Source organism: Tamandua tetradactyla, unplaced genomic scaffold (genome assembly GCF_023851605.1).
Source record: "Tamandua tetradactyla isolate mTamTet1 unplaced genomic scaffold, mTamTet1.pri scaffold_138_ctg1, whole genome shotgun sequence".
NCBI classification, from domain to species: domain Eukaryota; kingdom Metazoa; phylum Chordata; class Mammalia; order Pilosa; family Myrmecophagidae; genus Tamandua; species Tamandua tetradactyla.
The window spans coordinates 103,399-247,577 of record NW_027518271.1 but is presented as its reverse complement, the minus strand read 5'-3'; the positions used below and the strand labels follow the sequence as shown (position 1 = coordinate 247,577).

Sequence of the window (144,179 nt, the reverse complement as noted above, 5' to 3'; positions counted from 1 at the left end):
AGACCTTTCCTTTCCCCTCTGGAAAGTGGCCTGTTGGGGAGGGGCACTGGCTGCTGCAGATTTGGGAACTCACGGTTTGGGGGGCTGCTTGCAGCTGGTCCAGATGGTCCAGACTGGGGTACACTGTGTGTCTGGTCACTGATGTGGCCCCAGGAGCTGTTCTGTACTGTTTTTGGTTATTTAGTAGTTGTTCTGGAGGACAAACTAAAACGCACATGTTGTTAAGCTGCCATCTTTATCTGGAAGTCTGGACAAATACTTTTTTGAAGAGAAAATACAAAGGGCTCAAAAACTATGAAAAATTATCAACTTCCCTTGCTATTACAAAGATGCAAATATAAACCACAATGAGATATCATCTCATACCTACTAGAATGGCCATTATAAAAACAAAAAAATCACAAGTTCTGTAATGGATGTGGAGAAAGATGCACACTTAATCACTGTTGGTGAGAATGTAGAATGTTGCAATGGCTCTGGAAGGCATTTTGGAAATTCCTCATGAAGCTAAGTATAGAATCGCCATATGTACAACAATCTCATTAATAAGTACATATTCTGAGGAACTAAAGGCAAGGAATGGAATGGACATTTTCACACTGATGTTTATGGTGGCATTATTCATAATTATCAAGAGATGGAAACAGTCCAAATGCCCATGACCAGATGAGTTGATCAACATACTTCAATACATATATATGATGGTATATTACACAGCTGCAAGACAGAAAAAAAGTCGTGAAGCATGCAATAACATGGATGAAACTTGAGGATAATATATTGAGTGAAATTATCCAGAAGCAATAGAATATATGCTCTGTGGTCTCACTAAAGTGAGCTAAAATTAATGAGTAAACTTTGTGAATTAAAGTTGAGACCATACGTTTTCAGGATATAGGAAAAGTGTAGAAGCCAGGCATTTGATGCAGAAGGACTACAGAATGATCTGAAGGATCGATTATATAGATTCAGAAATGGACAGCAAAGTAGTATAACTGGTAGCACAATATTTTAAGTTCATTGAACAAAATTAAGTGTGAGTATGTTAGAAAGTGGAAAGCCAGGACATTTATGACACAAGAAGAAAAGATATAAGGATTGAGATTGTATAACATAGTGAAAACTAGAGTAGAAACTAATAATGATTAAATGTACAAATATAGTAATGCTTTCACATGAAGCAGAAAAATTCATGTCAACATTGCAGGGTGTTGAAAATGGAATGGTATATCAAGAAAAGTTATCAGTTAAAACTAGAGTCTATAGTTAACAGTAACAGTGCAATGTGTTACCAGTGAATAAAACAAAGACAGTATATATAATCTAAAAGTCAATAGCAGGAGGATATAAAGTGGTTATGTGATTCTTGATGTTATTCCTCCTTTTAATTTTTGTTATTTTTAATATATGTTATTATTTTTTCTGTTTCTTCCTGTTCCTGTTTCTTTGTGGAAGAAATGGCACAGTCCTCATAGAGACTAAGCTTGTGAAAGCATAAATCTATGATTATACCAGGAACTATTTATTGTTCAGTTAGAATGAATGCTGTGATGTATGAATAAAACTGCTAACAAAATAAACAGAAAGATACAACAGCTGGAGAAAATGTGGAGAGAGGAATGCACTCTTCCCCATTCTCTGCTGATAGGGAGGTAGAATGGTGCAGCCCTTCTTGAGGGTAATGTGGTAGTTCCAGAGTCGTCTAAGTATTGCAATATGACCCTGAAACCATGTTATCAGGTATGTACTTGGAAGAACTGAAAACAAGGACAAGCATGGACATTTATACACTTGTGTTTATGGTGGCAGTATTCACAATATGCAATTGTAGGAGATGGATGGAATGCAAGGTTGAACTCTGTTATATACATACAATGGAATATTGACCATATGTGAGTATGATTCTGAGATGCTGAGCTCTTTTTGTATGACATGGTCAATCCCAGGAAATTTTGGGTACATTTATGACAAATGAAACTCAGAGCTAGAGAGCTGCAGCTTTAAAGTCAGCATTATCCCATGCAGCAACTATTAAAGAAGATGAAATGGAGATCAGATCTCAAATAGAGACATGAATGAAGATCTTATTAAGACTAAGTTAAATCAAACTAAAGGGTAAAGGATAAAATTGACTGTGTTTTAAAATTTCAAATACTGTGTGAGATTAAAGGAAGAGATTTTTTTTGCTGCAAAATTTGTATTTTATGTAGCACAGTATCTAATTTATCTTGTGTGGTCAGTTTATTTAACACTATAATTCATGGAAACTTGAATAGAATGATATTTTGTTGGTTTGTTCAGATTAATGTGATACCCAGATACAACTTAGAGTAATTTTTGCACAGATTAAAAATAATATTTTATGAAATTGGGTAGAAAGGAGGAAATAGTAAGCTTCCCTATTTTATATGACAGTATGACAAGCAATCACAACCAATTAATAGACCAAGTCCTAGATCTTGGGTCTTTCCCTTATTAAACTTAATCGAGCAAAGAGGAAGCATCTGGTTTAAAAGGATGTATGCACCCTAGAAAAGCCATATTTTAATCAAAATCCCATTTTGTAAAGGCAGATTAATCCCTATTCAATACTGTATGTTTGAAACTGTAATTAGATCATCTCCCTGGAGATGTGATTTAATCAAGAGTGGTTGTTAAGACCACACATTTGGGTGGGTCTTGATAAGTTTCTGAAATCCTATAAAAGAGGAAATATTTTGGAGAATGGAGGAGATTCAGAGAGAGCAGAGAAGGGCATAGCCACGAGAAAGAGAGTCCACCAGTCAGCTACTTTTACAGATGAAGAAGGAAAATGCTTCCTGGGGAGCTTCATGAAACTGGAAGTCAGGAGAGAAAGGTAGCAGATGACCCCATGATTGCCTTGTGCCCTTCCAGCTGAGAAGCCCTGACTGTGTTCACCATGTGCCTTCTCCCTTGAGAGAGAAACCCTCAACTTCATCAGCCTTCTTGAACCAAGGTAGCTTTCCCTGCCTTTGATTGGACATTTTTACAGACTTGTTTTAATTGGGACATTTTCTCAGCTTTAGAACTGTAAACTAGCGACTTATAAAGTTTACCTTTTTAAAAGCCATTCTGTTTCTGGTATATTGTATTCTGTCAACTAGCAAATTAGAACAGGAAATTAAGTCTACTTATAATTATGCCTACAAATGATGTCCAAAGAAACTCTTTTGTTGCACAGATGTGGTTTTTCTCTTGAAGCCAACTTGACAGGTGAACACCTGCCCTCCACATGATGTGGGATGTGATTCACAGGGAGTATAAATCTCCCTGGCAATACGGGTCATGACTCCCAGGGGGGATGCTGGACACAGGATCATGAGAATAGGAAAATCTTCTTGATAAAAACGGGGAAAATAAATGAAATAAAATAAACTTTTAGTGGCTGAGAGATTTCTAAGTGTGTTGAGAGTTCATTTATGAAGTTATTCTTATGCATTATATACTTATTCCTTTTTAGTTTTTATTGGATTAGAATAGCTGGATTAAAACACTGGAAAATTTTGAACTGTATTCCAGTAGCATTAATTCTTGTAGATGACTGTATAACTATGTAGCTTTACAGTGTGACCATGTGATTGTGAAAACCTTGTGGCTGACACTTCTTTTATCCAGTGTATGGATAGATAAGCCAAAAAATAATGACAGAAATAAATAAATAATATGGGGTATAAGGAGCATGGAACAGTTTGGAAGGTGTTTCTCTTTTTTATTTTTATATTTATATTCTTATAATAAAAGAAATTGAGAAGTGAAAATATTCAAAAATTGATTATGATGTTGAATGCAACAAGTACATGATGAAACAGTGAATCATCTATTGTACACTTTGGATGACTATATGTAATTTGAAGATATCTAAATAAAATTGCATTAAAAGCACTTATTTAGGGAATAAAATGACACAAATATAGCAAATAATTAGAGCATGGTGATAAAACCTTAATGAATGGGGAAAAGTCAATTCAACCATAAATTAACACATGAATGTATGATTTCACAGGAAAATTAAGATTAACATAAAAGTCAGTGTCATGTAAATTTGGATTTTGAGGGAAAAAATTCAAAATACTTCAGAAACTAAAAGTAAAATGTTACATTATTTGAAACCAAACAAGTCAAATTCAATATGGAACAAAATCTTAAACACTATTCTAAAGCATGACAAAAAAGCAGAAGGTATGATAGAAAGAATATTTTTGTTTCACTGCAGAAAAATGGTAACTAATAGACACCAATTCTAATAAAATAGAGTTTGTAAAAATGCATACTCGAAAATGAGACAAACAAAAAGAAACATTTACTATGCTATTTGAAACTGTACCCACAAAAAGCCATATTCTTTCACCTCAACTCAATATGGTGGGGTGGGATTTATTATTAAGGTGTTTTGATGGAATTTTTTTAGTGGTGACATGTTTACAATCTTTCATGTGTAGTCACTTACTGGAGTCCTTTAAGAGGAAACCACTCTGGAAAAACTTCACAGCCCGCACAGAAAGAGACTTTTGGTGAAAAAGAAATAAAATACACATGGGAAGCTGTTTGAAGAATCTTGGAGAAAAGGCTAGTAGACATCATCATGTATGTTCCAGCTGAGAGAGAAACCCCCAACATCATTGACCCTTTCTTAAGTGAAGCTATCTTTTCCTGGATGCCTTATTTTGGACATTTTTTATGGACATAGAACTATAAACCTTCAACTTAATGAATTCCTTTTAAAAAAGCCATTCCATTTCTGGTAAATTGCCTTTTATAATGTGCAACCACCACCACTATCTGTTTCCAGATAATTTTTCTTCATCTTTTGATTGGTGTTATGCTGTATACTCATAGTGTTGTATTTTACAAGAACATATGAAATAAAAGAGAAATACATTGCAAGTTAAGAAAGATAAAGGATATAAGTTTAAAATATAAACATAAATATGGCAGGGGGTGCAAGGGTAGTTCAGTGGTAGGATTCTCACCTGCCATGTGGGACACCTGGGTTTGATTCCTGGTCCATGCACTTCCCAAAACAAGGAAACAAAGTAAGAAAAAACAACAAAAAAATTCAACAAATGGTGCTACAATAATGGGATACTCACTTGGAAAGAGAATGAAGTGTGACCTCACCATATAGCATACAAAAGAAAATAGATGAGGCAAAGATATTTTATTTTGAACAGAATAACAATTAAATTAATACTGTTCAATGAATATATTGAATTCTAATTATGCTAGCAACCCATGTTACTTTCTGATTCATAACACTTACGTTTCTCATCTAGGAAGCAGGCTACAAGTCATATTAATGTCTGTGTGTATAAATCAGAGTCAAGAACCTGATGGTGAAGCTTCAGGGCCAAGTTTATTACCCACATCCATGAATATGGATGAATGTTCTCCACATTGAAGAATGTGAACTTGTATAGCAATTACTGCGTGAGCAGATAGAGAATGTATAGCTCAAGGACAGGTCTAGTTAAGTATTCAACAGAAACTCCATATATGAGGATTTCAAGTCAGTGAATACTGTAGAAAAAAGTGACCAGATACACCAACTCCAGGCGCACCAGCAAAATTTGGAAGGTGGGAAGCAAATTAATAATTAATATGGAAGATAGATTGAAGTCTATTTCAGTGATGTTGAATTTTGGATAAGGGTGGAAAATTGTGAGAATAACTGAGTGAAGGAACCCATAATAGATGTTAAGCTAACATAATATACACAGCCTCTCACACACACACATACAGATATTTTCAAACTACAAATGTTCTACCAAATGCATTGTGTATTAAGATCAGATTAGTTGCTATAATAAAAAAAATTAGTGACTAAACACAGGTAGAAAAAATTTAACTCCTATACAAATGACAACCAAATGAGAGTAGTTTCCTTGTCAGAGAGCCAGGCAACTACACTCCTTTCACAATTAGGCCCTACCATGTTCAGAACTTGTCCTTCAATCTTGCTAGTGGTAGGAGGGAAAACACATCAACTTAGAATGCTGTCTATGGTATTAAATAATGTGGCCAAGCCCAACTGCATGGGAGACAGGATTGTAAAGCAACTTTGTTTACAGGGCAAATAAAACAAGTCAGTTTCTGTTAAAGTGCAATCAACAATCAAGAATGGGTTTAGAACATTCAAAGAAGGAAGGGTCGCTATTGAGGGACCCAGATGGTGGCTGAGCAATGTGCACATTTTAGTTCATCCTCCAGAACAACTATTAAATAACCGGAAACTGTACAGAAAAGCTCCTGGAGCCATGTCAGTGAGCAGACACACAGTGTACCCCAGTCTGGACCAGCTGGATCAGCTGTGAGCCTCCCCAGAACTGTGAGTTCCCCAAGGCACAGCAGCTGGTGCCCATCCCCCACAGGCTGCTTCCCAGAGAGGAAAGGAAAGAGACTTTAACAGCAGCAGGGTCTGAACCCAACCATACACTAATTGTGCCATTAATTAACAAATTTTGACTACTAAAAATAGGCCCCCAGCTCAAGTGAACCTGATCAAAGTGGAGGTCACTCATAGGGCTAACAGAAAAAGAAAAAAGAAAAGAAACAGAGGTTTTTGTGGCTGTGTTTCTGCAAAGGATTGACTGTCTCTGGATTCAGCAGCAAGGCTTCTCAGGCTGCAATTGCCCTAGGCATAGGCAGAAACAAGCTCATTTCAGGGCTTCTCTGGAGACTGTACCTTTGCCAGGATAGGGGAGAAGCCCAACTTAGGTAGAATCTCGCCCTCAAGAGCTCTGACACCAGAGCTTGGTTATTTGAAGCCATTAAAACCAGCCTACAAACTCTCCTCTGTCTCCACCATGCTCCAGCAGGGAAAGTCTGCCAAAGTTAAAGATACTGCATCATCTTATGCTGGTGGGAACTACAGGCAGACAAGTGTGACATACTGGGTAGGATAAGAAAAACACAGTCCACAGACTTCATAGGAAAGCCTTTCAACCTGATGGGTCTCATCCTCAGGTAAAACCAATGCAGTGACTTCGTCCCCCTTATAGGAGGCCACTTTGGTCTGGGAAAACCCAGCTGGGGTCTGTAACACTTATGTAAACCCTCCTAAGGGGGGGGAAGGCACCATACAAGCAAGGGAAGAAACAAGAAAACAAGAATGGAAAAATTCTCTGCTGTTAAACAAAACCTCAGCTAGAGGTCCAGAAAAAGATGAACTGAATGTCAGACAACAAATTCATCCAGGAAGAAAACCCTAAGTAAAAAAAGTGAAAGCAATCTCCAGAAAAACTAATTAAGGTAATTAAGTGTATAGACGCTAGTGAAAAAAAACAAATCACACCAGGGAATTGAAGATATGCCCAGTAAATGGAACAAACCAACAATTCAAATGAGATACAGGAGCTGAAACAATAAATTCAGAACATACAAACAGACATGGAAAACATCATCAAAAACCAAATCAAAGAATTGAGGGAGGATATGAAGAAGGCAAAGAATGAACAAAAAGACGAAATGGAAAGTCTGAAAAAGCAAATCACAGAACTTATGGGAATGAAAGGCACAGTAGAAGAGATGAAAAAAGCAATGGAAACCTACAATGGTAGATTTTGAGAGGCAGAGGATAGGATTAGGGAACTGGAGGACAGAACATCTGAAATCCAACAAGAAACAGACACCATATGGAAAAAATGGAAAAATATAAGCAGAGACTCAGGGAGTGGAATGACAATATGAAGCACAAGAATATACATGTTGTGGCTGTCCCAGAAGGAGAAGTGAGGGGGAAAAGAAGGAAAAAAACTAATGGAGGATATTATCACAAAAAATTTCCCAACTCTTATGAAAGACCTAAAATTGCAGATTCAAGAAGTGCAGCTTATCCCAAAGAGAATAGATCCAAATTGACATACTCCAAGACACTTACTAATCAGAATGTCAGAGGTTAAAGAGAAAGAGAGGATCTTGAAAGCAGGAAGAGAAAAGCAATCCATCACATACAAGGGAAACCAAATAAGATTATGTGTAGATTTCTCAGCAGAAATCATGGAGATGAGAAGACAGTGGGATTAAATTACTAAATTACTAAAAGAGAAAAGCTGCCAACCAAGAATTCTATACCCAGCAAAATTGTCCTTCAAAAATAAGGGAGAAATTAAAACATTTTCAGACAAAAAATCACTGAGAGAAATTGTGACCAAGAGACAAGCTCTGTAAGAAATACTAAATGGAGCACTAGAGACAGGTATGAAAAGAGAAAAGAGAGAGGTGTGGAGAAGAGTGTAGAAAGGAAGAATAAGAGTAAAGGTAAAGAGAAGGAAAATTAGATATGACATATAAAATCCAAAAGGTAAAATGGTAGAAGAAAGTACTACCCATACAGTAATAACACTAAATGTTAATGGATTGAATTCCCCAATCAAAAGACATAGACTGGCAGAATGGATTAAAAAACAGGATCCTTCTATATGCTATCTGCAGGAAACACATCTTAGACCCAAAGATAAACATAGGTTGAAAGTGAAAGGGTGGGAAAAAATATTTCATGCAAATAACAACCAGAAAACAGTGGGAGTAGCTCTACTAATATCCAACAAATTAGCCTTCAAATGCAAATCAGTTAAAAGAGACAAAGAAGAATACTATGTACAAATAAAAGGAACAGTTCAGCATGAAGACATAACAATCATAAATATTTATGTGCTGAACCAGAATGCTCCAAAATACATGTGGCAAAGACTGAAAAGAGAAATAGACACATCTACAACAATAGTTGGAGACTTCAATTACTCACTCACATCAGTGGACAGAACATCTAGACAGAGTATCAATAAAGAAACAGGGAATTTGAATATTGCAATAAATGAGCTAGACTTAACAGGCATGTATAGGACATTACACCCTACGACAGCAGGGCACACCTTTTTCTCAAGTGCTCATGGATCATTCTCAAAGATAGACCATATGCCAGGTCACAAAGCAAGTCGCAATAAATTTAAAAAGATAGAAATCAAACAGAACACTTTCTCAGATAATAAAGGAATGAAGTTGGAAATCAATAATAGGTAGAGCACAAGAAAATTCACAAATATGTGGAGGCTCAAAAACACACTCTTAAGCAGCCAGTGGGTCAAGGAAGAAATTACAAGATAAATCAGGAAATATCTCGAGGCAAATGAAAATGAAAACACAACATATCAAAACTGATGGGACAGGGTGGGTCACAGCAGCTCAGCAGGCAGGAATGCTTGCCTGTGATGCCAGAGGACCCAGGTTCGATTCCTTGTGGCTTCCCATGTAAAAAAAAAAAAAAACCTGATGGGACATAGCAAAGGCAGTGCTAAGAGGGAAATTTATTGCCCTAAATGCTTATATTAGAAAAGAAGAAATGGCAAAATTGAGGAATTAACTGTCCACTCGCAAGAAGTAGAGAAAGAACAGCAAACTAATGCCAAAGCAAGCAAAAGGAAAGAAATAACAAAGACTAGAGTAGAAATAAATGAAATTGAGAACATGAAAACAGTTGAGAAAATCAATAAAATCAGAAGCTCATTCTATGAGAAAATCAATAAGATTGATGGACCCTTAGCGAGATTGACAAAAAGAAGAAGAGGATGCAAATAAATAAGATCAGAAATGGAAGAGGAAACATAACCACTGACCCCACAGAAACAAAGGAAGTAATAACAGGATTCCATGAACAACTTTATGCTAATAATACAACAATGTAGATGAAATGGACAACTTCCTAGAAAGGCATGAACAACCAACTTTGACTCGAGAAGAAATAGATGACCTCAACAAACCAATCAAAAGTAAAGAAATTGAACAAGTCATTAGAAAGTTCCCCAAAAAGAAAAGTCCAGGACCAGATGGCTTCACATGTGGATTCTACCAAATATTCCAGAAAATATTAGTACCAATCCTGCTCAAACTCTTCAAAAAAATTGAAGAGGAGGGAAAGTTATCTACCTCATTCTACAAAGTCAACATCACCCTCATACCAAAACCAGAAAAATATATTACAAAAAAAGAAAACTACAGACCAATCTCTCTAATGAATATAGATGCAAAACTCCTTAACAAAATTCTAGCAAATCAAATCCAGGAACACATTAAAAGAATTATACATCATGACTGAGTAGGATTCATCACAGGTATGCAAGGATGTGTCAACATAAAAAATCAATTAATGTATTACACCATATCAACAAATCAAAGCAGAAAAATCACATGATCATCTCGATTGATGCAGATAAGGCATTTGAGAAAATTCAACATCCTTTCCTTTTGAAAACACTTCAAAGGATAGGAATAGAAGGGAGCGTTTTTAAAATGATAAAGGGAATATATGAAAAACCCACAGCTAATATCATCCTCAATGGAGAAAAAATGAAAACTTTCCCCCTAAGATCAGGAACAAGACATGGATGTCCACTATCACCACTATTATTCAACATTGTGTTGGAAGTTCTAGCCAGAGCAATTAGACAAGAATAATAAATACAAGGCATCAAAATTGGAAAGGAAGAAATAAAACTCTCACTGTTTGCAGATGATATGATACTATATGTCAAAAACCCTGAAAAATACACAGCAAAACTACTGGAGCTCATAAACGATTACAGCAAGGTGGCAGATTACAAGATCAACAATCAAAAATCTGTAGTGTTTCTATATACTATTAATGAACAAGCTGTAGGGGAAATCAGGAAATGAATTCCATTTACAATTGCAACCAAAAGAATAAAATATTTAGGAGTAAATTTACCTAAAGAGACAAAAGACCTGTACAAAAAAAATACAAGAATTTGTAAAAAGAAAGCACAGAAGACCTAAATAAATGGAAGGGTGTACTGTGTTCATGAATTGGAAGACTAAATAAAGTTAAGATGCCAATTCTACATAAATTCATTTACAGATCAAAGCAAAACTAGTCAAATTCCCAACAACTTACTTTTCAGAAGTAGAAAAACCAATAACCAAGTTTATCTGGAAAGGCAAGGTGCCCAGAATTGCTAAAAGTATCCTGAGGAAAAAAATGAAGATGGAAGTCTCATGCTGCCAGACTTTAAAGAATATTATGAAGCTACAGTGGTCAAAACAGCATGGTAGAATGGTATGATTTCTAAATGTTGGGTTAATTTCTTTTTTTCTGTTAATTAATAAAAAAAGATTAAAAAAAAAAAGTAAAAAAAAAAAAAACAAAAAACCCAGCATGGTACTGGCATAAAGATAAATATATTGACAAATGGAATTGAATAGAGTGTTCAGATAAGACCTTCTCATCTATGGACAATTGATCTTTGATAAGGTAGTCAAGCCATCTCACCTGGGACAGAACGGTCTCTTCAATAAATGGTGCCAAGCTAATGGAATATCCATATGTAAAGAAATGAAATAGGGCCTATATCTCACATGCTATACAAAAGTTAACTCAAAATGGATCAAAGACCTAAACATTAGGACTAAGACCATAAAAGAGTTAGAGGAAAATATCTTATAAATCTTATAATTAGAGGCAGTTTTATAGAACTTACACCCAATGGAAGAGCACTGAAGAAAAAATAAATGAGAACTCATCACAATTAAACACTTTTCCCCATCAAAGCACTTCATCAAGAAAGTAAAAAGACAGCTTACACAATGGGAGACAGTATTTGGAAATGACATATCAGATAAAGCTCTAGTATCCAGAATTTATAAAGAGATTGTTCAACTCAACAAGAAAAAAGGTAGCCAATTCGATTGTGAAATGGGAAATAGACTTGAACAGACACTTCTCAGAAGAGGAAATACAAATGGCCAAAAGGCACATGAAGAGATACTCAACTTCCCTGGCCATTAGAGAAATGCAAATCAAAACCACAATGAGATATCATCTCACACCCACCAGAATGGCCATTGTCAACAAAACACAAAATGACAAGTGCTAGAGAGGATGCAGAGAAAGAGGCACACTTATTCACTGTTGGTGGGAATGTCAAATGTTGCAATTGCTGTGGAAGGCAATTGGATGGTTCCTCAAAAATCTGAGTATTGAACTGCCATATGACCCAGCAATAACATTGCTAGGTATCTACTCAAAGGGCATAAAGGCAAGGATGCAAATGGACATTTGCAAACCAATGTTTATAGCAGCACTGTTTACAATTGCAAAGAGATGGACACAGCCAAAATGTCCATCAACAGACGAGTGGTATATACATACAATGAAATATTATGCAGCTCTAAGACAGAATAAAGTTATGAAGTATGTAACAACATGGATGGACCTTGAGAACATTATGCTGAGTGAGACTAGCCAAATACAAAAGGACAAATACTGTATGGTCTCACTGATATGAATTGACATTAGTGAAATAAAATTTTTTGGTAACAGAGACTATCAGGAGATAAAAATAGGGTAAGATATTGGATAATTGGAGCTTAAGGGATACAGATTGTGCAGCAAGGTTGAATATAAAAACTCAGAAATGGACAACACAATATTACCTAACTGTAATACAATTCTGTTAAAGCAGTGAATGAAGCTGCATGTGAGAATGATAGAGAGAGGAGGGCTGGGGGCAGAAATGAAATCAGAAAGAAAGAGAGATGATAAAAATTCAGATGGTATAAGCTAGGAATGCCTAGAGTGTGTAATAATAGTGACTAAATGTACAAATTTTAAAAATGTTTGTGCATGAATAAGAACAAAGGAATGTGATTACTTCAGGGTGCTGAAAATAGATGTTAATTAATATTTTAAAATTTCACCTTATGTGTGAGACTAAATCAAACAGTATTTATTTGGTGCAAGATGTTTATTTTGACTAATGCATTTCCTAATATAACTTATGTAGATAGCTTGATTGAACACCACAAGTACTTGGAATCTTGCGTAGGACATGAGATTTTCTTGGTTTGTCCAGAGTGATGTCCCAATGAAACCCGGAGTTATTTGATCAATGAGTAGAAAAGTATTTGCAAAGTCCCCTTTGGGGAATGGTGAGAATGGGGAGAAATTCAACTCACCCAAGTTGAATTCTTGATATTCTCACAAGGAGTGTGGCCAACCAAAGCTATAGGCTGAGCCCCCAGTATTGGAGTTTGTTCACATGAAACTTAACCCCACAAAGGATAGGTCAAGTCTACTTAAAATTGAGGCCTAAGAGTCACTCCCAAGAGAACCTCTTTTGTTGCTCAGATGTGGCCCCTCTCTCCAGGCAACACAACGAGCAGTCTCACCACCCTCCCCCTCTCTGTGTGGAGCTTCCTGGAAACGTGGGACCGAAATCCTGTAGTGAGCTGAGACTCAGCTTCAAGGGATTGAAAAATCTTTTGCAACCAAAAGGGAGAAGAGTGAAATGAGACAAAGTGTCAATGGTTGAGAGATTCCAAACAGAATTGAAAGGTTATGCTGGAGATTATTCTTAAGCATTAAGTAGATATCACCTTGTTATTCAAGATGTAGCGGAGAGGCTGGAGAGAACAGCCTGAAAATGTAGAGCTGTGTTCCTGTAGCCATGTTTTTTGATGATGATTGAATAATGACATGGCTTTCACAATGTGAACATGTGATTGTGAAAACCTTGTGTCTGATGCTCCTTTTATCTACCATGTCAACAGATGTGTAAGACATATAGAATAAAAATAAATAATAAGGGGAACAAATGTTAAAATAAATTTAGTTTGAAATGCTAGTGATAAATGAAAGCGAGGGGTAAGGCGTATGGTATGTATAATCTTTTATTCTCTGTTATCATTTTATTTCTTTTTCTGTTGTCTTTTTCTTTTTCTGAATTGATGCAAATGTTCTAAGAAATGAATATACAACTATGTGATGATATTGAGAATTACTGATTATATATGTAGAATGGAATGATACATTAACGTTTTTGCTTGTTCTTAATTTTTTAAATAAATAAATTTTAAAAAGAATGGGTTTAAAACATTCATTTTGAGTGCATGAAGTGTGCTGATGTATATATAATAACATAAGACTAATAAATAGTTTACAGTAAATGACTTACATCTTGTATGCCCTTTGTGATCTCACCCTGAGGTTAAGATATGAATGTTATTGATGCATCACTAAATTTGAGAATTCTTAATGAAAAACTGATAGCATGTTTTGATGGGGAGGTTTTGAAACTTCTATGAATAAAGTATGATAATGAATGAGGTTATAGCTCATTATTGGTTAATACTTCCCTATTACCTTTCAGTTGAAGCAGTTGAATTTAGTTGGAGATGGGAATGAATGAGACAAGAGGAATGGATTTTATTCTCCTTGGGCTGTTCCCTGGCATGAGGCATGCTGACCCCCTCATTAGTATGATCATCGTCATCTATGTTGCTGCTCTCCCAGGGAATTCCACACTGAGTCTCCTCATCCTGGTGCATTCCATGCTCCACACACCCATGTACTTCCTTCTCATCCAGCTTTCCTTAATTGACTTGCTCCTCATTTCCTCCACTGTCCCTAAGATGGCCAATGACTTCTGCTCAAGGAAGAGAAATATTTCAAATGCAGCCAACGGGATGCAGATGATTCTTTTTCTGATGCTTGTGGAGCTGAATGCATTCTCCTAACTCTCCATGCCTGGGATTGCTATGTGGCCATCTGCCATCCACTGAGATACCCAGTCATTATGAGCCAGAGCGCCTGCCAGATGTTTTCATGTGGTCCTGGGCTGGGGGTGCCCTGGATGCTCTAGTCCAGACTGCATACACCATGCACTTACCTAAGTGTGGCCACAAGGAGATAGAACATTTCTTCTGTTAAGTCTCCTATGAGGATACTTCCGCATATAAGTTGACAATACTTGTGATGGGCATTGCCCTACTCCTTATACCCCTTATTGCCATCTTTTCCTCCTATAACATAATCTTATTTACTATTCTCCACATGAATTCCCCCAAGGGAAGGAACAAAGTTGTGGTCACTTGCTCCTCCCACCTGATGCTTGCGGGGTTTTTTATGGACCAGCCATCTTCACTTATATGAGTTCTGGTTCTTCACATAGTCCCAACCAGAAAAAAAGCTGTATAAGTGCTCTTTTTAATCATTACCTCTCATTGAACCCCTTTATTTATAGCCTGAGAAATAAAGACGTTTGGAGGGCATTGAAGAAAGTATTGGGAAAGTCTCTTATAGGAGCAAGGGTTAAAACAAGACCTGCAGAATTTGTTGGGAGCAGCTGGCGTCAGGGTGGGGGTAGCAATAAACTGTGGAGATTGTTATATAGAACAGTCTGGGAGGAAAAGAATGTCTACCCCAAATGGTTATGTTAAGTATGAAGGAAGAGAGCACTGAAAAATAAGCACTCTGTTCCCTCTGGAAATGCATGCATGCCTTTTGTCACCCTGTAGTATATAGGCTGTAATGTGGTTAAGAATAAAGTTGTCTGTTGTCTGTTATTGCTGATCTTCAGACCGTCTGATCCCATCTCTTTCTCGTCATTACTTAATATCTTTCGAGCTCCATTCCATAGGAAGCAACATCTAGTAGCCAACGTGGGACACGAAGAAGAAGACTCCAAAACAATATTGGGGGACAAAATAAAAGTCTCCATTAGAGGGATATTTGTCCAGCTGATAGAAGAGGACTTGAGTCATATTGCTAAAGTAAGCCATATTGGTAAAAGTAAGCATTTTCCTTGTAGCATCAGGGTGCTGGGTAATCGTAATAAGTGGATGGAGGAGTATGTTTTTGTGTTAAAAACATTGTTAGAAACTACAGGGTCTCAATGAAGACTTCAGGGTCACTGAGTTGTTTTCTTTAATACAGAAGCATTGTTACTTGTTTCAGCCTCAAGGCTGTAATGTTTTAAATCTTAAGTAATAGAAATTGGTTATGAAGGCTTTGCAGTGAGCATAATAAAATGGGGGAGATATTCCTGCTTCTATTTCCTCATTGTCTTCAGTCAGGCAATGAACCACCCAGCCCTCACTTTCTCTTAAACTCTGCATTGTGTTTTTTCTCAATCTCCCACTGCCCCCTCTGACCCTGTTTGGACAGTTGCTTGAGCTGGACTTGGCAATTGGTGCCCAGATGAGGATCTGATAGGGGAACTCTTAAAGCAAAAAGTGAAGAGACACTCCAGGGACATCCACTGCAAATACTGCAAAGAGCTAACAAAAGCTACAAAAGGGTAAGGAATGAATTGGAGATATTTTCAGTTAGGTGGAAAACATTGGGTATTCAGGTTCAGCAGAAAGTAACCTCTATAAATCTATGCTGTCCACTAGAGGCACAAAATTTTCTCAATCTCAGTTAGAAACTTTTCTTTGTCATGTACAGGATTATTAACCTTAAACATGCTCCAGTATGTACTTTTTCTCAGCTATCCGAATATATAATTGAGCCCACTGCTGACATAATACTCCAATCCACACCTTTAACTTGGAAAACAAATGAGCCTTTGTGGCCCTTATCTATAGAAAAGTTGGAGGCTCTAACTCAGTTAGTTCAAGAATCATTTAAAGTGGGACATATAGAAGAATCTCATAGTCCCTGGAATTCTCCAGTATTTATTATAAAAAAGAAATCTGGAAAATGGAAAATGTTAACTGATTTGATAAAAGTTAATCCTGTAATTCAACCTATGGAATCATAACAACCTGACTTGCCCATACCAGTTATAATTCCTAAAAACTGCTCTATTATAAAAATAGATTTAAAAAATTCCTTCTTTACCATACCTTTAACAGAGCCGGATAAAGAAAAATTAATTTCTGAGCTTGTTCTTAAAGAGTTGCCTTTATATAAAAATTCATATACAATTGAGTCAGAAAATGTTCAATAGGAACAATCCCATGCCAAACAAAAGCCAGCACTAATTAATGATTCTTATGGAACAGTAAGAGATGTGACCCCTGTGGGGCCTCCCATCTCTAACTTGGAGATAACTGAGACTATATGGACAGGCAAGCTAAATCAGAGCTTAATACATAGAGGATGATTTGTGCCAAATCCATGGGATGATAAATACAACATTAGAGAAAATTATAGAAAATTTTCCTAAGAGTGAAACCAATTTTTATATCAAATTCTAGTAACTTTAACTTCTCTTTAAATAGCAGCCATAAATCCTATATGCAAATATGTATGAGAGATTCATATGCATTTGTTAAAGTTCATATGCATATAAGAAATCAAAATTTTAATTGTGAAAATTGCTCACTTGTTTCCAAGCATTTAATTGCAGGATAATGAGACAATTATGGCAGCAAGGAGAAGAGGTATTTGTCTGCTGATGCAGTTGTCAAGATCTTTGCAATCCTCTCCAGAAACACAAATCCTGATCCATTTGGCAAAAGAATATTTGAAAAAGACTGAGAGACTAATTGGACTCATTATTGCAGCTATCATTGGAATCATTGGAATTATCACAGTGGCTGCAGCTGCTGGAAACTGCATTGCATCAAACTATACAGATGCAGCATTATGTTAGAGAATGGCACAAAAATGCCAGTGAACTGTGGCATAGTCTATCTTATACTGATGAGCAAATTAATAATAGACTAAATTATATAGAGACAGCATTGATTCATATTGGAGATCAAGTGTATAATTTAATTTTTTTAAGGAAGTTTAAAATGTGACTGAAATAAGAGCAATTTTCATATTACCCCTTTAAGATATAATCAATCTGAAATAGATTGGGAAAAGGTAAAGAGGCATTTTTGGGGGCACTTGGATAGTTTAAGTCTTGATATCTTAAAATTCCAAAAAGGGTATTAGAAATATCTCAAGATAATTTCCATGTAGCCTATGAAGATGATGGTACACAATAATTTACCCAAGAGCTAAAAAATCTTAATCCTATTTACTGGTGGAAATCACATAATTTTTTTGACTGTAGGCTTAGGTTTGGGGTTGCTTATACTCTTTCTCTTCCTCCTTAGCTGTGTCAAACAACAAACGTTCAAAGTAGCAAGTCACACCACTAAGCAAAGCTGTACTAACAGTGTGATTCTGGCAAAAGACCCCCATGGCTCCCTCCTGAATCAAAGTCAGAGAGTTTGGCTGGTAGCCAATGATGGGTAAGACTCTTCCTTCAGAGCTTAAGGGCAACCTAAGACAGGCACAGTCACCTCAGCTAATAAAATAAAGAGGGGGAAATGTAGGAACAAGTGTTAAAACAAGACCTGCAGAATTTGTTGTGAGCAGCTGGTGTCAGGGTGGTGGTGGCAGTAAACTGTGAAGATTGTTACGTAGAACAGTCTGGGAGGCAGAAGATGTCTACCCCGAATGATTATGTTAAGTACGAAAGGAGAGAGAACTGAAAAATAAGCACTCTGTTCCTTCTGGAAACGCATGCATGTCTTTCATCACCCTATAGTATATAGGCTGGATCTGGTTAAGAATAAAGTTGTCTGTTGCTGTTATTGCTCATCTTCAGATCCCCTCATCCCATCTCTTTCTCATTCCTTAATATCCTTCAAGCTCTGTTCCATAGGAAGCAGCAGTCTCTCTTCTAAAAGTAAAGCTCCCAGTGTTTGTATTTCACAATGTCTAATGAATATTGTGTAATGTTTGACAACTCAATAAATACCTGTGGTTTTTCTGATTTTTTCTCTACGTATTTGTCTTCTAATATGATTTGAGTTCATATGGTTTGTGGTGTATATAAATATAAGTTTTATTAAGTAAAATAAATATTCATATTCTACAATTGGAACTGATTTTTAAGGTATTTGTCACCTTTTAATTTTTTTAACCTTTCTTTAAATGTGCTTAGTCTGAGTTTAAAAATCTGGGAGCTGGGCAGTGCAATGGTGGTTCAGTGGCAAGAATTCTCACCTGCCAAGTTGGAGCCCTAGGTTCAACTCCCAGAGCCTACCCATGCCAAAAGAAAAATCTGGGAATGGATGGAATGTATTTTACATTCTTTCTTTCTCCCCAGTAGATTTATTTTGAAAAGAAAATGTAAAAATTACTTTGCAGAAGATTAATAAAATACACTGGTGGGAATTAGCATGTTAAAATATATTATCTCAGCTAAAAATCATTCACCCATGAATTTTAGTACTGGAAAATAAAAGGTTTAGGAGGCAAAAGGGTGGGAAAGAAAAAAGGTAGACCAGGAAATATAAAGTGGGTGAGTTTATTTCTGCACTCCTGGGCTGAGCTCACTGAACCCAAGATGGAGAGAGGTGAGTCCATGCATGGGCTTTGGTGCAGGCAGCTTTTAAGGATGAAGGTAAGGTGACATCTGGAAGGGGCAGTTCATTAGTTCCGGAAGTCAGGTTAGAAGGGGTGACACAGCCTCTGCAGCTCCAGTTGCAGTGCCCTTCCCCATTCTCCCGACCTAACATTCCAGCCTTTTTGTGATAATAGGGTGCTGAGATCTTTGTGGTTACTTCCTGCTGTAATGGGGTGGCTGGGGTTATAGGCTGGAACCCTCGTGGCCAGGGGAGTGGGGAACCTGGCTGTAGGAATTTGGTGAGGAAGGCAGGTGATGATAATGATGCAGGAGCATTTGGTTGACTGCTATCTGGGATAGTTCCTTCATGCATCCTTGAAAGAAGTTGAAGAAGCAGGGAGCTAGGAGAAAAAAGAGACAGATTAGGATAACTGGTCCTAGTAGCAGGAGGAACCATGTCACCAGAGGAGAAGAAAACCAGCTTAAGGCAGAGTTGGTTCCTTGTTTTCTGTGATAGAGATTGTCTCTTAGTTTGTTTAAGGTTTGAATATTTTGTTCCACCAGACCCGACTCATTGACATAATAGTAGCATTCCTCTTGGAGGAATATACACGTTCCTCCTTTTTTGGCTGTCAGCAGGTCTAACGCCTGTCAATTTTGAACAGTTACCTGGACTAGTGAGGTGAGTTGGCATTGTAAAGAGGAGAGGGATTCTGATGTTGATTCCAGGGCTCCCTGTAGTTGAGTTTCAAAGTTTTGAGAGGTTAAAATACTGTGTCCCAGCACCCCTCCTGCTGTGGCTGAGACTGCGACCAAAGCAGTTAGGCTGCTGCCTACTAGGATAGGAAGAAAGGCAGCCTTTTTTGAGCAAGGAGAGGGCAGTAGGCAAGTTATTTTGGACTCCCCATAGAGGGTCAATTGAGGAACAATAGTTACTAGGAAGCATGGTCCTGGGGAAGTGGAGTTAAGGCACTTGGTAAGAGTTCCATTACACCAGAAATATTGTCCTTTGGGGACATGAATGTGTTGTGGATAATGACGTTAGTCTGGCACGTGCTATGAAGTTCTGTTTGAGGGTTTTTTATCCAGTGTAGTGGGGCTCTTAATTTGGCAAGAAGATCTCACCGCATTAGCGGGTTGGGGCAAGAAGGCATTACTAAGAAAGGATGTGTAATGGGGTACCCTTCTATTAAATATGTACATGGTCCAGTAGTTAAGGGGCATGAAGGATGGCCGTCTATGCCCATAACCATGACCTGGGAAGGAAAGGGTTGACCTGAGTAAGAGGCGAGGATGGAAAAGGTAGCCCCTGTGTCCACTAAAAAGAAGGTGGGCTTACCCACTACCTTGATTGTTACCCTGGGCTTGACAAGGGTGATTGGGGTCGCTGAGGCCAGGCATCATCAGTTGTTGGTGACCAGGCCCAGGACCACTAGTGGTGGGTTAGGGGTTGGAAGGATTTCCCCTCCATGACCAGATGCTGAGGGGCAGTCACTTTGTACCACGGAGAGGGCATGGTCCCTTTGGTGGTCAAGGATTGGGGCACTGGCCAGACCAGTGTCCTTTGAGGCCCATTTGAAGCACTTTCCTGGTGGTAGATTAGTCGTAGCCAGCTTCTTCTCCATTGAAGCGAGCCACAGAGCTGTGATCAGGAATTGGGTTTGTAAATTCACCTTTCAGCAGTCCCAGAATTCCTTTTCTGCTCTCTCTAGTTCATCACGAGTGTTAAAAATTTTAAAGGTCATGTTTACCAGGTCACAGATAGGGGCCTGAAGACAATCCTCGAATTTTCTAAGTTTGCACCTAATGTCTGGGGCTGACTGGGATATAAAATGTGTGGCTAAAACAGTTTTACCAGCCTCTGAGTCAGGGTCTAGTGGGTATATTGGGAGAGGGCTTCTGTGAGCCAGTGTAGAAAAGCAGCTGGGTTTTCATCAGGACCCTGGGTAATTTCCCTTAGCTTATGGAAGTTTACTACTTTATGTGATGCTTTCTGCATGCCCACTATGAGGCATGTAAGCATTTTGTCCCATCTAGCCTGCCCATTTCTTCCCACTGGAGTGTCAACCTGATATTCCCACTCTGGCTCTTGGTTTGACACTGCCTCAGCCCCTACCAGCATGGTGTGGTTGGTTATATGCACCTGGTTAGCATGAGCCCTGGCTGCATTGAAAATGCAGTCCACTTCATCTGTAGTGAGGGAAGAAGAGCAGATTACATCAATGTTATGCCATGTGAGGTCGTAAGCGTTAGCTAGATATTGGAATTCTTTATTATAGATAGTTGGATCGTTGGAGAAGGAGCCCAACCAGTTTTCAATGTGTGAAAGATCAGCCAGAGAGAACGGAGTGTGTACCCAAATTAACCCTTCAGGTCCCACAACCTCTTGAAGGGGACAGAGTAAAGTACTTTTTGAGCAGGTATGGGAGCTTAGGGGTGAGCATAGCAAGGAAATAGCCAGTGGTAGAAGAGCCAAAGCGGGAGGTGAAGGGCATGCCAGTAATGGGAGAGCCTTTGGAGTAGAAGGAGGAAGGGAAGGATAAGATGGCAGCTGAAATGCTGCCAGAGTGGTGGGATGAAGAGGGGGGTAAGATGGTGGCTGGAGCACCCCTGGAGGGAGGGGAGGGTGGAGCAAGGGAGAGGAGGATAGTTTCCCAAGATGCGGTGGTGGCCTTGGTCCTTTAAAGGAAGATGAATTGAGGGTGTCAGAAAAGGAGGAAGTTTCATTGGAGAGAAGTGGGGTTTTGGAAGTTTCCTTGGCTAGGAGAACTTGAACCATAGGGCAGGAGTTACAAAGGGAGGGGCGGGGGCACAGAAGGAAAAAAGCCTGGACATAAGGAATTTCGGCCCATTTGTCATTCCTCTGGCAAAGTTTGTGGAGGTTTGTAAGGATATTAAAATTGAAAGTCCCATCTTCAGGCCAATGAGAATCATTATCCAATTGATATTGGGGCGAAGTCTTTTTACAAAAGTAAGTGAGACATTTTGGCTGGATGTCTGGAAGTAAATCCAGTGTGGATAGTTTTGTCAGAAGACAACCCAGAGGAGTATAAGTTTTGGTTTTTGAGGATTTGTTGCACATACTGATGGGTCTCAAAGGACAAAGGACTGGCCCAGGGAATGTCAGTGTCCCAACAGCCTGAGAGAGCCCTCAGAGCTCTTACAAGTGGGAGCAAGTCTCTCCAGGGGACGTCTCACCCTGGTTTGAGGCCCTTTCAGGTCCTGAATCTGAATTTGGGGGGAAAATGAGAAGTGGGGTGTCCCCACAACTTTTCAAGTCCCCGGAAAGGGAATGAGGCTTGTGGGCATCCCCATTCACCTCAGCCCTTGGAAGAGAACCTGACATGAATTCACGATTTTGGAGAGTAATTTAGAGACAGGCTCTCTCGGAATGGTGAGACCCAGCAGCAGGGCTTGGAGGGAAGGAACTTGCCCAATCCATGGTGTATGCAGCAGCAGGCCAAAGGATCCCTTGTCACTGGCTATGTGGAGGAAGGAAGAGAGAGGAAGCCAGGGGGCCCCTGGCCAGGCGGGCAGCACCTGAACTCTCTTCCAGGTTTTGGCACCAAGATGAAAGGTTTAGGAGATGAAAGAGTGTCCCGACCCGCAGGACAGTCAACGGGGTCCGCCACCTGCTGAGGGAAGAATGGCTATGGGACAGAGAGACGCAAGAAGGACAGCAAGACAGGATTCTGATCAAGCTGCAAATTTTATTAAGCAAGCCGGGTGTATATATACCGAATTGGGGAGGGAAGTAGGGTATGTGGAGCATTATGATAGGAGGGAGTTCGCGCTGGCGGGAAGGGTTGGTTAGATGATTGGTGGCACTTGTTGCCAGGGGAAAACAGGGCAAAACAGACTCTTGGCGGGAACGTATTTCCGTGAAGAACCTTGTTGTAATATGTAGGTGCTATTGCATCAGTCAGGGTGGCCATGTTGGCTTAATCGCCATCTTAGGTTAGCCTCTGGTCCCCAACATCTCCTCCCTTTGTTTGATTTGACAGGGAAGGAGTAGGACATTTATTGTCCTTTGTCTTTAACCGGCTGGGGGGAATAGAGGACTCATTCCCCAAGTTGTTGGTGGTTCTGTTTTCTGGGGAAAGGAATTATTGCAGAGCAAACCTTTGTGCAAATGAGGCATATTCCTCAAGGAGCTCGAAACGGCCTATTTGATCATTTGACCCTCCTTTGCAGTGCTTTGCCTCGCACCCAGCGGTACCAATCACAGCATAAGCTGGAAGCATATCTTCGAGTTATATACTGCTCCCGTAGGAGGGGTTTGCAGAGGGTAGATGTTTTCTTGGACTTCCAGGGTCACGCCTTGGTCCTGGAGATGGAGCCTTTGGTAATGCACCTGAATGGGCCTCCCTAGGGCTGAGTTAACTTGATCCTTTACAAGCTGGAGTATTTTCCTTATAATGGCAGGTGCAATAGATATTATAAGGAGTAGGGTTATTAAAGGGCCTAATATAGGGAGGAGGTAGGGAAGGATTTCATTAAGTCCCCAGGAGGAACCTCCTTGGGCTTCCCGCTCATGTTTGCGGTTTGCAATTCTTTCCCTAAGTTTGGTCATTGAATCTTTAATTAAGCCAGAATGTTCAGCATAAAAGCAACATTCCTCGCCTAATGCTGCACAAAGCCCTCCTTGTTTAAGGAAGAGCAGGTCTAGCCCTCTTCTATTTTGGAGAACTATTTTTTATAGGGACATAAGGGACTTTTCAAGGTGGGTGATGGACGTTTTAATACGGGTTAAGTCCTCGTCTATGGCAGCCCTTAGGTAGGAGAGGCTCTGTTGCTGGAGGGTGATTAAGGCGATACCGGTCCCTAGACCAGCAACACTAGTAGATGGATTCTTAGACTTCAGTCATCTGTCAGCTTAGCCATCGTTGAATAGGTTATAGCAGGGCTTGCTGGTTTATTAGTAGCTTCAGCTGTGCTGGAGAAAGAAAGAGAGAAAAATGCCTTTTCTCAGGGCAACTTTTTTGCCCTGGACAGATTGTTATTGTCTATTTGTTTTGTTGATCGCTCTGGCAACCATCTGACTGAATCGAATTCTTTAGAATATATACACACTGATGATCTTCTGGCCCATATTAGGATCTGATCCGGTCCTCGCCAAATGTTGACAGAATTTTTTAAACATTTGACCTGTGTATTCAGGACCATTATCAGTTTTTATATGCTGAGGAATTCCTAAAGTGGCAGGTAGCAAAAATGAATGCAGAGTGTCAATAGTGACGTGTACCCATAGCAAATGACCAGATTTTTAAAATTGAACTCATTGGATTGATAAAAGGAATGCAGGAATGTGGATTCTTTATAATTGGTTGTGCATTTTTGCTAATTTTAAATTTATTGCATGCAGTTTTTACGGTATTTTCTCACAATAGTGGCCAAATTTTGGTTTGCTTACATCACCGGGCCCAGTTGGGTCCTCTGGGAACTGGCTAGGGACCAAGAGGAGCTTCCTGGGACCTAGATATCTTTATTAAAGTACACCTCTTTCTGGGGGGATAGCCAGTCCTCCCAGCTAGAGTGTACATTTTAACTATTTTTTACCAAGGTCATGTGATAGCAATATCAGTTACATGTAATGGCAACATCAGGTGAACAAAAAAGACTCCACAAGTATATTTTTTCCTTTCATTCAACCCTCAAATCTGATCTGCTTCCAATATAAGCCATGGTTATTTTAGGATAAATTTAGCTTATACATATGTAGTTTATATAAAGATTGGACAAAGCCTTAAGATATTTTGGCTTAAAGGAATATAGGTATTTATATGATTTGAATATGATTTAGCCAGTAATAGATTCATTTATAGTAATAGTACTTAGATTAATAGATTAAGCCACCTGGTTTTGGGCAAGAAAAGAAGCACTTTTTGCCAGTATAATGATACCCAGGAGAAAATCAGTATTTTTTATACAGATAACAACATGATAAAAGTTAACATAAGTTATTTTGATAAAACACAGACTCTTTGCTTTCTAATTAATTATTTAGAATTTTTTATATCTTTTCATTAGAACAGGCTAAAAGTTCAAGAAAACATTTAGAAGAAGTCATTTTAGACTCATTAAATCTTTCTTGATTTTAACCATAATTTCTATTTTTACAAACCCTCAGCACTTATTATATTAGTTTAGGATTTATTCCATATTCCATTATTCAAAAATAATGCGTAGGGGGCAATTTTTTGAATAGTGACCCGATTTGTTACAATTAAAACAGATGGGGCCGTTGTTTTGAGGGCGATTTTGTAAGACAGCTAATATTGCTAGAGTATTAGGATTTATTCTGCTACAAAGTTTAATATAATTGGAGAGGTCAGTGTTACGAAAAGGGCGGATTGCCACCTGAGGCGGTGTTAGCATTTTCGTAAGCGAGATGCTGGATAAAATCGCTTTCGCTTTCCTGATCACCGAGAATGCATTGGGCTGCGGTCTGTAGCCGACTGAGGAAGTCAGTATACGGCTCATTGGGGCCCTGAACTATTTTTGATAAAGAGGAAGTGAGAGCCCCTTTTTGGGGGAGTAGCCTCCATGCTTTAATGGCGGCAGACTGCACCTGGAGACCAAGTCCTCGGGGGTATTGTGCTTGGATAGAATTAAGATGATAAGGACTTGACCCTAGAAGCTTTTTTAATGACCAAGATTTTGTGCTGTCTTTTAAGATGTTGCTTTCAGCATACTTTTTATACTGCTCCTCATACTCTGCTTTCCATAACAGGAAATCGCCACCTGATAGGGTGGCTCTGGCGAGCTGTGACCAATCATTTGGAGTAAGCTCCTTTTCGCTAATATTGTCCGGCAAAGCCAGAGTAAAAGGGCAGTTGCTCCACAATCATGTACGGCTTTCTTTAGTTCTTTTAAATATTTTAGATTAATCCTTTCGTATTTATTGGTTCGGGGTGTTTCCTCCCGCTCGCGGCTACGGTCATGGCTACATTCTGATTTTATTTCATCCTCATCATTGGCCTTTTCGCTCCCTTCCCCCTCACTGCTTTCCTGTTCAGACTGAGGCTCGGAAGCTTCTGACCTTGCCTTTTGCTGGCTACGGAGGACTGGAACAGTGTAGTGGGCACAGCGGGGGTTAGAGGGCTTATTTTGGTTAGTCATTAGAGAGAGAGAAGAGAGTGCCTGACTGGCAGTTTGGTTTGCAGGGAGTTAAGGAGGTGATTATTTTGCAGTTGTTGTCGGCTAGCTCTGGCCTGTTCTTGGGCAAAGAGTTCATTAAAGGCATTGGCACTGTTTCTGAGCATAGTGGCTGCTTCCTCCAAGGCTGTATATTGTGTCAGGAAGGGTGGAACTCGGGGCATTATAGGATAGCAATGGTGAGGAGGTTGTGGCGCACATGGCACATGGGGGGGGGGTCAGAAGGCCCGGAGGTTATTAAAAGCTGAGAGGGGTTTTTCGGCACAGGGAGTTTTATCTTCTTGGAGGTCAGTGTCATTTGGTATATCTATAGTGACAGAATTACATTCTGAGTGGGGTCTGGAGAGGGGACGTGCATTTTTTAAGGCATTTTCTCCCTCTCTATAAAGCTTTAGTATTTCAGGGTCTGAATTTTTTAAGGCGTTTTCTCCCTGTCTACAAAGCTCTAGTATTTCAGGGTCTGAAGGGGAAGTTTTTATGGCCTCATTGATTAGGTTCCAATAATTGAAGGCTGTAACTGATACCTTTTCGGGCCCGAAAATTTTATAATAGTCCTTTAAACAATCTCCTACTCTCAACCAGCATTTTTGGTCTATGGTCCCGTCAGCAGGGAACCATGGACAGGTTTGATAGACAAACTGAAAGAAATTTCTAAGGTCCTTTTTCTTAACTCTCACTCCTCGCGTCTTGAGGGTTTCTTTTAATTGTCTCACGTAAAGCTCATGTGTACTAGATTCCTGTCCCATAGTGAATTTTTTAAATGAAAATGAAAGTGACTCACTGCGTGATCCTTCGCTCTTTTCTTTGTTCGTCCGTCAGCACGAGGCAATGTTGCCGGGGCTGCGTTCACAGGCGAGTTACTTCTGTGGCAGTCCGGGGTTATGGGAGGGCCCTCCTCATTTTTTGGTGCTCGACGCTTCTATCTCTCAGCTAGCGGTCGAGCCCCACGTTGGGCGCCAATTGTCCCGACCCGCAGGACAGTCAACGGGGTCCGCCACCTGCTGAGGGAAGAATGGCTATGGGACAGAGAGACGCAAGAAGGACAGCAAGACAGGATTCTGATCAAGCTGCAAATTTTATTAAGCAAGCCGGGTGTATATATACCGAATTGGGGAGGGAAGTAGGGTATGTGGAGCATTATGATAGGAGGGAGTTCGCGCTGGCGGGAAGGGTTGGTTAGATGATTGGTGGCACTTGTTGCCAGGGGAAAATGGGGCAGAACAGACTCTTGGCGGGAACCTATTTCTGTGAAGAACCTTGTTGTAATATGTAGGTGCTATTGCATCAGTCAGGGTGGCCATGTTGGCTTAATCACCATCTTAGGTTAGCCTCTAGTCCCCAACAAAAAAGTGAGAAAGAAAAAAGGTAGACAAGGAAATTTAAAGTGGATGAGTTTATTTCTGCGCTACCGGGCTGAGGTCACCAAACCCAAGATGGAGAGAGGTGAGTCCATGCATGGGCTTTGGTGCAGGCAGCTTTTAAGGATGGAGGTCAGGTGACATCCAGAAGAGGCATTTCATTAGTTCCAGAAGTCAGGTTGGGAAGGGTGACACAGTCTCCACAGCTGCAGTTGCAGTGCCCTTCTCCGTTCCCCCGACCTAACAGAAAACAATACTCCTGGAGAATTGCTAACTTGCAAAGAAAAGAGATCACCCATCATTCATAAGAATTACCCAGCGTGTGCCAGTAATAAAAGGCAGGAGAATATCCTTCTGATGAATTTGAGGTGTTTTCTCAATGACACCTGAATATACGACTGTATCAGCAAAAAGTTTTAAGTAGAGTATAGGACTGAATAAGTACTTTCTCAGGTTATGAGATTTAACACTTAACTAAGGACAAATGTCAAACCAACATCTAGGTGGTTCTTAGAAGCTTGGAAAACATAATAGCCAAAGTCAGTGTGGTGGAATTTACTGAGTTTTTCTGGAGGATGATAGTGTGATTTGGGCCATTGATGTATTATGTAAGGCCAGAGTCTCATCAAATGATTATATTCTAGAGTAGTATACATAATTCACCAAGGCCATTTGGGACGTATTGATTAAAATGTCACCAGGAAAGTGCAGAGGGGTCTTCCTCTGTAGGCTAGGACTGATCTTAAGAAAGATGCAAACACAGCTGTTCTCTGTAATCCATGGAATGCAGGGACCCTGAAGAAGCCAAATAGCACTATTTGACACCTAGAATCTAGTAGACTTCAACCACTTCAACAGCCATCAAGGTCAAATAAATAGCCAATGGGATTTGATTCATAAGCAAATGTGGGTATGATAAATACTGCTTAAAATCCTAGTGGCAAAATATGCAAGAAGCCAACAAGTCTACTGCCTAACATTTAAAAACCACAGAAGGGTAAATGGAAGAGGGAGAGATTGAAGTTGCAGACACTGTAGAAATTCATGATCCCTTACTATTTTCTCAAATGCAAAGCAATGTTTAGGTTCAGAACATCTTGCCTGAAGAAGTAGTTGGATCCTTAAAACTAAGGATTCTGCAACACTGTGGCTAGTATACACGGTGGTTGTCACTTAGAACTTCCCTTAAAGGACCTAATCCATTTACTCATATAACTGTGCTCTTGTGAAAAAGCAATAGCCAGACATTGCAAGGACTATTAGACACAGGGCCTGAGAAGACACTGATATGCAGAAACATAAAGCATCATTTCAGCTGGAGTGAGAGCATGGTGATGATCTTTGATCTGTGGCATAACAACTCTCCTATTGGAGAAGGTCAAGTAGAAAATAGTTAAATGTAAATGTCTTTTTATTCTATTACTAATGCTTTGGTAAACTTCAGATCAGCTCACAATTCTATAGGCCAATGATCAAAAAGATATGTGGATAAGAGCATACTACTTCTGTATTGATTATAATTCAGAATTTAAATGTTAATTATTTTAAAGATAATGTGCAATGAAGCAATAATTTTCATTAAGTTGTCATAGAGTTTTGTATAGGTTTATCCTTCAAAGTAGGTCCTGATTCAAGCACAAATGTACAGGTTGTTTATTTAGGGTATAATCTCAGGGAGGAGAAGGGGGAGATTGGGCAGAGTAAAATAGGGAAAGAATAGCCAATACGGGTACATGTATTTAGGTGACTTCTGTGGGTTTATCTCACAGGGAAATTTCTGTGGAACTGAATACCCTTAAAGAATTCCCCATTTATCCATAGGGTAGGTATTTATAGGTCTCATTTCTTGCTAACTGAACTTTATTACAAGGAATTTAGCAGTCTGCCTCCATCTTCAATATGTTCTTTTGCACAAACTAGTTAAAATCCCATGGCCAGTGGGAGTAAATAGAAGCCCAGTGGCACTTAGTAAAAAATGAGCCCTCAACACTCAATGTAAAAAAAACAATAATGAGATTAAAATGCGCTACTGCATTTACTACATATTTTGACAGGAAGAAGAAAGGACCAATGAGCCAAGAGATAGGAAAATTGAAATCATAAAGTCATAATAACAGATAGAGAATGGAATAGATAACAGTGAGGAATGTCTTAGAGATTTGAGTAGTAACATCAATCATTCACTCATATTTAACATTGGTGTCACCAAATGACACAAGGAGGGAAAGGGAGCAGAAAGAACATTTGAAAGCATAATAGCTGAAAATTTCTAAACTCTTATGAATGACATAAATATGAGACTCCAATAAATGCAATGTACTCCAAGCAAAATAAACACTAATAGACCTGCTCAGAGATGCCTATATATCAGGATGTCAAATCCAAAAGATTAAGAGAGAATTCTGTAAGCAACAAGAGAAAAGAATTCATCACATACAAAGGATCTTCAAAAAGAATAAGCACTGAAATTTCTTCACAAACCATGGAAATGAGAAGGCAGTTGTATGACTTACTTAGGGTACTTAAAGAAATTAAAACTGCCACCTTAAAATTCTATACTTGGCAAAACTATCTTTCAAAAATGAGGGAAAGTTTAAAATATTCACAAATAAGCAGAATCTGTGGGTTTTCATCAACAAGAAACCTGCCCTAAAAGAATTAATAAAGGGAGCTCTGCAGGTTGAAAGGAAAAGACAGAGAGAGTGACTTTGAGATATTTAAAGAAATAATCTTCAGTAAAGGTTTATAAAGAAGTAAATGTAATACAGTAGTACTGCATCCTCAATATACAATTCTGCTCTTTAACTCCTATGACACAGTATTAAATTGAACAAAAAAATGCAATAATTCCTCATAATGGAAAAATAAAATATGAAAAGGTAAAATAGGACCAGAACAACTTAAAGAAGGGAAACAGATGGGATAATGGAAGCAGAAAACAAGTATGCTATTGAAGCTAAGTTGGTATCTTTTCAAATTCATAAATTAGATATTTAGATTCTTGTGTCAGTTTGAAAGTGTTACATACCCCAGAAAAGCCATATTTTAATCCTGATCTACCCTGAGGGAGCAGCCATTTCTTTTAATCCTGATTCAGTAGTTTTGCAGAAACTTTTGATTAGATTAACTCCAGTGATGTGGGGCATGCCCAGTTGTGGGTGTGACTTTTTGTTTAGGTGGAGATGTGACTCTACCTATTCCAGGTGGTTCTTGATATGTTTACTGGAATTCCTTAAAAGAGGAAACATTTTGGTGAGAGCAGAAACAACAGAAATGGCAGAGCTAATAGAAACTTCAGAGTAGAGATGACAGATATTGACACTTAGAGAACAGAGACATAGATGTTTGGAGAACTTTGACCCCAGAAGATGTCACCATGAGATGTTAAAGAAGCCAGAAGCTGGAGAGAGCAAAAGGAAGCCAAGGGATACAGCCAACCTTGGAGAAGCAAAGTGAGGAACCTCCATAGGAGCAGAAGCTGAAATCAATGAGGCCCAGGAGCAAGGGAGCAGGAGATGCCAGCCAAGTGAACACTCAGCTGGCAGAGGTGTTCATGGACATTCAGCCTTCTTTGAATTAAGGTATTTTTCCCCAAACTCCTGAGTTTGGACAATTTTATAGGCTCAGAAATGTAAATTTATAACTTATTACATTCCCCTTTTGAAAAGCCATTCCAGTTTTGGTTTATCGCATTCTGGCAGCTTGCAAACTAATACAGTTGTGTAATATGAATTCTGGGGTAAACACAAGGAAATTATTTTTTAAATATACATATAAAAAGTGAGAAAAAGGTCACTCAGATACAATACAGAAAACCAACTACATAGAAAAGAAAACCACACAAAAGGTGGTTGCAATAATGGAAAAGTGATACAAAAACTAGATATGACAGAAAAGACATGACATATAAAAACCAAAAGACTAAATAGTTGAAGTAAATTTTGCCATCATTGTAAAAATACTGAATATCAATGGGTTAAATTCCTCAATCAAAAAATGCAGATTGACAAAATGGATAAAAAAGCATGTTTCAAGTATATGTTGTTTTGTTGTTTACAAGTGGCTGACCTTGGACCCAAAGGGGCAAATACATTGAAAACGGTGAAAGGATGGAAAAAGATAAACACTAATATAAGAAACAGTAGAACTTCAGTAAAAAGCTGTTATAGGAGAAAAAGAAACTGACTAAATATTAATAAAAGTGTCAGTCAACAAAGAAGAAATAACAATTATAAATATATATGCACTTCATTGTATTTCAAAATATGTGAGACAGACACGGCAAAAAAAGAGTTTAGAAAAATGTATCTTTACAAAAATATTTGGAGCCATCAATACTCAGCTTTCATTAATAGATAGAACATCTACACAGAAAATCAATAAGAGAGATGATGGAATGCTAACCTATGACAAACTCCGGGATTTGTTTTGCAATTATTCTTTGAAGAATGCTTTGGAAATTATCATATTCTTCTTTCTTTGCTTTGAATATATGTTATATTATACAATAAAAAAGTTAAAAATTAAAAAAATCAAATAGGAAACATAATTTTAATAATATAATAAATGAACTTGACCTAGCATACATATACAGAACATTGCACCTCACAGCATGAGGTTATACATTCTTCTCAAGAGCACATGAATCATTCCCCAGTATAGGGCACATATTTCATCACAAAACAAGACTCAATGAATTTTAAAAGAATAAAATTATAGAAAGCATCTTCTTTGACAAAAATGTAATTAACTGGAAATCAGTAACAGGTAGAGAATTGAAACAAAATACATAGTGGTTAAACAACATCCTCTTAAAAAATAAGTGGGACAAAAAACAATTATGAGGTAAATCAGTAAATTTATTGAGGCAAATGGAAATTAAAACACAACTGATTAAAATGTGTGCAGTGCAGTGAAGGCAGTGCTGAATAAATTTATAGTCTTAAATGTCAATATCATAAAAGGAGAAACAGCTAAAATCAAGACCTAATTCACAAATGGAGAAGCAGAAAAATAACAGAAAACTCATACCAAAGTGAGCAGAAGTGAAGAAATAATAAAATATTAGAGCATAAATACAGAATTAAAAAGCAATACAGAGTATTAACAAAACAAAAATTGATTTTTTAAAAAGATCAATAAAATAGACAAACCCCAACTAGATTGACAAAGAAAAAAAGACAGGCAGTGCAAACAATTGAATTCAGAGATGAGATGGTTCATATTACCAGCAACACTACAGAAACGAAAAAATTATAACAGGAGATTGTGAACTACTCTATGCCTATCAATTGACAAATTATATGAAATGGATAAAGTCCTAGAAAAACAAGAAAAACCTATGTTTATTCTAGAATAAATGGAAGATCTCAGCAGAACAATTAAAAGTAAAGATAATGAATCAGTCAGCAAAACCTCACAAAAAAGAAAAGCCCAGGATCAGATAACTTCACAAGTGAATTCTACCAAATATTCAAAGAAGAATTTATATCGTACTGTTGAAACTCCTCAGAACACTGAATAAGAAGGATCACTGCCTAACTCTGTGATGCCATCCTTACCCTAATTCCAAAACCAGGTAAAGATACTACAACAAAAGAAAATCATAGTCTAATAACTCTTATGAATTGAGGTGCAAACATTTTCACAAAAACTCACTTGCAATTTGAATCCAAGAACACATTAAAAAAATTACACACAAAGTGGATTTTATCTTAGGTATGCAAGCGTGTTTCAACATAAAAAAATCAATTAAGGGCCACAGTGGATAAATGGCAGAGTTTTTGCCTGCCATACTGGAGACCCAGGTTCATTTCCCAGTGCCTACCCATGTAAAATAAATAAATAAATAAAATCAATTAATAAACCAAATTAACAAAATGAATGGAAGTAAAACAAATGATCCTCTCAATTGTTGCATAAAATACATTTGACAAAATCATACATCCTTTCTTATAAAAACTTATTGAAAAATAGGAGCAGAATAAAACTTCCACAATATGATGAGTTTTTGATATAAGAAAAATTCACAGCTAACATCATATTCAATAATGAAAGACAGAATGCTTTATTTCAAAGATTTGGAACAAGAAAAGGATGCCTACTGTCACTACAATTATTCAACATTGTGCTAGATGGTCGAGTCAGAGAAATTAGGCAAGAAAGAGAAATAAAAGGCACCCATTAGATAGAAAGATATAAAAATTAAGATGGCAGCTTAGCAATGTGCACAATTTAGTTTGTCATCCAGAACAGCTAGTAAATAACCAGAAACAGTACAGAACAGCTCCTGGGGCCAATTCAGTGACCAGACACACAGTGTACCCCAGTCTGGACCAGCTGGACCAGCTGTGAGCCCCACCAGAACTGTGAGTTCCCCAGCTCATGGTGGCTAGCATGCCTCCCCCACAAGCTGCTTCCCAGAGGGGAAAGGAGAGACTTTACCAGCAGCAGGGCTGAGCCCAACCAAACCCCAATTGTGTAATTAATTAACAAATTCTGACTACTAAAAATAGGCCCCCAGCTCAGGTGAACCTATTCAAAGCAGAGGTCACTCATTTTTGCCCCACTGCCAAGGGGGCAGAGCTGACAGAAAAAAGAGAGAGAAAAAAATAAACGGGTTTTTTGTGGCTGTGTTTCTACAAGGGCTTCTCAGTCTGCAACTGCCCCAGGCATAGGCAGAAACAAGCTCGTTTGAGGGCTTGTCTGGAGCCTGTGCCTTTACCAGGGGAGGGGTGAAGCTCAACTCAGGTGGACTCCCTCCCTTAAGAAACTCAGACACCAGGGTTTGGTAATTTAAAGCCATTAAAACCAGCCTACAACCTCTCCTCTGTCTCCACTACTCCTCCAGCAGGGAGAGTCTGCCATAGTTAAAGGAACCACATCATCTTATGCTGGTGGGACCTTCAAGCAGACAAGCACCACATACTGGGCAGGATAAGAAAAATAGAGTCCAGAGACTTCACAGGAAAGCCTTTCAACCTGCTGGGTCTCAACCTCAGGGAAAACCAATGCAGGTGAATCTTCCCTCCTGATAGGAAGCCAGTTTGGTCTGGAAAAATCTGACTTAGGCCTATAATACCTAAGTAGACCCTCTGAAGGGTGGGGTGGGTGGGAAGGCACCATACTGGCAAGGCAAGAAACAAAGAAACAAGAACTGAAAATTTGTCTTCTGTTAAACAAAACCTAAGCTAGTGGTCCAGAAAAAGCTGAACTGAATGTCAAAGAACAGATAGACAACAAATTCATCCAGTAAGAAAACAATAGGTAAAAAAAGTGAAAGCAATCTCCAGAATAAACTAATTCAGGTAATTAAATGCCTAGATGCCAGCAAAAAATAACAAATCACAAAAGGAAAATTGAAGATATGGCCAAGTCAAAGGAACAAACCAACAATTCAAAGGAGATACAGAAGTTGAAACAATTAATTCAGAATGTACTAACAGACATTTAAAACCTCATCAAAAATCAAATCAATTAACTGAGGGAGGTTATAAAGAAGATAAGGAATGAACAAAAGGAGAAATTGAAAGCCTGAAAAAACAAATCACAGAACTTATGCATTAAGTAGATATCACCTTGTTATTCAAGATATAATGGAGAGGCTGGTGGGAACTGCCTGAAAATGTAGAGCTGTGCTCCAATAGCCATGTTTCTTGATGATGATTGAATAATGATATAGCTTTCACAATGTGACTGCGTGATTGTGAAAACCTTGTGTCTGACGCTCCTTTTATCTACCTGGTCAATAGATGAGTAGAACATATGAATAAAAATAAATAATGGGTAGAACAAATAATATAAATTTAGTTTTGAAATACTAGTGATCAATGAAAGGGAGGGGTGATAGGTATGGTATGCATAATTGTTTTATCTGTTTTCATTTTATTTATTTTTTCTGAATGGATGCAAATGTCCCAAGAAATGATTATGTGATGAATATGCAACTATGTGATGATATTGTGAATTACTGATTATATATGCAGAACAGAATGATCAAAGTAGGAATGTTTGCATTTCTTTTGTGTTTTTGGTATTTAAAAAAATAAAATTTAAAAATTTAAAAAAAAGAAATAAGAATTTCACTATTTGAATATTTCATGGTGCTGTATATAGAAAGTCCTGAAAAAAACTACAACAAATTTACTACAGCTAGCAAATTAATTAAGGAATTGTTGGAGTATGAGATCAGCAAACATCAATAGTGCTTCTATGAAATAGTAATGAAAAATCAAAAAAGGTAAAAAGGAAATAATTCCATTCACAATGGTAATTAAAAGAAGCACAAAGTAGGACTAAAATTAACTTAATGTGTATAAGACTTACACAGGGAGCAAAAGCTTGGCTACCAGAAATCAAAAACCTGTTAATAAGTGGATGAACATCACATGCTCATAGGTTGAAAGACTAAAGATTGTTAAGATATCTAATTGTGTCCAAAATGACTTATATATTCAAAACTATTAGTTTCCAAAATGCCAGAGTGCAATATACCAGAAAGAACAGCTTTTAAAAAGAGAATGTATTAAGTTGCAAGTTTACAATTCTAAGGCTGTGAAAATATCCAAATTAGGGGAGGCCTATAAAAATGCCCAAGTTAAGGCATTCAGGAAAAGATACCTTGGCTCAAGAAGACCGATGATGTTCAGGGTTTCTCTCTCAGCTGCAAAGGCACATGACAATGTTTGCTAGCTTTCTTTCTAGGCTTCTTCAAAGCCTTCCCCAGGGGCATTTTCTTTATGGATCTCCACAGGTCTTTGTGCAGGCTCTGTTGGTCTAAGCTTTCTCTAAAATGGTTCCCTCTTGAAGAGTTCCAGTAAGCAACCCCAACTTGAATGGATGGAGACACATCTCCATGGAACCCATCTAATCAATAGTTACCACTAACATTTGGGTGGGTCACTTCTCCATGGAAACAATAAAAAAGATTCCAACCAGCAATATTGAGTAAGGATTAAATCACATGTCTTCTCTGGGGTACAATTATCAATTTTTTGTGGAAATATAATAGGCCCAAAATAGCCAAAACCATTTTGAAGAAGGAGAATGAATTTGGAGGACTCACACTTCCTGAATTTAAAGATTATAACAAAGTTTCAAGCATCAAAACAGCATTGTACTGGCACAAGTTTTGTGATATAGACCAGTGGAATAAAACTTAAGAATTCAGAAATACACCATCTGATCTATGGTCAATCAATTTTTGACAAAATACCAAGTCTACTCAATTGGTAAATATTTTTCTCCTCAATGAATGGTGCAGGGAACACTAAATATCCATATGTAATAAAATGAAGGAAAAACCCTATCTCAGAGCATACACCAAAATTAATTCAAAATGGATCAAAGAACTTAATTGTAAGAATCAGAATAATAAAACTCTTTGATTAAAATGGATGTAAGAATTTTCAGGATCTTATGTTAGACATTTGTTTCCTAGACATTACTATAAAAGCACAAACAACAAAATAAAAAAGTAGTTAGATGAGATTTCATCAAAATTAAAAGCTTTTGTGATCAAAGGACTCTATCACAAAATAAAGAAAGCCTATTCATTCAGATTCAATATTTTGAAAACACATCTGCAATAAATATTCAATATCCAGAATAATAAAGAACTTTTACAACTCAACATTGGAAAGACAAATGACACAATAAAAATGGGGAAAATACTTGAATAAACATTTCTCCAAAGAAGATATGTAAATGGCTAAAAAAAATACATGATAAGATACTCAATGTCACTAGCTTTTAGGGAAATGGAAGTGAAAATGACAATGAGATATCATTACACACCCACCGGAATAGCTACTCTTTGAAGACATAAAATTACAAGTGACAGACGATCTAGCAAAATAATCACACTCATTCTTCACTGTTGAGAACATAAAATGCCATGGCCACTATGGAAGAGTTTGGTGGTTCCTCAGAAAGCTAAGTATAGAATAACCATATGTTATGGTAATTCTTCTTCCAGACACATAACTAAAAGAAATGAAAGTGGGAACTCAAATAGAGATGTGTACACCAATTTCATTGCAGCATTATTCACAATTGCCAAAAAATGGAAGCAACCCAAGCATCCATCATCCAGTGAATGGATAAATAATATGACATATATTTGTAGACTGGGGTTTAAGAAAATAGAAAAACTTATGCAGAGCTGCCTGGTGTCTGGGTGATTTGTTAAATATTTACATAGATGATTTAATTCATGCCTTCCCCAATCCTTTGTGGTCTTTGTGAAACATGGGATATTAAGCACATCCATAAGGTGTAATCCAGAGCCTGAGGGACAATAGAGGTACCTTCAAGGGCAGTGTTTGGAACTGGTCTCTGAGACAAAAACACCAGAAGAAAGTGATTTTTTTGTGTTGACAAAAGTATAAAAGGAAATGTGTATTCTTTCATACAGAGCCTGCTTCTCCATGTGGAAAAGGGAGGGTACTTTTCCACAGCCTGTGATTTTCCCCAAGGCCAGCATTCTGATTTATTATCACTGCTTATCAAGAAGGTATGACTTGCAAAGGCCAATAGAGCCAGAAGGGTGTTTTTCTTCCATTTGTAGCTCTTACATGAAGAATTAAATTGAATCTTTTTTCCTATTTTCCATCCCTTTATGTTTCAAATAAACATCAATACTTTATAAAATGGAATCTATGCATGTGCCACAGAATACAAAGTGTAATGAAGCATACTGAGGAGTTGGTCAGTCTTTTCTAATCTTCCCCTAATCCTACTACCTGGGGAAAATCACTTATAACAAATTCACATTTATTCTCTCATCTGTCAAAATGAGTTTGAATTCTGGCACCAACTTCTACCAGTTTTGTGACCTAAGACAAGTACTGAAATTTATGCATCAAATTCTCAAATATTAAAATGGGATAATTATAAGGTCTACCTCATAAGACCATAATAGGGATTAACTTGTGTACTTCATATCATAGGCAGAGAAGAGCTGATATACCCCAGTCTAAGTTTTACACTTAGCCAAATGATCGCACATATAAGAAAATTTGCCCAAACATTTCCTGGAATTCCCTCTAAATTTCCTTATTTTTTCCCCCTAGACAGGGAAACTATCGCAGTCTGTCAACAAGGTTCTTCTTCTCTTCCTTATCTATCCAGCCTTATGTTTGTCTCCTTGCTTCCTTGCATTCAGCACTGTCTTCCAGCCCCATAGCAATTCCTCTAGCCATATGCAGATATCTGATGCCTCATATAAGCTGTGATTGCAATGTTCCCTATATTTTGCTGTAAATAAGAGTTTCCCATGCATCCTTCAAGATTCCCTAACCAGGAAAGCACTCTGAACACAGTGTACATTGCATTTAATGTATTGTAATTTTCATTATATTCTTAAATCATAACCAGGCCCTGTGAGGGCTTTTACATCACCTTTGCAAAGAAAAATGCTTAATCTACAATATAGTTTTGTATAATAGATAATTAAAGGAATGTTTGCATGAAATTTAATCAACAAGTAAAATGTCATTTCTCATGTGTTTAAATTTTGGAAGCCACACTCTTAAAAAAATAGGAGATAATTTGTGGTTTGAAATGTGAAACAGAAAAGCAGATATCAGAGGACAGAAGTTTCTTAATGACAAATTTAGAAAAGAAATTATAACCATATTTCTACTCATACTTGCATAGTAAAAAAGGGAGTGAGGAACATTGAAAATATAGTGATTAGTTTGGACTGAGAAAGACAAAAGTCAATAAAATATAGAAAGAAAACCCTTAGAAAATAAATGTTGGAATGAAATAGAAAAAAGAATTCATATTTTTAAAAAATTATTACATAGTTAATTTATTAATTTGCAAGTATCTTATTTATGATGTTAATCCTTGAATGAGGGTGCTTTTAAAGCCTCATCTAACCAACATTATTAAATAAAAGAATACTGACACCATGCGATTATTATTATTACATTGTTAATGGCCATTGTACATTTCAGAAAAATACTTGTGGGAAGCTGCCACTTGTCTCTGGGACCTGGACTATGAGATCGTTCTGGTTTATAATCTAAAACCATCATAGTCACACACATTATTTAAAGGTTACTCCTCTGCTCTCATTCATCTACATATTATTAGGATTACAGATGTGTACGTAAAAAATAAATGAATAGAAAAACTAAATGGCAATTTCTACTTGGGGGCAGCAAGGCAGGAAGAAGAGAATTTGATGAAAGTAGAGGTTCTACTGCATTTACATTTAATTTATGGTGAAACAATTATATGCCACAAATAGAATAGATTAACATTTATGAAATCTGGATGGTGGGTACCTGGGTGTGTTACATTATTTATTTTGCAATAATTTTAATGCAATTTCATTGATATATTACATATTCACATACCATGCAGTCATCAAAATTGTACAGTCAGTGGGTTCTTTTAATTCATACTTAAATTTTTGGGTCCAGAAACAACATTCTTTGGTGAGCATTAACAAGAAGATAATGACAGACTACAGAGTTTTCACCCTGATTGGATCCAGCCTGCACATACCATGGCCCCAGGAAAAAAATGCTTCCTAAGGAATTTCATATTTTTGTCAGTCTTAGTTTGTCAGGGTTGCTATGACAAATAGCATAGTACGGGTTGTCTTAAACAATATAAATTTAGTGTCTCTTATCCTTTTTAGGATAGGTATCCAAAATCAAGATATCAGAAAGCATGTTTTCCCTGAAGTCTGTTAATGTTCTAGCAGTGAATTAATGGCTCTATGTCCCTGCCTCTAATAGAGGCCTCTAATAGGGGTCAGCCTCTCTCTGTCTACCTTAAGGCTTCCACTTGTAGGTGCAATGATTTTGCTTTTGAAGGACTCCACTAATATTGAATAAGTCCTACCATGATTCAATTTGACCTCATTTTAATAGGATCTTTAAGGATTCTCTTTACAAATGAATTCACACCCACAGGTTTGGGTATTATGACTGGAACATGATTTGTGGGGAATAGTACCCAATCCCCAATAGCTCACTAATTCAGTTACTTTCTTCCAAGCAAGGCTGGATATGCACAGCCCTTGGATTTGCTGCCACTCACTTTTCGATGTGGCCAAGGAATACTTTGGAAAAATTATTTCTGCAGGAGTACTAATATAAACACTGCAGCTGGCCTTATGTATGTATTCCTGTGAGACCTGGATATCTTTTCATTTAGTTTTATTATCTATCAACTGAATGAGTCTTTCCATGTCCAGTGTCTTCAGGGTGACATCTCTGTGAAAATAATTTACATGTTGCATTCACAAAAGAAGTGAGGTCAGTAATTAAAGGTGAACAAAACCAAACTAAGAATAGGTACCTATCATTGTATTAAATGCCATGCTCCTCACCTGCCATTCTCTGCAACATTGATAGTAAATACACAATAAAACTGTACAATATAACTGTGCTGGTTTGAAGTTATTATTTACACCAGACAACCCATGTCCTTTAATTGTCATTCAATATTGCCGGGTACGATCATTTTATTGCTTCCAAGGAGGAGTGACCCACTCAATTGTAGGTGGTAATTTTGATTGCATGGTTTCTGAGGAGAGGTGTCTCCACCCATTCAGGGTGGGGTTACTTTACCGGAGCCCTTTAAGAGGAAACCATTTTGGAAAAAAGCTTAGAACCAACAGAGCCCACACAGCCAGAGACCTTTGGTAATGCATAAAGAAAACACCCCAGGGAAGCTGTTGATGAAGCACGTAGAGAAATCTATCAGACATCACCACGTGCCTTTTCAGCTGAGAGAGAAACCCTGAACATCATCAGCCTTCTTGAACCAAGTTATCTTCATCAGGTGCCTTAGTTTGGTCATTTTTATAGCCTTGCCTTAATTTCGACATTTTCACGGCCTTAAGACTGGAAACTTGCAACTTAATAAATCCCCCTTTTAAAAGCCATTCTGCTTCTGGTATTTTGCATTCTGGCAGCTTTTGCAAACTAAAAGTTTCTGTCAAACTGGTCAATACTCTCAATTAAGTGAAATCAAGTAAAAAATGGATATCAAGAAGATGAATATATTTATGTGGAAACTTTTCTTTTTTAAGTTTGAAATAAAGTGTATGGATACTAGAATAATGCATAGTAACATATGAAGATGATATTCGACATCAGTTGCAGAAATTTACAAATTGGACTAATTATTTGGAAAATTTCTAAATATCACTGCCCATTCCAAACATCCTTTCAAAATATTCAATTCAATCAGTCATGTTTGTGTTGTTTTCATTTTATATTATTTTACTATTATTCACTAAATGTATTAGCCTGTGCTGATGGCTGGGAAGAACTGATTAAATAGGTTTTTTAAACATACACCCATGTTCATACACATATACATATATGGAACTTGTTATATGCAGTAAAAAATAATTCGACTTACTCTTAAAATAATTGTTTTATTCTCCTAAAACATTGTTTTATGTCCATGTATTCATTTTTTGCCATTTACATCAAACTAAACCTAAAAGTATATGCAGTTACTTATCAGAAAGATTTAAAGGATATACATACATGCTCATTCATTTAATATGCACTTATTGAGCTGCTACCATGTATCAGTGACTCTGTATTTTCTAAAGATATAGCAGGTATAATACAGGTTTGATTTTTCTTCTTTGAGGAAGGAGAATGTGTTTTATTCATTTTTTCTCCAGACAGTATCATTGTGTCCAATATACAGACATCTCAAAATCAAGGTCTTGACACTAAATCAGATTGTTTTGATTTACACTCATAATGTCCTTGATCAATATTAACACCTTTCTCAGATTCCACCTTATCCTCCAAAAAATTAGTATCAGTTTTTGTGAAAATGTGTGGGTCAAATATAGTTTATGTTGAGCATTGTAAAAAACAAATTGTGATTTGATCATAACAATATAGCATATATCTGAATATACACTGACTATATGGTACATTCCATTAGAAGACTTCTGAAAACATTATAAGTGAAGAGGCACATATAGCTATTTTTCTCTATGATAATTGCTTTGAAGGTAGAAATAGATTAGCCATTAAGCTATTTCTATGGGACTCAAAGTTTTCAAATCAAAATCAGTGTCTTTAACACATAATATCATATTGATGAATATTGGATTGACTAAAACCAAATCCTATCAGTTTGATACTTGTCCAAAGATACTTTCTTGCAGTTCACATATTTTTACATATATGTCCCCTAAATTGCATGGCGATGAGCTGTGCATCTGAGATACAATCCATGTAATAATAATACAACTTCATGATCCCATGTGTGAAGTTTTTCAAAAACAATACTGATCTATAGTGCAAAAAATTAGAAAAGTGGTTGTTTTGGAAGTGAAAATGAAAAGTGACAGAATTGAATTATATGGAGTGACTAAGCTATCATCTATTTTTATTGGGATGTGGGCTTCATGGATATATGCATGGGACAGAAGGCATCTGATTACACACTTAAGATTTGTATGTTTCTCTATGGAATAGTCAATCTCCAAAGATCCTTGTTTCCTGATCACCCCCTCATTGAATAATGGCTAGTTTGTGGAATCAACAGAATACAGTGGAGATTATGGAATATAACTTTCAAGGCTAGTTCCTAAAAGGCTTTGTGGTTTCCACCTTGTTCCCTTGGATCACTTGCTCTTGGGGAAGTCAACTGACATGTCATCAAGACATTCAGTTAGCTTTGGGGAGAGAAATTGAGGCCTCCTATGAATAGTCATGCAGATAAGCCTCCTTGGAGGCTCGTTTAACCTTCAAATGACTACAGGCAGGAAAACATCTATCTGTGACCTCATAAGAGACATGGAGCAAACAGTCCAATTAAGCCCTGGAATTTCTGAACCATAGAAACCATGAGAGGTAGTAAATCATTATTGCTTGTTTAAGCTGTTAATTATTGGCCTAATTTGTTAACCAGCAGTAAGTCAATAATATACAATGTACATAAATTTTAAATCATAAGGAATTGTATATAATAATAAACTTTTTGTATGTCAGCTTTTCACGTGATTATGGCTAAACAATTTCAAAATATTGTTTTGTGAATTTTTGGTTTGAATAAAAATATAAATGCTAATGAGATCTGGATTTCTCATAATTGGAAAAGGCAGTAGCAAATATGATATAGAATAAGTATAGAATGTACCCTGTGGTTTATTGGATTGGATTTGTATATATGAGTACGAACGTTTTTATTTTTAACATATATATTACACTTACAGAAAATAAGTAATAGATATAGATATTTGTGTGTATGTTCATAAATAAATAGTATAGAGGTAGTGATAGAGATACAGATGATAAAGACAGAGATATATCTATATCTATACCCTGAAAAGTCCTAGTACCATTGACTCAGTAGTAGAAATGAACAAAATGGTGCCCAGATCTTGATTTCAAAATTTCATTCTCCACTAAAATGAACCAGACATCTTTCAAGAATAGGCTGATTCCAGGGTCAAGAGAGTGTGGTGGTTTGGAGTTCTTATGTCTCCCAGAAAAGGCCAGCCTCTTAAAATTCATTCCTGTGAGTGCAGACATATTGTGGGTGGAATCTGTTGGTTGGGTTATTTCAACTGAGATGTGAAATGGACCATCCAAGATGGGTCTTAATCATTTTACAGGCACCCTTTATGAGAGGGAAAAGTACAGAAAAAGCCAAGAGAGCATATAGGGGAAAAGCCCATGGAGAAGCCAAGAAAGTCACTGAAGCCAGAAAATGAAAGCAAGAAATCCCACAAAATAAGGACAAACAAATGCCAGCCATGTGCCTTCCCATTTGACAGAGGTTTCCTAAATGCCAGCAGCCTTCCTTCAGAGAATGTATTATCCTGTCAGTGACTTAATTTGGACAGTTTCATGGCCTTGCCATTACAAATTGTAGCTAATAAAACCCCATTGTTAAAAGCCAGTCCATTTCTCGTATATTGCATTTCATCAGCTTCAGCCAACTAAAACAGGGAGATAAAGTATAAGATATGTCTGCAGCATCCTACCGTTCCAGAAATTAAGTTTTCAAAGGGTGATGGGGTCATAACTTAAAAGGCTTAAGATACAGATGTAAAGGGCTCCTGTTTGTCAAGTGTAAGACAAATTAGTAGTAGTAGGAATAATAATAATAATAGCATTGAATATATTGCTCACTGACAATGATAAAGTATTATATTAATACAATGCAGAAAGGATGAAACTCTTCACCAAATAGAATTTCAAGTAGTAAATATAGATGTAATATAGAAGTATGACATAGAACAAGGTATTTATATCATATCAAAATAGTTCCCTATAAATTAATCATGAATTACACAGGGGAAACAGTAAATTTACAGTGGATAGCCCTGATGGATATCATGTAAACTAGGTGATCACAGTTAGTTACACTGAAATAGGGACAAATCAACATTATGTGCCTCCTAATATGATGTAGTAAGAAATATATTAACTCTGTAACATTACTACCAAAATGCCCAACTTGAATATAATCATTAGGAAAAGTTCAGATAAATATATATTACAGAACATTCTGTGAAATGAAATAACTATCTTGTATGATCCAAAGGGCAAGCCCTGTGTCTGGTGCTCCTTTTAGCTACCTTATCAGCAGACAGGTTGGACGTATGGAATAGAAATGAGGAAAAGAGGGAACAGATGTTAAAATCAATGTAGTTGGGAATGCTCGCGATCAAGGAAAGGAGGGAGGCATAAGGGCTACCGTTTGTGAGCAGTTTTCCCTGTTTCCTTTCGATTTTTCCTTCTGGGAGGATGGAAATGTCCCAAGATATGATCACGATGATGAACGTGCAAGGATGTGATGAAATTCTGAACTCCTCATTGAATAACGGCAGAAGGGAATGATCAAAATAGGAAAGTTTCCTTTTCTTTGGTGTCTTCTGGTACTTGAGAAAAGGAAGGAAAACATGAAAACAAAACAAAATGTTACAGGGACCACAGTCCCTTCGTCACACATGTCTGTCGCAGTCAGAGAGGTGAGGAGACCGGGTAGGAGGGGCTGAGCAGGAGACCCCGCCCACGGCCCAGCCGCCCGGTCGGCAGATAGGGCAGTGGCAGCAACTGCGGGTCAGGGAATCCAGATTGTGCTCCGGTGCCGGAGCAGACCATTGGGCCGGGCATCTGACAGGCAGAGGCCAATCCCTGTGTATGAGGCTCCCTTTATCCACACTGTCAATAGACAGGTAGAACGTATGGCATAAAAATGAGTAAGAGAGGGAACAAAGGTTAACATCAAAGGAATTGGGAAGGTAGTGATCAAAGAAAGAAGGGAGGCGTAAGGGCTATGGTATATGCGCAGTTTTTCCCTGTTTCCTTTCTATTTCTCCTTCTGAGAGGATGGAGGAGTTCCAAGAAGTGATCATGAGGATGAACGTGCAAGTATGTGACGAAATTCTGAACTCCTCATTGAATAACGGCAGGACGGAATGATCAAAATAGGAAAGGTTCCTTGTCTTTGGTGTCTTCTGGCACTTGAGAAAAGGAATGAAAACACGAAGACAAACCAAAACTTCACAGGGACCACAGTCCCTTCGTCACAAATGTCTGTCGCAGTGAGAGTGGGGAGGAGCCCGGGGAGGTGTGGATGAGCAGGAGGCCCTGCCGACTGCCCTGCCTCCAGGTCGACAGGGCGGTGGCGGTAACTGCGGGTCACGGACAGCCAGGGTGGCTCCGCCAGAGCGCACCATCGGGCCTGGGCTTCTGACAGGCAGAGGCCAATCTCTGTGTCTGATGCTCCTTCTATGTACCTTGTCAACAGACAGGCAGAACGTATGGAATAAAAATGAGAAATAGAGGGAACACATGTCAAAATCAATGTAGTTGGAAATGCTAGCGATCAAAGAAAGGAGGGAGGTGAAAGGGCTATGGTGTGTATGCAGTTTTTCTCCGTTTCCTTTCTATCTCTCCTCTTGAGAGGAGGAGAGTGTCCCAAGAAACGATCATGATGACGAATGTGCAGGTATGTGATGAAATCCTGAATTACTCATTGTATAACGGCAGAAGGGAAGGAGCAAAGTAGAAATGTTTCCTTTCCTTTGGTGTCTTATGGTACTTGAGAGAATGAAATCAAAGATAGGAATCACAGGAACACCAGCCCCTGCGTCAGAAAGATCTGTTTCAGTCAGTGGGGAGAGGATCTCGGGGAGGTGGTGCTGAGCAGCATGCCCTGCCTACTGCCAAGTCGCCTGGCCGACAGGGTGGTGGCAGCTACTGTGGGTCATGGAGCCCCAGGGGGTTCCCTGACCCCGGAACGCACCATCGGGCCCTGGCTCCTGACAGACAGAGACCAATCCCTGTGTCTGATGCTCCTTTTGGCTACCTTGTCAGCAGACTGGTAGAACACATGGAATAGAAATGACGATGAGAGGGAACAGATATTAAAATCAATGTAGTTGGGAATGCTCACAATCAAAGAAAGGAGGGAGGCATAAGGGCAAAGGGATGTGCGCAGTTTTTCCCTGTTTCCTTTCTATTTCTACTTCTGGGCGGGTGGAAATGTCCCAAGAAATGATCACGATGATGAATGTGCAAGGATATGATGGAATTCTGAATTCCTCACTGTATAATGGCAGAACGGAATGATCAGGATAGGAAAGTTTCCTTTTCTTTGGTGTCTTCTGTTGCTTGAGAACAGTAAGTAAAACGCGAAAATGAGAGAAAAAACCACAGGCACCACAGACCCTGCGTCACAAACCTGTGTCTCAGTCAGTGGGGGGAGAAGCTTAGGGAGGTGCAGTTGAGCAGTAGGCCTCACCCTCTGCCGAGCCGCCTGGGCGACAGGGCTGTGGCGGCACCTGCAGTTCAGGGATTCCCACGGGGTTCCCTGGCGCTGGAGAACACCATCGGGCCCATGCACCTGACAGGCAGAGGCCAGTACATGTGTCTGATGCTCCTTTTAGCTACCTTGTCAGAAGACAGGTAGGACGCATGGAATTGAAATGAGGAAGAGATGGAACAGATGCTAAAATCAATGAGGTTGGCAATGCTCGCGATCAAAGAAAGGAGGGAGGCATAAGGGCTACGGTGTGTATGCGGTTTTTCCCTGTGTCCTTTCTATTTCTCCTTCTGGGAGGATTGAAATGTCACAAGAAATGATCATGATGATGAATGTTCAAGGATGTGATGGAATTCTGAATTCCTCATTGTATAACGGCAGAACGGAATGATCAGGATAGGAAAGTTTCTATTGTTTGGCATCTTCTGGTGCTTGACAACAGTAAATAAAACACGGAAATGAAGGGGAAAACTACAGGGACGACATCCCCTGCGCCACAAATGTGTGTCTCAGTCAGTTGGGCGAGGAGCCCGGGGAGGTGGTGCTGAGCAGGAGGCCCCGCCCACTGCCCAGTCGCCCTGACTAAAGGGCGGTGGCGGCACCTGCGGGTCAGGAAAACCCAGGGAGGCTCCGGTGCCGGAAGTGCACCACCGGGCCCGGGCTTCTGACCAGCAGAGGCCAATCCCTGTGTCTGATGCTTCTTTAAGCTACCTTGTCAGAAGACAGGTAGGACGTATGGAAGAGAAATGAGGAAGAGAGGGAACAAATGTTAAAATCAATGTCGTTGGGAATTCTCGTGATCGAAGAAAGGAAGGAGGCATAAGGGCTACGGTATGTGTGCAGTTTTTCCCTGTTTCCTTTCTATTTCTCCGTCTGGGAAGATGGAAATGTCCCAAGGAATGATCACAATGATGAATGTGCAAGGATGTGATGGAATTCTGAATTCCTCATTGTATAACGGTACAACGGAATGATCAGGATCGGAACGTTTTCTTTTCTTTGGTGTTTCTCGTGCTTGAGAACAGTAAGTAAAACAGGAAACTGAAAGAAAAAAACACAGGGATCACAGACCCTGCGTCAAAAATGTGTGTCGAAGTCACTGGGGGGATAGCCCGGGGAGGTGGAGCTGAGCAGGATGCCCCGCCCAGTGCCAAGTCGCCTGCCCGACAGGGCGGTGGCAGCTTCTGCGGGTCATGGAACCCCAGGCGGTTCCCTGGCCCTGGAACGCACCATTGGGCCCTGGCTCCTGACAGGCAGAGGCCAACCCCTGTGTCTGATGCTCCTTTTAGCTACCTTGTCGGCAGACTGGTAGGACACATGGAATAGAAATGACGATGAGAGGGACAGATATTAAAATCAATGTAGTTGGGAATGCTCACAATCAAAGAAAGGAGGGACGCATAAGGGTAAAGATGTGTGCGCAGTTTTTCCTTGTTTCCTTTCTATTTCTCCTTCTGGGAGGATGGAAATGTCCCAAGAAATGATCACGATGATGAATGTGCAAGGATATGATGGAATTCTGAATTCTTCACTGTATAATGGTAGAACGGAATGATCAGGATAGGAACGTTTCCTGTTCTTTGGTGTCTTCTGGTGCATGAGAACAGGAAGTAAAACAGGAAAATGAAAGAAAAAACCACAGGGACCACAGACCCTGCGTCACAAATGTGTGTCGCCATCAGTGGGAGGAGGAGCCCGGGGAGGTGGAGCTGAGGAGGAGGCCCAGCCCACAGCACAGCGGGCCCGGCCGACAGGGCGGTGGCGACACCTGCGGGTCAGAGAAACCCAGAGGGTTCCCTGGAGCCAGAGTCCGCCATAGGGCTCGGGCTCCTGACTGGCAGTGGCCAGTCCCTGTGTCTGATGCTCCTTTTAGTCACCTTGTGAGCAGACAGGTAGGACGTATTTAATAGAAATGATGAAGAGAGGGAACAGATGTTAAAATCAATGTAGTTGGGAATGCTCGGGATCAAAAAAAGGAGGGAGGCGTAAGGGCTATGGTGTGTGAGGAGTTTTTCCCTGTTTCCTTTCGATTTCTCCTTCTGGGAGGATGGAAATGTCCCAAGAAATGATCACAATGATGAACGCGTGATGTGATGAAATTCTGAACTCCTCATTGAATAACCGCAGAAGGGAATGATCAAAATAGGAAAGATTCTTTTTCTTTGGTGTCTTCTGGTACTTGAGAAAAGGAAGGAAAACACGAAAACAAAACACGTCACAGGGACCACAACCCCTTCGTCACACATGTCTGTCGCATTCAGAGGGGCTTGGAGCCTGGGGAGGTGGGGATATGCAGGAGGCCCCGCCCACGGTCCAGGCGCCAGGCTGACAGCGCGGTTGTGGCAACTGCGGGTCACGGACACTCAGGTGGGCTCCGGTGCCGGAGCGCACCATCGGGCCCGGGCTTCTGACAGACAGAGACCAATCCCTGTGTCTTATGGCATAAAAATGACTAATGGAGGGAAAAATAGTTAACATCAATGTAGTTGGGAATGCTAGCATTCAAAGAAAGGAAGGAGGTGAAATTGCTATGATGTGCATGCAGTTTTTCTCCGTTTCCTTTCTATCTCTCCTCCTGAGAGGAGGAAAGTGTCCCAAGCAACGATCATGATGATGAAAGTGCAGGGATGTGATGAAATCCTGAATTACTCATTGTATAATGGCAGAATGGAATGAGCAAATTAGGAATGTTTCCCTTCCTTTGGTGTGTTCTGGGACTTGAGAGAAGGAAATCAAAGAAAAAACTCACAGGGACACCAACCCCTGCTCAGAAAGGTCTGTCACAGTCAGTGGGGGGAGGAGCCCGGGGAGGTGGTGCTGAGCAGGATGCCCCGCCCACTGCCAAGTCGCCTGGCCGACAGGGCGGTGGCAGCTTCTGCGGGTCATGGAACCCCAGGGGTTCCCTGGCCCCGGAACGCACCATCGGGCCCTGGCTCCCTTTAGCTACCTTGTCGGCAGACTGGTAGGACACATGGAATAGAAATGACGATGAGAGGGAACAGATATTAAAATCAATGTAGTTGGGAATGCTCACAATCAAAGAAAGTAGGGAGGCGTAAGGGTAAAGATGTGTGCGCAGTTTTTCCCTGTTTCCTTTCTATTTCTTCTTCTGGGAGGATGGAAATGTCCCAAGAAATGATCACGATGATGAATGTGCAAGGATATGATGGAATTCTGAATTCTTCACTGTATAATGGCAGAACGGAATGATCAGATAGGAACGTTTCCTTTTCTTTGGTGTCTTCTTGTGCATTAGAACAGGAAGTAAAAAAGGAAAATGAAAGAAAAAACCACAGGGACCACAGCCCCTGCGTCTCAAATGTGTGTCGCCGTCAGTGGGGGGAGGACCCCGGGGAGGTGGAGCTGATGAGGAGGCCCAGCCCACAGCACAGCGGCCTGGCCGACAGGGCGTTGGCGACACCTGCGGGTCAGAGAAACTCAGAGGGTTCCCTGGCGCCGAAGCCCTCCATAGGGCTCGGGCTCCTGACAGGCAGTGGCCAGTCCCTGTGTCTGATGCTCCTTTAACTACCTTGTCAGCAGACCGGGAGGACGTATGGAATAGAAATGAGGAAGAGAGGGAACAGATGTTAAAATCAATGTAGTTGGGAATGCTCGCGATCAAAGAAAGGAGGGAGGTGTAAGGGCTACGGTTTGTGAGCCGTTTTTCCCTGTTTCCTTTCTCTTTCTCCTTCTGCGAGGATGGAAATGTCCCAAGAAATGATCACGATGATGAACGTGCAAGGATGTGATGAAATTCTGAACTCCTCATTGAATAACGGCAGAAGAGAATGATCAAAATAGGAAAGTTTCCTTGTCTTTGGTGTTTTCTGGTTCTTGAGAAAAGGAAGGAAAACACGAAAACAAAACAGAATGTCACAGGGACCACAGCCCCTTCGTCACACATGTCTGTCGCAGTCAGAGAGGTGAGGAGACCGGGTAGGAGGGGCTGAGCAGGAGACCCCGCCCACGGCCCAGCCGCCCGGTCGGCAGATAGGGCGGTGACAGCAACTGTGGGTCAGGGAATCCAGATTGTGTTCCGGTGCCGGAGCAGACCTTCGTGCCGCGCATCTGACAGGCAGAGGCCAATCCCTGTGTCTGATGCTCCCTTTAACTACCCTGTCAACAGACAGGTAGATCGTATGGCATAAGAATGAGTAATAGAGGGAACAAAGGTTAACATCAAAGGAATTGGGAAGGTAGCGATCAAAGAAAGAAGGGAGGCGTAAGGGCTATGGTATGTGCGTAGTTTTTTCCTGTTTCCTTTCTATTTCTCCTTCTGAGGGGATGGAAGTGTTCCCAGAAATGATCATGAGGATGAACGTGCAAGGATGTGATGAAATTCTGAACTCCTCATTGAATAACGACAGAATGGAATGATCAAAATAGGAAAGGTTCCTTGTCTTTGGTGTCTTCTGGTACTTGAAAAAAGGAAGGAAAACACAAAACCAGAGCAAAAAGTCACAGGGACCTCAGCCCCTGCGTCAGAAATGTCTGTCGCATTCAAAGGGTGTTGGAGCCTGTGGAGGTGGGGATGAGCAGGAGGCCCCGCCCAAGACCAAAGCGCCAGGCCGACAGGACGGTGGTGGCAAGTGCGGGTCACGGACACTCAAGTGGGCTCCGGTGCCGGAGCGCACCATCGGGCCCGGCCTTCTGACAGGCATAGGCCAATCCCTGTGTCTGATGCTCCTTTTATGTACCTTGTCAACAGACAGGTAGAGCGTAGCGCATAAAAATGACTAGTGGAGGGAACAAAAGTTAACATCAATGTAGTTGGGAATGCTAGCAGTGAAAGAAAGGAGGGAGGCATAAGATCTACGGTATGTGTGCAGTTTTCCCCTGTTTCCTTTCTATTTCTCCTTCTGAGGGGATGGAAGTGTTCCAAGAAATGATCATGAGGATGAAGGTGCAAGTATGTGATGAAATTCTTAACTCTTCATTGAATAACTGCAGAACGGAATGATCAAAATAGGAAAGGTTCCTTGTCTTTGGTGTCTTCTGGTACTTGAGAAAAGGAAGGAAAACATGAAAACAAATCAAACGTCACAGGGACCACAGCCCCTGCATCACACATGTCTGTCGCAGTCAGAGGGGGGAGGAACCCGGGGAAGTGGTGCAGAGCAGGAGCTCCGCCCACTGCCCAGTCGCCCAGCCGACAGGGTGATGACCGCATCTGCATGTCAGGGAATCGCAGGGGGTGCCCCGGTGCTGGAGCGCATCATCAGGCCCGGGCTTCTGACAGGCAGAGGACAATCCCTGTGTCTGATGCTCCTTTTATCTACCTTGTCAACAGACAGGTAGAACATATGGCATAAAAATGAGTAATAGAGGGAAAAAAATGCTAACATCAATGTAGTTGGGAAACCCTTAATGGTTTATTGGCATCTTAGGAATTAGACTTCTTGACCAATAGGGGAAAGACAAATGAAACAAATTAAGTTTCAGCGGCTGAAAGATTTTATATAAGATTGAGAAATATTTCTACAAGTTACTCTTATGCAGTATACAGATATCCCCTTTCAGTTTTTGGTTCATTGGAGTAGCTATAGGGAAATGCCTGAAAATGTTGAATGGCCATTCCTCATTCTTGAAGATGATGGAATAAATATAGGGCATTTAATTTGTGAACATGTGAGTGTGAAAACCTTGACTGAAACTCCCTTTATCCAGTGTATGGACAGATGAGTAAGGAAAAAAGGACAAAAATGAATAATAAGGTGTGTGTGGCTTATGGGGTATTTTTGGTGTCCTTCTTTACTTTTAATTTTTTCATTTTTTGGCATGAGCAGGCTCCAGGAATCAAATCCAGGTCTCCAGCATGGCAGGCATGAATTTTGCCACTAAGCCACCATTGTCATTCCTCTTCTTTATTTTTATTTATATTTTTATTCTTATTTTTCTTATTCATGAAGCAATAAAAATGTTCAAAACTAGATTGTAATGATGATTACACAGCTTTATGATGTTACTGTGAATAAGTAATTGTACACTTTAGATTATTATAACTCAATTAAAAATCACTGATGAAAACATTAATGTTTCATTAATATTTTCACTCATGATTTCATTTCACTCATGATTTTGTGGGTCAGGAGTTCAGGTAGGTTTTATATGGGCAATGTTTCTGCTTCATGTAGCATTGAAGCACATCATACAGTGTTGTTTAGCTAGCAGCTTTGGCTTATCTATAGGACTAAGATGGTGTTACTTATTTGGTTGGTGCTTTAGCAAGGGGAGTTGAGGGCTGGCCTCAGTGGGACTGGGGACTGAAACATGTACATTTGGTCTCTCCAGCATGCCAGTCTCAGGGCCATCAGAATTCTTACAGCTTAGTGGTATGACATTGAATATTCAAGGACCCCAAGATTCCTTTATATCTATTCCTTTGATGTGAGGCAGTTTCACCTCTAAAGATTTATATTGGTCAAAGCAGACAACAGTCATATCATATAGAAAAAGACAAAATATAATTACCTGTACTATTTGAGAAAATTCACAGTCTTCTTGAGTCTGTCAAAGGTAATACATGTAAGCTTAGGACTGATTTAACACTGGCAAATAAATTATAAATGTTAGCTTCATTATTACAAGTATTTTAATCTAATAAATGCAGAGGTAACTGTGTACAGAAGTCATGTGCAGAGTGACACACTCAAACAGAACTAAATTAAGATACATCAAGCAATAATTTATACAATTTGGTAATGTAACTCTGACATTCTTGGAAGAGAGTACTTGGAGAGATAAGATTTTAATAGAAAGGTGAACATCCAATCTGGAAGGCATGGTCAAACTGTTTTCCATAAAGTTTACACTGGTTAACATTCCCACCAACAGTGAATATTATTCCTATTTCTCCATGTGTTGGTTTGAAATATTTATGGATCACAGAAAAGCCATGTTTTAATCCTGATAAAATCTCTTATGGGCAGACCTATTGTTTAGAGTGGGAAATGTTAATTCGATTGTTTCCATGAAAATGTGATACACCCAGCTGTGGGTATGAGTTTTTTTTGTTAAATTGCTTCCATAGAGATGAAACAGTCAATTCTGAGTGTGGCCTTTTTATTAGATGGAGATGTGAGTCCTCCCATTTAAGGTGAATCTTGATTAGTTGCTAGAGTCCTTTAAAAGGGAAAACATTTGGGGAAAACCTCAAATGCAGACACATGGAGAAAATTTGCCTCAAAGCTGACAGTGACACAGATGTTTGGAGTGCTGAGAGAGAGAGCAGATACCTAGACACAGGAAGAGCTCAGCAGACATCAACATGTGCCTTCCTATGAGAAGGCAAATAAGACCCAGAGGAACTAAGAGAAGGCCCGCAGATGCTTAGAGAAGAAACAACTGGTTTCAGAAGCTAGAAGAAATGAAACCAGGAACAATGAAGCAGACACCACGTATGTGCCTTTCCATAGGCCAGACATCAGCCTTTTGAGTTAAGGTATCTTTCTATGAATGCCTTAGTTTGGACATCTCTGTGGTCTGAGAGCTGTAAATTTGCAACTTAAGAAATTTTCTTTTTAAAAGCCATTCCGTTTCTCATGTATCACATTCCAGCTGCTTTAGCAAACCAAAATACTCCACATTCTCATTAATGCTTCTGTTTTTTTGTTTTGATTTTGCAATTGTAGCACTTACTGTGAGTGTGATATGGTATCTCATTGTGGCTTTGATTTGCATTTCCCTTATGGTTATTGACATTGAGCAACTTTTCCAAAATGGTTTTTCCATTTAATACTTGAGTAACAAAAACTGTGAGAGCTCTGATTTTTCCATTTTTGACAACACCTAGTATTTATTGTCAGTCTTTTGAGAATTTGCCATTCTAGTCAGTATGAAGTGATATCTCATCGTGATTTAAATTTGCTTTTCCCTGATGAACATTACCAAGTGTTCATTGTCTATTTGTAAGCAGTCTTTCATGAAGTTATCTTAAATTAGTTTGTCTCTTTTTCTTTTTTATAAGCATTTCATTTTGAAATAATTTGAAATTTACTGGAATTTGCAAAAATAATATAAAACCTAGAGAATACTCACATACACACTACCCAAATTCCAAATTTACTGATTTTAACATTTTACCTCAATGAATATATTATTTCATTCTCTCTCTCCCTCTCACTCTTTCCTTCTCCCTGTTCATTTATCTATAGTTCTCTTCCATCAGTTATCTCAATCTATCATTTAATCTCTCATTTATATAGCTGTATCTATCATGTCTATATTATCATTATCAACATCTAGTAAAATCACTTTGTCTCTTCCTATTTTCGTGTATGCATCTGCTTTCTAAGCATTGTAGTGTATGTTCTAAATATTCCTTTCATTTACTTTTCCTTTAGAACAAGTACATTCACTTATGTAACCACTTTAAGTATAGTTATCAATATCAGGAAATTTAACATGGGTATGAAGATTGTAGTATGGCTTGCAATTTCACATGTATCCTGATATATAGCAGTTTCTCTTCCATTATTAAATTCATTCCAGGATCATATATAGCTGCTTACTTGTTTTCTTCTCCTCCTCCTCTTCTTCTTCTTCCTCTCTCTCTCTCTCTTTCTCTCCCCCTCCCTCCCTCTTTAATTGTGAAAACAAACAATTTATGAACACTCCTATTTCAACCATTCCCAAGCACAAAATTAAGTACATTAATCGCATTCTCAGTGTTGTGCTGCCCACATCACCATCAATGATCAGCATTTTCCCATCACTCTAAACAAAAACCTTGCACCCTCTATGCATTAACTCCATATTCTCTTTCAACCCACAGATTTGAACCTATTTTCTACCTCCATGAATTCTTGTGCTCTTTCAATTTCATATATGCCTTATCACCAACATTTCTCCTTTGTGTCAACACGATGTCTCCAACACTATTTTGTTCAGCATGATGTCCTCATGATTCATCCATATTCAGCATGCGTCTGAACTTCATTCCTTTTTAGGAATGAATAATATTCTATTGTTTATATATACCAGATTTTGTTTTACCCATTTATCTGTTGGTGGATATTTTCATTGCTTCCACCTGTGGGTTATTGTGAATAATGAAGCTATACATATTGGTGTACATATATCTGCCTGAGTCCCTGCTTTCTATATGTTTGTTACCTAGAAGTAAAATTACTGGGTCAGGTGGTAATTCTTTATTTAGTTATTTAAAAAATCCTCAAACTGATTTATACAGCACATCCTTAAAATGTACTAAGCTTTTTATTTCTCTGCCTCTCACAAATCCTTTTTATTTTGCATTTTAAAACATTAGCCATTCTAACAATTGTATGGTCATATTTCACTACAGTTTTATTGTGCATTTCCCTTGATGGGTAATGATATTGTGTTCTTATCATGCACTTACTGGCTACTTACATGTCTTCTTTGGAGAAATGTTTATTCAAGTCTTTTTCAATTTTTATCATTAGATTGATTGCATTTTGTTATTGAGTTGTAGGAAGACTTTGTGTACTCTAGATAAAATTTTCCCAAATATATTTTCCAAATATTTTCTCCCATACTGTTGTATCACTTTATTACTAATATCCTTTTATGAGCAAAATATTTTAATGTTCATACAGTCCACTTTATCTAGTTTTTATTTTGTTTCTTGTAATCTTTGTGTAAAGCCAGAATTCATTGCCTAGCATAAGACAGTGAAGATGTTTCTGCATGTATTCGCCTATGAGTTTTATACTTCGGGTGCTTTTATATGCCTCTGATTCATTTTGAGTGAATTTGTGTGTGTGATGGAGGTAAGGATTCACATTCATTCTTTTTCATGTGGATATCCTTTTTTCCCAGCATAATTTTGTGAAGCCTTCTTTCCCCACTGAATGGACTTGCTTGTCAAAAACAATATGAATCCTTCATCTTTCTTCTTCTTTTTCAAGATGTTTTGGTTATTAGAGTCTTTTGCAATTTCATATGAATTTTTAAGATTTACATTTTTGCAAAGAATGCCATTGGAATTTCCATTGAGATGGCACTATTCATAGTCATCCATATAGTCATTTAGATTTAATTTTTGTTCAAGGACTGCTGAAAATGAAAACAGCTAAAATTCAAAGGTCACATTGTTGGGAAAAGACCTTTTTCTTCTTACGCTTACTAGCACTGTGCATGTAATATACACTAAATATTTTACTTCCCTTTATGATAATAGGTTTATGTTGTATGAGATTTGATATTTAATTTGCACAAATCACCACTTTAACATTTAATTCTAATTTAGTTTCAGAGTTAAGTTCCTGTGGCTGTATGCTTTGCCTCTTTCAGTCTGAAAGTCCATAAATGCTAAGGTTTTTGAACAAGCTATTAAAAGATTACACTGGAGGATAAAGCTGTATAACCTCAGACTGAGTGTTTACATGGTTTATAAGATGAAAAGGGGCATAAACTGGAACTAGGGATCTTATGAAACTGTAATTACTTAGTAATATTTGTTCAGCAAATGAATGGATGATTAAATATATCAATAGATTAAAAATAAGCTGTTCTCATGAATTTGATGATCAAATTTCATATTTTTAGTTCAAAAAATTGTGTTTGGAGAATAAAATAATGAACTTTGTATGATTGTTCCAAGAATTGGCAAGTTTTGTATATTTATATTTAATTCAATAATTTATTTTTATGAAATTGAAGATTATAGAATGTTATCAGACATTCATCTCACTACTAATATCTTTTATTCTTCCTTCTAAATGAGAGCTAGCATCAATTTTTCATGTACCATTTTAATCTATATTTTCATTGTTTTTACTATCTCTTTACATATCCAAAATGGACATATTTTGTTTCTGAATTTTCACAAATGATGTCATATTTCATGTTTCTTCTGAAAATTGCTTTATTTAGTCAATATTCATTTTTGTATGTCTATCCACAATCTAGTTCACTCATTGTTTCTTTAATATTTCATCACATCACAAATAATTATTCCCTCTTCTCCAAACTGCAACTTATTTTGCTTATAGGATTTGACCATTTAAGCTTTAACAAAGACTACCAGGAACAGAAATGCAGTTGGACTAAATCAGATTGATTAAATTTATGCAACAATGTGGGTCACTCCAGAAGAATAATGGAATGCCACTGGGAGTGATTGAGGAGGGAAAGATCTTTGGTAGGAATTGTGTTCATTCCGAAGGATTCTGAAGAGACCTAAGGGAAACACAAATTGGTTGGTGCTTGGTTGCTTTTTTGAGATGGGACGGTAGAAGTGGTAAATAACTAGGTGTGGGGGGCTGTTTTGAATGAAGGGAGGTTCAGCAGTTGTAGATGCCCAGTGTTCTAGGTTGCTGGCTGCTAGAATGCAACACACCAGAGATGAATTGGCTTTCAATAAAAGGGGATTGATTTATTTAACATATAGTTCTTCAGAGGAAAAGCAGCTAACTTTCAACTGAAATTCTTTCTTATGTGGAAGACACAGGGTGCTCTCTGCTGGCCTTCTCTTCAATGTGGTTGCTGTAAACCTGTGACTATTTGTTATAACAAATATGATTTTGACAGTTTATACTTTTTATTCATTGTTTCTGAGGACAGAAGATCCATGGGAGATTCTTTTTTTATTTTTTTATTAATTAAAAAAATTAACAAACAAAACATTAAAATATCATTCCATTCTACATATAAAATCAGTAATTCTTAATATCATCACATAGCTGCATATTCATCATTTCTAGAACATTTGTAGCGATTTAGAAAAAAATAAAAAAGATGACAGAGAAAGAAATAATACGATAACAGAAAAAAAAGATTATACATGCCATACCCCTTACCCCTCGCTTTCATTTACCACTAGCCCTTCAAACTAAATTTATTTTTAACATTTGTTCCCCCTTTTATTTATTTATTTATTTATTTATTTATTTAAAAAATAAAAATAAAAATAAACACAACATTAAGAAATCATTCCATTCTACATATGCAATCAGTAATTCTTAATATCATCACATAGATGCATGATCATCATTTCTTAGTACATTTGCATCGATTTAGGAAAAGAACTAGCAAAACAACAGAAAAAGATATAGAATGATAATATAGAGAAAAAAATAAATGTAATACAAGAAGAAAAAATAAAAGAATATATATATATAAAAAAACAAAAAACACAAACAAACAAATAAACAAAAAACTATAGCTCAGATGCAGCTTCATTCAGTGTTTTAACATGATTACTTTACAATTAGGTAGTATTTTGCTGTCCATTTTTGAGTTTTTGTATCTAGTCCTGTTGCAAAAAGGGATAGTCTGTATCCCTTCAGCTCCAATTACCCATTATCTTACCCTGTTTCTAACTCCTGATGGTCTCTGTAACCAATGACATATTCCAAGTTTATTCTCGAATGTCGGTTCACAGCAGTGGGACCATACAGTATTTGTCCTTATGTTTTTCGCTAGACTCACTCAGCATAATGTTCTCTAGGTTCATCCATGTTATTACATGCTTCATAAGTTTATTCTGTCTTAAAGCTGCATAAAATTCTATCGTATGTATATACCACGGTTTGTTTAGCCACTCGTCTGTTGATGGACATTTTGGCTGTTTCCATCTCTTTGCAATTGTAAATAATGCTGCTATAAACATTGGTGTGCAAATGTCTGTTTGTGTCTTTGCCCTAAAGTCCTTTGAGTAGATACCTAGCAATGGTATTGCTGGGTCGTATGGCAATTCTCTATTCAGTTTTTTGAGGAACCGCCAAACTGCCTTCCACAGTGGTTGCACCATTTGACATTCCCACCAACAGTGGATAAGTGCGCCTCTTTCTCCGCATCCTCTCCAGCACTTGTCATTTTCCGTTTTGTTGATAATGGCCATTCTGGTGGGTGTGAGATGATATCTCATTGTGGTTTTGATTTACATTTCTCTAATGTCCAGGGACATTGAGTATCTCTTCATGTCCCTTTTGGCCATTTGTATTTCCTCTTCTGAGAGGCGTCTGTTCAAGTCTTTTTCCCATTTTGTAATTGGATCGTCTGTCTTTTTGTTGTTGAGATGAACAATCTCTTTATAAATTCTGGATACTAGACCTTTATCTGATATGTCGTTTCCAAATATTGTCTCCCATTGTGTAGGCTGTCTTTTTACTTTCTTGATGAAGTTCTTTGATTCACAAAAGTGTTTAATTTTGAGGAGCTCCCATTTCTTTCTTTCTTTCTTCAGTGCTCTTCCTTTAGGTTTAAGGTCCATAAAACTCCCTCCAATTGTAAGTTTCATAAGATATCTCCCTACATTTTCCTCTAACTGTTTTATGGTCTTAGACCTAATGTTTAGATCTTTGATCCATTTTGAGTTAACTTTTGTATAGGGTGTGAGATACGGGTCCTCTTTCATTCTTTTGCATATGGATATCCAGTTCTCTAGGCATCATTTATTGAAGAGACTGTTCTGTCCCAGGTGAGTTGGCTTGACTGCCTTATCAAAGATCAAATGTCTGTAGATGAGAAGGTCTATATCTGAGCACTCTATTCGATTCCATTGGTCGATATATTGATATTTATGCCAATACCATGCTGTTTTGACCACTGTGGCTTCATAATATGCCTTAAAGTCCGGCAGCGTGAGACCTCCAGGTTCATTTTTTTCCCTCAAGATGCTTTTAGCAATTCGGGTCACCCTGCCCTTCCAGATAAATTTGCTTATTGGTTTTTCTATTTCTGAAAATTAAGTTGTTGGGATTTTGATTGGCATTGCATTGAATCTGTAAATCAGTTCAGGTAGGATTGACATCTTAACTATATTTAGCCTTCCAATCCATGAACACGGTATGCCCTTCCATCTATTTAGGTCTTCTGTGACTTCTTTTAACAGTTTTTTGTAGTTTTCTTTATATAGGTTTTTTTTTTATCTCTTTAGTTAAATTTATTCCTAGGTATTTTATTCTTTTAGTTGCAATTGTAAATGGAATTCGTTTCTTGATTTCCCCCTCAACTTGTTCATTGCTGGTGTATAGAAACGCTACAGATTTTGAATGTTGATCTTGTAACCTGCTACTTTGCTGCACTCATTTGTTAGCCCTAGGAGTTTTGTTGTGGATTTTTCTGGGTTTTCAACATATAGTATCAGATCGTCTGCAAACAGTGATAGTTTTACTTCTTCCTTTCCAATTTTGATGCCTTGTATTTCTTTTTCTTGTCTAATTGCTCTGGCTAGAACCTCCAACACAATGTTGAATAATAGTGGTGATAGTGGACATCCTTGTCTTGTTCCTGATCTTAGGGGGAAAGTTTTCCATTTTTCCCCATTGAGGATGATATTAGCTGTGGGTTTTTCATACATTCTCTCTATCATTTTAAGGAAGTTCCCCTGTATTCCTATCCTTTGAAGTGTTTTCAACAGGAAAGGATGTTGAATCTTGTCAAATGCCTTCTGTGCATCAATTGAGATGATCATGTGATTTTTCTGCTTTGATTTGTTGATATGGTGTATTACATTAATTGATTTTCTTATGTTGAACCATCCTTGCATACTTGGGATGAATCCTACTTGGTCATGATGTATAATTCTTTTAATGTGTTGTTGGATTCGATTTGCAAGAATTTTGTTGAGGATTTTTGCATTTATATTCATTAGAGAGATTGGTCTGTAGTTTTCTTTTTTTGTAATATCTTTGCTTGGTTTTGGTATGAGGGTGATGTTGGCTTCATAGAATGAATTAGGTAGCTTTCCCTCCACTTTGATTTTTTTGAAGAGTTTGAGGAGAGTTGGTAATAATTCTTTCTGGAATGTTTGGTAGAATTCACATGTGAAGCCGTCTGGTCTTGGACTTTTCTTTTTAGGAAGCTTTTGAATGACTGATTCAATTTCTTTACTTGTTATTGGTTTGTTGAGGTCATCTATTTCTTCTTGAGTCAAAGTTGGTTGTTCATGCCTTTCCTGGAACCCGTCCATTTCATCTAAATTGTTGTATTTATTAGTGTAAAGTTGTTCATAGTATCCTGTTATTACCTCCTTTATTTCTGTGAGGTCAGTGGTTATGTCTCCTCTTCCATTTCTGATCTTATTTATTTGCGTCCTCTCTCTTCTTCTTTTTGTCAATCTTGCTAAGGGCCCATCAACCTTATTGATTTTCTCATAGAACCAACTTCTGGTCTTATTGATATTCTCTATTGTTTTCATGTTTTCAATTTCATTTATTTCTGCCCTATTCTTTGCTATTTCTTTCCTTTACTTGCTTTGGGGTTAGTTTGCTGTTCTTTCTCCAGTTCGTCCAAGTGGACATTTAATTCCTGCATTTTTGACTTTTCTTCTTTTCTGATATAGGCATTTAGGGCAATAAATTTCCCTCTTAGCACTGACATTGATGCGTCCCATAGGTTTTGATATGTTGTGTTTTCATTTTCATTCATCTCGAGATATTTACTAATTTCTCTTGCAATTTCTTCCTTGACGCACTCGTTGTTTAAGAGTGTGTTGTTGCAACTCCACGTATTTGCGAGTTTTATGGCACTCTGCCTATTATTGATTTCCAACTTCATTCCTTTATGATCCGAGAAAGTGTTGTGTATGATTTCAATCTTTTAAAATTTGTTAAGACTTGCTTTGTGACCCAGCATATGGTCTATCTTTGAGAATGATCCATGAGCACTTGAGAAAAAGATGTTTCCTGTTGTTGTAGGATGTAATGTCCTATAAATGTCTGTTAAATCTAGCTCATTTTTTGTAATATTCAAATTCTCTATTTCTTTATTGATCCTCTGTCTAGATATTCTGTCCATTGATGAGAGTTGTGAATTGAAGTCTCCAACTATTATTGTATATGTGTCTATTTCCCTTTTCTGTGTTTGCAGTGTATTCCTCATATTTTGGGGCATTCTGGTTTGGTGCATAAATATTTATGATTTTTATGTCTTCTTGTTTAATTGTTCCTTTTATTAGTAGATAGTGTCCTTCTTTGTCTTTTTTAACTGCTTTACATTTGAAGTCTAATTTGTTGAATATTAATATAGCTACTCCTGCTCTTTTCTAGTTGTTATTTGCATGAAATAACTTTTCCCAACCTTTCACTTTCAACCTATGTTTATCTTTGGGTCTAAGATGTGTTTCCTGTAGATAGCATATAGAAGGATCCTGTTTTTTAATCCATTCTGCCAGTCTATGTCTTTTGATTGGGGAATTCAGTCCATTAATATTTAGTGTTATTACTGTTTGGATAATATTTTCCTCTACCATTTTGCCTTTTGTATTATATATATCATATCTGATTTTCCTTCTTTCTACACTCTTCTCCATACCTCTCTCTTCTGTCTTTTCGTATCTTACTCTAGTGCTCCCTTTAGTATTTCTTGTAGAGTTGGTCTTTGGTCACAAATTCTCTCAGTGACTTTTTGTCTGAAAATGTTTTAATTTCTCCCTCATTTTTGAAGGACAATTTTGCTGGATATAGAAGTCTTGGTTGGCAGTTTTTCTCTTTTAGTAATTTAAATATATCATCCCACTGTCTTCTAGCTTCCATGGTTTCTGCTGAGAAATCTACACATAGTCTTATTGGGTTTCCCTTGTATGTGATGGATTGTTTTTCTCTTGCTGCTTCCAAGATCCTCTCTTTCTCTTTGACCTCTGACATTCTAACTAGTAAGTGTCTTGGAGAACACCTATTTGGATCTATTCTCTTTGGGGTGTGCTGCACCTCTTGGATCTGTAATTTTAGATCTTTCATAAGAGTTAGGAAATTTTCAGTGATAATTTCTTCCATTAGTTTTTCTCCTCCTTTTCCCTTCTCTTCTCCTTCTGGAACACCCACAACACATATATTTGTGCGATTCATATTATCATTCAGTTCCCTGATCCCCTGCTCAAATTTTTCCATTCTTTTCCGTATAGTTTCTGTTTCCTTTTGGAATTCAGATGTTCCATCCTCCAGTTCACTAATTCTAGCTTCTGTCTCTTTAAATCTACCATTGTAGGTATCCATTGTTTTTTCCATCTTTTCTACTTTGTCCTTCAATCTCATAAGTTCTGTGGTTTGTTTTTTCAGAATTTCTATTTCTTCTTTTGTTCAGCCCCTTTCTTCTTCATGTCCTCCCTCAATTTATCAATTTCGTTTTTGAAGAGGTTTTCCATTTCTGTTCGTATATTCAGCATTAGTTTTCTCAGCTTCTGTATCTCATTTGAATATTGGTTTGTTCCTTTGACTGGGCCATATCTTCCATTTTCCTAGTGTGATCCATTATTTTCTGCTGGCGTCTGGGCATTTAATCCGATTTCCCTGGGTGTGGGACCCAGCAGCTTGAAAGATTTTCCTGTGAAATCTCTGGGCTCTGTTTTTCTTATCCTGCCCAGTATGTGGTGCTCGTGGCGCTCATCTGTCTGTGGGTCCCACCAGTAAAAGATGCTGTGGCTCCTTTAACTTTGAAAACTCTCACTGTGGGGGAGGGTCACCAGCCAAAGCAACTTGGGGGAGCACCGATTCAAATCTCTCAGCCGGCCCGGGAATCCACCTGTGGAGGGCACTGACCTCCATGGCTTGGGGTAGTGCCGGTCCAAATCTCCCAGCTGGCCTGGGAAGCCAAGCATGGCAGGGGGTGCCAGCCGCCACGGCTTGTGGAAATGCCGATCCAATGTTCCCAGCTGGACCGGGAAGCCACGTGTGTTGAAGTGATCCTGGTCGCCGGCCTCTGCAGCTTGGGGGACCTCCGATCAATTCTCCCAGCCAGTCCAGGAGGCTGCATGTGTGGGGGGGTGCCGGCCACCATGGCTTGAGGGGACCACCTGTCCAATTATCCCAGCCAGCCCAGGAAGGAGGGAGGGAGGGACTCCAGCCACCAACTGCCCCAGCCCGGGGAAGTGCACGCCCCTCGGGTATCTCACCACAGCGGATTCTCCCAGCTGGTTCAGCCATTCCAGAATGGGGTACGCTGTCTTTATGGTCTCTGTCATGGTTCTGGGAGCTGTTCTGAACTGTTTCTATTTCTTTAGTAGCTATTCTGGAGGAGGAACTAAGACCCGTGCGTCTTACTAAGCCGCCATCTTCTCCAGAAGTCTCTAGACTTGCTTTCATTGGGACAATTTCCTGGCCTTAGAATTGGACATGCCCCAAGTACTCCCCAAGATATGGGTGCCTCTCTGTGGGTCTGGTGGGAAGCCCATGGGAGATTCTTAATCTGATGTTTTTGTTGATATTGTGAGCTGTACAATTTCAAGTGAGAATATCACCCATATTAAATCATTGTTTCTAAGATAATGGATTTTAAGGCCTCTGCACATTGACATTATGTCTTCCTTTTATTATGATATCTAGAATCCATTGCCAGAGATTCTGATTTAATTGCCCTTGGTTTTGAAATTGACATTTAGAATTTAAAAGATCCCAAGACTATCTGAATAAGCATTAAAGTTTGAAAACCACTTCCATAAAGAAATTGAGATGAAAAGAGGACCTTACAGCTTACAGTGTGAGGTACATATGCCTTTTGTATCACACATCTTAAGAGCTTGCTGAAAAGGCAATTTCAAAGGGTACTCCACAACCTACCAAGTTAGGAACTGAATTTTTACAAGATTGCAGAAATTCATGTGATTGTTGAAGCATGAGCAGCATTGGTTCTCAACTGTCTTCAGCTTCCCACACCTAAGCAGAAAAGTGAGGATACTGCCACTGTCTCCTTCTATTCATGTCCAAAAGAATCTCTGCTTAGAAGAGAAAATACAGATGGCTGCCAAGAAAAGTTAACAGTTGGAAGTGAACTTTTGCTGTCCCAAACTGTTTCCCTTCTTTTGGATGTTGGACCAAAATGAAAATGAAATAGTCTTAGGATGAGATACTGAATAATACAAACACCAATAATGTAATAAACAAGAATTCCCCCATACCTTATTTCTTCACATCCTCAACCTTATTTCTGAGAAGTATGTATTTTCAGTTATTTTAAGGTTTCTTTGTATTTTTCAGTTTTTAGTAATCTTTTGTTTTTAATTTTATCTTTCCAAATTTATATTCATCTTTAGATACCTCCATGTATCAAATGATGAGTATTTTCATTTGCACACTATACCTGCCCAATTCCTAGCCTGAACCTTATACCAAAATAATTATATCATGAGTCTTGTTAAATGTAATTAGTGTTTATATTATTTTTGAATAGGTATAAAACCCTTATTGCTGTTTTGTAGGGGTTTTTTTCATTAAAAAATTATTCTGGGATCAGCCATTGTTTTAATATATCCTTTTGTTCACTTTCATTGCATCTAATCAATTATCATCCCTAATATGCAAAATAATTGTAAAATTACTCCCAATCCTTTAATTTCAAGTTATAATCTATTATATCTAATTTTTTTCACCTGACAATCCTCCTTTTGGCAGCCCTCTCTATTGTTACTTCACTGCTGAGTTTTGTGGGCCTGCTGGGACCTACATTCTAGGGCACAATTTCTCATGCTTTTGCATATTCTTTAGTTCTTCTTTGAATTGGTTGCCCTAATTGAGCAGTCCATAGTCTCACCATTTTTGCATTTCTTCCTATGTCATAACGTTTTTGCAATAATTTTCTTATTAGTTAGTTGTATATAGGTGGAGAATTGGTTTTGACCCTGGATACCTGCCTTTTCTTATTTGATCCTCACTCATTTGGGTAATTTGACTATGTTAGAAAGACAGAAAACTAAAAGACTCATTTTCCTCTTCGAGTTTTATAAGCTTTCTCTCATGAAGAGTGGATGCTGATATCTGTGTTTACATGTATTATCTGTTTATATTTGTCATCTGTGTTTCTTTTCATGTAAACCTTGAATCTTCTGAACATGCCAATATTTCTGAAATAGGGCGAAACTGAAACTGTACCCATTTTCATAATCTTCTCCTCCATCTTCATTATGATACTAGTCAAGATTTTGTAACCTTTTATCATGGGTCTGACTAGTATATTTACTTCACAGTAGGGTTCAGTCCAGGATGCAGTGCCTCTTCAGAAGGGTGGAGTGTTTTGGGTCTCTAGTGGTTCTTGAAGAATTGCATGAGAATCTTTATAAATATATGATGTAGTTGCTTAAATTAAAGTCATGAGTCTATGTCTTTTGTAGTCTCACCCCTGCAGGGATCCACAGAATTGAGACTATTTATCAGGGAGACAGATGGGTAGTGATGTGGCAGGAAAGTAGCAGGAGGATTGAAATTGTCATGAAACATTTTCAGTCTCAAAACCACCCATAAGCTCACATAGTTACTGAATTTAGGCCATAAGTGCTTTACTACTATGTCACTTTACCCATAGAGAGATTTTGATTCCTTGCTTTGCTTGAAATGGTTGCCTTAGGGGTCATGTGATGATATTGGATCTGTGTTTATTCCCAAGCAGTTTGTGTGTACCTGACCTCAGCAGCACATGAACAACTTCACTTGTCCTGTGGGGTGGCCATAGGCTCTATTGCATTAGTGACTTGTTCATACAGTCACCTATTCCTGGGATTCCTTATGACAACAATACCCTGCATGGCCTTCTTTTAGATACTCACCTAGGTTTTAATAGTTTGAATATTGAAGCCCAACCTTGTCATCTCTCAAGATCCTGATAAAACCACTGTGTTTACACCAAAGTATGCACCACTAGTAATACATTTTTCTTAACTCTCTTGACCCAAATGTACTCCAGAAGGGAAGGTATCAATTCTGCTTATGTCAGGATTGTATATCACATGTGGCATGTGAAAAGTCTCAGAAACTCTGTTGAAAGAATGACAGATATTTTGATTTAGGCGTTTGTTCTTTATTAATGCCCATGTTTTGGGAATCATGTTGAGAGAAACTACTTGTAACTAGTTGAGGAACTCTGAAGAAGTCAATTCCCAGTCAAGAAATACGAAGAATTAGTTGGGCAGTGGCTAGGAGCTTCCTGAAGTAGTTTCATTGGTGATTAAACAAAAGCCATCAATGTTCACTGTCACAAACTGAACTGCTGAACACCTGAACTGGTATAGTAAGGATGGGACAAAAAAAAGAGAATTGTTTTATCCCAATTGTTTGAATTTGTCAGGACTGAAGAGTATTTTCAGGTTAAAAATCTTTTAGGACAAAATTTAAGCCATAGCAATGACAGTGAATTTTCATAAATAAACAATTATACCAAGCGTATTTTTGTCTCAGGCTCTTTGGGGACCCCTTAAATGAGTTCAAAGATTTTCCATTTTATTAAAATTATTTCCAGGCTTCATATCTGTAATAATTAAGAATATTGTTTGATGTTTAAACTATGACTTCTATTGTGATTATCGCTTTTTAGCTGTTTTAATAAACTTCAGATTTTTCAATATTGTAGAATTTATCAGGATAATAGTGACATTTTCTGAATTCATTGTATGAGGTTTTTAATCTTGTTAGAATTATTCTTTCAAGGAATATATCATTGACTTGAAGACCTGTTTGATGCTATTTCAAAGTTTTGAAAAATTATGAGCTTTCTTTTTCCTCTTTAAGGATTGTTCTGTTGCCTATGATTGGTATATTTTAATAAGGATTCACACATTTCCACATAATTCTGTTCAAACTGAATACAATGTTTTCTAATTTGATGCAATATGTTAGATTCAAACTTCATACTTCTCATAAAGAGGGCTTGACTGATCACTCCCTGAACTAAGAAAAAATTATTTATTTAAAACTTAAATAATAATTCATTGCTGTTATTATAAACATGTTAATTGAATATCTTTATTGAGCTTACTTCAAAGCACTCTACATCACCTATTTGTTTTACCACTGAAAAAAGAAGTTGGTTAAAATACCACCTACATTTTTCAGATGGAGAAATTAGTTTTCCTTGGCACAAATAGGTCATATTTAGTGATGCTTGAATTTATCCTGTACTCTACAAGCACGAGTTGCATTTGGTCACAGGGATCATTATATTCAGTCCTGGGCTTCAGATACACTCAGTCTTAACATTCCTTTGAGGTTTAGTAGCATGCATATTTCTGGTGTGTCTTAGTATTAGGTGTCTACCAACCCCTGTAATAACTGCCAATTGTTGAGACCCCCTAAGTGGCATATTGAAGGTTTCCAAGCTGTAATGGCCCTCAGAAACAATTTTTACTGCAGAGATAGGCCCTTCTAGATTGAAATTTCTGGTTCCCAGGAGGAAACTCTTTTACTAAGTTACATTGTAATTGTTTCCCTGTATATGATGCTGTGACGCCAGGTTATCTGGGGGCATTTCTCAAACATTTCAGGCAATCTCATTAGGTCTTTCATGTCAATTCCATTCCCCAGGTTTAATAAATACTCTTTTACATCCTTGCCATGTCTGTGAATCTCCACATTCTTGCTTTTCCACTCAAATTCAGCAGCTCATTTGAAATCTATTTGAGAAATAAAACAGGTGCTTTGGAGGTAGGTATTTTGAGGCATTAAATTTGAAAATATTCTTCTGCTGGCATCTCTTCACAGAAGCTGAGGCATCATCCTTTATCCCAGTTGACTTCTTTACTTCTAACTTTGTGTTTGATTCCCATCCCTTGCTAAAGTATCATGAATTTTATATCTTTATTTATAAATAATATATTTTATCTTAGAATCTCCTCTATCTAAATTTTGATTCAGGCTCTTTGAATTGCAGTGTGCTCTAAAATCTTCCATACTGAAACTAGATGAGCAGTTAAAACACTTTTGAACTTTTATTTACAGCTGTTGGCCTTTCATGTACTTATCAGTGTAAGTTGAGAGCAGAGTCCATACATCAGATTCTCTCCTCATCCCACCCTTCTCGCCCTCTCCAATCTGAGTCTTTATTCCCATTAATTCATGGACATCAGTTTTGATGACATTAATATTTTCATCAATATAGCAGTCTCATGAGTTTTTCAGCCCTCATCTTATTTCATCCTCAGCAGAATTTGAATAATTCCTGCTTATGAAATCTTCTTTTCTCTCCAGACAATTTTGACTGTTCTCACAGGTTAGATTCCCAGAACCTAATGTTTTTATTTGGAAGTGCTCTTGGGATAAATGTGGTGGAAAGGAGAATAGAGAAAGAAATCTTGGGCAGAGGGAAAAGTGAATCTGCAAAGCAACCTTTTTACTGACATGGCCCAGTATATATGAACTAAACTGAACTAGAATGGCCATAACTACATACCCTGGTCTCCATTAATCACCCTGGGGATGTGTGACCTTATGGCATGTGGTTTTTGCAGGTGAGGCAATCCTCAAATACGCAGACAAATAAAGGACATTGTCAGAGTGTGGATAACATTCAGAAGCTGAGCTGGAAATTTTTCACATAAGAAGGATCTTGGTGGACCATTTACATGTCCATCCATTTCTTCTCTTGTCTCACTTGGATCTATCTTTATTCAGGGAGGTGTTCCCCCAGGCTCCTCTTCCTGAAGGAATCTGCAAGAGGAAGTATATTTACACATAATGCTACCATGGCTTCAGGTGTTCTTGGGGTCAATCAGTATCCTTCTACCTTGTATATTGTAGATTTCCCTCACCACCACATGGCAACTCTTTCAGTCTTAGGTCTTACCCTTGATGGGTCAGATCTCTTTGTCACAATGCCTTGCTCAGGCAGTGTTTGCTAAATTCCCCATTTATTAACAATGTTTGACAAGAGAATATAGAGAGGTACCTAAGTAAATCATATAGGTGCCAAACATATTCTTCCTTCCTTGTGTAATATAACAGCATACCCTCTTCCCCCTGATCAAATTTATCACTCTTACCAAGATAGGGATCCATATTCTTGCCTGTCAGGCCCTGATCATAAACAGCAAGAAGTACCCAGCAGGGACTAAAGCAAAAACTTCAATGGCAGCATTCTTGACCTTATGTCTTTCAAATAAATAATAGAATCAGTTTATCAATGTTGTCAGTGTATTTGGTGTGAATTTTGGGCAGAATTTAATCATATTAATTTGGTACACAACATATTAATATATTGAACGATATTCTTTAAGTTTGTAAGACTATATAAATTTTATTGCTCCTTTTTCAAATTGGCAAACAACAATGTATTGCCTCTTTGCCAGTTTCAAACTGTTGTTTGCCTCAGGAGAGAAAACTAGCAGACATCACCAAATGCCTTCCCAGCTGACAGAGAAACACTGAACATCATCAGCCCTTTCTTGAGTCAAAAGATCTTTCTCTAGATGCCTTATTTTGGTCATTTTATGGTCTTGAACAGTAGTCTTGTAAATTAATAAATTATTTTTATAAAATCCAAACCATTTCTGGTATATTGCATTTCTAGCACAATTAACAAACTAAAACAGTTATTGGTACAAGAGATGTAGATAACAGTGGTTTGCAAATGCAGATATTTTTTAAATGGCATTTTAAATGGATAAGAGGGGACTCTGGAAGACCTTTGAGGACCTTTTTAGAAAAGGCTTACTTTGTTTAAAGAGACTTTTGGCAGACTGAAAATGTAGAGCTGTGTTCTAGTAGCCATGTTTATTGATGATGATTGTATAATGATATAGCTTTCACAATGTGACTGTGTGATTGTGAAAACCCTGTGTCTGATTCTCCTTTTATCTACCCTGTCAGCAGATGAGTAGAACATATGGAATAAAAATAAATAATGGGGGAACAAATGTTAAAATAAATTTAGTTTGAAATGCTAGTGATCAATGAAAGGGAGGGGAAAGGGGTATGGTATGTATAATTTTTTTCTGTTTTCTTTTTATTTTTCTGTTGTCTTTTTATTTCTTTATCTGAATTGATGCAAATGTTCTAAGAAATGATCATGATGATGAATATGCAACTATGTGATGATATTGTGAATTACTGATTATATATGTAGAATGGAAGGAGCATATATTAGGAATGTTTGTGTTTGTTTCTTCAATTTTTTTTAATTAATAAAAAATTTAAAAAAAAGAGACTTTTGGCAGAAATGTGGACTCTAAAGCTACTTCTGATAAGGCCTTAGACAGAAATGGTATATGTGTTATTCCAAACTGGAAGAAAGGTGATCTTTGTTTTAAAGTGGCAGAGAATTTCTCCAAATTGAGTCTTGGTTGTGAATGGAAGACAAAATTTAAAAGCCACAAGCTAGGATACTTAACTGAAGAGTTACACAAATGTGGAAAGTGTTGCCTGGTTTCTCCTTGCTGGTTACAGTGAAATGTGACAGGAAAGAGATAAGCCAAGACCTGAACTCTTGTGTATAAAGAAATTAGAAATTGATTGTCTGGAAAAATCTGTGATTCCAGAAAGGGGGACCCAAGATAATAGTGCTTCATGTGAGGATTTAACCAAACATGGAACTTGTAAGCTACTACAGAAAAAGCAAGGATTGGAGATGGAATTATCCAGGGAGGATTTGTGGAAAGCCCTATCAACTGATAGGTATGATCCCAGTATTCTGCCTAGAAAATCAACAAGAGTTGATTATTGATCAACAAGAGTGGTCTTTCATTAGCCAGTCTGCATTAAAAGGGACAGATTGAAGGAAAAATAATTTCAAAGGCAGAACCATGGAAGCTAAGGTCTAAAACCAAGAAAACTCAGGTCAGGAAAGCAGGCCTCCATACATTTGGAGAGTGTGAGTTTGCCCTGAAAGCAGAGAGCAGGTCTTCTGCCTCATTGTTCAGGAAGAGATTTGGTGACTGGGCCTCAGAAAGGGTGGAGCTCGTTCCTTGTGGTTTGGGGAGAGCCTTGCTGCTCCTCTATTTTTCTGAGGGGGTTTAGAGTGCTCCAGAGATGGCAGAGATCCCAGGTCCTCTTTCAATGCTTGTTGAGGGTGGAAACAAAATAATTGTGCTCTCTCAAATGTTCCCCAAGTTTGTACCTTTCACCTCAGTGTTTGAAGAGGGCAGTGTTTGTACTCTCTTAGAAAGGGTGGACTGCTGCTTTCTAAAACCCTGAGGATAAATGGCTCTCAGACTTTGAAACCTAATGTAGTTTGCCCTGTAGGTTTTTGAAACTGCTTGGGTCAGTGAACTTTGTTTTCCTTCAATTCTTCCCAATGGAAATGATAATGTTGACCATATGACTGTGCCTCTTGTAAATGTTTGCAACAGATAACTTGTTCTGAGTTTTACAGGTCCAGAGCCAGGGGAAAATTTTGCCTTGGGACAGAGTGCCTATAACTGAATTTGATGAGCTTTTTTTTAACTGGTTCTGACTTTGCCTTCCATTTGTATTGTTAGGAAAATGCTTTAAGGCTTTTTGATATTGTAATGAAATGTTTTATATATGGAAAGAATATCTGTTTTCCTTGGGGTCCAGAGGGTAGGATTTGCTGCTTTGAATTGTTGTGTACCCCTAAAAAACCATGTTCTTTAATCCCAACTCAAGATTTTTGCATGGAATCACTTTTTATACAATTTTATTGGATGTATTCACACAGCATACAATCTATCCAGAGTATACAATTGAAGGCTCACAGTATCATCATATAATACACCCTACTTTCAATTTTTTAATCATCACATAGCTGTGTATTCACCATGATTAGTTTTAGAATATCTGCATCATTTCAGGAAAAGAAATGAAAAGAAACCATACCCTTACCCCCTCCTCATTTACCACTATATTAAAATCTACCCAAATTTTTTACCCCTCATCCCACCCATTATGTAATTATTTATGTCCTTAATTTTTACTCATCTGCTGGGGAGGTTATTTTTTATTAAGGTGTATCCATGGAGATTTAAGCCACCTAATTGTGGGTGGGACCTTTAATTACATTCTTTCCATGGAGATGTGGCTTCATACATTCAAGCTGGGCCACCTAATGGAGTCTTTTAAGAGAGAACCTCCAGCATGGCAGGCAAAAATCCACTATTGCAATACTCTAGATTGGCTTTTAAAAAAATTTACAATACCAAATTTTGGCTAAAGTGGAGAGCAACTGAAACTCTCATACATCACTGGAAAAATACAAAATTGTACAGAAACTTGGGATAACTCTGATAGTTGAAAAATTAAACATACATTTATCATATATATCATATGACCCAAATTTCCACACCTAGCCATTTATCTTAAAGAAATGAAAACCTAGGTTAACAAACAAATCTGTATACAAATGTTTATAGCAGCCTTATGCATAATTGCTCCAAATTGGGAAATACTCTAAGAATCCTTCAACTGGTGAATGGTTAAACTGTGGTACATTCATACAAAGAAACACCACTCAGCAACATTATACACACAGCAAGGATGGATCTCAAATCCATAATGCTAAGAGAAAGATAAGTCACATTCAAAATGTCTCATTCTGTATGATTCCATATATATGACATTTGCCTGTCCATTGAAAAAAAAGCAAATGAATATATTTTTATTTGAGTATATATTTTTTAGCAAAAATATTTATCTTATGTAGACTACACTAATGTTCACATCCTTAGAAGTGGTGATGATTACAAGTCCTTTTATAGATTAAGAGTAGTAGAGCCCTTCTACCTGTAGATTCTCCAGAGTACTTACACAACATATAAAAATCAGTAAAGAAAGAGTTCTCTGGGAAAAGATATATAGGTTTGTTTTTGTATTTTAGGAGGAATTAAAGGACATCTGCATAATTTATGTAATTTGATGGTAATGATGATATTAAAGAAGGCATGTGTTGATTGTATGTATCTTTCATCTGAATTAATGAGAGTTTGTTTGGATTATAGACTGACCACACTTTCAACTGCGTTAAAGGAGGGTCCTCCATGAAAATGTTACCTTTTCTAGACTGATAAAGAACCCCTAAGTGTAGAATTTGATGAAAGTATCATCCATAAGTATTGATTTGTTTGCATCTTTGGCCTGTTTGGGCTCTGTTTTATAAGGAAGAGAATTTTAAACAAAAAAGAAAGTCCTTATTTACTTTCTAATTATTGAATTTGACTGCAAGCACTTAGGTCCAGGCTATTTGAGGTCAGGTTGGGTTATAGTGGACAAACACTTTCTCTAGATTCAAAATTCATTAGTACTTTTCTCAGGGAAACTTGCCTAAAATCATTCAAGGAATAAATTCATGAATTTAGACTAGTAGGAAGCACAGAGAAATGAACTAATACATGAATAATGACAAATTTTATGAGTGACCTGGAGGAAAGAACTCAGTGTTTAAACCTGGCTCAACATCTTAGTCATCTCTGTGTGGAGCAGGGACAAGGCAGGACATGAGAAATATTGTTCTCAGTAAATATATATTGATGTGAGTAAGTGTAGGTTATGTTGGACAGTAAACCTCAGGTGAGCCAGAAGTTTATGTTTGGGTTGTGGATTCAATTTCATGAAAATTCTCACATTGGAGGGGAACCTGGGCATGAGGCATAATTGTGAGAACAAACCACATGAAAAGGAGATTTTCACAGTAAGGTGCATCATCTGATTATTGAAATGAGAGATGGCATTCAGGTAATGGTGTAAGCCTTAAGAAATTTGAACTGGGAAACAAGCAGAAAAAGTTTAAACTCTGGCTGTGTCTTTTTCTAGCCATGTACTTTTCTAAGATTACAAACCTTAGAAAAGTTTCTTGTTTTCTAAGGTTTCTGAATCTCTTTTCATTTAATTTGTTAAATAGGTAAATCTACCTTAATCAATATGGTCAATTTAAAGATTAAATAAATGTAATTCTCCAAACACATTTAAAACAATGTTGTTTACATGAATTCAGGAACAAATGCATAAGTTAATCTGACTGTTTTCAGAAAATATCATCATTTGTCCATGAAATAATTATATATTTATTAACAATGTTAATAAAAATTTAAAGCAGAAGATCTTCCACATCTATAAATTATGAAACGAAAGATGTTACAACTGAAAACTATTAATATAATATAAGATGTCAACTGCCATTTTACTAATTTCAAATTGAGGTATGGGTTTTATTCCAGATCCTTAATTCCATTTAATTTGAGCTTCCTGAACCTATCAAGATTGTGAGATGTTATGACACATGTGCATATGTGACTCTTTGATGCAAGAGATTTTCAGGAATATATTTGTAATACAACAGCCATCCATTGATCCCTCAAAGTGGAACAAGTCTTTGATAATAAAATGAAAGGTTTCTTGGTTATCTCAATAATAGTATTAGATATTTAATGTGAAAGAACCACGAAAATTTCTGGCAAATATCCTCAGAAGGACAGATACAAAGCAAAATAGGACAGGGGTGAGAATTGAGAAGATGGGGGTGGATATTTCAGGGGCCAGACGTATTTATAGCTGAGAAAATCCACAGTGATTTCTCTGGATGTGGAGACAAATGTTTTGAGTCAGGAAGGGAATGGAAAATCTCTGAAAGCCATGGGCTGATGAAGATATAGAACTCAATGATTTCGTCTTATCTATATAAAGAAGTTATTCTCTTAGAGCATATTTCATGTTCCTATTTATTGGATTGGGGTTATTCCCAGGTGGAGGAGAGGATTAGGAGTCATGAGAGTTGTGTCTGGAAGTCATGATAAGTCCAGAATCTAATAGCTTTTTTCTACATTCTCAGTTTTGCTTACTTAGTGCTATCTTGTTGTGAGTGTAAACTCAGAGGAAGACAATTCTCAGCTGAGCTGTTGACTATGCAATCACTGGTGAGTAAGGAATACTTCTTTTTACTGAAATTAACCATGTATTTTCTGTAGATGGGCACAGATATTTGTGTTAGTTTGAAAGGATTTATGTGCCCAAGAAAACCCGTGCTTGAATCCTAATCAATCTTGTAGGAGCAGTGGTTTCTTCTAATCCCTATTTAGCACTTTAGGTCAGAAACTTGATTAGGTTATCTTCATGGAGATGTGGTCAATCATTTGTAAGTATTATTTTTGGTTAGATGGAGACGTGTTTCCACCCATTCTGTATAGATCTTGATTAGTTTAGTGGAATCTTTTAAAAGAAGAAGCATTTTGGGGAATGTTTCAGAAGGACATAGCCATATGAAGCAGAAAGTCCACCAGACAATGACCTTTGGAAATGAAGAAGAAAAATGCTTCCCAAGAAACTTCATGAAGCAAGAGTCTTGGAGAGAAAGCTAGCAGACATCACATTTGCCATGTGCCCCACCAACTGAGAGAGAAATGCTGGATGTCATCACCTTCTTGAACCAAGGTGTCTTTATCTGCATGCCTTAGATTGGACATTTTTATTGACTTGTTTTAATTTAGACAATTTCACAGCCTTAGAACTGTAAACTAGCAATTTATTAAATTCTCCTTTTTAAAAGCTGTTCCATTTCTGGGATATTGTATTCTGACAACTAACAAACTAGAACAATATTCTAATCTCATTTAGAAGGTATTCAAGGATCTGAGCTAAAGTTGTATTTATCCTGGCCTTTGGAATGGTGATTGTTCAAGTTTGCTGTTTAAATTTCCAACCTATGGTACTGAATAAGGATTAGAAGAAACTGTTGTTCTCACAGCATTGACTTGGATTAAAACATGGTTTTTGCTCTTCTAGGGCACATAAATCCTTTCAAACTGACACATTCCACCCTCCAGATCCTAAAAAAGACATGTTTTTCCCATATACAAAATACATTCATTCCATTACAATGTCAGAGAACCTTAAACCATTTCAGTAACACTACAAATACAACACAAGGTTAAAACCAGTAAAATTCTCATAAAAGTCAACTACAGGCCTGGACAGTTGTAAAGCAAAATTTTTTTCCCGGTCTGGACCTGTGAAACTCAAACAAGTGTGAAACACAAACAAGTTATCTGCTGCCAACATAAAAGGAGAAACAGTCATAGGATATATGTACCCATTTCCATAGGGAGGAAGGAACACATGTGTCACTGGACCCAAGCAGTCTCAAAAACCTGTAGGGCAAATTCCATTAGATATCAAATCTGAGAGTCATTTATCTTTGAGACTTTAGAAAGCAGCAGTTCCACCCTTTCTACAGGCCTATGCTTGCCTATCTGAATTCAACCTTAGGAGACACTGGAGAGACCATCGTTTACTCAGTTCCACCCTCTCTAAGCATCAGGGCCACACCAAGCATCATTGCAAGCTTTAGGGTACACACTTAACCCCTTCATGTGGTGGCAGCCCTACTTTTCTCTATCCCCAAAGAGGGTGCTGCACCCTCTCCCAGGCCTGAGGTATCATCACTCTTCCACTGCAATGAGGTGGAAGGCCCATCCTCTCCCTTTGGGGCAAACTCACACTCTCCACATGCTTGGATGAGTCCACTCTCTTAGAATGAGGCATCTTGACTTCAGACTTCAGCCTTCATGATTCTACCTTTGAAGTTATTTTTCCTCCAATGTGTCCCTTCTGTGTCCCTCTCTGTTGTACTGTCAGTGGTTCTTTTTTAGGCAGCTCCTGCAGCACCTTCTTCGGCTTTCTATAAAATAGTCTCAGATCATGTCCATCAGACATAAGGAGTTTCCACAAATCTGTCTTTGATAACTTCATGTCCAATCCTGGCTTTCTCTGAAATAGCTGGCAGTTTCCACATTTGGTTAAATCTTCATGTAGGGCACTATTCTCTGGTGTACCCCTTTCCAGAAGCTCAGAATTCTCCAGAAAATCAACATCTGGTTTCTCTGTACCCAAGCATTCAGTTTTCAGCTTATCCCTTTCCTGTTGCATTTTGCTACAAGCTGTGAAGAGAAACTAGGTCGCACTTTCCACATTTAATTTGGAAATCTCTTCTACTAAATTACCAAGTTCACGTGTTTTAAAATCTGCCTTCCATTCAAATCTACAGGTCAATTGTGCCATATTATCTGCCACTTTAAAACAAGGATTACTTTCTTTGCTATTTGCAATAACACATATCTCATTTCTGCTTAAGGCCTTATCAGAAGTATCTTTAGAGTCCCCATTTTTACCAGGCTCTTCAAAGCATTCTAGGCCTTCTCTATCAAGCTACTCACATCTCTTCCAGAATTTTCTCCTTATCCATTTTAAAAGCTACTCCAACATGTTTGGTATTTGTAAATTGCAGCACCCCACTTCTCTGATGCCAAAATCTGTTCTACTTTGTTAGCTGACACAATGGAAAATACCAGAATCAAAAGAATGACTTTTAAAAGGAGAATTTAATAAGTTGCTAGTTTACAGTTTTAAGACTGTGAAGTTGTCCAGTTAAAATATGTCTATGTAGACTTGACCTATCCTTTATGGGGTTAGGTTTCATATGAACAAACTCCAAGATGGGGCTCTTATATAGCTGATATAAGCTGATATAACTTTCACAATGTGATTCTGTTATTGTAAAAACCTTGTGTCTGGTGCTCCTTTTATCTACCATATCAACAGAAGAGTAGAACATATGGAATAAAAATAAATAATAGGGAGAACAAATGTTAAATTAAATTTAGTTTGAAATGCTAGTAATAAATGAAAGCGAGGGGTAAGGGATATGGTATGTATAGTCATTTTTTCTCTGTTATGATTTTATTTCTTTTTCTGTTGTCTTTTTATTTCTTTTTCTAAACTGATGCAAATGTTCTAAGAAATGATGAATATGCAACTATGTGATGATATTAAGAATTACTGATTATATGTGCAGAATGGAATGATATCTTAATGTTTTGTTTGTTGTTATTTTTTAAATTAATAAATAAAAAAAGAAAAAATATGTCTATGGACATATTTCATGTCCAATCTAAGACATCCAGGTAAAGATACCTTGGTTCAAGAAAGCTGATGATATTCAGCATTTCTCTCTCAGCTGGAAAGGCATATGGCAGACATGGTGTCATCTTCTGGCTCTCTTTCTAAGCCTTCTGCTTCATGAAGCTCCCTGGGAGTCATTTTCCTTCTTCATCTCCAATGGTTGTTGCCTGGTAGACTCTGTGGTTCTCTCATCCTTCTGTCATGGTTCTGTATCTCTCTTCTTGTTCTCAAAAGGGACTCTGTCTGAAATGGCTCCTTTTATATAGGATTCCAGCAAACTAATAAAGACCCAGGTTGATCCTTCTAATCAAGTTTAACACCCACAATTAAAATTGAGTCATGTGTTTGTAATGATAATCTAATGCTTCCAAGCTATGATAATGAATAAGGATTAGAAGAAACCATTGCTCTCACAAGCTTGATTAGGATTAAAACATGGGTTTTCAAGGATACATCAATCCTCTCAAACTGGCAGAGTGATCATTCCTCAATAAGTAATCTTTCCAGCACAAGTTTGTTACAGACTCCATTAAGACTCTGTATTCACTGGAGAACTGAGAGAGGTTTGTTCTCATTCTGCCCATGTCCTCTTTAGAGAAATAATGTACTCATTGATCCTGTTAATGCCTGCAAATGGCTTAGATGTACAGTGAGCCTAGTTGATAGAATTGAGTAATAGCAAATATTTATAGTTGGTAGGGAGGCTGGTGTTCAGCAAGTGAGTTCATCAGTACAGAGTTGCAGTTGCTAAGATGGAGGTTTTGCATTGTTGAGAGAAACAAATGAGAGAATTAGTTAATAGAAGGAAAAGAGGAATCACATTTCCCTCAAGTCATAAGTTAAAGTTTTAATATTGTATATTTGTATATTTTTAAAACTTTCAAAATGGACACCTAAGATGTTCCCTTTCATTTGCTCTCATTGCTCTTTTCCCCTTATTTTAAGCAACTTATTAAAATTTTGTAAATAGGAGTAATGAAAAGAATTGTTTCTTTAATGTTAGCTTGCATTTAGGAGTATAGTAGGTAGAGTAAATTTCATAGCCCTGAGAATTTTTGTGATGAGTTGGAGAGACCAGAATGGCTTGAGGACCTTCTTTTATTCTTGAACATGAAGAGGAGGTGAAGATATTAAAGAGAGGATGAACATTGGTTTTGAAGATCCCAAGGAAAACTGAGTTTGAATGATCTCATATCCCTGGAATTAGGAGCTAAGATCATCCTTCAGTATAGGAGTTTCAGGAGAAACTCCTGTGAGGTGAGAAACTGATCCATACTTGTATTTTATTAAAAATACCTGAAGTTATGGAAAATTTAATGAGGCAGCATACACTGTACCAACTTATCCATGATACCTATTTAGTTCTGTAGAATGCTATACTTAGCTGCAAAGTTTGCTGTCATTCTATTGAAAAATATAGCTGTATATTATGTTCAGATGCAAAGTATTTTACACATAAGCTCATTAGATCTTTCAAAATTTCAAGCTGTTTGTGAAATGATGTCATACATGAGAGAAAACAGGTCATCTGGGGCAGTAATATAATTATAGTTATAAAAGTGGCAACACATGGGTATTCATTGTCCTGTGATGAGTCTGTATATTTGCTTGAAATAGGCAGAAAATGTTTTTTGTTATAAACGCTGAAGTGCAAATTATACCTCATCATTTGCACGTTATAATGATCGGTTTATTGGGAAATGTCAAGATTATATTAGACCATGTGTTTTTTGAGATTTTATAAAAATTATTAAGTAAAATAATCAGTGTGTATATGTATGTGTCCATACCTGTGAGAGACCAATTGCTCAGTATTGAGAATCATCTGATTTGAAATGCAAATACAGTTTGAGCTTAATGCAACGGTTATCAATTCCTCAGTGCTGTGCTCCCATTGATTGTGAAAACCTTGTGCTTGATGCTGCTTTTATCTGTTTTATCAACAGATGAGTAAGACATATGGAACAAAAATAAATAATGGGGGAACAAATGTTAAAATAAATTTAGATTGAAATGCTAGTGATCAATGAAAGGGAGCAGTAAGGGGTATGGTATGTATGAATTTTTTTCTGTTGTCTTTTTATTTCTTTTTCAGAATTGATGCAAAAGGTCTAAGAAATGATCATGATGATGAATATGCAACTATGTGTATTCATCCCTTTAGTCCCTTTAGTATTTTTGTAGGACCAGTCTCTTATTGACAAATTCTTCCAGGATTTGTTTCTCTGAGAAAATTTTAATCTCTCCCAAAGATTTTTTGTTATATTTTATTTTAAAAAACAAACAATACACTTAGATCTACTCAAAATGTGTATCTTAGTTAACTGAACCATAAGTGTATTTAAATTAAGTATCCATTTAATTACTGTAAAGCCTGTGTTTGCACTGTAAGTTTCATAAACCAATTTAAAATTAAGGCAACAAGGAAAAAATCTACATAATCAGATAGAAAATTTCTTAGATTCTAAGTATTAAATACTAAGTAGTCACTATTTGATCAGCTGTCATAACTGTAAATGTTCTCAAAAAATCAAGTAGAAAGTTCTTATAAATATCTGTATTGCTATGGTAATGAAAAATATTACCAAATATTTTCCTGATTTCAGGAAATTATGAAGATACAAACATTTTTACAATTATCATATGGGAATCTTAACCACCTAGAATGGGTATCTTAGTTAGATTATCCATAGGCATATCAAATATATTTAAAAATATAAGTAATCAGAATACAATATATTTGTACAATATTGTTTGTACAATATGTTTCATAAACCATTTAAAATTAAAACAAGGAAGGAAAAATCTATAAATACAGATGTGCTGGTTTGAAATGACGTATGCATCATAGAAAAACCATGTTTTAATCCTAATCCCATTTTGTAAAGGCAGCTGCTTCTTCTAATTCCTATTCAGTACTGTATGTTTGAATCTATAATTAGATCATTTCCCTGGAGATGTGACTCAACCAAGAGTGGTTGTTAAGATAGATTAGGTAGACATGTCTCCACCCATTCAGGTGTGTCTTGATTATTTGCTGGAATCCTTTAAAAAGGAATGACAAGAGAGAATGCCATGAAATTATGAGAGAGCAGAACGATATAGCCATGCAAAGCAGATAGTCCACCAGCCAGTGACCTTTAAATATGAAGAAAGAAAAGTCTCCCAGAGAGCTTCATGAAAGAGGAAGCTGGGAGAGAAAGCTAGCAGATGATGCTGTGTTTGCCACGTGCTTTTGCAGCTGAGAGAGAGACCCTGAATATTTTGCTATGTGCCTTTCCACCTGAGAAAGAAACCCTGAACTTCATTGGCCTTCTTGAATCAAGGTATCTTTCCCTGGATGCCTTAAATTGGGCATTTCTGTAGACTTGTTTCAATTGGGATATTTTCATGGCCTAAAACTGTTAACTTGCAGCTTATTAAACTCCTCTTCTTAAAAGCTGTTCTGTTTCTGGCACACTGCATTCCAGCAGCTAGTAAACTAGAACAACAGATATCAGATATCAGATAACTTAAATTCTAAATATTAAACAGTATCTTAAATACTTTGATTAACTGTTAAAACTATGTGCATTTTCAAAATATCAAGTAAAAAGTCATTACAAATATCAACTTTGCTATAGCAGTGAGCTATGTCACTAAATATTTTCAAATTTTTTATTTCAGGAATTTATTTTATCTAATAGTATTTTAATTCCCTACAGTTTTTTATTTATTTGTTTGTTTTGCATGGGCAGGCACCAGGAAATGAACCTGGATCTCTGGCATGGCAGACAAGAACTTTGCCTTCTGAGCCACCATGACCAGCTCTTGCCTACAGTTTTAACCACTTTTTAATTGTAAAATATAACATATATATATATATATATATACACACACACACACAAACACACCCACACACAAAGAAAAGAAAGGAAAAAACCCCAGCAATTTTCAAAGCATGTATCAACAAGCATCTGTAGAACAATTCCCAGAGTTTGTCATGGGCTACCATGCCCACAACTCAGATTTTTCCTCTTAGCTGCTCCAGCACACTGACGGTTTTATGAGAATCGTAATAATGGAATCATACAGTATATGACCTTTTGTGTCTGACTTATTTCAGTCAGTGTTGTCCTTAAGGTACATCCACATTGTCATATGTTTTGGGACATCATTTTGTCTAAATGCTGCATAATATTCCATTATATGTATGCACCACATTTTTTAATTCACTCCTCTGTTGATGAGCACCTGGATGGTTTCCATCTCTTGGCAATTGTGACTAGTGCTGCTATGAACATTTGCAAATATCTGCTCGTGTCAGTACCCTCAACTCTTCTGGGTATATACTGAGCATTGGTATTTTTGGGTCATAGGGCAACTCAATATTTAATTTCCTGAGGAACCACCAAAAAGCTGATTTCCACAGCAGTTGAAAGATTTTAAATTCCCACCAACAGTGAATAAGTGATCCAATTTTTCCACATTCTCTCCAACATTTATACTTTCCTGTTCATTTAATGGTAGCCGTGCTTGTAAGTGTGAGGTGAGATCTCAATGTTGCCTTAATTTGCATTTCTCTTATAGTCAATGAAGAGGAGCAGCTCTTCATGTGCCTTTTACCCCTCTGTATTTGTTCTTCAGAAAAGTGTCTATTCATTTCCTCTGCCCATTTTATAATTGGGTTGTTTGTTCTTTTGTTTTTGAGCAGTATTTTCTTCATGTACACAGAATATCAAGGCTTTATCTGATATGTGGTTTCCAAATATTTTTCCCATTGAGTTGTCTGCTTCTTCATCTTTTTAACAAAGTTCTTTGAAGCATAGAAGCTCTTGATTTTAAGGAGTTCCCATTTATCTATTTTTCTTTCACAGCATGTGCTTTAGGTGTAAAGTTTAAGAAGCTACCTCCTATTACTAGATCTTGAAGATGTTTCCTTATATTTGTTTCAGAAAGTTTTATGTTTTTCATATATGCACTTTATGATAAGATCAAGCACCTGACATTTGGGTCTTTGATCCATGTTGAATTAACTTTAGTATAAGGTATGAGGTAGGGGTCCTCTTTCATTCTTGTGGCTATTGAAATCCAGTTCTCCCATTACAATTTATTGAAAAGACTATTCTGTTCCTATTCACTGGATTTGGAGATCTTATTTAAGATCAAATGTCCATAAATTTAGTGGTCAATCTCTGCACTCTTTATTTTTATCCACTGGTCAGTCCTTCTGTCTTTGTGCAGTGCCATGCTGCTTGACCACTGTGCCTTTATATTCAGCTTTCAAGTCAGAAAATGATAAACTTCCCAGTTCACTCTTGTTTTAGATATGATATCCCTAGCTGTCTGAGATCTCTTTATCTTCCATATAAATTTGATAATTTTTCTGTCTTCAAAGTAGGTTGTTGGGATTTCTATTGGCACTGTAATGAACTTGTAGATCAGCTTGGGAAAAATTGACCTTTGGAGATGAAGAAGGAAAATGTCTCCCAGGGAGCTTCATGAAACAGGAAACCAGGAGGAGAAGCTAGCAGATGATTCCATTTTCACCATGTGCCTTTCCAGATGAGAAACTCTGACTGTGTTCACCATGTGCCCTTCCACTTGAGAGAGAAAACCTGAACTTCACTGATCTTCTTGAACCAAGGTATTTTTCTCTGGATATTGTTGATTGGACATTTCTATAGACTTGCTTTAACTGGGACATTATCTTGGCCTTAGAACTGCAAATGAGCAAATTATTAAATTCCCCCTTTTAAAAACCATTCTGTTTCTGGTATATTGCATTCCAGCAGCTGGAAAACTAAAACAGTTTCCCAGTTTGCTTATTTCTGCTTTAGTCTTTATTATTTCTCTTATTTTATTTGCTTTGGGGTTTGTGGTTCTTTTTCTAAATTCTCCAGGAGACAGCTAAATCCTCAAGTTCTGCTTATTCTTGTATATATATATATATATATATATATGCATTTAGGGCAATAAATTTCCATCTCAGCATTGCCTTTGCCTAATCTCATAAGTTTTTTATTTATTTACTCATTTATTTATTTATTTATTTATTTATTGCATGGGCAGGAACTGGGAATTGAACCTGGGTCTCCAGCATGGTGGGTGAGAACTCTACCTGCTGAGCCACTGTGGCCTACCCATACCATAAGTTTTAATATATCATTTTCTCATTATCATTCATCTCCAGATATTTACTGATTTCTCTAGCAAGTTCTTCCTTAATGCACTAATTATTTAAGTGTGCATTGTTTAACCTCCATATAATTGTGAAAGCTCTGGTTCTTTGGTGATTATTAATTTCCAACTTTATTCTACTGTGATTAGAGAAAGTTCTCTGGATAATATCAATCTTCAACAAGAAAAGGTTAAAAACAGTACAAAGTCTCATCAAAGTCTGTTACAGGAATGGTCTTTTCTAAGGCAAAATTCTCCTCTGGATCTGGTCCAGTAAAGCTCAGAACAAGTTACTTGAAGCCAACATGCAGAGGAGGGACACTCATAGGATAAATACCCCCATTTTCATAGGGAGAAATTGGAAAGAACACTGGGGTCACTGGATCCGCGCAGTTTTGAAAACCTGCAGAACAAACTATTAGATTTCAAAGTCTGAAAGTCATTTATCTTCAGGGCTTTAGAAAGTGGTAGTCCCATCCTTTCAAGGGCCTATGTGGTGGCCTGCCTCTCTTCTTATGCAGCTTTGGGTGAAATTGCGGAGACTAGCATTTTCTCAACTCTACCCTCTCCAAGCATCACGGCAGTACCCAGGCTCTCTGCTATCTTCATGGCACATGCACACCTCTCCTTGTGGTGGCAGCCCGACTCTCCCCAATCCCCAAGGAGTGTGGTCCACACTCTCCAAGGCCTGTGGTGCCACATCATTTCCACTAGAATAAGGTGGAAGGAGCATTCTCTGCCTTCAGGGAAAACCCAACCTCTCCATTTGCTTGTATGTGTCCACTCTCCTGGTCTGACATTTTTTGACTTCAGACCCCAGCCTCCATGGTTCTGTATCTCAAACATTTTACTTTCATTATTTCCCTTTTCTTAGACCCCCAGTTGAGATAGGCAGTGGTTCTGTTTATGCAGGTCCTACAGCACTCTTATTGCCTTTCTATGTAGCAAGCAAGGATCCTGCTCTTCAGACAGGAGTTTCCAATCCTTCTTGGATAACTCCATGTCCAATCCTGGCTTTTTCTGAAATGGCTGACTGTATCTGCATTTGGCTAAATCCTCATGTGAGGCACTATTCTCTGAGCCCTCCCTTCCTGGAAATCCAGAATTTTCCAGAACATTAATTTCTGGCTTCGTTATATCATGGTTAACGTTAAATCATGGGTAATGTTATATCATGGGTAACATTAATATCATGGTTCATTCAACAAATACTATCTAGATCAGCTCTGTGCCAGAATTCAGTACAAGTGTTGAAGGTACAGAGCTGAAAATGAAAGGTATAGAAGGTCTCAGCCTGTGGGAATGTTGATCCAGTACAGGTGGACATATATTTATCACTAGACTAGGGGAGATAGGGGATACATGCAGAGAATCGTAATAGAGATGCAGAGGCACGACACATGATTCATGCATCTCAGTCTTGTTTCCACTATTCCCTGGGTCATGATAGAATGTTGCCTGAGTAAGTGGAAGGAAGGTTGAAAGCATGAGTCTTGTACAACTGGAGGATGTAGTATGTGTGTGGGCAGGAACAGACTGTGAGGATCCTGAATGCCACCCTAATGTTATCAGATGTTTTCCTGGGTACTTGGAGATAAACCTGGACAGTGTTGCATGACAGCATCTCAGTGGGGCTCCTGCTACCTCCAGTGGGACTTTCAACAGTTTACAGAATTGAATTTTCTTAATTCTCTAATTTTGAGGAAGATTCAAACCATGAGAGGATTCCTATGAAGGACACAGAATGAAGGCCAGGCCTCCAGAAGCATCAATTGCATTCCCAAGAAAAGACCCACCATATGACTTTGGAAATGTATCCTCTTCCCACACTAGGTCTGTCTCCCATTCTGGGGATAGGTGTCTATGATGGTGAAGTTCAGGGTTCAACTTGTCCTAGTCCATTTATTTTGCTGAAGAAGCATGGGCCTGACTGTTAACAGGAAGATATTTTGTGCAATTAAATCATCAGTCAATTTATTTCATCTGTAGCTGATGACATCTTCAATCAACTAAGGAGATTGCCTTCAGCAATGAGAGAAGACTTATTCATCCAGTTGAAGGCCATAAAGGGAACACTGATGATTTCAGCAGTCAGAAAGAAAAATTCTTATCTCCATTTCAGCCAGTTTCTCCTTGGGAATTCATCATAGTTCACAAACCTTCATCGTAGTTCACAGACTGTGCTCTGCCCTACAGAATTTGGACTTGTCAATCGCCATAAATGTGTGGGTCAACTCCTACAATAAATCTAGTTATGTATGTGTATATATATATGTATATACATAAAATAAAGTGTCCTCTTAGTGAATCTCTCAGGTCAAGGCAAGGTCTATCTTACCAAGTCAGAAAATAGCTGAAACAAGACTAACACAAACAAGCCAGAACTCCAGAGAGTGGAGGCAAAGAAGGGGAAGTAGGACAGGCTGACTTTGAAGCCTCTGATCATAAACTCAAAGGGCGAGTGAAACAGAGCAACAAATATACTGAGACTCTTCTCACCTGGATCCTGTGGAGTCCCAGACAAGATGTGGACTTCAAGCCAACTTCCATTAAGTCACCTAAGTTCCCAATGGTTTGAGTGGAATACTGCCAGTTTAGTGTAAGTTGGGATAACAGAAGATTTCTTTTTTTAACTTGTGCATGCGTCAGATTTTGCCTGAGTATCCCTCCTGTGCCAGGAACTGAGCTCACTGTTGGGAATATGAAGATGAATGGGTTTTTCTTTCTTCCTTTGATTAGCTCCCAATTTAATGGATGGAGAAAAACCACATAAACTAACAAATAAAAACTGTAAAGAGAAAAGTTCTTTTAACTAAGCAAATGGACCATAGCAACATGAAGGAGGAGTGAATGTGGTATTTACAAAAGTTTATTATAAACTATGAAGTACTTCAAAAAACTAAAAGTAATACTACTACTAATTATTCCATTAACTAGCTGTGAGATAGTTGATTAAGATCTAATAAAATCTCATCATTCAAGGACACATAAGGATGAACACGGTTCTCACTGTGAGAGGCTTACAGTCTAGAAGAGAAAGAGGACTCTAAGTGGTGCAATATGTGCTGTACAGAGATGTATTCTACTTGCTGTGAGAGCATAGAAATGGGAGCCACTATCCTTTCCTGTGGGCAGGTATCACAGAAATCATCCTGGAGGTGATGACATTTAACAAATACATGAAATATAAACAGGTATTTGAAGGTGGAGAGGACAGAGAGGAAGGACATTCCTCACCCAAGTAGGTAAGGGAGAGAGCAGCAATGGTTGGTCAGAAATTGTGTGAAATTCCCTGAACCCTCCCAAAGAAGCAGGTAGAATAAATAGAATGACAATTCCAAGTACACACAGAAAACTTCCTCAAATTTACCTAGGTGACAAGATCCATTTGATATCAGTATCTTATTAATAGGAAGTAGAGGGAAGATGATAGGGCGTCTGAAGACCCAAGATCAGGAGAACACCCCATTGTCAACAGGTAGTCACTGGAAATTTAAGCTGAAACAGCAGCTGAAACTAAGTAAGGTATTGAGTGCCTCAATTTATGCATGAGGGTAAAGAGATCTTAGTAAGTCCTAAAAGCTCAACAATATTTGTAGGAATGTGAAAAGATCAAACACCTAACATATTTACTTCAGGAACACAATGAAGCAGGAAAATATGACCATTAATGAGAAGAATAATCACTCAATCAAGTAGAAATGACTCACAAGTTAGAATTAGCAGGCAAGAGCACTAAAACCTCTTTTATAACTGTAATCCATATGTTTAAGAAGTTAAATAGAGTTATGGGGACATAAAAAGGAGTCTAATCAAACTTCTGGAGATGAAAATTACAATGTGTGATAGGAAATGTGCCCTGCATAACATGTACAGCAAATTGGACATTGAGAAGAAAAGATTACTGAGCTTGAAGATGTAGGGATAGAGACTACCCAAACTGAAGCACACAGAGAAAAATGAATTCTTAAAAATGAACATATCGGGCGGGCCGCGGTGGCTCAGCGGGCAAAGTGCTTGCCTGCTATGCCGGAGGACCTCGGTTCGATTCCCGGCCCCAGCCCATGTAACAAAAACGGAGAAACAGAATACAATAAAACAAGAAAATGTTTAAAAATGTTTCCCTTTCTTCCTTCCTTCCTTCCTTCTATCCTTCCTTCCTTCTCTCTGTCTTTCCTTTAAAAAAAAAAAAAAAAAATGAACATATCATCAGTAAGGTGGAAAACAGCCCTCAAGGGGCCTATGATATATGTAACTGAAGACTGGAGGAAAAAATACTTAAAGAAATTATGGCCAAAATTTTTCCAAACTCAATAAAATGTATAAAGACAAAAAGAAAAGCAGCAAACCCCAAGGACAAGAATTAAGGAGAAAATTTTATCAAGACACAAGTTAATCAAATTGCTTATATAAATGTTTTTAAAAATCAAGCTTTCCTTTTAATATCAGGAACAAGACAATTACTTTTGATCTTATAATTTCCATTCAATATTGTGTTAGAGGTTCTAGCCTATGTGATTAGGAAAGAAAAGGAAATAAAAGACCTACAGATTAGAAAGGAAGATGTAAAACTATACTTTTCAAAGGTAACATGATTATCTAAATAGAATAGTCTATGGAATCTGCAAAAAGATTCTAGGGCTCATAATTGAATTTAGCAAGTTTGATTTACTAGTAATAAAAAATAAAATACTAAAATTAAAAATGAAATAGTTATAAATCTGAAAAAAATGTGACAAATGTTGCTGAGCAAAATGAAAGGAATTCAAAATAAATGACATGCAATGTTTATGAGTGAGAATGCTCACTACTGTCAAAATGGCAATGACGCTCAAATTAATCTACAAATGCCATGAAGTCTTAAATAAAATCCCTGCATTTTTTTAAGAAAATGACAGGCTTATTCTAAAAGTCATACTGGTATGCAGAAAAACTAGAATAGCCAAAACCTCTTTGCAAGAGAATACCAGAATTTGAGGATTAACACCGCCTGATTTCAAGACTTACTAAAAGTAAGGTATTATGCAAAGATAAACAAATATATCAATGGAACAATAGAGAGCCCTGAACTATAGTCATACATGCCTTACCAATTAATTTTGACAAGGGTGCAAAAAGGATATATGATACTGTATTGTAAAAGATGGTGATAGACTATCCACTTGGATTTCCAAGTGCAAAAAGTTGAACCTCAATCCATATCTCACATTCTATGCAAAAATGAGTTAGAAATCTATCATAATCAGTAAGACAACTTAAGACACTTACGAAAATAACCTCCCCAGAGATTTAGTGATAAAAGAACAGTTCTCACTTGTTCATAACTCTGGAGGAAGGTGAAGACTCGAGAAGAATCCCACAAATGATGAAGCAAAGAAAGAGAAATATCAGGTAGGAAACTTCCATCATGGGCCAGTTTGTCCTTTCCCATCCCCTCACTCTGCCTCACACACCTCCAGTAGAGCACAGAGGCAATAGCTGGGATCTCTCCTCCCTCTCCCTGGGGTCACCGACTATAAAATCTATTACAGCATTGGGATACATCCCTACCTATATCCAGACACAGAAACCCAAGCCCATAGGGACACACAGTAGGACTTAGGTCATTGACAGAGCATTTATAAAATGGCATCAAGGAGGAGTTTCTATATTGGATGATCAAGGAGATAATGGCAGCCTTTCCCAAAAGCAGCAAGGGGATGGAGAGAAACTGTCTAAATCAACCTTTTGGGGACTCCTGATACAGGGTAGGACACCTTAAGGCCAAGGTCAGCAAGGAATGAAGAGTCGACAAAAACTTTAACAGAAACTAATTCCTGGTGCCCATCCCCCACTTGTGTGGAAAATAGCAGCAGGCAGCCTCATCCTTGTATGAAAGATGGCTGCAAGTTGGGGTGGCTATGGGAATCCTCTGCCTCGGTATAACGGAGGGGTATCACCCCACACAGAGGCAGTTATTGACCATGAAGTAACTGCACAGGAGCCTTGCAATTTTCATCCCATCCTAGGACTCAAACAGCATCTGAAGATGAATGAGTGCCATCTGTGGTTTAGGCCAGAAATAGCAGGGCTTTTCAGAGCCGTCCATATCCTAACCCCGGCCCTGTGAGCTGGTCTACATCTCCTACACAGATACCCAACTCTGTTTGGCTGAGAAATATGGAGAACCCAATTTTCAAAACAATGCCCTAATACAAACCCAGGTAAAAATTAGTCCTAGACAAGAGAGAGAAAGAGACTTTCAGAGTAGACCCATCAAGATAATCAAATGATCAGATATCAACCAAAAAAATCACAAAGCATACTTGAACTCATGAAGAAATAGCCAAGTCAAAGGAACAGACAAAAAATCTGAGGAGATAACTAATCAAAGATAATCAAGCAAATCTCTTGGATTAATTCCAAGAAATGTAGGAAAATGCAAGCAAAGAAGGAAAGATATTAAGAAGACATTAGATGTGAACAAAGAAAACATCAGACACTATAGAAATAAAAGCTACTGTACGGAAGATTTCAGGAGGGAAGTGGGGCAAGATGGCAGTGTAGGAAGGTATGGAATTTAACCTGTCCTCTACATCAGCTAGTAAATATCTAGAGCAAATATCTAAATATCTAGAGCAACTGCTTGGGGGGCATCCACAACCAGACACATTATACAATAGAATGGAATAAATGGAAGTGCCCAGATCACAGCAACGAACTGCAAGTAAAGTTCTCAAAGTGCAATGGCTGGTGCCCCCCACTAGCACTGCAAGCAGCTGGAGACACTCTACCAAGGGAACAAGAAGCAATTCCCTACTAGGAGCAAGAGGCTGTAGTTTAAATGAGCTCTAATTCTGGTTTCAATGAACAAATCTGGACTGCTGTATACAAGTTCCAAGCACAAATAAACCCAGAAAAAGCTGGAGAGTAAAACAGGAGATGAAGCTGATTAAGGGGGGTAAGGTAGGCTTTTGGTGTTGCCCAAACTCAGAGCACTGAAAAAGGACTGTGTCCCAGGTCAGGTACCAAATTCAGTTCTTGACTGGTGAACACTGGGGGCTGGGTACTGGCTTTGAAAAATTATTTTATTTTTTCCCTATCTATATTTTTTCTTTCTTCTCCATTTTTTTCTTTTTAAAAAGTATTCTACATAGCCCATTGGTGAAAGCTTCAGGCATTTTCAATTGCCAGCTCTAACCCAGGCAAAGGCAGAGTTAATATACTGAGAAAATAAGTTACAATACAAGTGAAGTAGATAATTCCTTAGAAGCTATATCTTGCCCAAGATGGGAGTGGGGCCTAGCTCACGTGGCTGCCCTTTTTCAGAGAATTCAGACCCCAGGGACCGAGAAGCAGAAGCAGCTTAAGCTTGATCCTACCTCAGGCTCTAACTCAACTATGCCCCTGGCAGGCTGAGAATAAAACGCTCCAGTTTACTTTATGTGGGTGGGGGTACGTAGATTAAGTGTCACTTGCTGGTCAGAATAGGAAAAGCACAATGTCTACAGGTTCAAAATGAAAGTCACACAACAGGCCTGGTCTCATTCTAAGGGTAACTTGATACTGATTACTTTCACCATCTGGGACCTTGGACTACCTCGCTTGGGAAAATCTGATTGAGGTCAATCATATCATTGAAGATCCTCCTCAAAAAGTTTCCACATAGGCAGGAAAGAAACAGAAAAACAAGAGCTGAAAAATTCTGAACAGTTAAGCAGAGGTCTAGAAAAAGTTGAACTGAATGCCAAAGAAGATAACTTATGGGAATGAAAGGCACAATAGAAGAGATGAAAAACACAATGATGACTTACAAGAGCAATTTGATGAGGAAGAAGAAGGGATTAGTAAACTAGGGGATGGAACATCTGAAATCCTACAGAAAAGAACAAATAGGGAAAAGAGTGGAAAATATGAGCAGGGTCTCAGAGAATTGAACGACAACATGAAGCACATGAAGCACATGAATGTACATTTTATGGGTATCCCAGAAGGAGAAGAGGAGGGAAATGTGTCAGTAAGAAAAATGGAGGATATTGTCACTGAAAATTGCCCATTTCTTATGAAAGACATTAAATGAAAGATCCAAGAAAACAATGTACCCCATACAGATCCAAATAGATCTATTCAAAGACTCCTTTAATCTGATTGTAAAATGTCAAAGACAAAACAAATCAAATACAAAGGAAATCTGAGAAGACTATATGTGGATTTCTCACCAGAAACCATGTATTTAAGAAAGCAGTGGTATGATATATTTAAATATGGGTAATAGTGCAACTTAATATTTATTTTTCTAAGAAGCCACAAATCTGTCCTCCACAGTGACTGTGCCATTATAAATTCCCACCAGCAGGGTAAACCTGTTCTGATTTCCCCACATCCTCTCCAACATTTGTAGTTTCCTCTTTGTTTAATAGCAGTCATTCTTATAGACGTGAGGCAATGCCTCGTTGCAGTCTTGATTTACATTTTTCTTATAAGGCTAATGAAGACAAGCATTTCTTTATTATGTGCTTTTTAGACATTTGTATAAGCTCTTCAGAAAAATGTCTATTCATAGCTTAGCCATTTTATTGTTGCACTGTTTGTTCTTTTGTTGTTGAATCATGATTTCTTTGTGTATTCATATTAAACATTTATCCAATATGTGGTTTCCAAATATTTTCACCCATTCACTTGGCTGCTCAAACACCTTTATTGCAAAGTACTTTTAAGCAGAGAAGATTGTGATTTTGAGGTGTTTTCATTAATCTATTTGCTTTAATTGCTTGTGCTTTGATTGTAAAGTTTAAGAAGCTACCTCCTATTACTAGGTTTTGAAGATGTTTTCCCATATTTTTTCTAGGATTTTTGTGGTAATTGCTTTTATATTTAGGTTTTGGATACTCTTTGATTTACTTTTTGAATAAGGTGCAAGGTAAGGATTCTCTTTTATTCTTTGTGATGTTGATATCCAGCCTCATTTATTTAAAAGGCAATACTGTCCCTGTTCAGTGGATGTGGGGGTTGTATGTTGAAGATCAATTTTACTGTAGATTTAGTGCCCTGTCTTTGAACTCTTCATTCAATTCCATTGGTCAATACATCTTTCTTTGTGCCTGTACCATACTGTTTTGACCACTGTGGCTTCTAACCAAAGAGATGACTGAATATGTCCAAAAGCAATAAAACACCATTCTTATGGGAACACATCATGAAATCAGTCTAAAGCAAAACAGAAAAGGTCAGTTTGTAAAAGGTAAATATATAATTTTCATTGTTATAATGTTTTGGGAAAAAAACAGTTAAGGGGGCCAATCTAAGGAGACAGAGACACAGAGCTCTGAGTCCAGAGTGCAGGTTGTCTGTATTCCTTGCTCCTTTCATCAACACCCCTATGTTGTGGGGAATTGTATGTCTCTGTGTTCCCACAGACCTCTGCTTCCTTTGGTCTTAACATTACCACTCCAAACAGTTTGAATAGATTGATGTCATTCTAACATGTGTCACTATGTCCTGCACTCTCTGCTATTTTATATTATCCTAATCCAACCCTTCAAGAACCTTGAAGAGTAGGTCAAATCATCTCCTTCTAACATGAGGATATTGAAACCATGAGTAGTTTGGTAACTTGCCAAGGCAAAGTTTAATCTTGGATCCAGGATCCTCTGCATGTCACCATCCCTCCTGCCCAGTTGTGGTTCATGTCTTAGAGTCGTCTGACTTTCTATCTATGCATAACTCACCTATGACCCACAAATCCAGACTAGCACCTGGCACAGGAGTAGCTAAGGGAACACTTATGAAGTTTTACAGAAATCTCCCTTAAGAAATTGAGACCAAAAGAAGGACAGTGACAACCAACATCATGCAGGCCAGGACTATTTCATGTCTAGCAATGAGCTCAGTGAGTAGGATGCTGATCAACCTGTAAGTAGCAGAAGGAAATTTTTCCCATGGCTTAGTGCAGAGAAGTATTAGAGAAAAGGGAATAAAGGTGCTTACAGCATGTGTGTTTGTGCATGTGTATATGTGTGGACACTTTTGCACAAGTGTGAGGATGCTTGTGAGCACACATTTGTTCAGTTGTATTCATGTGGGCATGTATCCATTTGTGCACACCTCTATTCAAGTTGTTTATCTTGCAACATTTCAGCCTGCACATTGAAATGCCTGGGTATTAGTCAGAGTTCACTAAAGACATGAATCAATAGAAGATATCTGTAAATGTGAGATTTATAAAGGTGTCATACAAGTGTGGGAGTGGAAAAGTTCAAGATCTGTAGGCAGGCTGTGAAGCTGGAAGCTCTGAAGAAAGACTTGAATGAACTCAAAAGGAGAGGAACAATAGCTATAGAAGCAGTGATAGAGTCTCTCTTCTTTAAAAGCCTTCAACTCATTGGATAATATCATTGTGGGAAACATGCCTTGGTTGATTCAATCAATTGATTGATGATTTAATACACCAGCCTTCAGTTTTATCAACCAGCCATGAAATATACTTGCAGCAGCAGTCAGGCCAGTGCTTGCCTGACAAGACAAATGGATGAGCATAATAACTTGGCCAACTTGAGAGCAGAACTCACCCATCTCAGTCCACCACTTTTCAACATAGCAGCTATGCACATCACCTTTAAACGTGCCTGGTTTCCAAATAGAACACAATAGCAGATGTGTGTTTCAGCTGACATTACTCAAATGTCCTGCATACAGTCAGAATTGCACTGTATCTCTTCAGGATAGGGTGTAAGACCTTAGGTAACATTCAATCTTATTTTTGTTTTGGCTTTTAAAAAGAGGAATTTAATGAGTTGCTACTTTACAGTTCCAAGGCTGAGAAAATGTCCCTATTAAAGTGTATAGAAATATTCAGTCAAAGTCGTCTAGGGAAAGGTACTTTGGTTCAGGAAGGCCAATGAAGTTCAGGGTTTCTCTCTCATACCCAAGAAGGCACATGGTGAACACAGTCATGGTTTCTCCCTTGGCTGGGAAGGGATATGGTGAGCACAACATCATCTGCTAGCTTTCTGTCCTGGCTTCCTGTTTCATTAAGCTTCCTGGGAAAAGTTTTCCTTCTTCATCTCCAAAGTGTTGGCAGATGGACTCTCTGCTTCATGGTGCTGTGGTATTCTCTGCTCTCTCTGTATCACCTTCATTCTCCAAAATGTTTCCTCTTTTATGGGAATCCAGAAACTTACCTAGATCCACTCAAATGGGTGGAGACATGTCATCACCTAATCCAGCTTATCAACCACTCTTTTTTTAATTTTATTTTTTAATACCAAAAACACCAAACAAATGGAAACATTCCTATTTGATCATTCCATTCTACATATATAATCAGAAATTCACTATATCATCATATAGGGGCATATTCATCATCATGATTATTTCTTGGAACATTTGCATCTATTCAGAAAATAAATAAAATGACAACAGAAAAACAATTTATACATACCATACCCCTAACCCCTTCCTTTCATCAAACACTAGCATTTCAAACTAAATTTATTTTTAACTTTGTTCTCTATTATTTATTTTTATTCCATATGTTTTATTCATCTGTTGACAAGGTAGATAAAAGGAGCATCAGACACAAGGTTTTCACAGTGACACAGTCACGTTGTGAAAGCTATATCATTATACAATCACCTTCAAGAAACATGGCTACTGGAACCAGCTCTAGATTTTCAGGCATTTCCCTCCACCCTCTCCATTACATCTTGAATAACAAGGTGATTTCTACTTAATGCCTAAGAATAGCGTCCAGGATAACCTCTTGACTGTTTGGAATCTCTCAGCCATTGACACTTTGTCTCATTTCACTCTTCCCCCTTTTGGTTGAGAATGTTTCTCAATACCTTGATGCTGAGTCTCAGTTCATTCTAGGATCTCTGTCCCACGTTGCCAGGGAGGTCCACACCCCTGGGAGTCATGTCACATGCAGACCGGTGGAGGTTGGTAAGCTTGCTTGTTGTGTTGGCTGGAGAGAGGGGCCACATCTGCGCAGCAAAAGAGGTTTTCTTGAGGGTGACCCTAAGGCCTAATTTTAAGTACAATTGACCATCCTTTGTGGGATTAAGTTTCATAAGAACAACCCCCAAGACTTGGGGCTCAGCCTATAGCTTTGGTTGTCCACACTGCTTGTGAGAATATCAAGAATTCAACTTGGGGAAGCTGGATTTCCCCCCATTCTCACCATTCCCTGAAAGAGATTTTGCAAGTACTTTTTTATTCACTGTTCAAATCACTCTGGGATTTATTGGGGCATAATTTTGGACAAACCAACAAAATCTCATGTCCTATTCAAGGTTCCATGTACTCATGGTTTTCAATTAAGCTGTCTACATAAGTTATATTAGGAAATGCACTGGTCAAAATATAAATTTTGTACTAAATAAACATTTTTGCTTTAATCTCACACATAAGCTGAAAATTTTAAATATTAATTACCATCTATTTTCAGCACTCTGCAGTAATGACATCCCTTTGTTCTTCCTCATGCAAAAACATTTTTAAAATTTGTACATTTAGTCACTATCATTATACACTCTAAGCATTCCTAGATTATACCATCTCAGTCTTTATCGTCTATCTTTCTTTCTGATTTCATTTGTGCCCCCAGCCCTCCTCGCTCTATCATTCTCACATTCAGCTTCATTCAGTGTTCTAACATAATTGTAATACAGTTAGGTAGTATTGTGTTGTCCATTTCCGAGTTTTTACGTTCAGTCCTGTTACACAAACTGTATCCCTTCAACTCCATTTACCCAATGTCTTACCCTATTTCTATCTCCTGATGGTGTCTATTACCAATGAAATTCTCCAAGTTTATTCACTAATGTCAGTTCATATCTGTGAGACCATACAGTATTTGTCCTTTCGTTTCTGGCTGATCTCACTCAGCTTCATGTCCTTAATGTCCATGCATATTGTTACATACTTCATAACTTTATCCTGTCTTACAGCTGCATAATATTCCATCGTATGCATATACCATAGTTTGTGTAGCCACTCATCTGTTGATGGACATTTTGGGTGTTTCTATCTCTTTGCATTTGTAAATAATGCTACTATAAACATTGGTGTGCAAATGTCTGTTTGGGCCCTTGACTTCATGTCCTCTGAGTAGATACCTAGCAATGGTATTGCCGGGTCATATGGCAATTCTATATTTAGCTTTTGAGGAACCACCAAACTGCAGTTGTTCCACTTGATATTCCAACCAACAGTGAATAAGTGTGCCTCTTTCTCCACATCCTCTCCAGCACTTGTCGTTTTCTGTTCTCTTGATAATGGCCATTCGGGTGGGTGTGAGATGATCTCATTGTGGTTTTGATTTGCATTTCTCTAATCGCTAGGGAAGCTGAGCATCTCTTCATGTACCTTTTAGCCATTTGTATTTCCTCTTCTGAGAAGTGTCTGTTCAAGTCTTTTAGTCATTTTGTAATTGGGTTGTCTGTCTTTTTGTTGTTGAGTTGAACAATATTTTTATATATTCTGGATACTGGACCTTTATCTGATATGTCATTTCCAAATATTGTCTCCCATTGTGTAGGCTGTCTTTTTACTTTCTTGCTGAAGTTCTTTGATGCACAAAATTTTTTTATTTTGATGAGTTCACATTTCTTTCTTTCTTTCTTCAATGCTCTTGCTTTGGGTGTAGGGTCTAGGAAACCATCTGCAAGTATAACATTTATAAGATATTTCCTTACATTTTCTTCTAACAGTTTTATGGTCTTAGTTCTAATGTTTAAGTCTTGGATCCATTTTGAGTTAACTTTTGTATAGGGTGTGAGATATGTGTCCTCTTTCATTCTTTTGCATATGGATATCCAGTTCTCTAGGCACCATTTATTGAAAGACTGTTCTGTCTCAGATAAGTTGGTTTGACTGCCTTATCAAAGATCAACTGTCCATAAATGAGAGGGTCTATATCTGAACACTCTTTTCTATTCCATTGGTCAATATATCTATCTTTATGCCAGTACCATGCTGTTTTGATCATTGTAGCTTCATAATACACCTTAAAGTCAGGTAGCATGAGACTTCCAACTCCATTTTTCTTTATTTGAATACTTTTAGCTATTTGGGGCACCCTGTCCTTCCAGATAAATTTGGTTTTTGTTTTTCTATTTCTGAAAAGTAAGTTTTTGGATTTCTAATTGGTATTGCATTGAATCTGTAAATCAATTTAGGTAGAATTTACATCTTAACTATATCAAGTCTTCCAATCCATGAACATAATATGACCTTCCATCTATTTAGGTCTTCTGTGATTTCTTTCAACAATTTCTCATAGTTTTCTTTGTATAGGTCTTTTGTCTCTTTAGTTAAATTTATTCCTAAATATTTTATTCTTTTGGTTGCAATTATAAATGAAATTCTTTTCTTGATTTCCCCCTCAGATTGTTCATTACTAGTGTATAGAAATGCTACAGATTTTTGAGTGTTGATCTTGTAATCTGCCACTTTGCTGTACTCATTTATTAGTTCTAGTAGTTTTGCTGTGGATTTTTCAGGGTTTTTGATATATAGTATCATATTATTTGCAAACAGTGAGACTTTTACTTCTTCCATTCCAATTTTGATGCCTTGTATTTCTTTTTCTTGTCTATTTGCTCTGGCTAGAACTTCCAACACAATGTTGAATACAGTGGTGATAGTGGACATCTTTGTCTTGTTCCTAATCTTAGGGGGAAAGTTTTCAATTTTTCCCCTTTGAGGATGATGTTAGCTGTGGGTTTTTCATATATTACCTGTATCATTTTGAGGATGATCCCTTCTATTTCTATCCTTTGAAGTGTTTTCAACAGGAAAGGATGTTGAATTTTGTCAAATGCCTTTTCTGCATCAATTGAGATGATCATGTGGTTTTTCTGTTTGATTTGTTGATATGATGTATTACATTAATTGATTTTCTTATGTTGAACCATCTTTACATACCTGGGATAAATCCTACTTGGTCATGGTGTTTAATTCTTTCAATGTGCTGCTGGATTCGATTTGCAATAATTTTGTTGAGGATTTTTGCATCTATATTCATTAGAGAGATTAGTCTGTAGTCTTCTATTTTGTAATATCTTTGTCTGGTTTTGGTATGAAGGTGATGTTGACTTTGTAGAATGAGTTAGGTAGATTTCCCTCCTATTCAATTTTTTGAAGAGTTTGAGCAGGATTGGTGCTAATTTTTCCTCGAATGTTTAGTAGAATTCGCATGTAAAACCATCTGTCCCTGAACTTTTTTGGGGGGAGCTTCTTAAAGAATAATTCAATTTCTTTATTAGTGATTGGTTTGCTGAGGTTGTCTATTTCTTCTCAAGTCAAAGTTGACGTTCATGCCTTTCTAGAGAGTTGTCCATTTCATCTACATTGTTGTATTTATTAGCATAAAGTTGTTCATAATATTCTGTCTTTACTTCCTTTATTTCTCCAGAGTCAGTGGTTATGCCTCCTCTTGCATTTCTGACCTTATTTATTTGCATCCTCTCTCTTCCTTTTGTCAATCTTGCTAAGTGTCCATCAATCTTATTGACTTTCTCATAAAACTAACTTATGGTTTGGTTTTGTTGATTTTCTCAATTGTTTTCATGTTCTCAATTTCATTTATTTCTGCTCTAATCTTCATTATTTCTTTCCTTTTGCTTGATTTGGGGTTAGTTTGCTGTTCTTTCTCTAGTTCTTCCAAGTGGACAGTTAATTCCTCAATTTTTGCCCTTTCTTCTTTTTTGATATAGGCATTTAGGGCAATAAATTTCCCTCTTAGCATAGCTTTTGCTGTTTCCTATAAGTTTTGATATGCTGTGTTTTCATTTTCATTTGCCTTGAGATATTTGCTGATTTCTCTTGTAATTTCCTCCTTGACCCACTGGCTGTTTAAGAGTGTGTTGTTGAGCCTCCACATATTTGTGAATTTTCTGACACTCTGCCAAGTATTGATTTCCAACTTCATGCCTTTATGTTCTGAGAAAGTGTTTTGTATGATTTCAATCTTTATAAATTTATTGAGACTTGCTTTGTGACCCAGCATATGGTCTATCCTTGAGAATGATCCATGAGCACTTGAGAAAACGGTGTATCCTGCTGTTGTGAGGTGTCATGTTGTATAAATGCCTGTTTAGCTCATTTATTGTAGTATTCAAATTCTCTCTTTCTTTATTGATCCTTTGTCTAGATGTCCTGTCCATTGATGAGAGTGTGGAATTGAAGTCTCCAACTGTTATGGTAGATGTTTCTATGTCTCTTTTCAGTGTGTGCCACATGTATTTTGGAGCATTCTGGCTTGGTACATAAATATTTATGATTGGTATGTCTTCTTGATGAATTGTTCCTTTTATTAGTATGTAGTATCCTTCTTTGTCTCTTTTAACTGTTTTACATTTGAAGTCTAATTTGTTGGATATTAGGACAAATTAATATTAATTAGGACAAAAGATCAGATACTCCTGATCTTTTCTGATTGTTAGTTGCATGAAATATCTTTTCCCAACCTTTTGCTTTCAACATATTTTTATCCTTTGTCTAAGATGCATTTCCTATAGACAGCATATAGATGGGTCCTGTTTTTTAATCCATTCTGCCAGTCTATGTCTTTTCATTGAGGAGTTTAATCCATTAACATTTATTGCTATTTCTGTATGGGTAGTACTTTCTTCTACCGTTTTGCCTTTTGGATTTTATATGTCATATCTAATTTTCATTCTTCTTACCTTTACTCATAGCCTTCATTTCTTCACACTTCTTCACAACTCTCTTCTGTCTTTTTGTATCTGTCTCTAGTGCTCCCTTTAGTTTTTCTTGCAGAGCTGGTCTCTTGGTCACAAATTCTCTCTGTAATTTTTTGCCTTAAAATGTTTTTACTTCTCCCTCATTTTTGAAGGAAAATTTTACTGGATGGAGAATTCTTGGTTGGCAGTTTTTCTCTTTTAGTAATTTAAATATATCATCCCACCATCTTCTTACCTCCATGGTTTCTGCTGAGAAATCTACACACAGTCTTATTGGGCTTCCCTTGTATGTGATGGATTGCTTTTCTCTTGTTACTTTCAAGATTCTCTCTTTCTCTTTGACCTCTGGTATTTTGATTAACAAGTGTCTTGGAGTATGTCTATTTGGATATATTCTCTTTGGAGTGTGCTGTACTTCTTGGTACTGTAATTTTAAGTCTTTCATAAGTTGCAAAATTTTCAGTGATAATTTCCTCCATTAGTTTTTTTCCTCCTATTCCATTCTCTTCTCCTTCTGGGACACCCACAACATGCACATTCATACGCTTCATGTTCTCATTCAATTCTCTGAGTCCCTACTCATATTTTTCATTTTTTCCCTACATTTTGTTTTATTTGTTAGATTTCGTATGTTCTGTCCTCCAGTTCACTAATTCTGTCTTCTGCCTCTCAAAATCTAGGTTTCCATTCTTTTTTTTTTTTCATTTCTTTTACTATGCCTTTCATTCCCATAAGTTCTGTGGTTTGTTTTTTCAGACTTTCAATTTCTTCTTTTTGTTCATTCCTTGCCTTCTTTATATCATCCCTCAATTCATTGATTTGATTTTTGATGAGGTTTTCCATGACTGTTCGTATATTCTGAAGTAATTTATTCACCTCCTGTATCTCATTTGAATTGTTGATTTGTTCCTCTGACTGGGCCATATCTTCAATTTTCCTAGTGTAATTTGTTATTTTTTGCTGGTGTCCAGGCATTTAATTACCTTTATTAGTCTATTCTGGAGATTGCTTTCACTTATTTTACCTAAGGTTTTCTTGCTGAATGAATTTGTTGTCTGTCTGTTCATTGATTTCAGTTCGGCTTTTTATGATCCTCTAGCTTAGATTTTGTTTAACAGGGTAGAATTTTTCAATTCTTTTTTTATTGTTTCTTGCTCTGTCTGTATTGTGCCACCCCCACACACCCTTAGGAGGGTCTTCTTGGGTATTATAGAACCCTGCCATATTTTCCCAGACCAAACTGGCCTCCTATCAGGAGGAAAGAGTCACCTGCATCAGTTTTCCCTGAGGGTGAGACCTAGCAGGTTGAAAGACTTTCCTGTGACGTCTCTGAATTCTGTTTTCTTTATCCTGCCCAGTATGTGGTGCTTGTCTGTCTGCATGTCCCACCAGCATAAAATGATGCAGTACCTTTAACTTTCGCAGACTCTTTCTGCTGGGAGTGTGGTAGAGACAAAGGAGAGGTTGTAGGTTGGTTTTAATGACTTCAAATTATCAAGCTCTGGTGTCTGAATTCCTTGTGGGAGGGATTCCATCTGTGTTGGGCTTCACCTCTCCCCTGGGGAAGGCACAGGCTCCAGACAAGCCTTCAAACAAGCTTGCTTCTGCCTATGACTGAGGCAGTTGTAGCCTGAGAAGTCTTGCCATTTTATATAAAGGCAGTCAAGCCTTTCTTGAAACACAGCCACAAAAACCTGTTTCTTTTTCCATCAGCCCTGTCCCCTTGGTGCTAGGGCAAAAATGAATGATCTCTGCTTTGACCAGGTTCACCTGAGCTGGGAGCTATTTTTAGTTATCAGAATTTGTTAATTATTCCACAATTGGTGTTTGGTTGTGCTCATCCCCTGCTGCTGGTAAAGCCTCTTTCTTTTCCCCTCTGGGAAGCAGCCTGTGGGGGAGGGGCACTGGCCACCACAGCTTGGGGTACTCATGGCTCTAGGGGTCTCACAGCCAGTTCAGCTGATCCAGATTCGGGTAGGCTGTGTGTCCTGTCACTAACATGACACCAGGAGGTGTTCTGTACTGTTCCTGGTTATTTAGTAGCTGTTCTGGAGTACAAACTAAATCACACACCTTAGTAAGCCACCTTCTTGACAGTTCCCTGTAACATCCAATCTTAAACTTCATATCTTATGATTTAAATACAACAAGATGAACAATACAACTTATGTTATATGATAAAAGGAAAACAAGATATTTATTTGTGTGCAAATGCAGCCAGGCTCAAAAGAGAACAGACAGGAAATAGTCATACAATCACAGTCCTCATTAATGTAACTGGTCACATTGTTGTAGTTCATATTTAGCACTACCTTCTTTTTCTACCCATTTCATGTTCTCTTTATCTTCACAGACACTTCAGCTGGCTGTGGTTTTTTTCCAGTTGGGGCAAAGAAAACCTTCATTCCTGAAGTTTCTGGGCCATTGGCAGTCCTTCCTGAAGTGGGTTGATGCAGTTTTCCATTGACTTTAATCACAGGGCAAGATAGTATTAAGAAATGGCCTAGAGGATCCCCTGTATTTCAAGAAAACTCTTCTCTACCTACATTGTGTAGTTATAGTCCTATTTCCCTTTGATATTCAGAAACATGCTACCCAAGAAATAGCAGTAAATTCTTTCTGTGCCTCTTGATTCAGTGACATGAGAAGCCTGAAGTGGCCAGGTGGAAGTCATATCTTCAGGTTCAATGGAATCATTGTTGTGTGTTCTGGTAGAAACACTCCTCCTTTTGATGTAAAGACCTATAGAGAGCAGACCTTAAGATTTCAGGAAAAGGAAACAAATTTTTTCCTGGTGAATCACTTAGGGTGATAGCAAGCAGTGCTACTCCCATTTCCACCTCTTGATTCTTGGACCTCTGAATCCTGGCAATTGGAGAATCAGTGCCATACATTGGACTCTGATTTAGAGCAGGCACACCCTCCTGGAAAACATTGTCCAAGCCCTGGAAGGTATTGCCCCCTAGTTGGTACCATCATTTGGTCTTCAAAAGGCCATTAAAACATTCTATCAACCCAGCTACCTCTGGGTGATGGGGAACATGGAAAGACCATGGAGTTCCATGAGAATGTACACATACCTGCACTTCATTTGCTATGAAGTTCTTTCCTTGATCAGAAGCAATGCTGTGTGGAATAATATGATGGTGGATAAGGCATTATCTAAGTCCATGAATGGTAGTTTGGGTAGAAGCATTATATCCAAGGAAGGCAAACCCCATATCCAGAGTATGTGTATGCCCAATTAATACAAATCACTTCCCCTTCCTTGATGGAATTTGTCTAGTATAATCAACCTTCCACCAAGTAGCAGGCTGATCACATCAGAAATAGTGCCATATTGGGGACTGAATGTGGGTCCCTGCTGCTAGCAGTTTAGACACTCAGCAGTGACCATAGTCAGGTCAGCCTTGATGAATGGAAGTCCATGCTGCTGAGTCCATGCATAACCTCAATCCCTACCACCATTCCCACTTTGTCCATGAGACCACTGGGCATTTGTAGGTATGGCTGAGGAAATTGGATGACTTGTATCCACAAGATGGGTCAACTTATCCCCTTGAGTATAAAAACATTCCTCTGCTGAAGTCACCAAATGGGATGCAAATATCATCATATTCTATGTCCACTCAGAAAGGTCTATCCATATATTTCTTCCTCAGACCTCAGACATCTTTGAATCAATGTTCCAACCATGATACTTCCAAGTTCATGCCCATCCAGCCAAACTATTAGCAGCAACCCATGAGTCATTATACAAATTTACCTGTTGTACGTTCTCCTTCCAAGCAAAATGAACAACCCAGGTGCAGTGCTCAAGTTTGGCCTACTGTGAGGATTTTCCCTCACCAATATCCTTTAAGGACATCCCAGAAAGGGTTTGTAATTCTGCACTCTCCATTTCCATGTGGTCCCTGTATATCACCCAGAACTATCCATAAACCAGGCCTCTGTTTTTCTCCTTCAGTCAATTGACTGTAAGGTACTCTCCAAGAGGCCATAGCCCTGCTCTGGGAAGGAGAAGTTAATGTGGCATGGGTGGGGACCATGGGCATCTGGGCCATTTCCTCATGTAACTTACTTGGCCTTCTGGAACTCTTCAAGCCCTATACCTAAAATACAATTTCCATTTTATGATGGAGTGCTGCTGTGCAGACTCAGAAATAGCACTATGTGGGTCAGATGTCACACAGCTCACGATAGGCAAGACAGGTTTCATGATAAATTGGTGGCCTATTGTTAAGCCTTCAATCTTTACTAAGACTCAGTTTCAGGCTAAAGGTTTTTTCTCAAAAGGACAGGAGTTATCTGTAACAGATGGTAAGGCTTTGCTCCAAAAACCTAAGGGTCTGCATTGTCATTCTCCTAGCAGTGTTTGCCAAAGTCTTCAAACAGCATCCCTATTTGCCAATGACACTTTTAGTATTATTGAATCTGCTGGATCATGTGGCCCAAATGACGGAGCAGCTTGCATAGCAGCCTGGACATGCTGCAGAGCCTCCTATTGAACCAGTCCACACCCAAAACTAACAGCTTTTCTGGTCATCCAGTAAATGGGCCAGAGTAGCACATCCAAAAGAGAAATATATTCTTTCCACAATTCAAATGGGTTAACTAGGTATTATGCCTCTTTTTTGGTCTTAGGATGTGCCATATTCAGCATCTTATCCTTCACCACATGAGTGGGCACCTAGAAATTTCAACTGATGGCAAGGCCCCTGTACTTTCATTGGATTTGTCTCCCATCCCCTGACATGCAAATGCCTTACCAATAAGTCTAGAGTACTTGCTAATTCTTGCTTACTGGGTCCAATCAGCATATCATCAATCTAATGAAAGAGAGTGATGTCTTCTGGGAGGGAATAATGATCAAGTTCACGGTGAAAAATGTTGTGACATGGACTGGAGAGCTGATATACCCCTTAGTAGGAAGTGAAGGTACACTGCTGACATTGTCAGCTGAACTTAAACTATTTCTGGTGGTCCTTACTGACAGCTATTGAGAGGAAAACATTTGCCATACAAATAGCTGAATATCAGGTACCAGGGCATGCACTGATTTGCTTAAATACTGATATCACATTTGGAAAAGCAGTTGCAATTGGAGTTACCACCTGGCTAAGTTAATGATAATGCACTGTCATCTTCCAAGTCCCATGTGTTTTCTAAACAGGCCCAATAGGATAGTTGAATGTGGATTGTGGCAATCACCTCCCCTGTATACTTAAAGTCCTTACGAGTAGGATTAATCTCTGAAATCCCTCTGGGAATATGGTATTACTTCTCATTTACTATTTTGCTAATTAGGGGCAGTTCCAGTGGTTTCCACATGGCCTTCCCTACCTTAATAGCTCTCAGTCCATGAGTCAGAGAGCTAATGTAAGGATTTCATCAGTTGCTGAATGTTGACTCGAATTATGCATTCTGGAATGGGGAAATGACCCTAGAATGGGTCTAAGGACACAGTGGACCCACTCTGAGGTGAACCTATGCTAAAACTGCATTGATCACTAGACTTCCATAGCCCCTACTCTGAGTGTTGGACAGGAGTGACATTTTGTGTTTCCTGGATTTTGTGTCACTTCTGAGCTACTGTAGTTGAAAATTTGAAGCCTTCAGCTCACCCCTGTCCCTCATCACTGTACCCAACATATCTAACCTCTTAACTCTGCAAAACTCTATAAATCCAGCATCATCATACCTCCTAACTCTGCAGAACTCTAGAAAGATGTAAAAATCAGTCACATTTAGAAACTTGCCTCATATAAGTGTATAATTAGCAGAATCTAATGATGATATTTTAAGTACATCCTTTCCTAACTCACCTCATAGATTGTCAGTAGCAACTTTATTATTGCAAACAGAATCATTAGTGCCTCTGAGTTTAGTCAGAATAGAAATCTTAAAAACTGTTAAAACCAATTTTTAAGATTCTGTTTCTCAAGGACAACTCACAGTTCCAAGTTTGCTACTTAGGGTTCTCTAGAGAGACAGAACCAACAGGAGATATCTGTAAATATAAGATTTATAAAGAACTCTCACACAACTGTATGTAAGGGAGAGTCTAAAATCTGTAGGGTAGTTTTGAAACTGGTGGCTCTGATGAAGGGCCTGGATGAACTCCACATGAAAGGCTCACCAGATGAAGAAAGAGTGAACAAGTCTCTCTTCTTCCTTAAAATCCTTCAAATGATTGAATTATTTCATTGTGAGAAATATAGCTTATTTCATCATAGATGTACTAGCTACAGATTCAATCACTTGACTGATGATTTAATACACAAGCATTCCAGTTTACCAACCAGCCATGAAATAGAACTGCAGCAGTTGTCAGACCAGTGCTTACCTGACCCTACAGCTGGATATAATCACTTGGACAAGTTGACATGAGAACTTATCCATCACAATTCACACCTATCCACTTAACACCTATAGACATCACCTTGAAACGTGCTGAATTTTCAAATAGAACTTAATAATAGACATATGTTTCACCTAACAATACTCAATTATCCTGCATAAAACTAGAAATGTGCTACATGTCTCCAGAGTAGGGTACAAGTCACTAGGTATCATTCATTCTCAAACTTCATATCCTATCACTTAAATAAAATTACATGAACAATACAACTTATGTCATATGATAAGAGAAAAACAAGTTATTTGCTTATGTACAAATATGAACACACTCATAAAAAAACAGGAAGAAATGTTCTTACAATCACAGTCCTTATTTCTGTAACTAGTACATAGTCGTACTTCATATTTATAACTACCTTCTTCTACTACCCATTCCATGTTTCTTTTGTCCTAAACAAGCACTTTAGTTGGCCATGGTTCTTTTCCAGGTGGGTGAGCCAAACCTTACTTCCGCAAGTTTCTGGGCCATTGGTTGTCCACAATCTAACCATCACAACATGATTCTGGACCTGTGCTGAATTGTGTTTTTTAACACCATAAATCGGCTGATCCTGGCAGCCTCCCTGAAATCTTACTTTGGAGTTCTGAAGTAAATACATGATGAAACAACTTGGAAAACCCAACTCTCAAATTATCAGGAAACTTGTAATCCATTTGTTACATGATCATTGTTAAATTATATAAAAATATATAACTAAATAAATTATATTAAACGTGAAGATGATAAGGACTCAAAGCATCACTTCTTAATTATTTTGATCCTTTTCACTATTAACTCTGCTCTTGAGGTTATTGTACTTATTGTTTGTGGATGCAAAATCACTGATGGTGCACAGTGTCCAAAGCACTGCATCTTTTCCTACAATGGCCCAGGTGCCCTGCAGAGGCAACAGCCTCTTCTGAGGGTCTGGTGTGCAGAGGCCTAGCCAGAACAAACCCTTCCATTCTATCCCAGCTGTTCCTATAAATCAAGTGACTCTGTGGGGTCACATTTTGAAATGTGGGTCAGACTACTCGGAACCATGAACTCTGTCCACAGTCACAGCAACCAGACTCCTGTTGGGAACTGTCCCTGTGAGGTAGGGAGCTCCATGAGGATACAACCCTTTTTGAGATACATGAATCAAGAAACTTGGAGAGGAAGCTAGCAGACAACAGCATGTTTTTTTATGTGCCTTTCTAGTTGACAGTGGAACCCTGAACATCATTGGCCTACTTGAACCAAGGTATCTTCCATGGATGCCTTAGATTAGACATTTCTGAAGCCTCACTTTAATTTGGACATTTTTCATAGCCTTAGAGAATATAAACTTGCAATTTAATAAATTCCCCTTTAAAAAAACCACTTCATTTCTGTATATCACATTCAGGCATCTTACACACTATAACACCTCCTTATAGTCATTACCTCTCTTAGCCCTTTCACAACTCTGTAGTATTTTCAGTCATTATTGCAACTGTATAGAAGGGAAACAGTCTTTGGGATGTTAAGTAAACATTGAAATTCCCTGAGCTAGGGGTGGCAGAGCTGGAATTTGAACACTTATTAGTATTTACTAAACAGGAAATATATTCAAGAACTAACTTACATACAGATATTGATTCCATGGCTGGGGTCTTCAGAGGTGACAATGACCCTTACTCTACAGTGGTAAAACAAATCTGCATGACATGATCAAGTGGTGAACAGCCCTGCCTTATGAAAGGGAATGACAGTACAGACTGTCCAAGAAGATGACCAGGATTGAAAATGGTTCTTGGAAGGAGGAATGGAGGTCATTGGGTAGCATGGTAGCATCTCCAAATGAATGTCAAGGGCACGGAAGACACATATTGCATCATGGTATGGGGTGTGTTCTCTGGATCCAGACTTCAGTTCTAATTTCAGACATATTGGGCCATTTGCCTGTCTCCCAGTCATCTACTTTTGGATGGGGATGCAGCCATCCCATATCCAACAAGTCCCAACTGCATGCCCACTCCACCCTGTTTCTCCCATGAGGTGTCCTCATCTCAGTAATACCATGACCATCCACCCATTAGTCTATTCTAGAGACTGAGTCAACTTCAACTCCTTCCTCTTCAATTCACCTCCACATCAAACCCAATCAATTCAAACTCTCCAAAGCCTGCCAGATCCAGCCACATATCTCCATCCCCATAGTCTCTGCCTAGTCCACCATCATCTTTGCCTGGACTGTTGTAGTAGCCTCCTCCCTGGTCTTGCAACATTTCCCCTTCCAATCTGTTCTCTACTCTGTGACCATAGAGACATCATAAAAATCTACATATATTTCCTGTTTTCTTTTAAATTTTTTCTCTCTCTCCCAACCAAGGACCCCAGACTGGAGAGATGGAGGAGAAAGGACCTCTTATCTCATAATCTGCATTCCAATGTCTGCCTTTTTCTCTCTGTACACCTGTGTAACAAGCTGTCTTTATGGCCTGTTTCCTGCCCCATGTATTTTTCTATCCATTGTTCTCAGGTCATTATTCCCCTGGACTTCTCTTGTCATACCTTCCTCTGTTTTAGTCTATCATTTATTTCTTTTTTTACTTCATATCATCTGCTGATATTGCAAGCAGATGTAACATGACACATGAGGATGTAGGGTCTATTTCTTTTTTATATTGGAATAGCCCTATCACTTCTCTGGTCATAAGTTTTTAAGGGTTTGGGTTTGAGTTCTTAATTTCTGACATCTGGGTTTTGTCTGCATTTTGTTCTCATGTGAACATTATAAAATTGTGTGTTTAGTATGGTAGGACTTACTAGTATTGACTAAGAGAGGAGAAAACTGAGAACTGACAGAGCCAGTATTCATGCTTGGCCCTCTTACACCAGGCCAGGCTTCAAATTGCAGACAAGCCAAAATGTGTTCACTGACATGGGAGCACAGCATGCATGATCAACATCCACAGTTCTTTCCTCTTTGCAAAAACACTTAAAGATAAACCACACCTTGTATTTCTATTATTTTCCATAAATCCATGACCTCAAAAAAGAAAGCTGCCAGGAAATGCAATCATTCAGTAAGACTAGCTCAGGCCTGACTCTTAAAACTCAGCTTACCATGGTAAATATATGACTGGATGATCATCTTCCGTCTCTCTTCTTTTTTGGTGCTGTGAAGAAAACCAAGTATAATCCCCAGAAAATCAGAAGCAGCTATAACGAAGAGCCAGGAGGATCCCAAAGAAGTATTCCAAAAAGCCTCCTTTGATGATATATTACTCACTGGGACTGCCGTGCTTCCATCCCCAAATGCTGTCCACCTGATGTTCCTGCTTCCTTTGCATAAAGTAAGGCTGTTGCTAGGAAGGACCTGTCCAGGCAGGGGCTGAACACCCCTGCATCCCTTACCATCTGCCCCCATACTTAATAGCAAACATAAGACTATGCATCTTTACTGCAATGTGAGCAGAAGTGGTGAGTTACTTCTGAGTCAAGGTAACTAAGAAGGGAGTATGTCTTTTCTACCTTCTATTGCTCCATGCAATGGCCAGACTCCAAAGCCCTAAAGGCAGTGAGGTAGTATGGTAGGACTTACTAGTATTGACTAAGAGAGGAGAAAACTGAGATGAGAGAAGTCTGGAACCACTTTGTAGAGGAGATCTCCTCTACACAGACTGTCTTCCATATGGGCTCCTCTTTGAGAAAATAAACAAAGTTCTATTTTAATAAGCCAGTGAAGGGCTGAGGTTGTTGCAGCAGTTAGAGTTATTCTGGTTGGTAAAACACAAAATGTGGAGTACTCACAAGTATCATGTGGCTTACATCCTTCATTTTAAGGATAAGAAACCTGAGTCTTAAGGAAGTTAGGTTCATTAGCAGGATCGACCAGTCCTCACAAACCCAGCCTTACCCATAGAATTGTTGCAAAAGGTTCTTTCAGCCTAAGAAGCCATGCTGGTGCCTCAGGACTGTCTGCCTCAGACAACTCTTACCAGACTATAACATGGTCAGGAACAGCCACTACAATCTATCTTAATTGATTATCTATTATGAATATTCTGGCCATAAAGGACAGTTGATTAACTGGGTCCCAAAAATCCTCTCTCCTAGAAGTCCAGCTACACAGAGCAAGAGCTGAGCAGTTAAAGGTACCAAGACACAAATAATATTCATGAAGAGGAAGGGACATAACAAGTGGTCATCTGGTCATGTCTCATACTGATGAGATTGTGATGAGATTACTAGTTGCCAAAAGGCCCATGGACTCTAAATGACCTCCTTGTTTCCAACTAATGCCCCAGGGCCAAAAAAAAAATAGAACCCAGGTGTCCTTTTCTATCAATAGATGTATCAAATATTCTCCTGAGTCTATTGATGACTCTGGCACACTTATCACACAAAATTTATCTGTGACTCCTTGACTTCTATCATCCCATCTATTCTGTTGCCCAGTGCTTCTTATTCAAACTTTCATCTGTCCATCGGGGGCTCAAGAGGTGGGTATGACTTCACTCCCTTTTTCTTTCTGCTAGCTTTAAGCTGATTTTGAAAATGGTGATGCCACAACATGGAAAAGGCCTGGTTTCCTTAATCAACACTTGAGAGCTTATTACAGGGAATATCTCTTTGATATTTTACATAACTGAGGAATAGCTTCCTCTCCTGTTAGAGCCATTATGCATTTTAGGGTTTGTTATAGAAACTAACCCTTATTCTAGTAAATACATCATCTTTGCAATTCACCCTAATACCCCCTCATCATTCCCTGCCAGGGAAGGTCTTCTAATGGCTCTGCAACCCCCTAGGCTTCATGCTCAATGCAGAGATGAATCTCTTAAATGCACAACAGCTCCATATTTGTCATGCACCTTTTGTGCATTCTTCCATGGTTCTGGCCTCCTTGCCTTCATATTCCAAGCTTCCAAAAAAATGGCCTCTCACACTTATCCACTATTGGTGGGAATGTCAAATGGTACAACTGCTGTGGAAGGCAGCTTGGTGGTTCCTCGAAAAGCTAAAAAAAATTTCCATATGAGCCGGCAATACCATTGCTAGGTTTCTACTCAGAGGACATGAAGGCAAGGACCCAAACAGACATTTGCACACCAATGTTTATAGCAGCATTATTTACAATTGCGAAGAGAGGGAAACAGTGAAAATGTCCATCAACAGAAGAGTGGCTAAACAAACTGTGGTATATACATACAATGGAATATTATGCAGCTGTAAGACAGAATAAAGTTATGAAGTATGCAGCACCATGGATGGACCTTAAGGACATTGTGCTGAGTGAGATTATCCAGAGACAAAAGGACAAATACTGTATGGTCTCACTGATATGAACTGACATTAGTGAATAAATCTGGAGAATTTTGTTCATAACAGAGACCATCAGGAGATAGAAATAGGGTAAGACATTGGGTAATTGGAGTTGAAGGGATACAGATTGTGCAACAGGACTGAATGTAAAAACTCAGAAATAGACAGCACAATACTACCTAACTGTATTACAATTATGTTAAAAAAAAACTAATGAAGCTGAATGTGAGAATGATAGAGGGAAGAGGGCAAGGGGCACAAATGAAGTCAGAAAGAAAGATAGACAATAAAGGTTGAGAAGGTATAATCTAGGAATGCCTAGAGTGTATAATGATAGTGACTAAATGTACAAAATTTAAAAATGTTTTTGTATGAGGTAGAACAAAGGAATGTATTACTTCAGGGTGCTGAAAATAGATGGTAATTAATATTTTAAAATTTCAACTTATGAGTGAGGCTAAAGCAACAATGTTCATTCGCTATAAAATTTATATTTTGACTAGTGCATTTCATAATATAACTTATATAGACAGCTTAATTGAACACCATAATTACATGGAACCTTGAGTAGGACATGATATTTCATTGGTTTGTCCAGAGTTATGCCCCCATAAATCTCAGAGTGATTTGAACAATGAGTAAAAAAGTACTTGCAAAGTCCCCTTCAGAGATTGGTGAGAATGGAAGAAAATTCAACTTCTCCAAGTTGAATTCTTGATATTCTCACAAGCATTGTGGACAACCAAAGCTGTAGGCTGAGCCCCAAGTCTTGGGGTTTGTCCATATGAAACTTAATCCTACAAAAGATAGGTCAAACCTGCTTAAAATTAGGCCTTAGATTCACCCTCAAGAGAACCTGTTTTGTTTCTCAGATGTGGCCTCTCTCTCCAGCCAACACAACAAGAAAACTCACCACCCTCCCCCAGTCTATGTGGAACATGACTCCCAGGTGTGTGGACTTTCCTGGAAAATGGGACAGATATCCTAGAATGAGCTGAGACTCAGCATCAAGGGATTGAGAAAACCTTCTTGACCAAAAGGGAGAAGAGTGAAACGAGACAAACTGTCAATGGCTGAGAGATTCCAAACACAGTTGAGAGGTTATCCTGGAGTTTATTCTTAGGCATTAAGTAGATATCACCTTGTTATTGAAGATGTAATGGAGAGGCTGGAGGGAACTGCCTGAAAATGTAGAGCTGTGTTCCAGCAGTGATGTTTCTTGAAGTTAATTGTATAATGATATAGCTTTCACAACATGACTGTGTGATTGTGAAAACCTTGTGTATGATGCTCCTTTTATCTACCTTTTCAACAGATGAGTAGAACATATGAAATAAAAATAAATACTAGGAGAAGCAAATGTTAAAATAAATTTAGTTTTAAATGCTAGTGATCAATGAAAGGGAGGAGTAAGGGGTATGGTATATAAAATTTTTCTTCTGTTTTTGTTTTATTTCTTTTTCTGAATAGATGCAAATGTTCCAAGAAATGATCATGATGATGAATATGCCAAAAAAAGTGGCCTCAACCTATGTTTTCAGCCCAACATCAGCAGGCTTCCTGCACTCATGTAAGCTTTTTAAAATTAATTATTCATACATGAATATAGCCTTTAATGTTACACTGCTTCTTTACGGAGCAAGAGGGATCAGAGATTCACTCAAGTTGTTTTGAGTTAAAAGGGTTTCTTGTTATACTCATTGAAAGACTGAAATTCAGCCTTGGGGGCCTTGTAAATTGAGGCTTCTTTTGTGAATGGGTGATTTCTCCCCTCTTTGGCCAAGCACTCTCCCTTTTCTTTGTCCATCTCATTGCTGCTTCTCTTTGCACTTTTGCTTCAATCTTTTCTTTCTATGGTATAGCCTCTTTTCTTCTTATGATTTCTGCTCTCTAATTGCTTTACCTCACCTCTCTACTGACTTCTTCATGATGGCTGTTGATTTGTAACTGCTTTTACCTTCTGTGCCAGTTTGAATCCGTGGTGGATCCCAGAAAACCTATGATCTGTAATCCCCACTCAACATTGCTAGCTGAAAACATTTTGATTGTTCCCATAGAGATGTGATTCATCCAATTGTGGGCATTGTTTTTGATTAAAGGTAACTGTGACTCCACCCATTCCAGGTGGGTCTTGATTAATTTGCTGGAATCCTTTAAAGGGGGAAAAGTTTTGGAGAGGGTCCTTCTTAGAGGCATGAGAAAGCCATAGCAGAGCTGAGCAGAGCCAAGGTAGAGCCACAAGGCAAGATCCCATGCTGCCAGAGACATTTTGAGATGAAGAAGGAATATATCTCTGGGGGAGTTTCATGAAACAAGAAGCTGGAAGAGAAAGATGACAGACTTTACCTCATGCCCTTCCAGTTGAAGAAATCCTGAACTTCATCACCCCTTCTTGAGTGAAGGTAACCTCTCAATGGTGCCTTAATTTGGATATTTTATACCCTTGCTTTAATTGGGACATTTTCTTGGCCTTAAAACTGTACACTAGCAACTTATTAAAGTCCCCTCTTAAAAAGCCATTCCATTTCTGGCATACGGCACTCTGCCAGCTAGCAAACTAGAACACCCTCCCATATGACTCAAAAAGCAAATGTGAAAAACAATAATTTATATGATATTGAGAACACAATATATAAAGATACAATCTGGGACAGTAACATTCTAAAGGGTAAGGACAGAGTTAAATAGTAGTGGAGCATTTGTATATTTCTGAGAGTAAGTTTGTATTCAAACTAGGTCATTATTAGTGTAAGATGTTAATTGAAATCTCAAAGGTAATCACTAAAAAAATAACCAAAAGATACAGAGAAAAGGAAAAAATGGACAAAAATAGATACTACAAAAATAAATAGACTAAAAGTAGGTGGTAATGGTATAATCAGGGAAAAATACACTTGAAACATACAGAAAACAAATAGGTAAATGTCAGTCATAAATTTTTCTTTATCAATAATAACTTTAAGTATGATTGACCAAACTCTCCTATTAAAAGGCAGACATAATCTCTATTTGGGAGGGTGGCAGCAAAATGCCAGATTAGTGAGGTGTGTAATTAAATTTATCCTCCAGAGCAGCTAATAAATAACTAGGAATGGTACAGAAAAACTGCTTGGGACTATATCAGTGACCAGGCAAAAAGTATGCACCAGTCTGGATAAGCTAGACTGACTGAGATCCCACACAGAACTCTAAGATCCCCAAGCCACAGGTGTCAGCACCCCTCCCCCATGGGCATAGCATGCTCATTCCCCAAGTGGAAAAGAACCAGACTTTATTAACAGCAAGATCTTAGTTCAGCCAAGCTCCAATTTTGGAATTAATTAAATTTTGACTACTGAAAATAGGACTCTAGTGCAGATAAACCTGGAATAAGAGCTAAAAGTACCAACTAAAAGTACCAGTTTTGCCCCAGCAGGGAGGGGCAAGGCTGATGGAGAAAAAAACATAGAGGTTTTTGAGTCAGACAGTGCAAGATCTGGAATCTTAAAAAGGGTGCACACAGAGCCTGGAGATACACAGAGCAATATACCAATTTAAGCTCTTGGTTGACAAACATGAGAAACAGGGTTGGGGTAGCAGGGGTGGGGTAGAGTGGGGGAGTGGAGTGTGTACTGCTCTGAAAAGAATTTTTTTGCCTTGTTTCTACTACTTAACAACTCATTACATAGAATTGCAAGGCTTCTCAGGTGCCAGCACTGCTCCAGGAAAGGGCAAAATTAAGCTTATCTGAGACAAAGTAACTAGTCAGTTGAAAGAAGTTAATCTCCAAAGGCTGTACCTTCCCCAAGAGAAAGGTGGGGTGGAGCTCAAGTGGAGTCCTTCCCTGAAGCAATTCAGGCCTCAGGGACTGGAAATCTGAAGTAATTAATGACAACATACAATCCCCCTCTGTCTCAACCATGACCCTGGCAGGGAGAGTCTGCTAAAGTTAAGGGCACTACACTACTTTATGCCAGTGGGAAGCCACAGGAAGACAAGCACCACATAATAGGCAGGAAAGGAAAAGGACAGAGTCTAGAGGCTTCATAGGAAAGTCTGTCAACCTGTTATCTCTCACCCTCAGGAAAATTGTTGCAGGAGACCACCCCTGAGAGAAGATAATCTCAGTCTGGGAAAAACTAACTGGGGTTTATAATATTTGAGGACACCGTCTTCCAAAAGAAGGCTCCATATAGGCAGGGCAAGAAACAGGAAAACAAGATCTGAAAAATTCTATTCAGTTAAACAGAACCTGTGCTAAAAGTTTAGAATAAGTTGAACTGAATATCAAAGAACATACAGGGAAAAAAAACATCCAGAGTGGCAATGGTAGCCCAGTGACAGGGTACTTGCCTGTCTGGGTTCAATTCCCAGTGCCTGCCCATGCTGGAAAAGTAAAAAAGCAATCCAGTAAGAAAATCCAAGGTAAAAGCAGGAAAGCAGCCTTCAGAATAAACTAAGGAAATCAAACACCTACAGGACAGCAAAAAGTAATGAGTCGTACTAGAAAAATGACTCAGTCATTTTCCAAAGATATGGCCCAGTCAAAGGAACAAACCAACAATTCAAATGAGATACAGGATTTCAAACAATGAATTCAGGTTGATCAAACAGATATGGAAAATCTCATCAAAAATCAAATTAACATGTTGAGGGAGAATATAAAGAAGGCATTGGGTGAATACAAAGAACAAATCAGAGTTTGAAAAAGCAAGTCACAGAACTTATGGGAGTGAAAGTCACAGTTGAAGAAATGAAAAAAAAATGGAAACTTACAATAATAGATTTGAAGAGGCACAAGGAAGGATTAGTGAACAAGAGGACTGGGCATCTGAATTCTGATGCACAAAGAGAATATAAAGAAAAAAAATAGAAAAATATGAGTAAGGCCTTGGGGAACTGAATGACACCATGAGTGCATAAATATATGTGTTGTGGGTGTCTCAAAAGCAGAAGAGAATGGAAAAACAAGAGAAGGATTAATAAAGGAAATAATCACTGAAAATTTCTCATCTTTTATGAAAGACATAAAATTACAGATTTAGGAAGTGTGGCATACCCTAAAGAGAATAGATTCAAATAGAAATACTGCAAGACACTTACAAATCATACTGTCAGATGACAGAAAGAGAATTTTGAAAGTAGCAAGAGGAAAGCAATCCATCACACAAAAGGGAAGCCCACGAAGAATATTTACAGATTTCTCAGCAGAAGTCATGGAAGTGAGAAGGCAAGGGTGTCATTTATTTAAGAATCTAAAAGAGAAAACCTTCCAAACCAGAAGTCTATATCCAACAAAATTGTTCTTCAAAAATGAAGGAGAGATTAAAACACTTTTGGGCAAACAATCACTGAGAGATTTTTTGAACAAAAAACTGGCTCTGGAAGAACTACTAAAGGGAACACTACCAGAAGATATTAAAAGGTAGGAGAGAAACATGTGGAAAAGAGTGTGGAAATGAAGACTGTGCCAGTTTGAATCTGTGGTGGACTCCAGAAAAGCCATGTCATTTATTCATCACTCAATATTGCTGGCTGGGAGCATTTTGATTGTTCCCATGGAGATGTGACCTACCCAATTATGGGTGGTAACTTTTGATCAGATAGTTTCCATGGAGTTGTGACACCACCATCACCCATTAATCCTTTGAAAGAAGAAGCATTTTGGAGAGCACCTTTTGCAAATGATGAAGGCCAGAGCCAATGCAACCAAAGACATTTAGAGATGAAGAAGGAATATGGCCCAGGAAAGCTTCATGAAGCAAGAGGCCTGGAAAGAAGGCTGTCAGATGTCACCATGTTTGCCATGTGCCTTTCCATTTGAGAAAGGAACTTTGACCTTCACTGACCTTCTTGAATGAATATATCTGTCCCTGATGCCTTAGATTGCACATTTTTATAACCTTGCTCTAATTGGGACATATTCTTGGCCTTAGAATTGTAAACTAGCAATGAATTAAATTCCCCTTTTTAAAGTCACTCCATTTCTAGTAAATTGCATTCTGGCAGCTAGCAAACTAGAACAAAGACTAACAGTAAAGGTAAAAAGAGAAAAATAATTTAGATTTGACATATGAAATTGAAAATACAAAATGGTTGATAAAAGTACTGCCTTTACAGTAATAACACTATATGTTAATGGATTAAATTCCTCAATCAAAATACATAGAATGGATTAAAAAACAGGTCCCATTTATCTGCTGTCTACAAGTGACTTATTTTAGACCCAAAGACAAAAACAGGTTGAAAGTGAAAAGTTGGGGAAAATGTTTCATGCAACCAAAGAGGAGTAGCTATACTAATATCAGACAAATTAGGTTTCAAATTTAAAACAATTGAAAGACACAAAGAAGAACACCATGATTAATAAAAAGGGACAATTCAACAAGAGGGCATAACAATAATAAATATTTATGTACTGAGGCAGAGTACTCCAAAATACATGTGGCAAATACTGAAAATTCTGAAGGGAAAGACAGACAACTCTGCCATAATAGGTGGAGACTTCAATTCCCTGCTCTCATCAAGGGATAGAACATCTAGACAGAGAATCAATGAAGAAACATAATTTGAATAATACAATAAATGAACTAGACTTAAAAGACATTTACAGACCATTACACCCCACAACAGCAGGATATGTCTTTCTCTGAAATGCTCATGGATCATTCTCTAGGATAGACAATATGCTGGGTCAAAAAGCAAGTCTCAATAAATATATTGTTCTAGTCAGCCATAGCTGGAATACAATATACCAGAAAATAGAATGGCTCTTAAAAAGGGGAACTTAATAAGTTACAAGTTTACAGTTCTAAGGCCATGAATATCTCCAAATTAAAGCATATCTATAAAAACATCCAAACCAAGGAACCATCAAGTTGTTGCCATCAAGAAAGGCCAATGAGTTCAGAATTCCTCTCAAACTGGGAAGGCACGTGGTGAATGAGATGATGAATTGCTAGCATTCTCTCTCAGCTTCTCATTTCATAGAGCTTCTCCGGGGTCATTCTCCTTCTTCATCTCCAAAGGTTGCTGGCAGGTGGACTCTGGTTCTCTCATAATTCTGTGATAGTTCTGCAGCCCTCTCTTCATTCTCTAAATGAACTCTTTCAAAAAGTCTCCTGTTTTATAGGATTCCAGTAAACTAATCAAGACCCATGTAAAATGGGTGGAGACACATCTGCATCTAATCAAATTTAATACCTACAATTGATTGAATCACTTTTCTATGAAGATAACCTAATCAAGTTTCCAACCCATAGTGCTGAATAGGGATTAGAAGAAGCATTTGCTCCCACAATATTGATGAAGATTAAGAGGTGTTTTTCCTAGGGTACATAAATCCTTTCAAACCATCACATTCTACCTCTGAACCCTAAAAACACATGTTTTTCCAATATACAAAATATGTTAATTGTATCACAATATAGACATCCTTAAACAATTTGAGTAACACACAAATACAAAACAAAGTTAGAACAGTACAAAGTCTCATCAAAGTTAGTTACAGGCATGGTCCATCCTAAGGCAAAATTCTCCTCTGGCTCTGTAAAACTCAGAAGAAGTTATTTGCTGCCAACATACAAAGGAGGATCAGTTTATATATATATATATATATATATATATATATATATATATATATATATATATATTCCATAAGGAAAAATTAGAATGAACAAAGGGGTTTGTGGACCCAAACAGTTTTGAAAATCTCCAAGGCAAATTTCATTTGATTTCAAAGTCTGAGAATTATTTATCTTTGGGGTTTTTGAAAACAGCAGTCCCACGCTTTTGAAGGGCCTATGGAGAGGCCCACCTCTCTCTGAGTACAACACTGGGGGCATTGGAGAGATCATCTTTTTCTCGGCTCCACTCTCTCCAAGCACCAAGGCCACACATGGGCTTTCTGCCATCTCTGGGGCACATGTTCAGGCCCTCCATAGGGTGGCAACCAGCCTCTCCCCAATCCCCAAGGAATGTGCTTTCTGACTCCAAGGCCTGAGGCCCTATGACTCTTCAACTGCAATGAAGTGGAAGGCCCAACCTTTGCCTTTGAGGCAAATTCACCCTCTCCACATGCTTGAGTGGTTCTGCTTTCCTAGCCTGGAGCTACTTGAGTTTAGATCGCAGTCTCCATGGCTTTGCTTCTGAAGTTATTTTTCCTCCAATATGTCTCTTCTCTGTTTCTTTTGGTCCTGAATGGCAGTGGTTCTCTATACAGATCCTGTAACACTCTTGTTGGTTTTCCATACAGTAAGCCTTGGATCGTGCCCATCTGATATAAGGAGTTTCCACAAAAACTTCCTGGATAACTCCATGTCAAATCCTGGCTTTCCCCGAAATGGTTGGATGGTTACACATTTGGCCAAATCCTCACATGGGACACCCTTCTCTGAGGTCTCCCTTCCTGAAATCCCAGAACTTTCCAGAACATTAATTTCTGGATTCTTTGTACTCAACTGTTCAATTCTCAGCTTATATCTTTCTTGTCACATTTCACTATAAGCCATGAGGAAAAACCAAGCTACACTTTTCACATGTGATTTGGAGATCTCTTCTGCTAAAAATCCAGGTTCATAACTTTAAAAATCTGCCTTCCAGCCGAACTTGCTAGTCAATTTTGCCAGATTATCTGCCATTTTAAAGCAAGGCTCACCTTACTTCCAGTCTATATTAACCTGTGCCTCATTTTCATCTAAGGCTTCATCAGAAGTGTCTTTAGAGTCCACATTTCTACCAGCAGTCTCTTAAAGGCATTCTAAGCCTTCTCTATCAAGCTCTTCACAACTCCTCCAAAATATTCCCCTTATCCATTTACAAAACCATTCTGACATGTTTGGTATTTGCAACCACATCAATACCCCACTCTCAGTACCAAAACCTGTTTTTGTTTTCCAGCTGCTAGAAGGCAATATACCAGAAATTAAATGCTTTTTAAAAAGTGGAAATTAATAAGTTGCACATTTACAGTTCTAAGGCCATGAAAATCTCCAAGTTAAAGCAATTCTATAAAAACATTCAAACCAAGGGACAATCAAGATGTTACCTTCACTCAAGAAAGGCTAATAAGTCCAGCATTTCTCTCTCAACTGGGAAGGCACATGGTGAACATGGTGACAGTCTACTAGCTTACTCTCCTGGTTTCTTGCTTCATGGAGCTTCCCCAGGGGGATTCTCCTTCTTCATCTCCAAGGGCTGCTGACTGGTGGACTCTGTGGTTCCTTAGTCCTTTTGTCTTAGTAATGACCTTATAGAAATAATGAAGATTTTAAGAGGATACTTTCAACAATTGTATGCCAATAAGTTAGACAATGCAAATGAAATTGGCATTTTCCTAGAAACATACAAATTACCTAAACTTATAAAGAAGAAATAGAAAACATCAACAGATCTGTAATAAGCAACAGATCGAATTGGTAATGAACAAGCTCCCAAAAAGAAAAGTCCAGGACTGGATGTCTTATTTGTTGAAGTCTACCAAACATTTAAAAAGATTTAAGCCCAATTCTTGTCAAACTCTTCCAATAAGTAGGAAAAGAGGAACAACTTTTTAACTCACTCTATAAGGTTGGCATTACCTCAATACCCAGGTCATGTGAAAGTAGCATAAAAAAAAAAGAAAATTATACACCAGTACGTCTTATGAATAATGATGCCAAAAACATAAAAAAAAAATACTGGCAAACTGAATGTGACAGTATATTAAAAGGATTATACCATATGAAGAAATGGGATTTGTTCCAGCAGTTCTGAAGTGGTTTAACAAAGGAAAATCAACTGAAATCAATAACAAAAAGAAATTGATGCAATACTTCAGTAGAATAAAGGAAAAATCACATAGTAATCTCAATTGATGCAGAAAGGGATTTGACAGATTCCAACATCTTTCTTGATAAAAGCTCTCAGAAAAGGAGAAATAGAAGGGGAATTTCTCAACATGATAAAGGGCATTTATGTAAAAACCACAGACATCATCATACTGAATGGCAACAGACTGAAATTTTTTACCTAAGTTCACTGAAGTTCAAGAACAAGACACAGAGGCCCATTGTCACTACTTTTATTCAACACTTTACTAAGAATTCTACCTAGAGCATTTAGGAATGAAGAATAGAAATAGAATGTATCCAAATTGGAATGAAAGAAGTAAAACTATCTCTATCCACAGATAGCATGATCCTATACATAAAAATCAATTCACAAGAGACCTACCATAGCTGAGAAATTAATTCATTAATGTTGCAAGTTAGATCAAAAGGCAAAAATCTGAAGTGTTTCTGTACACAAGTAATGAACAATATGAAAAGTAAATTAAGACTAAAAATTTCCATCTATAGCTGTACTTACATTTATAAAATATCTAGGAATAAATTCATCTAAGGAAGTGAAAGACTTGCACACTGAAAACTGCAAAATTTTGCTGAAAGAAACGAAAGAAGTCCTAAATAAATGGAAGGATATTCCATGTTGGTGGACTGGAAGATTTAAAATTCTTCAGATATCAATACTACCTAAAGTGATCTATAGGCACAATGCAATCACTATTACGATTGCAGCAGTGTCTCTTAGCAGAAGTGGAAAACCCAATACTTAAATTTATATGAAATAAAAAGAAAACTGAATAGGCAAAACAAACTTGAAAAAGAGAACAAAGTGGGAGGACACACTTCTTAATCCAAACTTAGTATGGGTAGATGGGGCAAGATGGTGACATTGTGAGATGTGGAATTTAACTTGTCCTCCAGAGAAGTTAATAAATGACCAGGAATGGTACAGACCAAGTGGGGGGGACATCTGTGAGAAGATACCCAGTGTACACCAATCTGGAGCAGGTAGAATGGATGAGATCCCACACAGAACTGTGAGTCCCTTAACCCATGAAGGTGCCCATCCCCCATGGGCATGGAAAGCAGGTTTCCAAGAGGAAAGGAAACAGACTTTACTATCAGCAAGGGCTTAGTTCAACCAAGTTCCAATTGTAGAATTAATTAACAAATCATGACTATTGAGAACAGGTTCCCATCAAAGATAAGCCTGAAATAAATATTAAAGGAACTAGGAGTTTGTCCCAACAGAGAGGGGACAGGAATAATGGGGGAAAAAACAGGCTTATTGAGATGGACAGCACAAAATACTGGAAAAGGGCTGGACTTCAATAAATGGGGGAACATGGAGCCTGGTGATACATAAAGCCATGTACCAACATTATCTCTTGATTGACAAACCCAAGGAACAGGAGTCCAGCTCTGAGAAGGCTTTTATTTGGTGTTTTTTTACTCCTTAGTAGATTATTCAATAGAACTGGAAGCAATCTCAGGCCCAACAGTGTCCCAAACAAGGGTGAAATTAAGGCTGTCTGAGTGACAAAGTAACTAGTCAGGTGAAAGGAGTTAATTCTCTAAAGGGTGTATCATCCTAAAGAAAAAGGGAACAAGGACCAACTCAAGTGGAATTCCTCCCTAAAGGAATTAGGGCTATAAGGACAGAAAAACTGAGGCAAAGAAAATCATCACACTACTTCTCTTCTGTCTCAACCATGCCCCTGGCAGGGAGAGTTTGCTGAAATTAAAGGTACTACATAACTTTAAGCTGGAAGGAAGCCACATGAAGAGAAGTGCCACATGCTGGGCAGGATAGAAAAAGCACAAAGTCTAGAGGTTTCATAGGAAAGATTTAAAACATTCCAGGTCTCAACCTTAAGGTAAACTGATGCTGGATATACTTTCATTCTGACACTGGGACTGTCTGGTCTGGAAAATTAAGGCTGGGTCTATAATATCAGAGGACACATTCCTCAAAAAAATGTTCCATATAGGCAGTGCAAGAAACAGGAAAACAAGAATTGAAAAATTCTGATCAGTTAAACAACTATGCTAAAGGTCTAGAATAAGTTGAACTGAAAGTCAAAAAACAGATAGAGAACAAAGTTATCCAACAGGAAAATCCTAGGGAAAAGAGAGAAAACAATCTCCAGAATAAACTGACTAAGGAAAACAAATGCCCAGTCAACACCAAAAAATACTGTTATATTAGGAAAACCAAGCCTATGACCCAGTCAAAGAAACAAAACAACACTTTAAATGAGCTATAGAAGGCAGTTGAAACAACTAATTCAGGATGTTTGGACAGATGTGGAAAATCTCTTCCAAAATCAAACCAACAAGATGAGGTAGGATATAATAAGACATTAAGCAAACAAAAAGAACTCAAAATTTTGAAAAAACAAATCACAGAACTTATGGGAATGAAAGGTACAAGAGAAAAGTTGGGGGGAAAAGCACAATGAAAGCCTACAGTAACAGATTTGAAGAGGCAGAAGAAAGGAGTAGTGAACTAAAGGACCAAACATCTGAAACATGATAAACAAAAGAATATATAAGGAAAATAATTGAAAAATATGAGCAGGGAGGACTTCTGGGAAGATGACCAAATAGATGGGGTTGAACTAAGCGCTGCTTCACAGAAAAATTAGAGAAGGGATGGGGGGGTGCCTGAAACAGTGATTCAACAGTGCAGCTGACCTGGGAGAGCCTTCTGCACCAAATAGGAAAGCCCTGGTTGCAGGGGCCAAGGAACTGAGAAGCAGAAAGCTGCAGCCTGGTGTGGAGGCATGGAGCCCACAGGAGAGCACAGAAGGAAACCAGGGACTTAGAAGTAAACCACAACGTGTTCCTTGAAGGCGTTACCATCACCAGTGCAGCCCCATGACATACAACTCACCCCACACCCCATGCACACAAACCCTGTCACCCTTGCCTGGTCCTCATGCTCCAAGTGCCCCTGCTCCACCAGCTCCCAATGCACATACCCACCCCACACCTCCACCACAAGTGCAGCCCAACTCACCTCTCCTGTACACCCCCTGAGCCTTATCTCCCACTCCCTGTTTTCTGCAGGCTGTTGCCAGCATATAAAAGCTATGGGCACTAATCTCCATTATCAGGCAACCCTTGGCCTCAACCCATAGAGTCACACAGACTCACCCCACCCCCTCTGAGCTCTGTGCATCAGTTTACAGCACTCCTAGACATACACATGTGTATGGGCCCCCATTCATATACTTTAGTTCTGGGAAATTCAGTTTATGGCACTCCTAAACCTGCACATGCATACGAACCCCAATCACATACTTCAGATTTGGGAGCTTCAGTTTATGGTAGTCCTAGGACCACACACGTGCCCTGCCCTTAGTCACATTTCCCATCTCTGAGAAAGTGTTGACTTGTGCAACTAGGTCACATCTGCCCCCAACAAGCAAAGGCATAAAACTGACCTGCTGCCACAGCTCTACACAAGCACACAAAGAATTCCACATGCTAGACCAGTGTGTATCAGGGTTGCACCACCCCCAGACAGTGCACTTGCACAGATACTTTCTTCCTGGCTGCTGGGCACCCACATTCACAAGCACCAGTGTGACATACTCAACCTGCAGCTGTACCTTCCCTGAAAAGAAACCACACACAGTTGTGCTCTGCCCCATACCCTGCTCCCTTTGGCACATCCATCGCACAAGCCCAAGGCTGTAGACTACTGGAAGAAATCAACTCCCAAAGTAAATAAATTGAGATACCTACATGTGATGAAAACAACCAAAGATCACTAAGCATATCACAATGCATACAGATATAGCCCTGCCTAATTACCAAATTAAAACACCAGAGGAGACAAGACATTGAAACAACCAATCAAGCATGTTTATATTACTCTTCTTAATAAAATAGGTGGAATGGCAAATGGCATAAAGGACATCAAAGACAGTAGAAGTGAATAAGGAGGAATTTGGAAGAATAAATTGAAAAATAGCAGATATCATAGAGATTAAAGACTCTGTTGACCAAATAAAAATCATACTAGAGGTACACAAAATCAGGTTTAAAGAGACAGAAGAAAGACTAAGCAATATAGAGGACAGGATAACTGACTCTGAAGACTCAAAACAGCAAATGGCCAAAAATAAATGGAAAAATTTTAATTGGATCTCAGGGAAATGATGGACAAAATAAGTGCACAAATATGAGAATCATTGGTGTCCCAGCAGGAGAAGAGAGGAGTAAAGCACTAGGAAAATTAGTTGAGGATATAATGGGGGAAACTTCCCAACTGTTTAAAAGGACATACATATACAAGTCAAAGAAGCCCAAAACACAACAAACAGAATAAATATGAATAGGTCTTCCCCATGACACATACTAATCAGTCTGTCAAATGTTGAAGAGAAGCAAAAAATTCTGAGAGAGAAAAACAGTCTACTACATACAAGGGAAACCACATAAGACTGAGTTCAGACTACTCAACTAGCACCACGGAGGTGAAAAGACAGTTGTATAATATACTTATTATGTCCTGAAAGAGGAAGATTTCCAACAAATAATTCTATACCCAGACAAATTGTCCTCCAAAACTGAGGGAGAGATTAAAATTTTCACAGACAAACAATTCCTGAAAGAATTTGTCAATAAGAGACTGGCCCTACAAGAAATACTAAAAGGACTGGTGTTGGCTGAAACAAAAACAGGAGAGGGAAGTCTGGAGGAGGGCAGAGAATTGAAGAGTATCATTAAGGGTGATTTAAAGAATAAAAAGAGAACTAGGGAAAAGAATATATAGAACTGACAAGTAAAATTTTTAAAAAGATGGTGGATTCAAGAAACACATTTCAGTAATAACTATGAATGTTAAAAATAGACTTTTAAATTTACCAATTAAAAGATGCAGATTGGCAGAACAGATTAAGAAATATAATCCAACCATACGCTGCTTAAAAAGGACTCATTTTAGACACAAAGGATACAAATAGATTGAAAGTGAAAGGATGGAAAAGGATTTTCCATGCAGGCTGTAACCAAAAGAAAGAAGGAGTAGCTATACTAATATTGGACAAAATGGACTTTAAATTTAAAGGTATAATAAGAGACAAAGAAGGACACAACATACTAATTAAAAGGTCAATTCACCATGAAGATATAACAATCTTAAAAGTTTATGCTCCCAATCAAGAAGCTCCAAAGACTATGAGACAGACACTGGCAAAACTGAAGGGAGCAATAGATATTTACACAAAAATAGGAGGAGACTTCAACGCACTATACCCCTCTAAAGAAAAAGCAACTAGACAGAAGATCAATAAGTAAATAGAGAAATTAACTAACTTGATAAATTAATTAGACCTAATACAGACGTACAGATCATTGCACTCCAAAACACAAGGATATATATTCTTCTCTAGTACTCATGGAACATTCTCCAGGAAAGATCATATGCTAAGGCACAAAACAGGTCTTTATAAATTTAAAAACATTGAAGTCATTCAAAGCACTTTCTCTGATTACAAAGGGATGAAGTAGGATCTCAATAACCACCAAAGAATGAGAACTTTCACAAATCAATGGAGATTAAATAAGACACTCTTAAACAACCAATGGCTTAAAGAAGAAACTGCTTGAGAAATCAATAGCTATCTTGAGATAAATGAAAATTAGAATGGGATGTGGCAAAGGCTATACTGAAGGAGAAATGTATCACCCTAAAAAAACAAGAAAGAGCAAAAATCGAGAACTTAACTGGAGGAAATTGAGAAAGAACAGCAAACCCGAAATAAATAGAAGAGAAATAACAAGGAGTAAAGCAGTGACAAATGAATGGGAGAACAAAAGAACAATAGAAAGAACCAATCAAAGTTGGTTCTTCGAGAAAATCAATAAAATTGATGGGCTACTAGCAAGATTGACAAAGAAAAAAAGAAAGAACATGCAAATAAACAAAATCAGAAATAAGAAGGGTTGCATAACTGCATGTCCTGAAGAAATAAATAAATCATAAGAGGATACTATGCATAACTATATGCCAATAAACTACACAATTTAGATGAAATGGACAAATTCTTGGAAACACACAATAAAAGCTATAATGACTCAGGAAGAAATAGAAGATCTCAGCAAACGAATCACAAGTAAAGAGCTTCAGAAAGTCAACAAAAATCTTCCCACAAAGAAAAGCCCAGGGCCATATGGCCTCACAGGGGAATTTTATCAAATATTCAAAAAGGAACTAATACCTCTCCTGCTCAAACTTTTCCAAAAACTTGAGGAAAAAAGGAGCTCTGGCTAACTCATTTTATGAGGCTGATATAATTTTTTTATTAATTAATGGAAAAAAAGAAATTAACCCAACATTTAGAAATCATACCATTCTACATATGCAATCAGTAATTCTTAACATCATCACATAGATGCATGATCATCATTTCTTAGTACATTTGCATCGGTTTAGAAGAACTAGCAACACAACTGAAAAAGATATAGAATGTCAATATAGAGAAAAAAATAAAAGTAATAATAGTAAAACAAAACAAAACAAAACAAAAACTTAGAGCTCGGATGCAGCTTCATTCAGTGTTTTAACATGATTAGTTTACAATTAGGTATTATTGTGCTGTCAATTTTTGAGTTTTTGTATCTAGTCCTGTTGCACAGTCTGTATCCCTTCAGCTCCAATTACCCATTATCTTACCCTGTTTCTAACTCCTGCTGGACTCTGTTACCAATGACATATTCCAAGTTTATTCTCGAGTGTCGATTCACATCATTGGGACCATATAGTATTTGTCTTTTAGTTTTTGGCTAGACTCACTCAGCATAATGTTCTCTAGGTCCATCCATGTTATTACATGCTTCATAAGTTTATCCTGTCTTAAAGCTGCATAATATTCCATCGTACGTATATACCACAGTTTGTTTAGCCACTCGTCTGTTGATGGACATTTTGGCTGTTTCCATCTCTTTGCAATTGTAAATAACGCTGCTATAAACATTGGTGTGCAAATGTCTGTTTGAGTTTTTGCCCTTAATTCCTTTGAGTAGATTCCCAGCAATGGTATTGCTGGGTCGTATGGCAATTCTATATTCAGCTTTTTGAGGAACCGCCAAACTGCCTTCCACAGTGGTTGCACCCTTTGACATTCCCACCAACAGTGGATAAGTGTGCCTCTTTCACCGCATCTTCTCCAGCACTTGTCATTTTCTGTTTTGTTGATAATGGCCATTCTGGTGGGTGTGAGATGATATCTCATTGTGGTTTTGATTTGCATTTCTCTACTGGCCAGGGACATTGAGCATCTCTTCATGTGCCTTTTGACCATTTGCATTTCCTCTTCTGAGAGGTGTCTGTTCAAGTCATTTTCCAATTTTGTAATTCGGTTGGCTGTCTTTTTGTTGTTGAGTTGAACAATCTCTTTATAAATTCTGGATACTAGACCTTTATCTGATACGTCATTTCCAAATATTGTCTCCCATTGTGTAGGCTGTCTTTCTACTTTCTTGATGAAGTTCTTTGATGCACAAAAGTGTTTAATTTTGAGGAGTTCCCATTTATTTATTTCCTTCTTCAGTGCTCTTGCTTTAGGTTTAAGGTCCATAAAACCGTCTCCAATTGTAAGATTCATAAGATATCTCCCTACATTTTCCTCTAACTGTTTTATGGTCTTAGACCTAATGTTTAGATCTTTGATCCATTTTGAGTTAACTTTTGTATAGGGTGTGAGATATGGGTCTTCTTTCATTATTTTGCATATGGATATCCAGTTCTCTAGGCACCATTTATTGAAGAGACTATTCTGTCCCAGGTGAGTTGGCTTGACTGCCTTATCAAAGATCAAATGTCCATAGATGAGAGGGTCTATATCTGAGGACTCCATTCGATTCCATTGGTCGATATATCTATCTTTATGCCAATACCATGCTGTTTTGACCACTGTGGCTTCATAATATGCCTTAAAGTCAGGCAGTGCAAGACATCCAGCTTCGTTTTTTTTACTCAAGATGTTTTTAGCAATTCAGGGCACCCTGTCCTTCCAGATAAATTTGCTTATTGGTTTTTCTATTTCTGAAAAATTAATTGTTGGGATTTTGATTGGTATTGCATTGAATCTGTAAATCAATTTAGGTAGGATTGACATCTTAACTATATTTAGTCTTCCAATCCATGAACACGGTGTGCCCTTCCATCTATTTAGGTCTTCTGTGATTTCCTTCAGCAGTTTTTTGTAGTTTTCTTTATATAGGTTTTTTGTCTCTTTGTTAAATTTATTCCTAGGTATTTTATTCTTTTAGTTGCAATTGTAAATGGGATTTGTTTCTTGATTTCCCCCTTCGCTTGTTCATTGCTAGTGTATAGAAATGCTACAGATTTTTGAATGTTGATCTTGTAACCTGCTACTTTGCTGTACTCATTTATTAGCTCTAGTAGTTTTGTTGTGGATTTTTCCAAGTTTTTGACGTATAGTATCATATCGTCTGCAAACAGTGATAGTTTTACTTCTTCCTTTCCAATTTTGATGCGTTGTATTTCTTTTGCTTGTCTAATTGCTCTGGCTAGAACCTCCAACACAATGTTGAATAATAGTGGTGATAGTGGACATCCTCGTCTTGTTCCTGATCTTAGGGGGAAAGTTTTCAATTTTTCCCCATTGAGGATGATATTAGCTGTGGGTTTTTCATATATTCCTTCTATCATTTTAAGGAAGTTCCCTTGTATTCCTATCCTTTGAAGTGTTTTCAAGAGGAAAGGATGTTGAATCTTGTCAAATGCCTTCTCTGCATCAATTGAGATGATCATGTGATTTTTCTGCTTTGATTTGTTGATATGGTGTATTACATTAATTGATTTTCTTATGTTGAACCACCCTTGCATACCTGGGAGGAATCCTATTTGGTCATGATGTATAATTCTTTTAATGTGTTGTTGGATACAATTTGCTAGAATTTTATTGAGGATTTTTGCATCTATATTCATTAGATTGGTCTGTAGTTTTCTTTTTTTGTAATATCTTTGCCTGGTTTTGGTATGAGGGTGATGTTGGCTTCATAGAATGAATTAGGTAGTTTTCCCTCCGCTTTGATTTTTTTGAAGAGTTTGAGGAGAGTTGGTACTAATTCTTTCTGGAATGTTTGATAGAATTCACATGTGAAGCCATCTGGTTCTGGACTTTTCTTTTTAGGAAGCTTTTGAATGACTAATTCAATTTCTTTACTTGTGATTGGTTTGTTGAGGTCATCTATGTCTTCTTGAGTCAAAGTTGGTTGTTCATGTCTTTCCAGGAACCCGTCCATTTCCTCTAAATTGTTGTATTTATTAGCGTAAAGTTGTTCATAATATCTTGTTATTACCTCCTTTATTTCTGTGAGGTCAGTAGTTATGTCTCCTCTTCCATTTCTGATCTTATTTATTTGCATCCTCTCTCTTCTTCTTTTTGTCAATCTTGCTAAGGGCCCATCGATCTCATTGATTTTCTCATAGAACCAACTTCTGGCCTTATTGATTTTCTCTATTGTTTTCATGTTTTCAATTTCATTTATTTCTGCTCTAATCTTTGTTATTTCTTTCCTTTTGCTTGCTTTGGGGTTAGCTTGCTGTTCTTTCTCCAGTTCTTCCAAATGGATAGTTAATTCCTGAATTTTTGCCTTTTCTTCTTTTCTGATATAGGCATTTAGGGCAATAAATTTCCCTCTTAGCACTGCCTTTGCTGCATCCCATAAGTTTTGATACGTTCTGTTTTCATTTTCATTCGCCTCGAGGTATTTGCTAATTTCTCTAGCAATTTCTTCTTTGACCCACTCGTTGTTTAGGAGTGTGTTGTTGAGCCTCCACGTATTTGTGAATTTTCTGGCACTCCGCCTATTATTGATTTCCAACTTCATTCCTTTATGATCCGAGAAAGTGTTGTGTATGATTTCATTCTTTTTAAATTTGTTAAGACTTGCTTTGTGACCCAGCATATGGTCTATCTTTGAGAATGATCCATGAGCACTTGAGAAAAAGGTGTATCCTGCTGTTGTGGGATGTAATGTCCTATAAATATCTGTTAAGTCTAGCTCATTTATAGTAATATTCAGATTCTCTATTTCTTTATTGACTCTCTGTCTAGATGTTCTGTCCATTGATGAGAGTGGTGAGTTGAAGTCTCCAACTATTATGGTATATGAGTCAATTTCCCTTTTCAGTGTTTGCAGTGTATTCCTCACATATTTTGGGGCATTCTGGTTTGGTACATAAATATTTATGATTGTTATGTCTTCTTGTTTAATTGTTCCTTTTATGGTATATAGTGTCCTTCTTTGTCTCTTTTAACTGTTTTACATTTGAAGTCTAATTTGTTGGATATTAGTATAGCCACTCCTGCTCTTTTCTGGTTGTTATTTGCATGAAATATCTTTTCCCAACCTTTCACTTTCAACCTATGTTTATCTTTGGGTCTAAGATGTGTTTCCTGTAGACAGCATATAGAAGGATACTGTTTTTTAATCCATTCTGCCAATCTATGTCTTTTGATTGGGGAATTCAGTCCATTGACATTTAGTGTTATTACTGTTTGGATAATATTTTCCTCTAACATTTTGCCTTTTGTATTATATATATCAGATATGATTTTCGTTCTTTCTACACTTTTCTCCATACCTCTCTCTTCTGTCTTTTTGTATCTGACTCTAGTGCTCCCTGTAGTATTTCTTGCAGAGCTGGTCTCTTGGTCACAAATTCTCTCAGTGACTTTTTGTCTGAGAATGTTTTAATTTCTCCCTCATTTTTGAAGGATAATTTTGCTGGATATAAGAGTCTTGGTTGGCAGTTTTTCTCTTTTAGTAATTTAAATATATCATCCCACTGTCTTCTAGCTTCCATGGTTTCTGCTGAGAAATCTACACATAGTCTTATTGGGTTTCCCTTGTATGTGATGGATTGTTTTTCTCTTGCTGCTTTCAAGATCCTCTCTTTCTCTTTGACCTCTGACATTTCTAACTAGTAAGTGTCTTGGAGATTGCCTATTTGGGTCTAATCTCTTTGGGGTGCACTGCACTTCTTGGATCTGTAATTTTAGGCCTTTCATAAGAGTTAGGAAATTTTCGGTGATAATTTCTTCCATTAGTTTTTCTCCTCCTTTTCCCTTCTCTTCTCCTTCCGGGACACCCACAACACATATATTTGTGCGGTCCATATTGTTCTTGAGTTCCCTGATACCCTGTTCAAATTTTTCCATTCTTTTCCCAGTAGATTCTGTTTCTTTTTGGAATTCAGATGTTCCATCCTCCAAATCACTAATTCTATCTTCTGTCTCTTTAAATCTATCATTGTAGGTATCCATTATTTTTTCTATGTTTGCTACTTTATCCTTCACTTCCATAAGTTCTGTGATTTGTTTTTTCAGTTTTTCTATTTCTTCTTTATGTTCAGCCCATGTCCTCTTCATGTCCTCCCTCAATTTATCGATTTCATTTTTGAAGAGGTTTTCCATTTCTGTTTGTATATTTAGCATTAATATTCTCAGCTCTTGTATCTCATTTGAACTATTGGTTTGTTCCTTTGACTGGGCCATATTCTCAATCTTCTGAGCATGGACGGTTATCTTGTACTGCTGGTGTCTGGGCATTTAGTCAGATTTCCCTGGGTTTCAGACCCAACAAGGTTGTAAGATTTTTCTGTGAAGTCTCTGGGTTTTGTTTTTCTTATCCTGCCCAGTAGGTGACGCTCATGGCACACGTTTGTCTCAAGTGTTTGGAATGGATCACCCTGGTCACCGATCTCCGCAGCCTGGGGATTTCTGATCAATTCTCTCCGTTGGTTCAGGGGCCGTGCGTGGTGGGGGCGTCAGCCGCCGTGGCTTGAGGGGACCCTGTGGCTGGTCATCGGTCACAGCGGGCCTTGGGATTTTGCCACAAGACCAGGAATCGCCCACGGGGGAGGGACGTCGGTCACCGGCCACCGTGCCCTAGGGCATTCCCCACCAGACCAGGAAGCCACCCGCAGGTCGGGACACCGCGGCTTGGATAGCCCTCTGATCCGAGACTCGTAGCCGCGGACTCGAAGCCGAGACTCGAAGCTGCCCACAAAAGAGGGATGCCGGCCGCCTTGGCTTGGGAAACTTGCCTCTCTGAGACTCTCAGCCTGCCGGGGAAGGAAGGAGGGAGTAGCTCCGACCGCCGCAGCTGCCGCTGCTCGGGAAATCATGTGCTGCTTGGGGATCTCACCGCAGCCGAGTCTCGCAGTCAGACTAGCCAGTCCAGACTGGGGTACGCTGTGTGTCCATTCCCTGCCGTAGCCTCCGGGAGCTGTTTTCACTGTTTCAGTTCACCTAGTAGTTGCTTTGGAGGAGGAGGAACTAAGACGCACGTACCTTACCAAACCGCAATCTTGGAACTCTCCGCTTGCCTGCAGTTTTATCCATTCCTGAAGGTCAGGAGATGGGGTTTGAGGACTTTCCACAGAGAGCACAGCTGAATTAGAAAGAGAGGAAGGCCTATTGCTACAACATCAGTTTGATTAATTGACAGTTTGAGTTTACTCATTGGATCATTATTCTGATTCAGTTAAATAATGCTCTTAAACTATCTATCATAATTCTCTGACAAAAGGGCACATATCCCCATTTTTTCCTTTATGCCAGTAATAGGAAAATAACATGAAAAACTTTTAAATAGACAAAAAAATACAAATATTTAAGAATCCTGCCTAGTGCACTGGGTTATGTTTGCCTTTTACAGTATTTAAACTATTTTTAAAATTCTGAAACTTTTAGAAAGCAGTTAATGCAAATAATTAGTTTCCATTGAAATACAAATCAGTTATTTTCTGGTGTATTTCAATGGATTATTGCTTTGTATATAGACACATCTTACATCTTTGGAAATTCATTCTGTCCTTCTTACCTGCCTTTAAATGTGTAGTAGTTTGATTTCTAATCTAAATGAAGTTGCTCTCATTAATTAAAGAATTAAAACTGTAGCAGGCAGGTCTTCCCCTCTTTCTGGTTCAGCTATGCTCTCTGTGGAAAATCCCCAACCCCCCTCTCCTGACATTCAGGAACAGGGAAAACTGCAGGCAAACAAGATAAGACACATTCCTGGAATAGAAATCCCCTCCCCTAGCCTTCAGGAACTGGAAAAGCTGCAAGTAGGCAAGATAAGACTTTCCTGGGGTGGGGACCCCTCCTTTAGCAGTTCAGCTTTGGGCCATTCTCAACTTAAATCAGCCAATTGTTTACCTTGTCTTTAACATGTCATACAGTCTATAAAAGCTAAGGTTTCCTTTTGTTCAGGGCTCAGACTTTCAGAGGCTGCTGGGCTGAGCCCTATGGCCATACAAAAGAAAACCTACTTCCTAAAACTTTGGAGCCTCAGCCTGGTTTATTCTATTTCTATATAATATTCCAAAACCTTAAAGACATGTCCCTGTTTACACACAACAAAACCATTTAATGTATTTGTTTATATTTCTATGAGAGTTGTGATTTTGTTCTTTTTTTAAAAAGCATCCTTTAGTAAATCACATAGAGAGTAATCCCTAAATCTTAGGGTCAATTCTTGTGAAAGAATCTATGATATCTTAGTTAATATATTTAGGCAATTTTATTAGTGGCATACACAACAGAAATCTTCCAGATGTTCTTTATCATTTTGTTGCATTATGCTTTCTTTGACAATAAATAAATTAAAAATAAAGCAAATGATCCCAATTTTAGTAGTTATTTCTAAGTAGAATTGACCATTTCAATTGTGCAGTGAAGCACTCACATGTATTTCCTTGGCAATAGTTGTTTTTACCTTCTCATTGAATTTTCTGATACTGTATCAAGGATTTTTAACCAAATCTTTGACTTAATTACTTGGCTAATAAAGACTCCAGATCCCCAGGTGCTTGCTGGGTTTTCTTTTCTACCTGGAATTTATCCTGCTGCCCTTAACCTTCACCATCCTGCATATTGTCACCATTCTTAATGCACATCATTTATAGGACTGAGAGTAGTAAATATTCCCTTTGTTTCCTAATGATCTTTTCTCTTCTCACCTTTTTGTCTATTCCTTTCTGGTCTTGGAGAAAGGGTGGAGTCCATCTACATAAATTTGTAGTGCAGTATTGCACCTCAGAAACACAAATAACATTGTTTACTAAAACTCATTTAATTTACATATATTACCTGGTACTAGCTGATAGAGGATCCCATTATGTAGCTATGTCAAATAGAAGGAGGAATTTGCCTATATTTCAGAGACCTAATCTTGCAACTGTTTGCTCCATGAAGGCAGCAATTAGTTTTTCCTGAAATGTATTACTGATGTTCAATCTAAGCTTTTAGTCTTGTTCTTGATACAATTTCTGCATCTGAGGACCTGCTTTCACAGTTTTATGATCCTCTTCTGTAGCTTAAACACCAACATTCTCATAATCAGGCACAAATTCAGCAAAAGCATTGATGTAGATTATGTATAACTGTGTATGAAGCAGGATACAATAGGACAACTGTAAGTCCCTGATTTCTTACTCAACTCTGAAAGATAACTGCACATACCTTTTTTCTTATCTAGCTCCAAAGGAACTAATACAGAGCTGCAAACTTCTTGGAACAAAAAAATTGTCTAAAGCCTCCAAACTCTCCAAGCCATTAAGACATCCCCAAAATATAAGATCTTGTAAAATTCTGGGCCCAAAGCAAAGTTTTGGTTAATAACAGGAAGCATAGGGTCATAAAAATTGTTAATCATTTGCCCAAAGACAAATTTCAGGTATGTGATGACAATCCATGAATTCTGCATGCTATCTCCCCCTAGAACAAAGAAGATACCTAGTATTTAAAGGTCACAATGGAAACCTGTCAGTGGCAAAACCTTCTTATAAAACAAGCTGGCCCATTCCACTCAGTGCATGTCCCTCCTCTATCCCTGTTACACGGCTATATATAATCCATTAGCAAATCTTAGTCAGAGTGACTAAGGCACAGCAAGTTCTGATTTAGGTGGAGTAAGTACCAGTTTACCCCTGCCTGCTGCTTCTTAAAAATAAGGAGTGATAAGAAATCATAAGAAGTTAATAGCTTAGTCATAGCAGGTAAGAGTTTACTAGTGCATTTGAGTTTTCCTAATCTGAGCAAATCTCAGGTTAGTGATTTTTTAGTGTATCAAGTTGGAATTTAGTCATGCCCATGATTTCTAGTCTTAACAAGTCTGAGTTTAGCCAGGCCTGGGACTTCAAAGACTGGATGAATGCAAATTCTTAGTCATGGTATGTTTCTTGATGATCAAAATGAGTATGGGTTAATTTCTTCCTGTGGGACACATGGAGGAGGTGCCCATAACTCGTGGAGTACTTGGGCCACGTGCAGTGTACCAAGAATTGAACTGAGGAATCCAGAATGGTAGTCTGCCCTAGGGAATGATCTTTCTTCACTTCAGAAAAATATTTAGAGGGTTCCAAGATGGTGGCTGAGGGTTCCAAGATGGCGGCTTAGTAAGGTATGTGCGTCTTAATTCCTCCTCCTCCAAAGCAACTACTAGGTGAACTGAAACAGTGCAGAACAGCTCCCGGGGCTACGGCAGGGAATGGACACACAGCGTACCCCAGTCTGGACTGGCTACTCTGACTGCGAGACTTGGCTGCGGTGAGATCCCCGAGCGGCGTGCGATTTCCCAAACAGCGGCAGCTGCGGCGGTCGGAGCTACTCCCTCCCTCCTTCCCCGGCAGGCTGAGAGTCTCGGAGAGGCAAGTTTCCCAAGCCAAGACGGCCGGCTTCCCTCTTTTGCGGGCAGCTTCGAGTCTCGGCTTTGAGTCCACGGCTACGAGTCTCGGATCAGAGGGCTATCCAAGCCACGGTGGTCCACCCCCTACCCGCGGGCGGCTTCCTGGTCTGGTGGGGAATGCCCTAGGGCACGGTGGCCGGTGACCGACGTCCCTCCCCCGTGGGCGATTCCTGGTCTTGTGGCAAAATCCCAAGGCCCACTGTGGCCGATGACCAGCCACAGGGTCCCCTCAAGCCACGGCGGCTGACGCCCCCACCACGCACGGCCCCTGAACCAACGGAGAGAATTGATCAGAAATCCCCAGGCTGCGGAGATCGGTGACCAGGGTGATCCATTCCAAACACTTGAGACAAACGAGTGCCATGAGCGCCACCAACTGGGCAGGATAAGAAAAACAAAACCCAGAGACTTCACAGAAAAATCTTACAACCTTGTTGGGTCTGAAACCCAGGGAAATCTGACTAAATGCCCAGACACCAGCAGTACAAGATAACCATCCATGCTCAGAAGATTGAGAATATGGCCCAGTCAAAGGAACAAACCAATAGTTCAAATGAGATACAAGAGCTGAGAATATTAATGCTAAATATACAAACAGAAATGGAAAACCTCTTCAAAAATGAAATCGATAAATTGAGGGAGGACATGAAGAGGACATGGGCTGAACATAAAGAAGAAATAGAAAAACTGAAAAAACAAATCACAGAACTTATGGAAGTGAAGGATAAAGTAGCAAACATAGAAAAAATAATGGATACCTACAATGATAGATTTAAAGAGACAGAAGATAGAATTAGTGATTTGGAGGATGGAACATCTGAATTCCAAAAAGAAACAGAATCTACTGGGAAAAGAATGGAAAAATTTGAACAGGGTATCAGGGAACTCAAGAACAATATGGACCGCACAAATATATGTGTTGTGGGTGTCCCGGAAGGAGAAGAGAAGGGAAAAGGAGGAGAAAAACTAATGGAAGAAATTATCACCGAAAATTTCCTAACTCTTATGAAAGGCCTAAAATTACAGATCCAAGAAGTGCAGTGCACCCCAAAGAGATTAGACCCAAATAGGCAATCTCCAAGACACTTACTAGTTAGAAATGTCAGAGGTCAAAGAGAAAGAGAGGATCTTGAAAGCAGCAAGAGAAAAACAATCCATCACATACAAGGGAAACCCAATAAGACTATGTGTAGATTTCTCAGCAGAAACCATGGAAGCTAGAAGACAGTGGGATGATATATTTAAATTACTAAAAGAGAAAAACTGCCAACCAAGACTCTTATATCCAGCAAAATTATCCTTCAAAAATGAGGGAGAAATTAAAACATTCTCAGACAAAAAGTCACTGAGAGAATTTGTGACCAAGAGACCAGCTCTGCAAGAAATACTACAGGGAGCACTAGAGTCAGATACAAAAAGACAGAAGAGAGAGGTATGGAGAAAAGTGTAGAAAGAACGAAAATCATATCTGATATATATAATACAAAAGGCAAAATGTTAGAGGAAAATATTATCCAAACAGTAATAACATTAAATGTCAATGGACTGAATTCCCCAATCAAAAGACATAGATTGGCAGAATGGATTAAAAAACAGTATCCTTCTATATGCTGTCTACAGGAAACACATCTTAGACCCAAAGATAAACATAGGTTGAAAGTGAAAGGTTGGGAAAAGATATTTCATGCAAATAACAACCAGAAAAGAGCAGGAGTGGCTATACTAATATCCAACAAATTAGACTTCAAATGTAAAACAGTTAAAAGAGACAAAGAAGGACACTATATACCATAAAAGGAACAATTAAACAAGAAGACATAACAATCATAAATATTTATGTACCAAACCAGAATGCCCCAAAATATGTGAGGAATACACTGCAAACACTGAAAAGGGAAATTGACTCATATACCATAATAGTTGGAGACTTCAACTCACCACTCTCATCAATGGACAGAACATCTAGACAGAGAGTCAATAAAGAAATAGAGAATCTGAATATTACTATAAATGAGCTAGACTTAACAGATATTTATAGGACATTACATCCCACAACAGCAGGATACACCTTTTTCTCAAGTGCTCATGGATCATTCTCAAAGATAGACCATATGCTGGGTCACAAAGCAAGTCTTAACAAATTTAAAAAGAATGAAATCTTACACAACACTTTCTCGGATCATAAAGGAATGAAGTTGGAAATCAATAATAGGCGGAGTGCCAGAAAATTCACAAATACGTGGAGGCTCACCAACACACTCCTAAACAACGAGTGGGTCAAAGAAGAAATTGTTAGAGAAATTAGCAAATACCTCGAGGCGAATGAAAATGAAAACACAACATATCAAAACTTATGGGACGCAGCAAAGGCAGTGCTAAGAGGGAAATTTATTGCTCTAAATGCCTATATCAGAAAAGAAGAAAAGGCAAAAATTCAGGAATTAACTATCCATTTGGAAGAACTGGAGAAAGAACAGCAAGCTAACCCCAAAGCAAGCAAAAGGAAAGAAATAACAAAGATTAGAGCAGAAATAAATGAAATTGAAAACATGAAAACAATAGAGAAAATCAATAAGGCCAGAAGTTGGTTCTATGAGAAAATCAATAAGATCGATGGGCCCTTAGCAAGATTGACAAAAAGAAGAAGAGAGAGGATGCAAATAATTAAGATCAGAAATGGAAGAGGAAACATAACTACTGACCTCACAGAAATAAAGGAGGTAATAACAAGATATTATGAACAACTTTACGCTAATAAATACAACAATTTAGAGGAAATGGACGGGTTCCTGGAAAGACATGAACAACCAACTTTGACTCAAGAAGACATAGATGACCTCAACAAACCAATCACAAGTAAAGAAATTGAATTAGTCATTCAAAAGCTTCCTAAAAAGAAAAGTTCAGAACCAGATGGCTTCACATGTGAATTCTATCAAACATTCCAGAAAGAATTAGTACCAACTCTCCTCAAACTCTTCAAAAAAATCGAAGTGGAGGGAAAACTACCTAATTCATTCTATGACGCCAACATTACCCTCATACCAAAACCAGGCAAAGATATTACAAGAAAAGAAAACTACAAGCCGATCTCTCTAATGAATATAGATGCAAAAATCCTCAATAAAATTCTAGCAAATCGTATCCAACAACACATTAAAAGAATTATTCATCATGACCAAGTAGGATTCATCCCAGGTATGCAAGGATGGTTCAACATAAGAAAATCAATTAATGTAATACACCATATCAAAAAATCAAAGCAGAAAAATCACATGATCATCTCAATTGATGCAGAGAAGGCATTTGACAAGATTCAACATCCTTTCCTGTTGAAAACACTTCAAAGGATAAGAATACAAGGGAACTTCCTTAAAATGATAGAGGGAATATAAGAAAAACCCACAGCTAATATCATCCTTAATGGGGAAAAATTGAAAACGTGCCCCCTAAGATCAGGAACAAGACAAGGATGTCCACTAGCACCACTATTATTCAACATTGTGTTGGAGGTTCTAGCCAGAGCAATTAGACAAGAAAAAGAAATACAAGGCATCAAAATTGGAAAGGAAGAAGTAAAACTATCACTGTTTGCAGATGATATGATACTATACGTTGAAAACCCGGAAAAATCCACAACAAAACTACTAGAGCTAATAAATGAGTACAGCAAAGTAGCAGGTTACAAGATCAACATTCAAAAATCTGTAGCATTTCTATACACTAGCAATGAACAAGCGGAGGGGGAAATCAAGAAATGAATCCCATTTACAATTGCAACTAAAAGAATAAAATACCTAGGAATAAATTTAACTAAAGAGACAAAAAACCTGTATAAAGAAAACTACGAAAAACTGCTAAAAGAAATCACAGAAGACCTAAACAGATGGAAGGGCATACCGTGTTCATGGATTGGAAGACTAAATATAGTTAAGATGTCAATCCTACCTAAATTGATTTACAGATTCAATGCAATACCAATCAAAATCCCAACAACCTATTTTTCAGAAATAGAAAAACCAATAAGAAAATTTATCTGGAAGGCCAGGGTGCCCCGAATTGCTAAAAACATCTTGAGGAAAAAAAACGAAGCTGGAGGTCTTGCACTGCCTGACTTTAAGGCATATTATGAAGCCACAGTGGTCAAAACAGCATGGTATTGGCATAAAG

At 38.1% G+C, this 144,179-nt stretch overlaps 1 long non-coding RNA gene and 1 pseudogene across 2 annotated transcripts; both read left to right on the top strand.

Moving 5' to 3' along the window:
* The first annotated feature begins 14,262 nt into the window (after positions 1-14,262).
* Positions 14,263-15,398, top strand: LOC143673138 (olfactory receptor 2T11-like; annotated as a pseudogene).
* A 33,746-nt stretch (positions 15,399-49,144) lies between these two features.
* LOC143673137 (uncharacterized) lies at positions 49,145-105,331 on the top strand. Of its 2 annotated transcripts, XR_013170201.1 has the most exons (4): positions 49,145-49,293; positions 76,802-76,886; positions 81,043-81,183; positions 105,127-105,331. It is a non-coding gene; the product is annotated as an uncharacterized LOC143673137 (long non-coding RNA). The 2 variants fall into 2 exon arrangements; XR_013170200.1 differs by lacking the exon at positions 105,127-105,331 and having other exon boundaries at positions 81,043-81,640.
* Positions 105,332-144,179: the final 38,848 nt, after the last annotated feature.